The sequence below is a fragment of the Oncorhynchus gorbuscha genome, linkage group LG05, assembly GCF_021184085.1.
Source record: "Oncorhynchus gorbuscha isolate QuinsamMale2020 ecotype Even-year linkage group LG05, OgorEven_v1.0, whole genome shotgun sequence".
Taxonomy (NCBI): domain Eukaryota; kingdom Metazoa; phylum Chordata; class Actinopteri; order Salmoniformes; family Salmonidae; genus Oncorhynchus; species Oncorhynchus gorbuscha.
In genome coordinates this window covers 39870848-40014850 of record NC_060177.1, presented here as the reverse complement: position 1 = coordinate 40014850, position 144003 = coordinate 39870848, and the positions used below count along the sequence as shown (strand labels likewise).

Genomic DNA, 144003 nt, shown 5'->3' with positions numbered 1-144003 from the left:
CATCCGCAGAGTACGACCCTGCCTCACATAGGAAGCGGCGCAGGTCCTAATCCAGGCACTTGTCATCTCCCGTCTGGATTACTGCAACTCGCTGTTGACTGGGCTCCCTGCCTGTGCCATTAAACCCCTTCAACTCATCCAGAACGCCGCAGCCCGTCTGGTGTTCAACCTTCCCAAGTTCTCTCACATCACCCCGCTCCTCCGTTCTCTTCACTGGCTTCCAGTTGAAGCTCGCATCCGCTACAAGACCATGGTGCTTGCCTACGGAGCTGTGAGGGGAACGGCACCTCAGTACCTCCAGGCTCTGATCAGGCCCTACAACCAAACAAGGGCACTGCGTTCATCCACTTCTGGCCTGCTCGCCTCCCTACCACTGAGGAAGTACAGCTCCCGCTCAGCCCAGTCAAAACTGTTCGCTGCTCTGGCCCCCCAATGGTGGAACAAACCCCCTCACGACGCCAGGACAGCGGAGTCAATCACCACCTTCCGGAGACACCTGAAACCCCACCTCTTTAAGGAATACCTAGGATAGGATAAGTAATCCCTCTCACCCCCCCTTTAAGATTTAGATGCACTATTGTAAAGTGACTGTTCCACTGGATGTCATAAGGTGAATGCACCAATTTGTAAGTCGCTCTGGATAAGAGCGTCTGCTAAATAACTTAAATGTAATGTAAATGTATGTAAATGTAAGTGTACTGTTAGCTAACTAGCGTTAGCTGGCTGGGTAGCTAGCTAATATTTGCTGGCTGGGTCACTAGCTAACGTTGTGTGTGATCTTATTCTTGGTATCTCAGACACATTCGATTGACTAGTTAAAGCCATAGAACCTGGTTGGTTAGCTACCTGCAGATTCATGCAGGGTAGTGATGTCATTATGTTCCATTGTTTAGCTAGCTAGCTAGATCTCTCAACAAAAGACTCCATGCAAGTAAGGTTATCCATTTCAATAATGTCACTGTAACTGTTAATAGACTTACTAGCTGGTAAATTCACTCTGACTATCTACTCCAATTTCAGACCACGGGTAAGATAGTCTAGCTAGCTACATTTTCACAGAAAGTGGTTTCATTTTAAGTGTACTGTTAGCTAGCTAGCATTAGCTGGCTGGGTTGCTTGCTAACGGTATGATCTTATTCTTCGTATCTCAGACACATTTACTTGACTAGTTATAGCCATAGAACCTGGTTGGTTAGCTAACGTAAACTCACCCCATTCCGTACAAATGTGCGTAACCGCGACACTCCAACAAGGCTGAAATGAAAACGAATGGGACTGTAGTGACTGTGTTGGCATCAAAATCCGGGGTGTGAACTACGTTTCGATTCAGCATTGATTGACATGGCAATGGACTAACAGTATTTGAGAAAATATGAAAAAACTGACCCCTGACATTGTGACATGTCACTATGTAACGTATAGCGCGCATTTGCAACTCATTTTGTGCCGTACAGCCTCTTTCCACCAGGGGTAGCCCTTCTCTCTCAGATTAAAATCATGCTTAACCATACACAAGTAAGAAAACTTCATTATTCATGATTTTTGTCTCATCATTAATTGTGTTGGAAAGGGGAGAAATTGTGCTTGACATTGGTATTGATATTACAGTTGATCTGGAAGTATTACGTTTTTTGGGCGCAAAAATAAGGTCAATTGTACGGGCCAAGGCGATGTACAAAAGTGAGTGAGTTTACGTTACCTTCAGGGTAGTAATGTCGTGAGTTGGGATTATGGTCCATTGTTTAGCTAGCTAAACAAAAGACTCAACTCTAATTTTTGACAAAGTATTTTCATTTCAAGTTAGTGTAGTTACCTTGCTAGCTAACGCTAGCTGGCTGGCTCACTAACTAACATTACATGACACGTTGGGATTCATTAATTACCTAGCTAGCTATATAGCTGTCACGCCTTGGTCATTGTATTTTGTGTTTTTGGTATATGTTTGGGTAAGCCAGGGTGTGACATGGGTTTATATGTTGTGTTTCGTATTGGGGTTTGTAGTAATTGGGATTGTGTATGATTAGGTGTGTGTCTAGTTAGGCTTGGCTGCCTGGGGCGATTCTCAATCAGAGTCAGGTGCTTGTCGTTGTCTCTGATTGAGAACCGTATTTAGACAGCCTGACTTTCGCGTTGTAATTTGTGGGTGTTTGTCCCTGTCTCTGTGTTGTAGTCACCAGATAGGCTGTAATTAGTTTCTCGTTTCGTTTGTTGTTTTCATATACAGTTATTTCATGTACCACGATACTTTCATTAAAAGTCATGAGTAACCTACACGCTGCATTTCGGTCTGACTCTCTTCATTCAACAGACAAACGACGTTACAATAGCTACATTTCTTAACAAAAGACTCATCATAGTGTGCCAGAGCCATAATAACTGATGAATTTTTGAAAGCTCAACACCCGTTGAATATTTCCAGTGTCAGTAAATTTGGCAACAAAGCGTAATTCAATTGTTGCCAGCAGCACAGTTAGTCACCAAAGCTCTGGATGACATGAACACTGTCTAACCAGCTCTGCTAGGGGGAGTAAATGTTCAGAGTGGGGTGTTCTCCCATTATAGTTACTCCCAGTTATTCTGGGAGTAACTAGCCAATGTTAGCCAGTTAGCTTGGGTCAGTTAGCTTGGAACTGTCGTTGTGAGGTCAGAGCTTTCGTAACAACGCTACTTATTGGCCAGAGCGTCCACTGTGCGTTCTGAACGCCAAACGCTCTGAATTTACAAACGGAGAATCTGACAGCACAGTTGCAGTCACCAACGCTCTGGATAACATAACATAACAGCCTAACCAGCTCTGCTAAGGCGAGTAATGTTCAGTGAGCTGTTCTCTCTCTCTCTTAGATGTCTGGAAGTAGCTGGCAAGTTAGTACAGAACGCATGGATCAACCCTTAAAGAGATGGGTGGGGCTAAGGCTTAAGAGGGTGTGAACAATTCTGAATGGATGTAGACTAAGAAGTGCTGTCCAATAGAAGTACCAAAACATTGAAAGACGGTTTCCTCAAATGTGAGTTTACAAGTTGATCAACTTTCAAAGCAGAATTACTTTCCAATTGTTTCCTCAAATGCGTGGTATGATATACCATTTTGTTGCTCTTATTCTCTACTTTTATCCGATGTAAAAAACAGAAATTCAAATGTTGTTACATAAGACCGAATCCAGGTGGTGAGTCACAATAAATGATTCACTTTCAAATATACAGTGTTGATTTTATAGGCTATATCTAATTGTTTAGATGTCATAGCAGTGTAATCCACTCATTGGTTGATGTTCATCTGAAACGCTTCTTTCACAGGGGAGGGTCTTCATATCAGCTATGTTATTGGAGGAACATTAACCATTCTTGCCATCCTGATAATCATCACTGCTTTCATTATTTACAGGTAAGACCAAGTCCTCTCTAAATACTCAAAATTCCTCTCATTGGACATTTACATTTTAATCATTTAGCAGACGCTCTAATCTAGATCAATTTACAGTTAGTACATTCATTTTAAAGTAGCTAGGTGAGAGAACCACATCAGTCATAGTAAGTAAAATGTTCAATCAATCAATCAATAAAGTCAGTGCTAGTAATAAAATAAATATGTCTATGCTCCATCCCTTTATCTGTCCAGATCTGAAGTAAGTAATTAGGTGAAAACAAATTGAGCACCAATAGATTTGGCCAATGGTACTGTCAGGTAACTTATCGTTTCATATCAGTGGAGATAAAGAACACACAGAGGAAGCTACATTAGACCTGTGACATTTGTCTGTCGTGGGAGCTCACCTAGATAGCCACCCAATGGACAGTGTTAACCAGTGGACTGTGTGTACAATGTGTTTTCCCATCTTTCTATCCTCAGACACAAAATGTCAAAGTTTGCTGACCCCGGGATCAGCAACCTGACCTACAGTAACCCCTCATACAGGACGTCAACGCAAGAGGTCAAGATCGAGACCTCTCAAAAGCCTCCCATTTACAACCAGCTACGATTATTTATTTATTTATTTTTATTTCACCTTTATTTAACCAGGTAGGCAAGTTGAGAACAAGTTCTCATTTACCATTGTGACCTGGCCAAGATAAAGCAAAGCAGTTTGACAGATACAACGACACAGAGTTACACATGGAGTAAAACAAACATACAGTCAATAATACAGTATAAACAAGTCTATATACAATGTGAGCAAATGAGGTGAGAAGGCAGGTAAAGGCAAAAAAGGCCATGGTGGCAAAGTAAATACAATATAGCAAGTAAAACACTGGAATGGTAGTTTTGCAATGGAAGAATGAGCAAAGTAGACATAAAAATAATGGGGTGCAAAGGAGCAAAATAAATAAATGAATTAAATACAGTTGGGAAAGAGGTAGTTGTTTGGGCTAAATTATAGGTGGGCTATGTACAGGTGCAGTAATCTGTAAGATGCTCTGACAGTTGGTGCTTAAAGCTAGTGAGGGAGATAAGTGTTTCCAGTTTCAGAGATTTTTGCAGTTCGTTCCAGTCACTGGCAGCAGAGAACTGGAAGGAGAGGCGGCCAAAGAAATAATTGGTTTTGGGGGTGACCAGAGAGATATACCTGCTGGAGCGTGTGCTACAGGTGGGAGATGCTATGGTGACCAGCGAGCTGAGATAAGGGGGACTTTACCTAGCAGGGTCTTGTAGATGACATGGAGCCAGTGGGTTTGGCGACGAGTATGAAGCGAGGGCCAGCCAACGAGAGCGTACAGGTCGCAATGGTGGGTAGTATATGGGGCTTTGGTGACAAAACGGATTGCACTGTGATAGACTGCATCCAATTTGTTGAGTAGGGTATTGGAGGCTATTTTGTAAATGACATCGCCAAAGTCGAGGATTGGTAGGATGGTCAGTTTTACAAGGGTATGTTTGGCAGCATGAGTGAAGGATGCTTTGTTGCGAAATAGGAAGCCAATTCTAGATTTAACTTTGGATTGGAGATGTTTGATATGGGTCTGGAAGGAGAGTTTACAGTCTAACCAGACACCTAAGTATTTGTAGTTGTCCACATATTCTAAGTCAGAGCCGTCCAGAGTAGTGATGTTGGACAGGCGGGTAGGTGCAGGTAGCGATCGGTTGAAGAGCATGGATTTAGTTTTACTTGTATTTAAGAGCAATCGGAGGCCACGGAAGGAGAGTTGTATGCCATTGAAGCTTGCCTGGGGGGTTGTTAACACAGTGTCCAAAGAAGGGCCGGAAGTATACAGAATGGTGTCGTCTGCGTAGAGGTGGATCAGGGACTCACCAGCAGCAAGAGTGACCTCATTGATGTATACAGAGAAGAGAGTCGGTCCAAGAATTGAACCCTGTGGCACCCCCATAGAGACTGCCAGAGGTCCGGACAGCAGACAGATATAGGTCTGTAGCAGTTTGGGTCAAGAGTGTCCCCCCCTTTGAAGAGGGGGATGACCACAGCTGCTTTCCAATCTTTGGAAATCTCAGACAACACGAAGGAGAGGTTGAACAGGCTAGTAATAGGGGTGGCAACAATTTCGGCAGATAATTTTAGAAAGAAAGGGTCCAGATTGTCTAGCCCGGCTGATTTGTAGGGGTCCAGATTTTTCAGCTCTTTCAGAACATCAGCAGAATGGATTTGGGAGAAGGAGAAATGGGGAAGGCTTGGGCGAGTTGCTGTTGGGGGTGCAGTGCTGTTGACCGGGGTAGGAGTAGCCAGGTGGAAAGCATGGCCAGCCGTAGAAAAATGCTTATTGAAATTCTCAATTATGGTGGATTTATCAGTGGTGACAGTGTTTCCTATCTTCAGTGCAGTGGGCAGCTGGGAGGAGGTGTTCTTATTCTCCATAGATTTTACAGTGTCCCAGAACTTTTTTGAGTTAGTGTTGCAGGAAGCAAATTTCTGCTTGAAAAAGCTAGCCTTGGCTTTTCTAACTGCCTGTGTATAATGGTTTCTAGCTTCCCTGAATAGCTGCATATCACGGGGGCTGTTGGATGCTAATGCAGAACGCCATAGGATGTTTTTGTGTTGGTTAAGGGCAGTCAGGTCTGGGGAGAACCAAGGGCTATATCTGTTCCTGGTTCTAAATTTCTTGAATGGGGCATGTTTATTTAAGATGGTTAGGAAGGCATTTAAAAAAAATATCCAGGCATCCTCTACTGACGGGATGAGATCAATATCCTTCCAGGATACCCCGGCCAGGTCGATTAGAAAGGCCTGCTCGCTGAAGTGTTTCAGGGAGCGTTTTACAGTGATGAGTGGAGGTGGTTTGACCGCTGACCCATTACGGATGCAGGCAATGAGGCAGTGATCGCTGAGATCTTGGTTGAAGACAGCAGAGGTGTATTTAGAGGGGAAGTTGGTTAGGATGATATCTATGAGGGTGCCCGTGTTTAAGGCTTTGGGGGGGTACCTGGTAGGTTCATTGATAATTTGAGTGAGATTGAGGGCATCAAGTTTAGATTGTAGGATGGCTGGGGTGTTAAGCATGTTCCAGTTTAGGTCGCCCAGCAGCACGAGCTCTGAAGATAGATGGGGGGCAATCAGTTCACATATGGGGTCCAGAGCACAGCTGGGGGCAGAGGGTGGTCTATAGCAGGCGGCAACGGTGAGAGACTTTTTTTTAGAGAGGTGGATTTTTAGAAGTAGAAGTTCAAATTGTTTGGGTACAGACCTGGATAGTAGGACAGAACTCTGCAGGATATCTTTGCAGTAGATTGCAACACCGCTGATTATAAGAAAGAGGTAACTATTTAGTGTTTCAAGAAAATGACGAGAGTGTTCTAATCTAGCTAAGCATTTTTTTCACGTGCAGCATTTGCAGTTGTCATCAAGGCAAAGGGTGGTTATTTGAAGAATCTCAAATATAAAATATATTTTGATTTGTTTAACACTTTTTTGGCAGCTACATGATTCCATATGTGTTATTTCATCATTTTGATGTCTTCACTATTATTCTACAATATAGAAAATATTTTTTTTAAATAAAGAAAAACCATTGAATGAGTAGGTGTTCTAAAACTTTTGACCTGTAGTGTATGTTATTCTCATATAATAGCACTGGTGCAAATTTTTACTGAATCTGGGCCTTCGATGAAATTAAGTAACTAATATTTAATAGAGGAAATGTTTAATAGAGGAATGGATACATTTGATGTGAATCCATTGGGTGTCACGCCCTGGTCGAAGTATTTTGTGTTTATCTTAATTTATTTGATCAGGCCAGGGTGTGACATGGGGTTTTGTATGTGGTGTGTATGTAGTGGGATTGTAGCTTAGTGGGGTGTTCTAGGTAAGTCTATGGCTGTCTGAAGTGGTTCTCAATCAGAGGCAGGTGTTTATCGTTGTCTCTGATTGGGAACCATATTTAGGCAGCCATATTCTTTGGTTGTGTTTTGGGTGATTGTCCTTAGTGTCTTGATGTCATTGTGCTGTGTTAGTTGACACAAGTATAGGCTGTTTTCGTTACATTTATTGTTTTGTAGTGGTTTGTATTGATTCGTGATACGTTTGTTCGATTAAACATGGATCGCAATCTACACGCTGCGTTTTGGTCCGACTCTCCTTCACCACATGAAAACTGTTACATTGGGTTTCTGTTTGCCTATTATGACTGAATGGTTTCAAATGTTCAAATAGTATGGCTGGAAGTAACCATTGAGACAAATACCAGTTTTCAATGTTTTCCTCTCTCTTATACTGTAGATAGATTACTTTACAGTAGTTATATTATAACCAAGAGAGGCACAAGTTGTGATTGACCCGTCCACTCATCTCTCCTTCTCTTCCCCCTCTCCTTCACTGCAGCTCTCTCAGCCTTTCTCCTTTTTTTCTTTATTTTTTTCACCTTTATTTAACCAGGTAGGCTAGTTGAGAACAAGTTCTCATTTGCAACTGCAACCTGGCCAAGATAAAGCATAGCAGTGTGAACAGACAACACAGAGATACACATGAAGTAAACAATTAACAAGTCAATAACACAGAAAAAATAGAGAGTCTATATGCATTGTGTGCAAAAGGCATGAGGAGGTAGGCGAATAATTACAATTTTGCAGATTAACACTGGAGTGATAAATGATCAGATGATCATGTAGAGGTAGAGATATTGGTGAGCAGAAAAGTAAATAAATAAAAACAGTATGGGGATGAGGTAGGTAAAAATGGGTGGGCTATTTACCGATAGACTATGTACAGCTGCAGCGATCGGTTAGCTGCTCAGATAGCAGATGTTTGAAGTTGGTGAGGGAGATAAGTCTCCAACTTCACCGATTTTTGCAATTCGTTCCAGTCACAGGCAGCAGAGAACTGGAATGAAAGGCGACCAAATTAGGTGTTGGCTTTAGGGATGATCAGTGAGATACACCTGCTGGAGCCCGTGCTACGGGTGGATGTTGCCATCGTGACCAGTGAACTGAGATAAGGCAGAGCTTTACCTAGCATGGACTTGTAGATGACCTGGAACCAGTGGGTCTGGCGACGAATATGTAGCGAGGGCCAGCCGACTAGAGCATACAGGTCACAGTGGTGGGTGGTATAAGGTGCTTCAGTGACAAAACGGATGGCACTGTGATAAACTGCATCCAGTTTGCTGAGTAGAGTGTTGGAAGCTATTTTGTAGATGACATCCCCGAAGTCGAGGATCGGTAGGATAGTCAGTTTTACTTGGGTAAGTTTGGCGGCGTGAGTGAAGGAGGCTTTGTTGCGGAATAGAAAGCCGGCTCTAGATTTGATTTTCGATTGGAGATGTTTGATATGAGTCTGGAAGGAGAGTTTACAGTCTAGCCAGACACCTAGGTACTTATAGATGTCCACATATTCAAGGTCGGAACCATCCAGGGTGGTGATGCCATTCAGGCGTGCGGGTGCAGGCAGCGAACGGTTGAAAAGCATGCATTTGGTTTTACTAGCGTTTAAGAGCAGTTGGAGGCCACGGAAGGAGTGTTGTATGGCATTGAAGCTCGTTTGGAGGTTAGATAGCACAGTGTCCAAGGACGGGCTGGAAGAATATAGATTGGTGTTGTCTGCGTAGAGGTGGATCAGGGAATCACCCGCAGCAAGAGCAACATCATTGATATATACAGAGAAAAGAGTCGGCCCGAGAATTGAACCCTGTGGCACCCCCATTGAGACTGCCAGAGGAACGGACAGCATGCCCTCCGATTTGACACACTGAACTCTGTCTGCAAAGTAGTTGGTGAACCAGGGACAGCAGTCATCAGAAAAACCGAGGCTACCGAGTCTGCCGATAAGAATATGGTGATTGACAGAGTCGAAAGCCTTGGCCAGGTCGATGAAGACGGCTGCACAGTAGATTGTCAAGCCCAGCTGATTTGTATGGGTCCAGGTTTTGCAGCTCTTTCAGAACATCTGCTATCTGGATTTGGGTGAAGAAGAAGCTGGGGAGGCGTGGGCGAGTAACTGCGGGGGAGGGGGGGGGAGCTGTTGGCCAAAGTTGTAGTTGCCAGGAGGAAGGAATGTCCAGCCGTTGAGAAATGCTTGTTGAAGTTTGATTATCACGGATTTATCGGTGGTGACCATGTTACCTAGCCTCAGTGCAGTGGGCAGCTGGGAGGAGGTGCTCTTGTTCTCCATGGACATTACAGTGTCCCAGAACTTTTTGGAGATAGAACTACAGGATGCAAATTTCTGCTTGAGGTTTAGTGAATGATTTATCCCAAATGCAATGCTTTTAGTTTTTGAAATATTTAGTACTAACTTATTACTTGCTACCCATTCTGAAACTAACTGCAGCTCTTTGTTAAGTGTTGCTGTCATTTCAGTCGCAGTGGTAGCTGAAGTGTATAGTGTTGAGTCATCCGCATACATAGACACATTGAGTAAAACCAAAGTGGCAGGTTGTTAGTAAAGATTGAAAAAAGTAAGGGGCCTAGGCAGCTGCCCTTGGGTAATTCCTGATTCTACCTTAATTATGTTGGAGAGGCTTCCATTAAAGTTAGACAGGTAACTCTTTATCCACAATATAGCATACAGCCATAAAGTTTTTCCAGCAACAGCCTTGTATTATCTCTTACATTGTTAGCCCAGAAAATCTTTAGTGTTATTCCATACAGCTGGGAATAATTTTTTGGATATCAGAGCGACATCAACTTACAGGGAAATTGTTGCTTTCCAGAGAGACATCAGGGGTTGTAACATACTCTGTTTCATGGAAACATGGCTCTCTCAGTATATGCTGTCGGTACAGCCACCTGGATTCTCATTGCGTCGCGCCAACAGGAATTAACATCTTTCCGTGAAGAAAAAGGGTGGGGTGTATGTTTCATGACTAATGACTCAAGGTGTAATTGTAACAACATACAGGAACTCAAGTCCTTCTGTTCACCTGACAATCAATAATTATCTTCGGTTATTGTCACAGCCGTGTATATCCCCCCTCAAGCCGATACCACGACGGCCCTCAATGAACTTCAATGGACTTAATGCAAACTGGAAACCATATATCCTGAGGCAGCATTTGTTGTAGCTGAGGATTTTAACTAAGAAAATTTGAGAACAAATCTACCTAAACTCTATCAGCATATCGACTGTAGCACTCGCGCTGGAAAAAACACTTTACCACAGTTACTCTAACTTCCGCGATGCATACGATGCTCCCCCCCACACTCTTTTGGTAAATCTGACCACGACTCCATTTTGCTCCTCCCTTCCTATGGACAGAAACTCAAACAGGAAGTACCTGTGCTAAGGAATATTCAACGCTGGTCTGACCAACCAGAATCCATGCTTCAAGATTGTTTTGACCACGTGGACTGGAATAAGTTCCAGGTAGCCTCAGAAAATTATATTGATGTATATGCTGATTCGGTGAGTGAATTGATAAGGAAGTGTATAGGAGATGTTGTACCCACTGTCACTATTAAAACCTAGCCTAACCAGAAACTGTGGATAGATGGTGGAATTCGCGCAAAACTGAAAGCGCGAAACACCACATTTCACCATGGAAAGTTGACTGGGAATATGGCAAGGCAATCAAACAAGGCAATCAAACAAGCTCTATCAGTATAGAGACAAAGTGGAGTCACAATTCAACGGCACAGACACAAGATGCATGTGGCAGGGTCTACAGACAATCACGGACTACAAAGAAAAAGCAGCCACACCGATGTCTTGCTTCCCGACAAACCAAACACCTTCTTTGCCTGCTTTGAGGATAACACAGTGCCACCGATGAGGCCCGCTACCAAGGACTGTGGGCTCTCCTTCTCCGTGGCCGATGTGAGTAAAACATTTAAACGTGTTAACCCTCGCAAGGCTGCCGGCCCAAACGGCATCCGTAGCCGCGTCCTCAGAGCAGGCGCAGACCAGCTACCTTGTGTGTTTATAGACATATTCAATCAATCCCAATCCCAGTCTGCCATCCCCACATGCTTCAAGATGGCCACCAATGTACCTGTGTCCAAGAATGCAAGGGTAACTGAATGAAATGGCTATGGCCCCACCCCGTAGCACTAACTTCTGTCATCATGAATTGCTTGGAGAGACTAGTCAAGGATCATATCACCTCCACCTTACCTGTCACCGTATGCCCACTTCAATTTTTTTACCACCCCAATAGGTCCACAGACGATGCAATCGCCATCACACTGCACACTGCCCTATCCCATCTGGACAAGAGGAATAACTATGTAAGAATGCTGTTCATTGACTTTAGCTCAGAATTCAACACCATAGTACCCTCCAAGCTCACCATTAAGCTTGAGGCCCTTGGTCTCAACCCTGCCCTGTGCAATTGAGAACTGGACTTCATGACAGGCCGCCCCCAGGTGGTGAAGATATATGACGGCTTGGGGCGGCAGGGTAGCCTAGTGGTTAGAGTTTTGGACTAGTAACCGGAAGGTTGCAAGTTCAAACCCCTGAGCTGACAAGGTACAAATCTGTCGTTCTGCCCTTGAACAGGCAGTTAACCCACTGTTTCTAGGCCGTCATTGAAAATAAGAATTTGTTCTTAACTTACTTGCCTAGTTAAATAAAAGGTAAAAAAAACGTAGGAAACAACATCTCACACCTTCTATCTCAAGGCCATCAGACTGTTAAACAGCCATCACTATCACAGAGAGGCTGCTGCCTTGAAATCATTGATTCGCCCCTGTAAACAATAGTTTATTTCGTCATGGTGGGTTTCAGTGCATTCATCTGGATGTTTGCAACACAATCAAACAACGTTGTTTTTTTTGCGGGAGAATTGAATAAATGACTACCTGAACGCACCGATAATTTTAGCGAAGCTTCATTGATTGACTATATTTCTGCTCAATGACCACTGATCTTCTTGAAATCTAGCTGGGTAGATAGCCAATGAGCTGAGGTAAACACCAGCATGTAATAGTTTGGGATTGGACCACAATTCCTTGGTTGTAATCGTACGCGCAAGGAACTCCATTTTCGCCTTGACGATCAGAGGGGTTGCTGTAAGGCTTTTTACACACAGCTGTATTTTGGAAAGTTGTAGTTTCAACGATTTCATTGAAGATATCCTGGTGAATTCTTCATGTAAAGCGAAGTCAAACTCTAAAGTAAAAGTGAAAGTGAGACAGATTTTTGGTTTGAGGAATCTTGGAGTGTTATGATTCAAATGAACTGAGGAGCTGTTTCTGCAAAGGACAGGACGTACTTCTGGACGGGTAAGTGCTAATGCCGTTTTATGAAATCTAAAAATATATATATATTATATAAAAAAAATAGTTTTTTTTTTCTTTTTTTGCAATGAAATGTGTAGTTTGTTTTTGTGTGTTTTTTTTATATATATATATATACACACACACACATGGCCGGAGTTGAATGGAACACCTTAGTGACTGTTCCATCTGCTCTATACAATCAATACATATCTGTTTATTTTATGTGATGATAAAAGGCTCATACAATACAAATATTTTTTAAATGTTTTCTTTCAATGATAGCGACTCCGACCGGGAGGCCCAGGTGCCAAGCTGCCCGCTCTACCTGTGCCACCAGTGGTGTTCAAATGCCACAGTTCATTACTGCAGGCATGACTGTGCCTCAGAGCCAAAAGGGCACAGCATGGAGGTGTCGTTGTGTTCTGTGTCGCATGAAATGCACCACTTGTTCAGTTTGCCTCTGCTTTACATCAGAAAGAAACTGCTATGGGACATGGCACAGGCAGAAACAATTATGACGAGGACTTCCAAGGGGTGTGTACTGTTTTTTTATATATTTATTTTCTAATATTTTTTAATTTTTTTTATGTGTGTGTGTGTGTGTGTGTTAGAATTGCTTTTTGATATGTTGTATATAGTTATTTGCACTGCTGTATATATTTATAGGTCATTTCACCAATTCGGCCACTTGGGTACATTTGGGCAACTTGTGTGGGACACCTGGGTGACGTCATGCTAAATGTCATGTAGCTCACCAATTCCTGAAGTTATCAGTCTCAAACTTTGCACACCTACATTTGCCCTCTTGTGTTATCCATCAAAATTATCTCCAGCATCCTATCTGACTGTGTGGCAATTCTAGTACATGTGAAAGATGATACTACAACAATAAAAAACTGAAAATGTATGCCCTTTCTTTCTCTTTTCTTCCACCAGATCTACTGTGCTATATTCTCCTACATTAAATTAAATTAACATTTCCACAAACTTCAGAATGTTTCCATCCAAATGATACCAAGAATATGCATATCCTTGCCTCTGGGGCAGAGCTACAGGCAGTTAAATGTGGTTATGTCTTCAGGCGGAAATTGAGAACAAAGGGTTGCAGCCATAACAGGTTGAGAGTGTAGCGCAATGCTTGTGCTTCTAGTTCCGACAACGCAGTAATAACCAACAAGTAATCTAGCTAACAATTCCAAAACTACTACCTTATAGACACAAGTGTAAGGGGATAAAGAATATGTACATAAAGATATATGAATGAGTGATGGTACAGAGCGGCATAGGCAAGTTACAGTAGATGGTATTGAGTGCAGTATATACATATGAGATGAGTATGTAAACAAAGTGGCATAGTTAAAGTGGCTATGATACATGTATTACATAAGGATGCAGTAGATGATATAGAGTACAGTATATACGTATACATATGAGATGAATAATGTAGGGTATGTAAACATTATATTAGCTAGCATTGTTTAGAATGACTAGTGATATATTTTACATCATTTCCCATCAATTCCCATTATTAAAGTGGTTGGAGTTGAGTCAGTGTGTTGGCAGCAGCCACTCAATGTTAGTGGTGGCTGTTTAACAGTCTGATGGCCTTGAGATAGAAGCTGTTTTTCAGTCTCTCGGTCCCAGCTTTGATGCACCTGTACTGACCTCACCTTCTGGATGATAGCGGGGTGAACAGGCAGTGGCTCGGGTGGTTGCTGTCGTTGATGATCTTTATGGCCTTCCTGTGACATCGGGTGGTGAAGGTGTCCTGGAGGGCAGGTAGTTTGCCCCCAGTGATGCGTTGTGCAGACCTCACTACCCTCTGGAGAGCCTTACGGTTGTGGGCGGAGCAGTTGCCGTACCAGGCGGTGATACAGCCCGCCAGCATGCTCTCGATTGTGCATCTGTAGAAGTTTGTGAGTGCTTTTGGTGACAAGCCAAATTTCTTCAGCCTCCTGAGGTTGAACAGGCGCTGCTGCGCCTTCTTCACAATGCTGTCTGTGTGGGTGGACCAATTCAGTTTGTCTGTGTACGCCGAGGAACTTAAAACTTTACTACCCTCTCCACTACTGTTCCATCCATGTGGATAGGGGGGTGTTCCCTCTGCTGTTTCCTGAAGTCCCCAGTGTTAAGGATCAGCGGGGTGGAGATGTTGTTGCCTACCCTCACCACCTGGGGGCGGCCCGTCAGGAAGTCCATTACCCAGTTGCACAGGGCGGGTCGAGACCCAGGGTCTCGAGCTTGATGACGAGCTTGGAGGGTACTATGGTGTTAAATGCTGAGCTGTAGTCGATGAACAGCCTTCTCACATGGGTTTTCCTCTTGTCCAGATGGGTTAGGGCAGTGTGCAGTGTGGTTGAGATTGCATCGTCTGTGGACCTATTTGGGCGGTAAGCAAATTGGAGTGGGTCTAGGGTGTCAGGTAGGGTGGAGGTTATATGGTCCTTGACTAGTCTCTCAAAGCACATCATGATGACGGAAGTGAGTGCTACGGGGCGGTAGTCGTTTAGCTCAGTTACCTTAGCTTTCTTGGGAACAGGAACAATGGTGGCCCTCTTGAAGCATGTGGGAACATCAGACTGGGATAGGGATTGATTGAATATGTCCGTAAACACAACAGCCAGCTGGTCTGCGCATGCTCTGAGGGCGCGCATGGGGATGCCGTCTGGGCCTGCAGCCTTGCGAGGGTTGACACGTTTAAATGTTTTCCTCACCTCGGCTGCAGTGAAGGAGAGTCCGCATGTTTTAGTTGCGGGCAGTGTCAGTGGCACTGTATTGTCCTCAAAGCGGGCAAAAAAGTTATTAGTCTGCCTGGGAGCAAGACATCCTGGTCCGTGACGGTGCTGGTTTTCTTTTTGTAATCCGTGATTGACTGTAGACCCTGCCACATACCTCTTGTGTCTGAGCCGTTGAATTGAGATTCTACTTTGTCTCTATACTGACGCTTAGCTTTTTTGATTGCCTTTGCGGAGGGAATAGTTACACTGTTTGTATTCGGTCATGTTTCCAGTCACCTTGCCCTGATAAAAAGCAGTGGTTCGCGCTTTCAGTTTCACGCGAATTCTGCCATCAATCCACGGTTTCTGGTTTGGGAATGTTTTAATCGTTGCTATGGGAACGACATCTTCAACGCACGTTCTAATGAACTCGCACACCGAATCAGCGTATTCGTCAATGTTGTCGTCTGATGCAATACGGAACATATCCCAGTCCACGTGATGGAAGCAGTCTTGGAGTGTGGAATCGGATTGGTCGGACCAGCGTTGAACAGACCTCAGCGCGAGAGCTTCTTGTTTTAGTTTCTGTCTGTACATTTACATTTACATTTAAGTAATTTAGCAGACGCTCTTATCCAGAGCGACTTACAAATTGGTAGGCAGGGATCAACAAAATGGTGTCGTGGTCAGCTTTTCCGAAAGCAGGGCAGGGCAGGGCCTTATATGCGTCGTATATACGTCTACCTTTGACTCATTCCTCTCTGCCTCCTTCTTTCCACTCCTCTCCTCTTTTGACCTCACCCTCTCACCCTCCCCCCCTACTCACAAGGCAGGCAATACGCTCAACCTCATCTTTTCTAGATGCTGTTCTTCCACTAACCTCATTGCAACTCCCCTCCAAGTCTCCGACCACTACCTTGTATCCTTTTCCCTCTCGCTCTCATCCAACACCTCCCACACTGCCCCTACTCGGATGGTATCGCGCCGTCCCAACCTTCACTCTCTCTCCCCCGCTACTCTCTCCTCTTCCATCCTATCATCTATTCCCTCTGCTCAAACCTTCTCCAACCTATCTCCTGATTCTCCTCTGTCTCTACCACTCTAAATTCCAAGCATCCGCCTCTAACCCTAGGAAGCTCTTTTCCACCTTCTCCTCCCTCCTGAATCCTCCTACCCCCCTCCTCTCTCTCTGCAGATGACTTCGTCAACCATTTTGAAAAGAAGGTCGACGACATCCGATCCTCGTTTGCTAAGTCAAACGACACCGCTGGTTCTGCTCACACTGCCCTACCCTGTGCTCTGACCTCTTTCTCCCCTCTCTCTCCAGATGAAATCTCGCGTCTTGTGATGGCCGGCCGCCCAACAACCTGCCCGCTTGACCCTATCTCCTCCTCTCTTCTCCAGACCATTTCCGGAGACCTTCTCCCTTACCTCACCTCGCTCATCAACTCATCCCTGACCGCTGGCTACGTCCCTTCCGTCTTCAAGAGAGCGAGAGTTGCACCCCTTCTGAAAAAACCTACACTCGATCCCTCCGATGTCAACAACTACAGACCAGTATCCCTTCTTTCTTTTCTCTCCAAAACTCTTGAACGTGCCATCCTTGGCCAGCTCTCCCGCTATCTCTCTCTGAATGACCTTCTTGATCCAAATCAGTCAGGTTTCAAGACTAGTCATTCAACTGAGACTACCCTTCTCTGTATCACGGAGGCGCTCCGCACTGCTAAAGCTAACTCTCTCTCCTCTGCTCTCATCCTTCTAGACCTATCGGCTGCCTTCGACACTGTGAACCATCAGATCCTCCTCTCCACCCTCTCCGAGTTGGGCATCTCCGGCGCGGCCCACGCTTGGATTGCGTCCTACCTGACAGGTCGCTCCTACCAGGTGGCGTGGCGAGAATCTGTCTCCTCACCACGCGCTCTCACCACTGGTGTCCCCCAGGGCTCTGTTCTAGGCCCTCTCCTATTCTCGCTATACACCAAGTCACTTGGCTCTGTCATAACCTCACATGGTCTCTCCTATCATTGCTATGCAGACGACACACAATTAATCTTCTCCTTTCCCCCTTCTGATGACCAGGTGGCGAATCGCATCTCTGCATGTCTGGCAGACATATCAGTGTGGATGACGGATCACCACCTCAAGCTGAACCTCGGCAAGACGGAGCTGCTCTTCCTCCCGGGGAAGGACTGCCCGTTCCATGATCTCACCATCATGGTGCTTGCCTACGGAGCTGTGAGGGGAACGGCACCTCAGTACCTCCAGGATCTGATCAGGCCCTACACCCAAACAAGGGCACTGCGTTCATCCACCTCTGGCCTGCTCGCCTCCCTACCACTGAGGAAGTACAGTTCCCGCTCAGCCCAGTCAAAACTGTTCGCTGCTCTGGCCCCCCAATGGTGGAACAAACTCCCTCACGACGCCAGGACAGCGGAGTCAATCTCCACCTTCCGGAGACACCTGAAACCCCACCTCTTTAAGGAATACCTAGGATAGGATAAGTAATCCTTCTCACCCCCCCCCCCCCCTTTAAGATTTAGATGCACTATTGTAAAGTGACTGTTCCACTGGATGTCATAAGGTGAATGCACCAATTTGTAAGTCACTCTGGATAAGAGCTTCTGCTAAATGACTTAAATGGAAATGTAAATGGAAATGGAAGTTGGAATAGCAATGATCCAAGTTTTGTCCAGCCCGGATTGCGCAATCGATATGCTGATAAAATGTAGGGAGTCTTGTTTTCAGATTAGCCTTGTTAAAATCCCCAGCTACAATGAATGCAGCTTCCGGATATATGGATTCCAGTTTGCAAAGAGTCAAATAAAGTTCGTTCAGAGCCATCGATGTGTCTGCTTGGGGGGGAATATATACGGCTGTGATTATAATCGAAGAGAATTCCCTTGGTAGATAATGCGGTCTACATTTGATTGTGAGGAATTCTAAATCAGGTGAACAGAAGGACTTGAGTTCCTGTATGTTGTTTTGGCCACACCATGTCACGTTAATCATAAAGCATACGCCCCCGCCCCTCTTCTTACCAGAAAGATGTTTGTTTTTGTCGGCACGATGCGTGGAGAAACCAGCTGGCTGCACCATCTCCGATAGCGTCTCTCCAGTGAGCCATGTTTCCGCGAAGCAAAGAACGTTACAGTCAATTCAATTCAATTCAATTCAAGGGCTTTATTGGCATGGGAAACATGTGTTAACATTGCCAAAGCAAGTGAGGTAGACAACATACAAAGTGAATATATAAAGTGAAAAACAACAAAAATGAACAGTAAACATTACACATACAACAGTTTCAAAACAGTAAAGACATTACAAATGTCATATTATATATATATATATACACAATGTACAAATAGTTAAAGGACACAAGATAAAAGAAATAAGCATAAATATGGGTTGTATTTACAATGGTGTTTGTTCTTCACTGGTTGCCCTTTTCTCGTGGCAACAGGTCACAAATCTTGCTGCTGTGATGGCACACTGTGGAATTTTACCCAGTAGATATGGGAGTTTTTCAAAATTGGATATGTTTTCGAATTCTTTGTGGATCTGTGTGATCTGGGGGAAATATGTCTCTCTAATATGGTCATACATTGGGCAGGAGGTTAGGAAGTGCAGCTCAGTTTCCACCTCCTTTTGTGGGCAGTGAGCACATAGCCTGTCTTCTCTTGAGAGCCATGTCTGCCTACGGCGGCCTTTCTCAATAGCAAGGCTATGCTCACTGAGTCTGTACATAGTCAAAGCTTTCCTTAATTTTGGGTCAGTCAGTGGTCAGGTATTCTGCCGCTGTGTACTCTCTGTGTAGGGCCAAATAGCATTCTAGTTTGCTCTGTTTTTTTGTTAATTCTTTCCAATGTGTTAAGTAATTATCATCAGCAAACAGCAGACATTTGACTTCGGATTCTAGCAGGGGGAGGCCGGGTGCTGCAGACTTTTCTAGTGCCCGCGCCAATTCGTTGATATATATGTTGAAGAGGGTGGAGCTGAAGAGGGTTAAGCTGCATCCCTGTCTAACCCCACGACCCTGTGTGAAGAAATGTGTGTGTTTTTTGCTAATTTTAAACGCACACTTGTTGTTTGTGTACATGGATTTTATAATGTCATATGTTTTACCCCCAACACCACTTTCCATCAGTTTGTATAGCAGACCCTCATGCCAAATTGAGTCGAAGGCTTTTTTGAAATCAACAAAGCATGAGAAGACTTTGCCTTTGTTTTGGTTTGCTTGGTTGTCAATTAAGGTGTGCAGGGTGAATACATGGTCTGTTGTACGGTAATTTGGTAAAAAGCCAATTTGACATTTGCTCAGTACATTGTTTTCATTGAGGAAATGTACGAGTCTGCTGTTAATAATAATGCAGAGGATTTTCCCAAGGTTACTGTTGACACATATTCCACGGTAGTTATTGGGGTCAAATTTGTCTCCACTTTTGTGGATTGGGGTGATCAGTCCTTGGTTCCAAATATTGGGGAAGATGCCAGAGCTAAGTATGATGTTAAAGAGTTTTAGTATAGCCAATTGGAATTTGTTGTCTGTATATTTGATCATTTCATTGAGGATACCATCGACACCACAGGCCTTTTTGGGTTGGAGGGTTTTTATTTTGTCCTGTAACTCATTCAATGTAATTGGAGAATCCAGTGGGTTCTGGTAGTCTTTAACAGTTGATTCTAAGATCTGTATTTGATCATGTATATGTTTTTGCTCTTTATTCTTTGTTATAGAACCAAAAAGATTGGAGAAGTGGTTTACCCATACATCTCCATTTTGGATAGATAATTCTTTGTGTTGTTGTTTGTTTAGTGTTTTCCAATTTTCCCAGAAGTGGTTAGAGTCTATGGATTCTTCAATTGCATTGAGCTGATTTCTGACATGCTGTTCCTTCTTTTTCCGTAGTGTATTTCTGTATTGTTTTAGTGATTCACCATAGTGAAGGCGTAGACTCAGGTTTTCCGGGTCTCTATGTTTTTGGTTGGACAGGTTTCTCAATTTCTTTCTTAGATTTTTGCATTCTTCATCAAACCATTTGTCATTATTGTTAATTTTCTTCAGTTTTCTATTTGAGATTTTTAGATTTGATAGGGAAGCTGAGAGGTCAAATATACTGTTAAGATTTTCTACTGCCAAGTTTACACCTTCACTATTACAGTGGAACGTTTTACCCAGGAAATTGTCTAAAAGGGATTGAATTTGTTGTTGCCTAATTGTTTTTTGGTAGGTTTCCAAACTGCATTCCTTCCACCTATAGCATTTCTTAATGTTACTCAGTTCCTTTGGCTTTGATGCCTCATGGTTGAGTATTGCTCTGTTTAAGTAGACTGTGATTTTGCTGTGGTCTGATAGGGGTGTTAGTGGACTGACTGTGAACGCTCTGAGAGATTCTGGGTTGAGGTCAGTGATAAAGTAGTCTACAGTACTACTGCCAAGAGATGAGCTATAGGTGTACCTACCATAGGAGTCCCCTCGAAGCCTACCGTTGACTATGTACATACCCAGCGTGCAACAGAGCTGCAGGAGTTGTGACCCGTTTTTGTTGGTTATGTTGTCATAGTTGTGCCTAGGGGGGCATATGTGGGAGGGGATGCTGTCACCTCCAGGCAGATGTTTGTCCCCCTGTGTGCTGAGGGTGTCAGGTTCTTGTCCGGTTCTGGCATTTAGGTCGCCACAGACTAGTACATGTCCCTGGGCCTGGAAATGATTGATTTCGCCCTCCAGGATGGAGAAGCTGTCTTCATTAAAATATGGGGATTCTAGTGGGGGGATATAGGTAGCACACAGGAGGACATTTTTCTCTGTTAGGATAATTTCCTTTTGAATTTCTAGCCAAATGTAGAATGTTCCTGTTTTGATTAATTTAATGGAGTGAGTTAGGTCTGCTCTATACCAAATTAGCATACCCCCTGAGTCCCTTCCCTGTTTCACACCTGGTAGTTTGGTGGATGGGACTACCAGCTCTCTGTAACCTAGAGGGCAACCAGTGGGTCCGTCTCCTCTATACCAGGTTTCTTGCAGGATGACAATGTCTGTATTACCGATTTCTTTGGTGAAGTCCGGGTTTCTGCTCTTTAGGCCAAAGGCAGATGACCTCAGGCCTTGGATATTCCAGGATGATATAGTGAAGGCTTTTTTGTTCCATAGAATGTCCAATGTTGTTGGTCGTGTGGTTTGGCCTCAGGCCAGTAAGTGTGAGCAGAGCCTGCTGAGCATCTGGTACATGCTATTGGCTTGGGCGAGTGTGAGAGTGGGGGTTGGGACTGTTTGCCCGCTCACTACCTGGGCGTATGTGTGGCTTCCATGTTGAGGCCCTCTTTGCGGGGGTGGGGTGCATGGCGTGGGCAGGGGCCTAAATGGGGTGTGGGCATGGTTGACGTGGGGGGGTGTTGATTGGTTGGGGTGGGGGTGTGGATGCGTCTGGGTGTACTGTGGTCTGGATGTAATTCCTCTTGGCATGGGTCCTCTATGTGTAGGTCCAGGGGGGGGGGTCCTGCAGGTCTGGGAGGGTGTCTCGCTGGTCTGGGTGGGGAGTCTATTGATCTGTTGCTCCTGTGTGAAGTGTTGGGGATACGTTTGAGAGCGATGTCCTTTAGAGTCCTGGCAAAGGTGGGCACTGCTGCCTTGTAGAGGTGGACCTGGTCATAGAGGCTGTTCAAGTCCAGGGTGGAGTGGTGGGCCAGGAAAACATTTGGTTTTGAGGCACAGTCACGGGAAATACTTGCGTTTACCCGCTGTATTGTGGCAGGGTGGAAGTCTTTTAGTGGTAGCAGGGTGGAGATAACCACTTGTGCGTTGGGGAATGTAGAAGAAGCCTTTTCAATCATTCCCTTCAGTGCTGTGGCCACCCTTTCCTGCTGTGCTCTCAGGTCGTTAGTGCCTGTGTGTATTATTATGTGGCTGGGTGAACCTAGTTGGTCCTCAGACAGAAGGTCGAGGGCACGCTGGGTGTTTGGACACCAGAGTTTAGACACACTATGTTTGGGGAAAAGTTTTTTTTTTCTTCTATATATTTCCCATTTGAGTCCATAAGTAGTACAATCTGTGTCTTGTGTTTGTCCTCAGTGGGTGTGAGGGGGTTGTCAGAAGGGCTATCAGCGTGGCTGACAGGGGGGGTGCTCAGAGAGGGTGAGAGCCGCTGGGCTTGTGGTTCTTCATTTGTCTGTTCTGCTGTGGTGTCGACTCTATGGTCAGGGTCTGGTGTGGACTGTTCTGCTGTGGTGTCGAAACTTTTGTCAGGTGCTGGGGTGGGCTGTTCTGCTGGCTTCTCTGTGGGGGTGGCCAGCTCTCTAGTGGGTTGTTCTCTGTCACACGCCGTCCCCCTCAACCTCTCCTCCGTCCCCCTCACCCTCTCTTCCATCCCCCTCAACCTCTCCTCCACCAGCAGTCTGATCCTCTCCTCTGATGCTCTGTTCTTCTCCTGATTCTGCTCTTTCTCCTGTTGAAGTTGTCTCACCACAGTCCAGAGTGCAGATATGTCTCTGTCCACCTCCAGCTCTCCGGGTCTGGTTAAGGGGCTGTTGTTGTGCTGGACTGTTGTCTGGGTCTGTGCTGACTGAAGTGTAATCACCTGCTGTTCCAGCTCCACCTGTCTTACCTCCAGGTGGGTGAATTTGTCCTTCATTTCAATGAGGGAGTGGTAGTCCGTGCTGGGAGGTTGACTCTCCGCTGGGGGTTGCTCGTCTGTGGTGTTACATAATGAAGAGGTCTGGTTTGACCCGCTCGGGGTGGGGGTATCTTTATCAAGGGAGAGCTTCTCCTGTTGGGCTAATTCTTTGATTAGGTGAAAGTCCAGCTGAAACTGTTTGGGGTTACTTTGTACGATCACTGTTCCGGACATATAGATATTTATATTACTTGACTCAGAGTCCTCGTTATCAAGTATTCTGAGTTTCCACCCCTCGTTAATCCCCGCTCTCGTAACAGAGGGGTAGTGTGCTAATATAGCACTGTGCCATGCCAGGGGATGGTTTGTGTGGAAGATAAGGTTGCTGATGTTCCCATTTTTGTAATAGTCAGCAAAAAGTGTCTCTTGATTTTCCATAAGGAGCTTCATTTTGTAATCTTTTCTTGACTTCTCATTCTTTACATGCAAAGGGTACTGTATTTTAATTGCCTCTGAACAGCGGGAGGGAGCTTCTAAGGCCTCTCCATTTGGTTGGGGTAGACTGTGTGACTCTCCTACCATTGTTGGGCTAATGGGCTTTGACACCTCTCACTTGACACGTCAGTGCTAGATGAAGCTGTATCAAGCTTGGCAGAATTATGTTAGAATTCAGTCCTTATAAAGTACTGTTGTGTATTTTTCTTCTTGGCTTTTGGAAATAAGATATAGTTTCAGACTAAGCATTACTCACTCAGTTCCAGGTTGGATGGTGTTTTCAGGTTTCTGTTGTTTTCCAGAGAATTTGCTGTATAGAGTAAAAATCCTTGGTAGTTGTGAACCTTCCAGGTGATTCCGTAATTCCGTCCAAAATCAGGTTGTAGGTTTTAAGTTTTGATTTGAAGTAGGGGTTATGTTGTAGAGGGTAAAATCCAGTATGTGTTCCAGACAAAAAATCTAAGTTTATCTGACTCTTAATCTATCTTTTTTGAAAGAAAATGCTGAAAAATGCAGGAGCAGATCTGATCCTGACCTCTGCTCTCTCTCTCTCTCTCGCTCAATCAGTCTCTGATGTCCCTTAATTAGTGACTGTTGTAAAATCAATATTCTTCGGGTTAATTTTCCCATGGTGCCCCAGGTTAATGAGTTAATAATTGCCTGATTAATTTAATCACGCAATTATAAACTGTTAGTCATTCAATGAGCAGCAGTTGTCACATTAACTAATACAACGTCACGACAGCAGTATGGGGATGGATCCACCTAGCCTTCCAGTGAACTTAGGGTATAATTGTGGTTCCATCAGAATCTACAAGCAACAAATGGGTAAGAGCGATTGGCTGATTTCAGACCAGGCCATTGTTTCCAGAAACAAAGAACTGGCAATGGGTTGGCCATTTTGAGGTGAGGTCCTATCTTTTTATGTTGAACCTTGATCTTGTCTTACTTTACTCTTGTCTTACTATCTCAACACACACACATGATATCTCCTCCGCAAAAACAGCCTGTTTTCAACCTCTCCTATCAACACACCATGTGGTATATCTAAATGATATAGTAATAACTACAATGATCCTTCAAAGAGGCATTACTTGTAACACCAGTCCCCCCCTGCCTTGTACTTCCTAGTCAGAGCACCTCTGTAATAGCCTTAGGCTTTCCTTTAAAACTACATCTCCCATCATCCATTTCATACACATCATCGTATTTCCTACAAACCTTTCATGTCCTTTTTGTGAGGGTCAGAGGTAATTCCCTTTTATGTTACCAGGGTAACAGCTTGAGTAAGCGTCTTTATCTTATACCCAGTTATCTGAATAGCAACCCCATCTGAACTCTCAATATGAACTCTCATTTCATATTGAAACTGAGCATGAGAAGAACTATGAGGCAGTTCACAGTGACCCTTCCTGCAAATTAGAAGGCTAAAACATCCTTAAAAGCAAGCCAAAGCGGTTGACTGGAAACTCTGTGGTCCACCTCTTTGTTCCTGATCATGGAATTACAATACTGTAATTCAATTAAGGAGTGTAACCTTAATAATTTATCAAGAATCAGTCTTCCCACAAATAAAATAATAACTAGGGTCATGTTCAGCACAAACAAAAGGAAACATTTTCGAACAGAAAACAACGTGAGCGCTTTTATTGGTAGGAATCTCCTTTTTTTAAATGTTCTCTTGATTCCTTAATGGGAATATATTTGAGGGTTCTGACAATGTACCAGAGATAATACCAAAGGCTTTGCAGCATAATAAAGACACATTCCTGGCCATCAGTGTGACCCTAATGCTTATTTGTTTTTGTTTTAGTGGGAGCAACCACATGGAAAATAAGTAACAGAGTTAGCCACTGATAATTTGGCAGATCATTTGTCATCCCCTTAATTTTAAAGGTTGGGGTAGGGTAATCTGATCCTATATCATTAGTTACCTTCGCCCACAGGACTCTCCAGTGAGGCCTTATCACCCTCTCCAAACACACTGTGTCACGCCTTGGTCATTGTATCTTGTGTTTTTGTTATATGTTTGGGTAGGCCAGGGTGTGACATGGGTTTATATGTTGTATTTCGTATTAGGGTTTGTATTAATTGGGAGTGTGTATTATTAGGGGTGTGTCTAGTTAGGCTTGGCTGCCTGAGGCGATTCCTAATTGGAGTCAGCTGATTCTAGTTGTCTCGGATTGGGAACCGTATTTAGGTAGCCTGAGTGCGCGTTGTATTTCGTGGGTGATTGTACCTGTCTTAGTGTTAGTCACCAGATAGGCTGTATTAGTTTCATTCGTTTGTTGTTTTCTTCTTCCGTTATTTCATGTACCGTATTAGCTTCATTAAAAGTCATGAGTAACCTACACGCTGCATTTCGGTCTGACTTTCTACAAACAACAGACGAAGATCATTACAGAATCACCCACCACGATTCACAGACCGAGCAGCGTGTGAACTGGCAGGAGCTAAAGGAGGACGATATGGACGGCAGAAGCAGGGATTATACGACGTGGGAAGAAATCGACAGGTGGGCGTCCGACCCAGTGCGAGTGCAGGAGCCCGCCCGGAATTCCCTACAGCAATGCGAAGAGGGCTATACACGGATGGAATCGAAAAGGAGAGCACGGCTATACAGAGCGAAAACCGTAGGTAACGGGGAAAGCGCAGAGAGAGAGTGGCAGAGTCAGGAGTCAGACCTGAGCCTACTCTCCCTGTTAATTGTGAGGAGCAGCAATATGAGGACTTCTGGTCTTGGGAGATGATATTAGACGTTAAAGGACCCTGGGCGCAGCCGGGAGAATATCGCCGTCCCAAGGAGGAAATAGAAGGAGCTAAAGCGGAGAGGCGTGAGTATGAGGAGGCAGCACTGCGACGCGGTTGGAAACCGGAAAGTCACCCCAAAAAATTTATTGGGAGGGGCTAAAAGGGAGAATAGTTATGCCAGGTAGGAAACCTGTGCATACTCCCTGTGCTCACCGTTGGGCTAGAGAGACCGGGCAGGCACCGTGTTATGCTATGGAGCGCACGGTGTTTCCAGTGCGGGTGCAGAGCCAGCTGCGACTTATACCAGCCCTTCCTATTGGCCGGGCTAGAGTGGGCATCGAGCCAGGTAAGCTTGGGCAGGCTCGGTGCTCAAGAGCTCCAGTGCGCCTACACGGTCCGGTCTATCCAGAGCCACCTCTACACACCAGTCCTCCGGTAGCAGCTCCCCGCACCAGGCTTCCTGTGCGTGTCCTCGCGCCAGTACCACCAGTTCCAGCACCACGCACCAGGCCTCCAGTGCGCCTCGCCTGTTTAGCGCAACCAGAGCCTTTCTCCTCTCCTGCGCTGCCGGAGTCTCCTGTCTGTCCAGCGCCACCAGTGCTCCCAGTCGGCCCTGCGCGTCCAGTGCGCATCGCCTGTTCAGCACAGCCAGTGCTTTTCTCCCCTCCTGTGCTATCGGAGTCTCCAGCCTGTTTAGCGCAGCCAGAGCCTTTCTCCTCTCCGGCGCTGCCGGAGTCTCCTGTCTGTCCAGCGCCACCAGTGCTACCAGTCGGCCCAGCGCGTCCAGTGCGCTTCGCCTGTTCAGCGCAGCCAGAGCTTTTCTCCTCTCCTGCACTGTTGGAGTCTCCCGCCTGTTCAGCTCAGCCAGAGCCTTTCTCCTCTCCTGTGCTGCCGGAGTCTCCTGTCGGCCCAGCGTCACCAGTCTGCCAGGATCCATCAGAAGTGCCAGTCTGCCAGGATCCGCCAGAAGTGCCAGTCTGCCAAGATCTTCTAGATCAGCCAGACAACCTTAATCATCCAGGTCCACCAGCCAGCCAGGATTTACCGGAGCCTACTACCTGCCTGAGCTTCCTCTCAGTACTGAGCTTCCTCTCAGTACTTGGCTCCCTCTCTGTACTGGGCTTCCCCTCAGTACCGGGCTTCCCCTCAGTACCGGGCTTCCCCTCAGTACCGGGCTTCCCCTCAGTACCGGGCTGCTTCGGTCCCGGGCTGCCCCTCTGTCCCGGGCTGCCCCTCTATCCTGAGTTGCCCCTCTATCCTGAGTTGCCCCTCTATCCTGAGTTGCCCCTCTATCCTGAGTTGCCCCTCTATCCCGAGTTGCCCCTCTATCCTGAGTTGCCCCTCTGTCCCGAGTTGCCCCTCTGTCCCGAGTTGCCCCTCTGTCCCGAGTTGCCCCTCTGTCCCGAGTTGCCCCTCTGTCCCGAAATGCCCCTCTGTCCCGAGCTGCCCCTCTGTCCCGAGCTGCCCCTCTGTCCCGAGCTGCCCCTCTGTCCCGAGCTGCCCCTCGGTCCCGAGCTGCCCCTCGGTCCCGAGCTGCCCCTCAGTTATGTGGGGATCAGGGTGAGGACTATTAGGCCATGGTCGGCGGAGAAGGTGGATTATCCTAGGACGCGTAGGGGAGGAACTAGGACATTTATGGAGTGGGGTCCACGTCCCGAGCCAGAACCGCCACCATGGACAGACGCCCACCCGGACCCTCCCTATGCTCTTGAGGTGCGTCCCGGAGTCCGCACCTTAGGGGGGGGTTCTGTCACGCCTTGGTCATTGTATCTTGTGTTTTTGTTATATGTTTGGGTAGGCCAGGGTGTGACATGGGTTTATATGTTGTATTTCGTATTAGGGTTTGTATTAATTGGGAGTGTGTATTATTAGGGGTGTGTCTAGTTAGGCTTGGCTGCCTGAGGCGATTCCTAATTGGAGTCAGCTGATTCTAGTTGTCTCGGATTGGGAACCGTATTTAGGTAGCCTGAGTGCGCGTTGTATTTCGTGGGTGATTGTACCTGTCTTAGTGTTAGTCACCAGATAGGCTGTATTAGTTTCATTCGTTTGTTGTTTTCTTCTTCCGTTATTTCATGTACCGTATTAGCTTCATTAAAAGTCATGAGTAACCTACACGCTGCATTTCGGTCTGACTTTCTACAAACAACAGACAAAGATCATTACACACTGCACCATGAGCTCATGCAGAATCAGTTTCCCTCACGCAATGAATCACACCAAAATGAGAGATTCCAAAGAATTAGGGATTAGAATACTCAAATACTAGTAATTTATTAGGATCTTTATGGCAGGTTCATTAATTTATTGATTTATTTTCCCTGACCTCCATTTGCTGTTACCTTAGTGACTGCTGTTTTTTCTGGGGTTCACCAAGTCCACAAATCCCAGTGTTCTACCTGGGATTCAAGCTCCAAGTCCACAAAGCTCAGTGTTCTACCTGGGATTCAAGCTCCAAGTCCACAAAGCTCAGTGTTCTACCTGGGATTCAAGCTCCAAGTCCACAAAGCTCAGTGTTCTACCTGGGATTCAAGCTCCAAGTCCACAAAGCCCAGTGTTCTACCTGGGATTCAAGCTTTAAGTCCACAAAGATTAGTCTCAGACTACTCCAGTCCAGGTCACTATGATTTGAGCATTGTGCTTTGAGTGGACAGCCTGACGACACCATAGGCACATTAACTTCCTCATTAGTGACTCCATTTTGCATATTTTGCAACCCTCTCTCCAACGTCTCCACTATGTTTGGATCAATTACTTGTTCATTCTTCAGACTGTTTGACATATTTGGATAAACAGTAGACACCAATACCTCTCCGTCTTTCTCTCTCTCCATATTTTTGTCAGATATATTAGTTCATATTTGTTAGAAATGTTTTCTCCATCATGCAACTTTGTTATGATAATCTGTAATGTACAGGGTTGTGGGGGAAGTTGAGGCGGGTGCTATTCCAGGTAAATATCCTCTGTTGGACAGGAGTAATCTACAAATTCCTTATAGTACAACTGGAAGGCTTTCCTGTAGAAGAGACAAGAGGGGAGAACAGATCGGGGGGGCGGGGGTGGTAGATAAACAAAAAAGTTATTCAATCATTCAGTTCCTTACTTGACAGGTATGACAACTCTCTACAGAAACATGCACTCAGTTATCAGTTTATTAGGTACACCCATCCTGCACCGGGTCGGAGCCCCCTTTGTGTATAAGGTGGCTGTTGTGAAATTGTTAGGTTAGATTACTCATTGGTTATTACTGCGTTGTCGGAACTAGAAGCACAAGCATTTCGCTACACTCGCATTGACATCTGCTAACCATGTGTATGTGACAAATACAATTTGATTTGATTTGCCTCCAGAACAGACTTAATTCTTTATGGCATGGAAATGTTGCTCAATTGGTATCAAAAGACCGAACGTGTGCCACGAAAATTTCACACACCATTGCACCACCGCTACCAGCCTGTACAGTTGACACCATGCAGGATGGGGCCATGGGCTCATGCTACTTACGCCAAGTCCTGACACTGCCCACAGCATGATGCAACAGGAAGCGGGATTCATTGCACCAGGTGATGTTTTTCCACTCCTCAATTGTCCAGTGTTGGTGATCGCGTGCCCACTGGTGCCACTTCTTGTTTTTAGCTGATTAGAGTGGAACCCGATGTGGTGTGGTTGTCTGCTGCAATAGCCCATCCGTGACAGGGACTGACGATTGTGTGTACCGAGATGCCGTTCTGAACACCACTGTTGTACTGTGCTGTTATTTGCCTTTGGCCCACATGTTAGCTTGAACGATTCTTGCCATTCTCCTTCAACCTCTATCATCAACGAGGAGTTTTCGCCCACAGCACTGCCGCTAACTGGATGTTTTTAGTTTGTTGCATTATTCTCGGTAAAATATGGACACTGTTGTATGTAAAAAGCCCAGGAGGGCTTTTTCTGAGATACCGGAACCGGCGAGCTTGACACCGACAATCATCCTATGCTCAAGGTAGCTTAGGTCACTCGTTTTGCCCATTCTAACATTCAATCGAACATTAACTGAATGACTCAATGCTTGTCTGACTGCTTTATGTAGCAAGCCATGTGACTAACTGTGTAGGAGCGAGCCATTTTCGTGAACGGGGTGGTGTACCTAATAAACTGGGTGTACTGGGCCAACTGCAACCAACAGGCAGAATTTAGAGCTGGATTTCTTAAAATGCTACTAACAGGATGTTAAAACATTTGCTTGCAACCAAAAGCCCACAAAAATTAGCTAGCAGATCAGTTGATGTCATGTTGTCACTGTTTCAAAAGAGTTACATGCCATACAGCTGCGTCTAGGGTCTCTACTCTTGGCCCAATGAAGTATTTGGAACATTGAAAATATCAAGGCTGGTAATTAATAACACATATTTATTGTTAGAATATAAACTGAATGAATTTTAAGAAACTCAAGGACAGTAAACTCAAGCAGTGTATAGTTCAGTACAGGAAAATAGAGTATAGTTCAGTACAGTAGAAAATAGTTCAGTACCTTAAAGTTCAGTAAAGTAGAGCACAGTACTGTACTGAAGTGAACTATTCTCTACTGTACTGAACTCTACTTTCCTGTACTGTACTATACTTTACTCGAGTTTACTGTAGAGTAGAGTATGATACTGTATAGTTCAGTACAGTAGAGTACAATGCAATATAGTTCACTACAGTAGAGTATAGTTCACTTGAGTACCGTACTCTACTCTACTCTACTGTACTATACTATACTGAACTATACTGCCTGAACTATTTTGTACTGTACTGCACTGAACTATACTCTAGAAAAAACAGTATGGTATAGTACAGTAGAGTACAGACTGTATTGAACTCCACTCTACTGTACTGAACTCTTCTCTACTTTTCTATACTGTACTGAACAAGTGTATTGTACAGTAGAGTACAGGAATGTGCAAGACAGTACATTATAAATACCTATGTTTGGGCCACAGAAGATAATTTGTCATTTGACACCTTGATTATACTATAATTAATACACATATATTATATTAACTCAATCATAATTGGCTTGATTAAGTTACTAATTTTAGATGTAGGCAGTTCAGGAATACTTTATTTTCTCCTTTTAATAAGAATACTGTATTACAACATCTTTATTAATGAATAAAATACATTTGAAATGAAAAGTATACTAACACAAGCTGTACATTAGTAAAAATTTGTAGAGTAAAGATATTAAGTTTAATTTATACCTATGACAATACCCACCAGAGGGCTAAATAGTGTTGAAAAATGTTGGAAGCAAACAGGACTTAAAGGTCAACTGCCCCTTAGAACCACACTTCTCTGGGTTTAAATGGCTTATGTGGCATAGATATGAGTTAGAAACATTAATTACAGTGTCAAAATTGACTACAAAGTGTAAATCTGATTATTTTGGTTATAAAGGCAGTCTTGTCCAAAACAGAGTTTTGTAAGTTAGTTTGTTACGACTTGGGTTTGGTTGGGTATGGATTACTTACTTATCATGTGGGCATTTGCTGTCAAAGTGCAACGCAACGCACACACATTTAGCTCGGCAAATAGGAGTTAAAATGGGCTTCCATAAAAGTTGGTCCAAACTTCCAATGCATTTCAACAATATGATAGATTTGATTCTGTTGTTAGCAAGCCAGGCCAGCTATGATACCACATATTAAAAGGGCAATGATACTATATCTAGCTAAATACAGTGCCTTATGAAAGGATTCACACAACTTGACATTTTCCATATTATGTTATGCTACTGCCTGATTGATTAAATTGAGATTTTGGGTCACTGGCCTACACAAAATACCCCATAATGTCAAAGTGGAAAATGTTTAAATTTTTTTACAAATTAATAAAACATTTAAAGCTGAAAGAAGTCAGTAAGTATTCAAACCCTTTGTTATGGCAAAGCCTAAGTACAGGATAATTTTTTTTTAACAAGTCACATAGGTTGCATGGACTTCTGTGCAATAATGGTGTATTAACATGATTTTTGAAGGAGTATCTCATCTTTGTACCCCATACATAAAGTTATCTATCTTAGTCGAGCAATGAATTTAGAACACAGATTCAACCACAAAGACCAGGGAGGTTTTCCAATGCCTCACAAAGAGCACATATTGGTAGATTAGTAAAAAAAAGAAAGCAGACATTGAATATCCCTTTGAGCATGGTGAAGTTATTAATTACACTTTGGATTGTGCTTTAATACACCCAGTCACTGTCACTCCCTGACTTTAGAGATCCTTTTAATACTCTATTTGGTTAGGTCAGGGTGTGACTAGGGTGGGCGATCTATGTTTTCTATTTCTTTGTTGGCCTGGTATGGTTCCCAATCAGAGGCTGCTGTCTATCATTGTCTCTGATTGGGGATCGTATTTAGGCAGCCTTTTCACACCTGTTGTTTGTGGGACCTTGTTTTTGCGTTGTGCCTGTGAGCACACCATTACTTCACGTTTTGTTTGTTTCTGTATTGTTTTGGTGAGTTTCAATAATTAAACATGTGGAACTCTACGTATGCTGCGCCTTGGTCCATTTATTCTTCCAGCGATCGTGGAAGTCACTACAAAGATACAGGCGTCCTTCCTAACTCAGTTGCTGGAGAGGAAGGAAACCGCATATGGATTTCACCATGAGGCCAATGGTGACTTTAAAACAGCTACAAAGTTTGATAGAAAACTGATGATGGATCGACAACATTGTAGTTACTCCACAATACTAGCCACAATACTAGCTAATTGACAGAGGGAAAATACATCTGTACATAATTACCTTCTTTGGGACTGGGGGGCAGTATTGAGTAGCTTGTATAATAAGGTGCCCAGAGTAAACTGCCTGTTAGTCAGGCCCACAAGCTAGAATATGCATATTATTAGTAGGTTTTGATAGAAAACACTCTGAAGTTTCTAAATCTATTTGAATGATGTCTGTGAGTACAACAGACCTCATATGGCAGGCACAAACCTGAGACAAAAATCCAACCAGGATGTGGGAAATTTGAGATTGTAGTTTTTCAAGTCATTGCCTATCAAATATACAGTGTCTATGGGGTCACACTTCCTAAGGCTTCCACTAGACGTCAACAGTATTTAGAACCTTGTTTGAGGCTTCTACTGTGAAGGGAGAGAGAATGAGATCTGTTTCAACCAGGTGTCTGGCAGAGTGCCATGAGCTCAGTCTCGCGCGCGCCCGTGAGAGTTAGCTAGGTTCAATTGCATTTCTAAAGACAAAGGAATTGTCCGGTTGAAACATTATTGAAGATTTATGATAAAAACATCCTAAAGATTGATTATATACATCATTTGACATGTTTCTACGAACTGTAATATAACTTTTAGTCTGAACTTTCGCCTGGGCTTGCCCGCGCCTCTTGAGTTTGGATTTGTGAACTAAACTCACAAACAAAAAGGTTTTGGACATAAATGATGGACTTTACCAAACAAAACAAACATTTATTGTGGAACTGGGATTCCTGGGAGTGCAGGGCGGCAGGATAGCCTGGTGGTTAGAGCGTTGGACTAGTAGCCGAAAGGTTGCAAGTTTGAATCCCCGAGCCGACAAGGTACAAATCTGTCGTTCTGCCCCCGAACAGGCAGTTAACCCACTGTTCCTAGGCCGCCATTGAAAATAAGAATTTGTTCTTAACTGACTTGCCTAGTAAAATAAAGGTACAAAAAAAAAATGATGAAGATCTTCAAAGGAAAGTGAATATTTATAATGCTATTTTTGACTTTTGTGACACCTCACTTTCTTTGGCTAGGTATGTTTCTCTGTGGCTAGGTGCTGAACTGACACAATCACAAGGTGTGCTTTCGCCGTAAAGCCTTTTTGAAATCTGACACAGCGGTTGCATTAAGGATAAGTTTATCTATATTTCCATGCATAACACTTGTATCTTTTGTCAATGTTTATTTTGAGTATTTCTGTAATTTGATGTGGCTCTCTGCACTTTCACCGGATGTTTGTTTGAGACAATGCATTTCTGAACATGAAACACCAATTTCAAATGAGGTTTATGGACAAAGATTAACTATATCGAACAAAACACACATTTATTATGAAACATGAAGTCCTGTGAGTGCCATCTGATGAAGATCATCAACGTTTAGTGATTAATTTAATCGCTATTTCTGACTTGTAAGGGCTCTCCTTGGCTGGAAAATGGCATTATGGTTTTCTGTGACCAGGTGCTGACCTAACATAATCATTTGATGTGCTTTCACAGTAAAGCCTATTTGAAATCAGAGACTGTGACTGGATTTACAAGAAGTTTATCTTTAAAACGGTGTAAAATACTTGCATGTTTGAGGAATTTTATTTATGGGATTTCGGTAGTGTTTAATTTCGCGCCCTGCAATTCCACTGGCTGTTGGCGAGGTGGGATGCTAAAATATTCCAAAACATGCATCCTGTTTGCAAGAAGGCACTAAAGTAATACTACTAGAATTGGGGCAAAGCAATTCACGTTTTGTCTTCAATACAAAGTGTTATGTTTGGCAGCTCCAATACAACGCATTACTGAGTACCACTCACCATATTTTCAAGCATAGTGTTGGCTGCATCATGTTATGGGTATGCTTGTAATCATTAAGGAGTGGGGTGTTTTTTCATGATTAAAAATTAAATGGAATGGCGCTAAGCACAGGCAAAATCCTAGAGGAAAACCTGTTTCATACTGCTCTCCATCAGACATTGGGGGATGAATTCACCTTTCAGCAGTGCAATAGCCGAAAAAGGCAAAGCCAAATATACACTGGAGTTGCTTACAAAGAAGACAGTGAATTGTCCTGAGTAGCCGAGCTACATTTTTGGCTGAAAAACGTCTTGAAAATCGATGGCAAGACTTGAAAATGGTCGCCTAGCAATGATCAACGAACTACTTGACAGAGCTTGAACTATTTTGAAAATAATAATGGTCAAATATTGTAATATCTAGGTGTGCAAAGCCCTTAGAGACTTACATAGAAAGAATCACAGCTGTAATCGCTGCCCAAGGTAATTATAACATGTATTGACTCAGGGTGTGAATACTTATGTAACTAAGATATCTTTGTACTCCATTTTCAATACATTTGCAAAAACGTAAAAAAACATCATATTTTATTTCTTTATCACATTCCCAGTGGGTCAGAAATGTACATACACTCAATTAGTATTTGGTAGCATTGCCTATAAATTGTTTACTTCTCCTGTCCTATTCGGTGTCCTGTGTGAATTTAAGTGTGCTCTCTCTAATTCTCTCTTTCTCTCTCTCGGAGGACCTGAGGCCTAGGACCATGCCTCAGGACTACCTGACATGATGACTCCTTGCTGTCCCCAGTCCACCTGGCCATGCTGCTGCTCCCGTTTTAACTATTCTGCCTTATTATTTTTCGACCATGCTGGTCATTTATGAACATTTGAACATCTTGGCCATGTTCTGTTATAATCAGAGGACATTTCTCCAAAAAGTACCGTCTTTGTCCCCATGTGCAATTGCAAACCGTAGTCTGGCTTTTTGTATGGCGGTTTTAAAGCAGTGGCTTCTTCCTTCCTGAGCGGGCATTCGGGTTATGTCGATTTTGGACTGGGATTGATTTGCACTTTTAACATCAAAGTACATTCATCTGTAGGAGACAGAACGTGTCTCCTTCTTGAGCAGTATTGTAAGGGATTTCTTCTTCCGAAGAGGATCAGAGGACCAATATGCGGCGTGGTAAGTGTCCATGGATCTTTTAATATGAAAATGTACACATGAACAACTGAATACAAAAACAATAAACGTGGAATGAACGAAACCCAAAACAGTACCGTGTGGTGAAAAACACAGACATGGAAACAAACAACCACAAACACTCAGTGAAACCCAGGCTACCTAAGTATGATTCTCATTGAGAACCATACTAGGCCGAAACATAGAAATACCCAAATCATAGAAAAACAAACAGATTGCCCACCCCAACTCACGCCCTGACCATAGTAAATAATGACAAAACAAAGGAAATAAAGGTCAGAACGTGACAGGTATGATGGTTGTGTGGTCCCATGGTGTTTATACTTGCGTACTATTGTTTGTACAGATGAACATGGTACCTTCAGGCGTTTGGAAATTGCTCCCGGGGATGAACCAGACTTGTGGAGGTCTGCAGATTTTTTCTGAGGTCTTGGCTGATTTCTTTTGATTTTCCCATGATGTCAAGCAAAGAGGCACTGTGTTTGAAGGTAAGCCTTGAAATACATCCAAGGGTACACCTCCAATTGACAATTTAAATGATGTCAATTTAGCCTATCAGAAGATTCTAAAGCCATGACATATTTTTGGGGAATATTCCAAGATATATAAAGGCACAGGCAACTTAGTGTATGTAAACTTCTGACCCACTGGAATTGATACAGTGAAATATAAGTGAAATAATCTCTCTGTAAACAATTGTTGGAAAAATTACTTGTGTCATGCACAAAGTACATGTCCTAACCGACTTGCCAAAACTGTAGGTATTGTTATGAGACTTGTTTCTACACCTTGATTACACCACCAGCTCTGGTAAATTCAATTGATTGGTCATGATTTGGAAAGGCACACACCTGTCTATATAAGATCCCACAGTTGACAGTACATGTTAGAGCAACAACCAAGCCATGAGGTCAAAGGAATTGTCTGTAGAACTCTGAAACAGAATTGTGTCGAGGCACAGAAGGGTACCAGGTTTGAGGGATAGATGAACGGAGCATAGTACAGGACCTTAGACTGGGGCGAAGGTTCACCTTCCAATAGCACAACGACCCTAATACACAGCCAAGAGTGGCTTCGGGACGTGTCTCTGAATGTCCTTGAGTGGCCCAGCCAGAGCCTGGACTTGAAGCCGGTCGAACATCTCGAACATCTCTTAATAAACCTGCTGTGCAGCAACACTCCCAATCCACCCTGACAGATCTTGAGAGGATCTGCAGAGAATAATGGAGTAACTACCCAAATACAGGTGTGCCAAGCTTGTAGCTCCATACCCAAGAATACTCCAGGCTGTAATCGTTGCCGAAGGTGCTTCAACAAAGTACTTACTTATGTAAATGTGATATTTCATTTTTTCATTAACATTATATATATATAATGTTATATATATCTTTTACCTATTTTTGCTTTGTAATTATAGGGTACTGTGTGTAGACGTTTTTTTTTAAATACATTTTAGAATAAGGCTGTAACGTAACAAAATGTGGAACAAGTCAAGGGGTCTGAATACTTTCCGAACGGACTGTACATATAATTATATTCCGGACTCTGACCTTGCTCGTTATAATATTTCTTAATTCCTTCCTTCTTCTGTTTTGGTTTTGTTCGGTATTACTGCTAGGTATTACAGCTACGAACATAAGCATTTCGCTACACCCGCGAAAACATCTGCAAAATATGTGTATGCGACCAATGCAATTTATTTTGAAGTCCACAACTTCAAAACATTGTTCTCTCCATAGCAACGCTACCTTACTCGCTGTACTCATTACTGCACCCAAGAAACATCCACATCAAACCTTTCAGGTTGATCGGTTTAACGAGAGATCACCTCGTGTTGAGACATTGTTCAATGTTGGTTATAATTGACCCACTATGGCTAAGAACCTCTTGAAACCTCTGACAATATAAAAGAGGGACAAAGAGCAAAAGAGTGACATGATATGTATATTTTTTAAGCCAGAAACAAAGTCCTCAAACCTCACCCAACAGAATCTGCCAGGGGTTTAGTAGAATCTTCAGACACAAACACATGACAGGCAAATCTCTGGTCAGCTGGGTGTTTTGTGATGAAGCCAAAGTACCTAAGGGGAAAACATACAAACCACACATGGGTAAAAGAAGAAGAAGAAAGTACAGGGGTCAGAGGAGCGAAACCCCAGAGGGAACCAGGTTCCTGGAGTAAAATAATTTTGACATGTAAAAATGCAGACTTTACAATGGAAGGTACCCAGAGTGATTATTTTTTCTCCATTTCCTCCACTGCTTGCGCTATGACTCTCCCAAAAAGCACATTTTTATTTGAATACAGTGACTGGCATAATTTAATCCAGGTCCAGGTACTTACTTGCTGTTCTTAGGGTGATAGCCACAGAAGGAAACATTCTTCAACTGGAAGAAGTGGCTGCACTGGTTACTCTGTGATGACAGACAGACACACATCTATATTATAAACTAGTGGTGGATTTGAGTCCTTAAATTTTGGAAGGAATTTCTTCAAAATAAGCGCATCGCCTGGGACCATGGGGAGGGGGGGGGGTAACAATGGGAAACTGTGATGTCCCAAGGCAATGCACACTACATATGAATGCAACATAATTGTTTGGTACAAACCTCATTGACCATATTCTATGGCTCTGAAAAACAGGTGTTGGGGGTAAAAAGTATCCACCCTCCATGTCAACAACTGCATTTCTCATGGAATTTGCTATCCGCTTACACCACATCATCTGTAGGAGCTGTAGCTAGTGAACCTTATGCTTGGCAAATTAGATTAGCTATTAAAACAAATCATAGCCTTAATGTCAACAAAGAACCCACTGATAGTTACATAGCTTTACTTCAGTTTAGGTGGGCACCGCTGTTGCCAAATTCTCACTTGCTTCTATACAATACAACTGGATTAAGATGTGTGGACTGAAATACCCTGTAGTGCCCACACTGAGACGTTATCAACCTTCTTTACTGGGAATATTTCCCTCAGTGTGATCTTGCTGATCAGCGGTTTGGATAAAACATCTCTTTGTATCTAGTCTTGCAAGCCAGACGCAAAGTTTTGTAGTTGTACTTTGGTCCAAACTAAACTGCTGTCTTTCTAACATGCGCTGAAGGTGTGCCTTAACAAGTGTGTGTGTGAGTGTGTGTGTGATGCAAATGCATGTGTTGAGTGTGTGCATAAATCTGAGTATGTCTGTCTGTGTACCTGTCCCGTGTGTCCGTGTGTGCACGCACGTGTGTGTGTATGTGGTGTGCATGTGCAGATGCGCGTGGATGTTTACAATGTGTGTGCATTTGAGTGTGGAAGTCTTACTCTGTCAGAGGCATAGTAGTCATCCTGGACTAGGAGCTTCACGCCTTTCATGTTGATCTCAAGGATACAAGATGAAGGTGGGTTATACTGCACTGTCATACTTCTATTGGTGGCAATCTGGTGACAATCAAAACAGCATCAGCATCCCGGTTTAGATATTGAATTTATATGTTTAAAAAAAGCACCCTTATTCATTTAATTGGAATTGAGAACATTTAGAACATGAACAGGGAAATATGTGAGTTATTGGTCTTAAAATTATAGTGGCATCTCAGCTAGAAATGCACACTATATATACAAAAGTATATGGACACTCCTTCAAATTAGTGGATTCAGCTATTTGAGCCACACCCGTTGCTGACCGGTGTATAAAAATGAGCACACAAAAAAATCTATCTCCATAGAGAAACATTGGCAGTAGAATGGCCTTACTGAAGAGCTCAGGGACTAGAGCTGCCCCGGTCAACTGTAAGTGCTGTTATTGTGAAGTGGGAACATCTAGGAGCAACAAGGGCTCAGCCGCAAAGTGGTAGGCCACACAAGCTCACAGAACGGGAACGCCGAGTGTTGAAGTGTGTAGCGTGTAAAAATTGTCTGTCCTCTGGAAGCAACACCAGAACAACAACTGTTAGTCTGGAGCTTCATGAAATGGGTTTCCATGGCTGAGCAGCCACACACAAGCCTAAGATCACCATGCACCAATGCCAAGCATCAGCTGGAGTGGTGTGAAGCTCGTCGCCATTAGACTCTGGAGCAGTGGAAACGTGTTGTCTGGAGTGATGGATCACACTTCACCATCTGGCAGTCCGACAGACGAATCTGCGTTTGGTGGATCCCAGGAGAACGCAACCTGCCCCAATGCATAGTGCCAACTGTAAAGTTTTGTGGAGGAGGAATAATGATCTGGGGCTGTTTTCATGGTTCAGGCTAGGCCCCACAGTTTCCAGTGAAGGGAAATCTTAACGCTACAGCATACAATGATATTCTAGACAATACTGTGCTTCCAACTTTGTGGCAACAGTTTGGAGAAGGCACTTTTCTCTTTCAGAATGACAATGCCCCTGTGCCTAAGGCAAGGTCCATACAGAAATGGTTTGTCGAGATCGGTGTGGAAAAGCTTGACTGGCCTTCAGAGACCTGACTTCAACCCCATCGAACACAATTGGGAAGAATTGGAACGCCGACTGCAAGCCAGGCCTTATCACCCAACATCACTGCCTGATGTCACTAATGCCTAGTTAAATAAAGGTTAAATAAATTAAAATGAATAATGCTCGTGGCTGAATGGAAGCAAGTCCCCACAGCAATGTTCCAGCATCTAGTGGAAAGCCTTCCCAGAAGAGTGGAGGCTGTTATTACAGCCAAGGGGGTACCAACTCCATATTAATGCCCATGATTTTGGAATGAGATGTACAACGTTCAGGTGTACACATACTTTTGGTCCTGTAGTGTTGCTTTTGAGCAATGCCTCTTTTCAACCTGCCTCTGTCCTCTTTTATTTTCTATTATGTTTTAATGATTTCCTGTCTTAACATTTCTAATTTGTGATCTAACATTATTCTACTGTCAATGCCTGTTTGTGTTATACAGGGTTGAGGTCAATTCTGAAATGAGTTGCGAATTCTATTCTTAAATTTGAATTGAATTTGAATTGCCCACACCCCACAGGAAACAGACTTTAAATTGAATTCAAATGGCTTATTTATTCTACACATTAGTACACGAATACAAAATTGTAACCAATAATGTATAAGAATCAAACTATGTGGTTGAATCAAAGGAATGACACTCATGTCTTATTTGAGTTGCTTTGAATTAATTTACTTCCTTTAATTAAAATTAAATTACAATTTTCTTCCTTAGGGATGTATTAAATGAATGCGTTGAATTCAATTCTTAATTCCGACCCCAACCAATGGTGTAATAGAATACTATTTTCATAGAGAATGTACTATACTGTTTACCTCTCACACTTTCACCCCCATTATTTCCCATCTTCCTACTCAATCCATCTGTCTCTTCATCCATATCTGTCTCTTCCTCCTCCTCTCTCTCAGTTAAAGATTATGGTTTTCATTGGTAATGTGCCAGTTGACATCTCTCTCACACTCTTTCTATCTTCTCAATCTTTCTACACTCTCACTCTTTCTTTCACAAGCACACACACACAGCACCTCCCCATACCTTCTGCATAGCTGCACACAGAACATCGTTGCCTTTGTGGTAGGGCACTTGGACCGAGCCCAGGAATTTCATGTGGTATCTGTCTATCCATTCACTGCTCTTCACTGTGGGAGAGAGAGATAGAGAAAGATAAAATATATATATATAAACTATGGATGCTACAGTACATTTAAAGGTGCAATATGTAGAAATAGCTCTGCCATTTCATGGTTTCTAATGACAAAAGCAAATATAAAAGAGAATAATTGTACCATCAATAACTGTCATGGACGCATAAAGATTTACCCTCACCTGTTTTCGTATATTGCAGCATAGTAACTCAAAACCATTTAACTATCCTAGAGGTAAGCAACATTCCTTCACAATCCTGTAACTAATAATTTGACATCTGTAAGTATTCATATTCAAATCAAATAAAACTTAATTTGTCACATGCGCCGAATACAACAAGTGTATGCTTACTAACAATCCCTTAACCAACAGTGCAGTTCAAAAAGAGTTAAGAAAATATTTACCAAGTAGACTAAAATAATAATAAAAAATAACACAATAAGAATAACAATAAGAGACTATATACAAGGGGCACCGGTACCGAGTCAGTGTGTGCGGGTACAGGTTAGTTGAAATAATTTGTACATGTAGGTAGGGGTGAAGTGACTATGCATAGATAATAAACAGCGGGTAGCAGCAGTGTACAAAAGGGAGGGGGGTCAATGTCTGGTGGCAATTTTATTGATTGTTCAGCAGTCTTATGGCTTTGGGGTAGAAGCCTTTTAGTCCTAGACTTGGCGCTCCAGTACCGCTTCCTGTGCGGTAGCAGAGAAAACGGTCTATGCTGTGTGTCTGGAGTTTCTCACACTTTTATGGGCTTTCCTCTGACACTGCCTATTATATAGGTCCTGGATGGCAGGAAGCTTGGCCCAGATGATGTACTGGTGTTACGTGCCTCCTAGAAGGAGGGAGGTGCAGGAATCAGGAGCAGGAGAGCAAGGAAGTCCCAGTGGCACAATCGTTTATTCAGAAGACCCACCTCAACAACAACATGGGGGGGGGGCATGCCCAAATGAGGTCGCCACATACAGGGAATTAAACACTACACACGGAGGAGAACCCTCTACTCCGAAACACATACCAAAACGGTACAACTGCCGTGAGAAAGAAAACCCTGTGGTGCAAACACGCACCCCAAACAAAGTAACCACAGCAAACAATCCTGCACAAAGACTAGCAGGCAGCGGAGGTTAATAAACCCACCGAAATCAACTAAATGGACACAGGTGTAAACAAAACAGACAGAGACAAACAAAAAGGAAAAATGGATCGGTGGCAGCTAGTAGGCTGGCGATGACGACCGCCGAGCACCGCCCGAACATGGAGAGGAGCCACCTTCGGTGGAAGTCCTGACAACTGGGCCGTTCGCGCTACCCTCTGTAGCACCTTATGGTCAGATGCCCTGTGCAGTTGTCATAGCAGGCAGTGATGCAGCTGTAGAACCTTTTGAGGATCTGGGGTCCCATGCCAAATCTTTTCAGTCTCCTGAGGGGGACACAGTTTTGTCGTGCCCTCATCACGACTATCTTGGTATGTGTGGACCACGATAGTTCGTTGGTAATGTGGACACCAAGGAACTTAACTCTCGACCCGCTCCACTACAGCCCCGTTGATGTTAATGGGGGGCCTGTTCGGCCCGCCTTTTCCTGTAGTCCACGATCATCTCCTTTGTCTTGCTCACATTGAGGGAGAGGTTGTTGTCCTGGCACCACACTGCCAGTTCTCTGACCTCCTCCCTATAGGCCATGTCATCGTTGTCAGTGATCAGGCCTACCACTGTTGTGTTGTCAGCAAACTTAATAATGGTGTTGGAGTTGTGTTTGGCCATGCAGTCGTGGGTGAACCGGGAATACAGGAGGGGACTAAGTACACACCCCTAAGGGGCCTCAGTGTTAAAGATCTGCATGGCAGATGTGTTGTTGCCTACTCTTACCACCTGGGGGCGGCCCATCAGGAAGTCTAGGATCCAGTTGGAGATGGGGGTGTTTAGTCCCAGAGTCCTTAGCTTAGTGATGAGCTTCGTGGGCACTATGGTGTTGAATGCTGAGCTGTAGTCAATGAACAGCATTCTCACAAATGTGATTATTTTGTCCAGGTGAGAAAGGGCCGTGTGATTAAGATTGCCTCATCTGTGGATCTGTTGGGGCAGTATGCGAATTGAAGTGGGTCTAGGGTGTCTGGGAGGATGCTGTTGATTTGAGCCATGACAAGCATTTTATAGCACTTCATGGCTACTGACGTGAGGCGGGGCGATCATCATTTAGGCAGGTTACCTTTGCTTCCTTGGGTACAGGTAGGTCAAGCAGCCAACAGGGTTGTATTTACAGACTCTGTCAGGGAGAGGTTGAAAATGTCAGGGAAGACAGTTGACGGTTGGTCCGCATATGCTTTGAGTATACGTCCTGATAATGTCTGGTCCAGAAGCTTTGTGAATGTTGACCTGTTTAACCTCTTGCTCCTACCCGACACGCAGGCGTCCCATCTAGACATCTGGAAATGCAAATGTGCTACGCTAAATGCTAATAGCACTCGTTAAAACTCAAACGTTCATTAAAATACACATGCAGGGTACTGAATTAAAGCTACACTCGTTGTGAATCCAGGCAACAAGTCAGATTTTTAAATGCTTTTCGGCGAAAGCATGAGAAGCTATTATCTGATAGCATGTAACACCCCAAAAGACCTGCAGGGGACGTAAACAAAATAATTAGCATAGTCGGCGCTACACACGCACAAATAAAATATAAAACATTCATTACCTTTGACCATCTTCTTTGTTGGCACTCCTAGATGTCCCATAAACATCACTATTGGGTCTTTTTTTTCTGATTAAATCGGTCCATATATAGCCTAGATATCGATCTATGAAGACTGTGATCAAGGAAAAAAATAGCGTTTTATAACGTAACGTCATTTTTTTAAATTAAAAAAGTCGACGATAAACTTTCACAAAACACATTGAAATACTTTTGTAATGCAACTTTAGGTATTAGTAAACGTTAATAAGCGATCAAATTGATCACGAGGCAATGTATATTCTATAGCTGTACGTCTGGAAATAATGTCTGGGTAAATCTCAACCAAAATATCCGGTCGGAGACCAGAAGAAAGGCGCTACCTTGCGTCCGTTTGACCAAGAAACAAATCGTAGGCAAATGACAAGACTGTTGACATCGTGTGGAAGCTGTAGGTAATTGCAACCTCGGCCCCATTTAATGTGGTTCACATTCAACAAAGGGTTCTAGTGGCGCATGGATATATTTTCGCATTTTCAGTGATCAGATTTTCCTGCGCTTTTCGATGAAACGCACGTTCTGTTATAGTCACAGCTGTGATTTAACCAGTTTTATAAACGTCTGAGTGTTTTCTATCCACACATACTAATCATATGCATATACTATATTCCTGGAATGAGAAGCAGGGCGCTGAAATGTTGTGCGATTTTTAACAGAATGTTCGAAAAAGTAAGGGGTAGGAGTAACAGGTTAAAGGTTTTGTTATTCCTTGTTAATGTGTGTTAATGTGTTCTTCTCATTATTTCACCATGTATTACTTTAATGATGTTCAAAAGATCGCTAGATAAAACGGGATTAGCTGACCCCATTGAAATGTATGGTGTTTAGCTTGGCAGTTAGCTAGCCCCATTGCTATTAATATTTCTCTCTTTAATCATCATGTAAACTAATCAGCATGGATGTATGTATGTGCAAATGTATATTTGTGTTAGTATACTCACCTGTGTCCTACCTGTTTAGTCTATTTTGGTTCATCCTGGATGTTCACCTCCATGTAAAATGCCCTATCTACAAAGGACTATTAGTAGCCTATATCTACTTTGTGAGACCTGTAAATCATTATTCTCTCCAAACATGTTATGTGTTACTGTTTAGCTTTGATACATCCAATTCTACATGTATCTATATATACACTACCAGTACACCTACTCATTCATTGTGGAAAAATAGTGAAGACATCAGATCTATGAAAAAACACATATGTACATTTACATTTACATTTAAGTCATTTAGCAGACGCTCTTATCCAGAGCGACTTACAAATTGGTGCATTCACCTTATGACATCCAGTGGAACAACCACTTTACAATAGTGCATCTAAATATTTTAAGGGGGGGGTGAGAAGGATTACTTTATCCTATCCTAGGTATTCCTTAAAGAGGTGGGGTTTCAGGTGTCTCCGGAAGGTGGTGATTGACTCCGCTGTCCTGGCGTCGTGAGGGAGTTTGTTCCACCATTGGGGAGCCAGAGCAGTTTTGACTGAGCTGAGCGGGAACTGTACTTCCTCAGTGGTAGGGAGGCGAGCAGGCCAGAGGTGGATGAACGCAGTGCCCTTATTTGGGTGTAGGGCCTGATCAGAGCCTGGAGGTACTGAGGTGCCGTTCCCCTCACAGCTCCGTAGGCAAGCACCATGGTCTTGTAGCGGATGCGAGCTTCAACTGGAAGCCAGTGGAGAGAGCGGAGGAGCGGGGTGACGTGAGAGAACTTGGGAAGGTTGAACACTAGACGGGCTGCGGCGTTCTGGATGAGTTGTAGGGTTTAATGGCACAGGCAGGGAGCCCAGCCAACAGCGAGTTGCAGTAATCCAGACGGGAGATGACAAGTGCCTGGATTAGGACCTGCGCCGCTTCCTGTGTGAGGCAGGGTCGTACTCTGCGGATGTTGTAGAGCATGAACCTACAGGAACGGGCCACCGCCTTGATGTTAGTTGAGAACGACAGTTTGTTGTCCAGGATCACGCCAAGGTTCTTAGCGCTCTGGGAGGAGGACACAATGGAGTTGTCAACCGTGATGGCAAGATCATGGAACGGGCAGTCCTTCCCCGGGAGGAAGAGCAGCTCCGTCTTGCCGAAGTTCAGCTTGAGGTGGTGATCTGTCATCCACACTGATATGTCTGCCAGACATGCAGAGATGCGATTCGCCACCTGGTCATCAGAAGGGGGAAAGGAGAAGATTAATTGTGTGTCGTCTGCATAGCAATGATAGGAGAGACCATGTGAGGTTATGACAGAGCCAAGTGACTTATATGTAATCATGTAGTAAACAAAAAGTGTTAAACAAATCAAAATATATTTGATATTCAAGATTCTTCAAATAGACACCCTTTGCCTTGATGATAGCTTTGTACACTCTTGACATTCTCTCAACCAGCTTCATGATGTAGTCACTTTGAATGCATTTCAATTAATAGGTGTGCCTTCTTAAAAGTTAATTTGTGGAATTTCTTTCCTTCTTAATGCATTTCAGCCAATCAGTTGTGTTGTGACAAGGTAGGGGTGGTATACAGAAGATAGCCCTATTTGGTAAAAGTTCATGTTATGGCAAGAACAGCTCAAATAAGCAAAGAGAAACGACAGTCCATCATTACTTTAAGACATGAAGGTCAGTCAATACAGAAAATTTCAATAACTTTGAAAGTGCAATTGCAAAAACCATCAAGCGCTATGATGAAACTGGCTCTCATGAGGACCACCACATGAATGGAAGACCCAGAGTTACCAGGATAAGTTCATTAGATTTACCAGCCTCATAAATTGCAGCCCAAGTAAGTGCTTCACTGAGTTCAAGTAACAGACACATCTCAACATCAACTGTTCAGAGGAGACTGTGAATCAGGCCTTCGTGTTCGAATTGCAGCAAAGAAACCACTACTAAAGGACACCAATATGAAGAACAGACTTGCTCGGGCCAAGAAACACGAGAAATGGAGATTAGACCAATGGAAATTTGTACTTTGGTCTGGAGTCCAAATTGGAGAATTTTGGTTCCAACCGCCATGTCTTTGTGAGACGCGATGTGGGTGAACGGACGGTCTCCGCATGTGTATTTCCCATCGTAAAGCATGGAGGAGGAGGTGTTATGGTGTGGGGGTGCTTTGCTGGTGACACTGTCTGTGATTTACTTAGAATTCAAGGCACACTTAACCAGCATGGCTCCCACAGCATTCTGCACCGATACACCATCCCATCTACTTTGGGCTTAGTGGGACTATCATTTGTTTGTCAACAGGACAATGGCCCAACAACCTCCAGGCTGTGTAAGGGCTATTTTACCAAGAAGGAGAGTGATGGAGTGCCGCATCAGATGACCTGGCCTCCACAATCACCCGACCTCAACCTAATTGAGATGGTTTGGTATGAGTCGAACCGCAGAGTGAAGGAAAAGCAGAATATGTGGTAACTCATTCAACACTGTTGGAAAAGCATTCCAGGTGAAGCTGGTTGAGTAGAATGCCAAGAGTGTGCAAAGCTATCATCAAGGCAGAGGGTGGCTATTTGAAGAATCTCAAATATTTTATATATTTAGATTTGTTTAACACTTTTTTGTTTACTACATGATTACATATGTGTTGTCATAGTTTTGATGTCTTCACTATTATTCTACAATTTACAAAATAGAACTCTAAAACTTTTGTCCGGTAGTGTATATGAGAATATCATACTTACCTTTTGTCATGCTGTGCTTCTAATTTTTGTGCGTACAGTTTTAGACTTCTGAAATTCAATCTTCAAATTATATCTCCAGCCTGGTTCTTGGAGGATTAGCGTTAAGAAAAGTTTAGCTGGCTATCTACCTAATGAAGCGCTCATTGGAGCATGACTTTAGTGAGAACTGGAAACATAATGTATTATCAGCTGTTTGAAGCTGGTGTGCAGAACTGAATGTAAAAAGACACAAAAATATAACTTATGGAGGGGGAGCATAGAAATATTGTACATAGAACATATCTACATCTTATCAGACTTGCTTTCAATGAGAATGACATGTCAACTCCCATTTCTCTGTGATCACGTATATCTACTGTATGTGATCATCATGGTTGCACCATTTCTGTGCAGTAAGCAGTTTGTTTCTACCTCTCTATATACGCTGCTCAAAAAAATAAAGGCAACACTTAAACAACACAATGTAACTCCAAGTCAATCACACTTCTGTGAAATCAAACTGTCCACTTAGGAAGCAACACTGATTGACAATATATTTCACATGCTGTTGTGCAAATGGAATAGACAACAGGTGGAAATTATAAGCAATTAGCAAGACACCCCCAATAAAGGAGTGGTTCTACAGGTGTGGACCACAGACCACTTCTCAGTTCCTATGCTTCCTGGCTGATGTTTTGGTCACTTTTGAATGCTGGCAGTGCTTTCACTCAAGTGGTAGCATGAGACGGAGTCTACAACCCACACAAGTGGCTCAGGTAGTGCAGCTCATCCAGGATGGCACATCAATGCGAGCTGTGGCAAGGTTTGCTGTGTCTGTCCGCGTAGTGTCCAGAGCATGGAGGCGCTACCAGGAGACATGCCAGTACAACAGGAGACGTGGAGGAGGGCGTAGGAGGGCAACAACCCAGCAGCAGAACCGCTACCTCCGCCTTTGTGCAAGGAGGAGCAGGAGGAGCACTGCCAGAGCCCTGCAAATTGACCTCCAGCAGGCCACAAATGTGCATGTGTCTGCTCAAATGTTCAGAAACAGACTCCATGAGGGTGGTATGAGGGCCCGACGTCCACAGGTGTGGGTTGTGATTACAGCCCAACACGGTGCAGGACTTTTGGCATTTGCCAGAGAACACCAAGATTGGCAAATTCGCCACTGGCGCCCTGTGCTCTTCACAGATGAAAGCAGGTTCACACTGAGCACGTGCCATATGTGACAGAGTCTGGAGAACGTTCTGCTGCCTGCAACATCCTCCAGCATGACCGGTTTGGCGGTGGGTCAGTCATGGTGTGGGGTGGCATTTCTTTGGGGGGCCGCACAGCCCTCCATGTGCTCGCCAGAGGTAGCCTGACTGCCATTAGGTACCGAGATGAGATCCTCAGACCCCTTGTGAGACCATGTGCTGGTACGGTTGGCCCTGGGTTCCTCCTGGGTTCCTCATAATGCAAGACAATGCTAGACCTCATGTGGCTGGAGTGTGTCAGCAGTTCCTGCAAGAGGAAGGCATTGATGCTATGGACTGGACCGCCCATTCCCCAGACCTGAATCCAATTGAGCACATCTGGAACATCATGTCTCGCTCCATCCACCAACACCACGTTGCACCACAGACTGTCCAGGAGTTGGCGGATGCTTTAGTCCAGGTCTGGGAGGAGATCCCTCAGGAGACCATCCGCCACCTCATCAGGAGCATGCCCAGGCATTGTAGGGAGGACATACAGGCACGTGGAGGTCATACACACTAGTGAGCCTCATTTTGACTTGTTTTAAGGACATTACATCAAAGTTGGATCAGCCTGTAGTGTGGTTTACCAAATCAAATGCAGGGTGTTGGCTTTGTTATTGTTTGAACTACAGATGGCCCCTTTAAAGTGCTGCAAATATTCATTTAGCATTTTAGCACTGTCTAAATAAGCAGGGATCAAAGCACTGAACCTTTGAAGCACTCTGGCTTCTTGGCGACCTCTATGGCGTAGTAAGCAGGGAAGATGCCGCGGGTTCCTGTACGCATGTTGTAGCCTTCATACCAGTAATCCTCTGCTTGTACTTCCACAAGTAGAGGGTCATCCACCTCCAACTCCAGCTCGTCATCATGGCGAGGGACGAACCTGTAGCCGTCACAGAAACAGGGGCAAATAACCAGACAGAACAACATGTCAGATTTTAGAACCTGTTCATGCTTTGAGAGACAATTTGTTAACCTCTTGCTTCTACCTGGCACGCAGGCGTCCCATCTAGAGCTCTGGAAATGCAAATGCGCTACGCTAAATGCTAATAGTATTAGTTAAAACTCAAACGTTCATTAAAATACACATGCAGGGTATTGAATTAAAGCTAGTCAGATATCTAAAATGTTTTATGGCGAAAACATAGCACATATTTATGTCAAACCACCACCGCAGACATAGCTCATTAGCATAGCCAAGTAGGAAAAAATATGCAATCAACAAACGCAGGATTAAAAAAATAATAATTTCACTAACCTTTTGAAATCTTCATCAGATGACAGTAATATAACATGTTACACAGTACATTCATTTCTTTTTCAATAATCTGCAATATATATCCATAAATCTCTGTTTACAATGATGCATCGTTCAAAAAATGCTACTAAAATGTCAGGAGAAATGAAATAGCTCCGGCAGATAACGTCAGCTAACAAGGAATACACATCATAAACTTTGACTAAATATGCATGTTTTACATATGTATAGGAAGATACACTTCTTCTAAATGGAATCGCTGTGTTACATTTATTTTTAACGTTACAGGTTGCGTTCACTAGGCTATACTAGGAGTCGGCGCTCCAAAGGTATCATTATGCCTCCTCTATCTTGGAGTCGACAGAAACCCAAAATTAACACATAAATATTCCCTTACCTTTGTTGTTCTTCCATCAAAAGACCTGGAAGGGATTATACTTACTAAAACAGCGTTTAGTTTTCAAGTCTGTGTCTTTCGGTTCTCAAAATAGCCACATTTCGGTCGAAATGTAGGCAAAATTCAAGTGGATGCGCACCAAAACGTCGAAAAGAGGTTTTAAAGAAGATGTATTCATATCACGCTGCGCCTTGGTCTCCTCACTATGACGAACGTGACAATTACCTTCAAACTGCATGCTGAGACATAACAATGGTATTGATGAGTTCATCTGACTAGGTAAGTAGAATAAAGAGCTAAATCCCCAAATCTCGCAGCATCCCTTTAAAAAAGAATAGTTTCACCATATTAAAATGAGAGTTCAGTTCACATAAAAAGGGTTGACCTTTATATGAGGGCCAGACATAAATTAATCACTAATCTCATGAAATCAATGATCTTTGGAAATTACTTTGCCAATGCAAAAACATAACTATGGCTTTCCAATGATGGTGAAAACGTGGAGAAATGTTGAGGTTAAGTGGGTAAAATCTTCCCAGAAGTCACATGGCAAGTGACATTACAAAATGCAGATTTTTTGCAATTCATAATTTTTTTTATTTATTGACATGTCCATGTGGTCAACATTAAATGAAATTTAATTTAATATACTGTAACAGTCTTTTAAAATGCAATATTTGTGCACAATTTCTACTGAAAATATAAACTTCCCCATTTGTGGAATGACACAACTATCCATAGGTTTTTCTGCTCTATTGATTCCAAGAGACTCATTTGGCGTGTCAAATCTATTTGTTATGGAGGATAACTTTACAAGACACCTTACTAAATACTACAAAGCAAGGCTGAAGTGCAAAAGGTCAATTACTTTAGTGGTAGGATTACCAAAGTGCTCTGTGTAAGTATGACTTTGTTTAATCAGTGCTAGGATGTAGTTGTGGGTTCAATTTCCACATAAGCTATACTCAGCAAAAAAAATAAACGTCCTCGCACTGTCAACTGTGTTTCTTTTCAGCAAACTTAACGTGTAAATATTTGCATGAACATAGCAAGATTCAACAACTGAGACATAAACTGAACAAGTTCACAGACTTGTGACGAACGGAAATGAATAATGTGTCCCTGAACAAAGGCGGGGTCAAAATAAAAAGTAACAGTCAGTATCTGGCCCTAGACCTCACAACAGGTCCCAGACGTGCTCAATGGGATTGAGATCCGGGCTCTTCGCTGGCCATGGCAGAACACTTACATTCATGTCTTGCAGGAAATCTCGCACACAATGAGGAGTATGGCTGGTGGCATTGTGATGCTGGAGGGTCATGTCAGGATGAGCCTGCAGGAAGGGTACCACATGAGGGAGGAGGATGTCTTCCCTGTAACACACAGCGTTGACATAGCCTGCTATGACAACAAGCTCAGTCCGATGATGCTGTGACACACCGCCCCAGACCATGACAGTCCCTCCACCTCCAAATCCATCACACTCCAGAGTACAGGCCTAGGTGTAATGCTCATTCCTTCGATGATATAAACGCGAATCCGATCATCACCCCTGGTGAGACAAAACCGCACTCATCAGTGAAGAGCACTTTTTGCCAGTCCTGTCTTGTCCAGCAACGGTGGGTTTGTGCCCATAGGCGATGTTGTTGCCGGTGATGTCTGGTGAAGACCTGCTTTACAACAGGCCTACAAGCCCTCAGTCCAGCCTCTCTCACCCTATTGCAGACAGTCTAAGCACTGATGGAGTGATTGTGCATTCCTGGTGTAACTGTTGCCATCCTGTACCTGTCCCGCAGGTGTGATGTTTGGATGTACTGATACTGTGCAGGTGTTGTTACATGTGGTCTGCCACTACGAGGACGATCAGCTGTCTGTCCTGTCTCCCTGTAGTGCTGTCTTAGGCATCTCACAGTACGGACATTAAAATGTATTGCCCTGGACACATCTGTAGTCTTTTTGCAACATGCATAAAGCACATTCACGCAGATAAGCAGGGACCATAGGCATCTTTATTTTGGTGTTTTTCAGAGTCAGTACAAAGGCCTCTTTAGTGTCCTTAAGTTTTCATAACTGTGACCTTAATTGCCTACCATCTGTAAGCTGTTAGTGTCTTAACGACCGTTCCACAGGTGCAAGTTCATGAATTTTTTATGGTTCATTGAATAAGCATGTTTAAACCATTTACAATGAAGATCTGTGAGGTTATTTGGATTTTTACAAATTTCTTTGAAAAACAGGGTCCTGAAAAAGGGCTGTTTCTTTTTTTGCTCAGTTTATATACCGAAAGTATGTTCTTAATAAGTCACTTTGTATAAATACCTGCCAAATTTCATTAGCAGTAGTGCAGTTGATGACAACAAAGATGGTGACCAAGACAATAATGATGTGATGATGATAATAAAGGTATATCTCACCTGTTGATGGCTCTGTGACTCTGTTCCCTCTCCTCCCCATTAATGAAGCAGGAGAACAAGCCAAATGACTTTGCACCTGGAGAAGTCGAAAGCAAAAGATAATTTGTTTTTTATTCTGAAGTACTGTTTTCAAAGTATACCTAACAGAATACACACTGTACTTACAACAATCACTTTGTTTATTTATCCCTTATTTAATAAAAGGCATCCCGCAAGATTCTACTCTGGGTTCAGTACTTCTTAATGTCTACAGTGCCTTCAGAAAGTATTCATACCCCTTGACATATTCCATATTTTGTTGTGTTACAGCATGGATGAAATGGATGTTTTTCTCCCCATCTACTCAAAATAACCCATAATAATAAAGTTAAAATGTTGAATACATACACTACTGTTCAAAAGTTTGGGGTCACTTAGAAATGTCCTTGTTTCTAAAAGAAAATCCATTTTTTTTGTCCATTAAAAGAACATCAACATTGATCAGAAATACAGTGTAGACATTGTTAATGATGTAAAGGAATATCGTAGCTGGAAATTGCATTTTTTTAAATATCTACAGAGGCCCATTATCAGCAAGCATCACTCCTGTGTTCCAATGGCACATTGTGTTACCTAATCCAGGTTTATAATTTTAAAAGGCTAATTGATCATTAGAAAACCCTTCTGAAATTATGTTAGCACTGCTGAAAATGTTTTGTTCTGATTAAAGAAGCAATAAAACTGGCCTTTAGGCTAGTTGATTATCTGGAGCATCAGCGTTAGTGGGTTCTATTACAGGCTCAAATTGGCCAGAAACAATGAATAGAAAGAAGAGTGGGAGGCACAACTGAGCAAGAGGACACGTACATTAGAGTGTCTAGTTGGAGAAACAGATGCCTCACAAGTCTTCAATTGGCAGGTTCATTAAATCATACCCGCAAAACACAACAGTGAAGAGGCGACTCCGTGATGCTGGCCTTCTAGATAGAGTTGCAAAGAAAAAGCAAACAGCAAAAAAAAGCAAACAGCAAAAAAAAGCAAAAGTCAGAAGTTTACATACACTTAGGTTGGAGTCATTAAAACTCGTCTTTCAACCACTCCATACATTTCTTGTTAACAAACTATAGTTTTGGCAAGTCGGTTAGGACATCTACTTTGTGCATGACACAAGTCATTTTTTCAACAATTGTTCACAGACAGATTATTCCAGCGGGTCAGAAGTATACATACGCTAAGTTGACTGTGCCTTTAAACAGCTTGGAAAATTCCAGAAAATAATTTCAATTGTCAATTGGAGGTATACACTTGGATGTATTTCAAGGCCTACCTTCAAACTCAGTGCCTCTTTGCTTGACATCATGGGAAAATCAAAAGATATCAGCCAAGACCTCAGAAAAAAATGTAGACTTCCACAAGTCTGGTTCATACTTGGGAGCAATTTCCAAATGCCTGAAGGTACCATGTTCATCTGTACAGACAATTGCACGCAAGTATGAGCACCATGGGCTCACGCAGCCATCATACTGCTCAAGAGGGAGATGTTAAGTCTCCTAGAGATGAACGTACGTTAGTGCAACAAGTGCAAATCAATCTCAGAACAGCAAAAGACCTTGTGAAGACGCTAGGGGATACAGGTACAAAAGAATCTATAGCCACAGAAATATGAGCCCTATATCGACATTACCTGAAAGGCCGCTCAGCAAGGAAGAAGCCACTGCTCCAAAACAGCCATAAAAAAGCCAGACTACGGTTTGCAATTGCATATGGGGACAAAGATTGTACTTTTTGGAGAAATGTCCTCTGGTCTGATGAAACAAAAATAGAACTGTTTGGCCATAATGACCATTGTTATGTTTGGAGGGAAAAGGGGGAGGAGCAGCATCATGTTGTTGGGGAGCTTTGCTGCAGGAGGCACTGGTGCACAAAATAGATGGCATCATGAGGAATTGAAAATTATGATATATTGAAGCAACATCTCAAGACATCAGTCAGGAAGTTAAAGCTTGGTTGCAAATGGGTCTTCCAAATGGACAATGACCCCAAGTATACTTCTGAAGTGGTGGCAAAATGGCTTAAGGGCAACAAAGTCAGGGTATTGGAGTGGCATCACAAAGCCCGGACCTCAATCCCATAGAACATTTGTGGGCAGAACTGAAAAAGCGTGTATGAACAAGGAGGCCTACAGACCTGACTCAGTTACACCAGCTCTGTCAGGAGGAATGGGCCTAAATTCACCCAACTTATTGTGGGAAGCTTGTGGAAGGCTACCCTAAACTTTTGACACAAGTTAAACAATTTAAAGGCAATGCTACCAAATACTAATTGAATGTATGTAAACTTCTGACCCACTGGGAATGTGATGAAAGAAATAAAATCTCTACAATTATTCTGACTTTTCACATTCCTAAAATAAAGTGGTGATCCTAACTGTCCTAAAACAGGGATTTTTTACTCGGTTTAAATGTCAGGAGTTGTAAAAAACTGGGTTTAAATGTATTTGGCTGAGGTATATGTAAACTTCCGACTTCAAATGTATCTCAAACTGGCCAATAAAAATAAAATATTAAGAAGGACAAATAAACACAGACCCTGGACAGAGGAACTCTGCCTAGAAGGCCAGCATCCCGGAGATGCCTCTTCACTGTTGATGTTGAGCCTGGTGTTTTGCATGTACTATTTAATGGAGATGACAGTTGAGGACATGTGAGGCATCTGTTTCTCAAACTAGACACTCAAATGTACTTGTCCTCTTGCTCATTTGTGCACCGAGGCCTCTCACTCCTCTTTCTATTCTTGTCAGAGCCAGTTTGTGCTGTTCTGTGAAGGGAGTAGTCCACAGCGTTGTACGAGATCTTCAGTTCCTTGGCAATTTCTTGCATGGAATAGCATTCATTTCTCAGAACAAGAATGACTGATGAGTTTCAGAAGAAAGGTCTTTGTTTCTGGCCATTTTGAGCCTGTAATCAAACCCACAAATGCTGATGCTCCAGATACTCAACTAGTCTAAAGGCCAGATGTGCTGCTGCTTTAATGAGAACAACAGTTTTCAGCTGTGCTAACATAATTGCAAAATGGTTTTCTAATGATCAATTAGCCTTTTAAAATAATAAACTTGGATTAGTTAACACAATGTACCATTGGAACACAGGAGAGATGGTTGCTGATAATGGGCCTCTGTACGCCTATGTAGATATTCCATTAACAAATCTGCCGTTTCCAGCTACAATAGTCATTTACATCATTAACAATGTCTACAATGTATTTCTGATCTATGTTGATATGATATGAAATGTGCTTTTCTTTTAAAAACAAGGACATTTGTAAGTGACCCCAAACTTTTGAACAGTTGTGTAAGTCTTCCCACCCCTGAGTCAATACTTTGTAGAATAACCTTTTGTGGCAATTGCAGCTGTGAATCTTTTTGGTTAAGTCTCTAAGAGCTTTCCACACCTGGATAGTGCAATATTTGCCCATTATTCTTTTAAAAATTCTTCAAGCTCTGTCAAGTTGATTGTTGGTCATTGCTAGACAGTCATTTTCAAGTTTTGTCATAGAGTTTTAAGGCGATTTAATTCAAAACTGTAACTCGGGCACTCTGGTCCATTCAATGGGGTCTTGGTAAGGAACTCCAGTGTAGATTTGGCTTTGTGTATTATATTATTGTTTTAGGTTACTGAAAGGTGAATTCGTCTCCCAGTGTCTGTTGGAAAGCATGAAACAGGTTTTCCTCTGCTTATAGCTGTTTTCCATTTTTTTGATCCTAACAAAGTCCCTAGTTCTTGCTGATGACTAGCATACCCATAATGTGATGCAGCCACCACCGGGCTGGAAAATATGAAGAGTGGTACTCAGTCATGTGTTGTGTTGGATTTGCCCCAAACATGCTCGGGTTGCTTACGTCATATCACTCCTTACTGGCCGGGCTCGAGAGTGGGGCACAGCTATCTGGGAGGCAAGGGCTGATTGTTCTAACAATTACCAGAACTTTAAAGAGGAAATGATTCGGGTTTTTGACCGTTCAGTTTTTGGTAGGGAGGCTTCTAGGGCCCTGGCTTCCCTATGCCAAGGTGATCGATCCATAACGGATTACTCTATAGAGTTTCGCACTCTTGCTGCCTCTAGTGACTGGAACGAGCCGGCGCTGCTCGCTCGTTTTCTGGAGGGACTCCACGCAGAGGTTAAAGATGAGATTCTCTCCCGGGAGGTTCCTTCCAGTGTGGACTCTTTGATTGCTCTCGCCATCCGCATAGAACGACGGGTAGATCTTCGTCACCAAGCTCGTGGAAGAGAGCTCGCGTTAACGGTGTTTCCCTGCTCCACATCGCAACCATCTCCCTCCTCTGGCTCTGAGACTGAGCCCATGCAGCTGGGAGGTATTCGCATCTCGACTAAGGAGAGGGAACGGAGGATCACCAACCGCCTGTGCCTCTATTGCGGACTTGCTGGACATTTTGTCAATTCATGTCCAGTAAAAGCCAGAGCTCATCAGTAAGCGGAGGGCTACTGGTGAGCGCTACTACTCAGGTCTCTCCATCTAGATCCAGTACTACTATGTCGGTCCATCTACGCTGGACCGGTTCGGGTGCTACATGCAGTGCCCTGATAGACTCTGGGGCTGAGGGTTGTTTTATGGACGAAGCATGGGCTCGGAAACATGACATTCCTTTCAGAGAGTTAGACAAGCCTACGCCCATGTTCGCCTTAGATGGTAGTCATCTCCCCAGTATCAGATATGAGACACTACCTTTAACCCTCACAGTATCTGGTAACCACAGTGAGACTATTTCTTTTTTGATTTTTCGTTCACCTTTTACACCTGTTGTTTTGGGTCATCCCTGGCTAGTATGTCATAATCCTTCTATTAATTGGTCTAGTAATTCTATCCTATCCTGGAACGTTTCTTGTCATGTGAAGTGTTTAATGTCTGCTATCCCTCCCGTTTCTTCTGTCCCCACTTCTCAGGAGGAACCTGGCGATTTGACAGGAGTGCCGGAGGAATATCATGATCTGCGCACGGTCTTCAGTCGGTCCCGAGCCAACTCCCTTCCTCCTCACCGGTCGTATGATTGTAGTATTGATCTCCTTCCGGGGACCACTCCTCCTCGGGGTAGACTATACTCTCTGTCGGCTCCCGAACGTAAGGCTCTCGAGGATTATTTGTCTGTGTCTCTTGACGCCGGTACCGTAGTGCCTTCTTCCTCTCCGGCCGGGGCGGGGTTTTTTTTGTTAAGAAGAAGGACGGTACTCTGCGCCCCTGCGTGGATTATCGAGGGCTGAATGACATAACGGTTAAGAATCGTTATCCGCTTCCCCTTATGTCATCAGCCTTCGAGATTCTGCAGGGAGCCAGGTGCTTTACTAAGTTGGACCTTCGTAACGCTTACCATCTCGTGCGCATCAGAGAGGGGGACGAGTGGAAAACGGCGTTTAACACTCCGTTAGGGCATTTTGAGTACCGGGTTCTGCCGTTTGGTCTCGCCAATGCGCCAGCTGTTTTTCAGGCATTAGTTAATGATGTTCTGAGAGACATGCTGAACATCTTTGTTTTTGTCTACCTTGACGATATCCTGATTTTTTCACCGTCACTCGAGATTCATGTTCAGCACGTTCGATGTGTACTCCAGCGCCTTTTAGAGAATTGTCTCTACGTGAAGGCTGAGAAGTGCTATTTTCATGTCTCCTCCGTTACCTTTCTCGGCTCTGTTATTTCCGCTGAAGGCATTCAGATGGATTCCGCTAAGGTCCAAGCTGTCAGTGAGTGGCCCGTTCCAAGGTCACGTGTCGAGTTGCAGCGCTTTCTAGGTTTCGCTAATTTCTATCGGCGTTTCATTCGTAATTTCGGTCAAGTTGCTGCCCCTCTCACAGCTCTTACTTCTGTCAAGACGTGTTTTAAGTGGTCCGGTTCCGCCCAGGGAGCTTTTGGTCTTCTAAAAGAACGTTTTACGTCCGCTCCTATCCTCGTTACTCCTGACGTCACTAGACAATTCATTGTCGAGGTTGACGCTTCAGAGGTAGGCGTGGGAGCCATCCTATCCCACGCTTCCACTCTGACGATAAGGTTCATCCTTGCGCTTATTTTTCTCATCGCCTGTCGCCATCTGAACGCAACTATGATGTGGGTAACCGCGAACTGCTCGCCATCCGCTTAGCCCTAGGCGAATGGCGACAGTGGTTGGAGGGGGCGACCGTTCCTTTTGTCGTTTGGACAGACCATAAGAACCTTGAGTACATCCGTTCTGCCAAACGACTTAATGCTCGTCAAGCTCATTGGGCGTTGTTTTTCGCTCGTTTCGAGTTTGTGATTTCTTACCGTCCGGGTAGTAAGAACACCAAGCCTGATGCCTTATCCCGTCTTTTTAGTTCTTCTGTGGCTTCTACTGATCCCGAGGGGATTCTTCCTTATGGGCGTGTTGTCGGGTTGACAGTCTGGGGAATTGAAAGACAGGTTAAGCAAGCACTCACGCACACTGCGTCGCCGCGCGCTTGTCCTAGTAACCTTCTTTTCGTTCCTGTTTCTACTCGTCTGGCTGTTCTTCAGTGGGCTCACTCTGCCAAGTTAGCTGGTCATCCCGGCGTTCGAGGTACTCTTGCTTCTATTCGCCAGCACTTTTGGTGGCCTACTCAGGAGCGTGACACGCGCCGTTTCGTGGCTGCTTGTCCGGACTGCGCGCAGACTAAGTCAGGTAACTCTCCTCCTGCCGGTCGTCTCAGACCGCTTCCCATTCCTTCTCGACCATGGTCTCACATCGCCCTAGACTTCATTACCGGTCTGCCTTTGTCTGCGGGGAAGACTGTGATTCTTACGGTTGTCGATAGGTTCTCTAAGGCGGCACATTTCATTCCCCTCGCTAAACTTCCTTCCGCTAAGGAGACGGCACAAATCGTCATCGAGAATGTGTTCAGAATTCATGGCCTCCCGTTAGACGCCGTTTCAGACAGAGGCCCGCAATTCACGTCACAGTTTTGGAGGGAGTTCTGTCGTTTGATTGGTGCGTCCGTCAGTCTCTCTTCCGGGTTTCATCCCCAGTCTAACGGTCAAGCAGAGAGGGCCAATCAGACGATTGGTCGCATACTACGCAGCCTTTCTTTCAGAAACCCTGCGTCTTGGGCAGAACAGCTCCCCTGGGCAGAATACGCTCACAACTCGCTTCCTTCGTCTGCTACCGGGTTATCTCCGTTTCAGAGTAGTCTGGGTTACCAGCCTCCTCTGTTCTCATCCCAGCTTGCCGAGTCCATCGTTCCCTCCGCTCAAGCGTTTGTCCAACGTTGTGAGCGCACCTGGAGGAGGGTGAGGTCTGCACTTTGCCGTTACAGGGCACAGACTGTGAGAGCCGCCAATAAACGTAGGATTAAGAGTCCTAGGTATTGTTGCGGCCAGAGAGTGTGGCTTTCCACTCGCAACCTTCCTCTTACGACAGCCTCTCGTAAGTTGACTCCGCGGTTCATTGGTCCGTTCCGTGTCTCCCAGGTCGTCAATCCTGTCGCTGTGCGACTGCTTCTTCCGCGACATCTTCGTCGCGTCCATCCTGTCTTCCATGTCTCCTGTGTCAAGCCCTTTCTTCGCACCCCCGTTCGTCTTCCCTCCCCCCCTCCCGTCCTTGTCGAGAGCGCACCTATTTACAAGGTACGTAGGATCATGGACATGCGTTCTCGGGGACGGGGTCACCAATACTTAGTGGATTGGGAGGGTTACGGTCCTGAGGAGAGGAGTTGGGTTCCGTCTCGGGACGTGCTGGACCGTTCGCTGATTGATGATTTCCTCCGTTGCCGCCAGGATTCCTCCTCGAGTGCGCCAGGAGGCGCTCGGTGAGTGGGGGGGGTACTGTCATGTTTTGTCTTATATTGTCTTGTCATTTTGCTTTCCCTTCTGTTCGTTTTCCCCCTGCTGGTCTTTTTAGGTTCGTTCCCTTTTTTTCTCTCTCCCTCCCTCTCTCTCTTCTCTCTATCGTTCCGTTCCTGCTCCCAGCTGTTCCTATTCCCCTAATCAATCATTTAGTCTTTCCACACCTGTTCCCTATCTTTTCCCCTGATTAGAGTCCCTATTTGTCCCCTTGTTTTCCGTTTCTGTCCTGTCGGATCCTTGTATATTGTTCACCGTGCTGTGTCTTTGTCTCGCCCTGTCGTGTCGTGTTTCCCTCAGATGCTGCGTGGTGAGCAGGTGTCTGAGTCTGCTACGGTCAGTCCCTTCCCGAGGCAACCTACAGTTTATGGTCGAGTCTCCAGTCTGTCCTCGTCATTACGAGTGGAATTGTTTTTTATGCTTTGTTTACCGCTCCGATTTGTCTAGGAGTTTTACATATTTCCTTTACTGGAATAAAGACTCTGTTTTCGCCAAGTCGCTTTTGGGTCCTCATTCACCTGCATAACATTGGAGGAAACAGGTACAAAAATATATATATGCACAGTAAAACGAGTCCTATATCGACATAACCTGGAAGGCCACTCAGCAAGGAAGAAGCCACTGCTCCAAAACCGAATAATAGTAGAGAGAATGATTTACTTCAGCTTTAATTTACTTCATCACATTCCCAGTGGGTATGAATTGTGAAAAACTGAGTTTAAATGTACTTGGCTAAGGTATATGTAAACTTCTGACTTCAACTCTATACGCATACAATCAGGGGTAAAGTGGCTGAGTAAGCAGGATAAAAAAGATAGTAGCAGCAACGTATTGCATGCGTGTTAGGAGAGAGCCTGTTTCTGTCCTGCCCTTGACTTTGGTGCAGGGCATGTGATGTCCATAGCCTCTTTGTCTCAAAACTCCTTGATCTTCTTAAAAAGATAAGTTTGTCTAGCTGTCTCCAGTCCAGGTGGTGTTTGTACATGCAGACCATCTATGGGAGGAAGGATGTCAGCGTTGCGCAGCAGCTGAAACCTGGTCCCGACAGTCTGAACTCTCCTTGGCAACATCACCAGGCTCCAAAGCATCACATCTGTATACCACCTGAAGTGCTGGTACTGCTTGATCTGTGTACTGCCATTCTCCTTGTATGACTGGTGGAGAGTCAGGCGTGTTCTCCTGATGCTGAAAGACAAATTCCAGATGAAAATATTTTAGCATTATTATACAATAGATGCGAAATGGCATTCTGATATAACATCACTACACACAGTTCATACACTTAATGTTAGCTAGCTAGCCAGCCGTCTAACATCAGCTGGCTAGAAAACAACACGTTTTAACTGGCAATACAAACCGATTGTCATAGCTAGCTAAAGTTAACAAAATAGGTTCAGTGTTAGCTAGGTAGCTAACTAACATTACGTTATACCTCGCAATGTGAAATGGCATTCTGAGAAAACACCACTAAATTACACACACTTTATACACGTAAGTTAATGTTAGCTGGCAAGCCAGTCATCTAACATTAGCAAGCTAACTGCAAGCTTTAATTTTGAGTCTTTTGTTTAGACATGTCACATTAACGTTAGCTAGCTAGCTAAAAATGAACTATAATCCCAACCCATAATGTAACGTTACTAGCAATACAAACAGATTGTCATAGCTAGTTAATTAAAGTTAACCAAATAGACTGAATTGTTGCGGATAAAATGATGTATGACATAGTGCACATAAAATGTGTTGGGGGCTTTATCCTCTCTTGGGCAGTATTTTGACTTACGGATGAAAAGCATGCCCAGAGTAAATTGCCTGTTACTCAGGCCCAGAAGCTAGGATATGCATGTTTGTTTTACCTTTATTTAACTAGGCAAGTCATCCTGCCCCTGAACAAGTCAGTTAACCCACTGTTCCCCAGAAGGCTGTCATTGTAAACATGAATTTGTTCTTAACTGACTTGCATAGTAAAATAAAGGTTGAAATACATTTTACAGACACTAAAAGATAACACCATTATAAAATTGTGGGGGGGGGGGCTTTACTCATGTAGAATCATGTAGAATTAGTGGTGGCAAATGTGATTATTGAGGTAACCAAGCAAACAATATACATATACTGTACTCTGCATCTTTTGAGCAGAAGCTAAAGCTAAGCAGAAGCTAAAATATTTATCCAAGTTCAAGAGAGCCGTTTCATTGAATCCTCTCCAGCACCAGGGGTCTACTAAGCTAACATGGATTTGCTTTAAGGTCATACCATGAATCATTTAGCTTTTGAATTATTTTGAGCTTCCTTTAGGTATAAAGATACGTACAAAATAATTTTTTTAAATATTGAATTTGGCCTGTACTACTATAGCCCATAGAAACGCCTTGAATAACACATTCATAAATGGAAAAACATATTTTGAAGTGTCTGTCCTTTATCTAGGAGATATAAGAAAGTTCAGGAAATATGTGTTTTTTGGACACATATTTAACCCCTTATTTTTGTTTGCACAAAACTACCGCCATACTTCCATTCATTTATATGGGTTACATTCAGACGAGTTCTGTGACACTTGTGGATGTTGTAGAGCAAAACGGACATTACAGACCGTTCGGAAGCTACAGAAGATTTCTTGAGATGTTCGGCCACCTTCCACCGCAGATGCAAAAGGCTCCTGCCACTAAAACTCCTCTGAGGAGGAAGGGGATTCCTCATCAGTGAATTTCAGACACATTTTTGTGCATTAAAAAAATTATCCTTTTCAGATAAAACTAAACGAAATATATTCACGTCACCAAATAATTTATTAATACACACTGTTTTGCAATGAAGGTCTACAGTAGCCTCAGTCGCACTCTGTAGGGTAGCACCAAAGTGTAGATGGAGGGCAGCTAGCTCCTGTCCTCCTCTGGATACATTGACTTAAATACATAACCTAGAGGCTCTTGGTTCTCACCCCCTTCCATAGACATACACCGTAATTATGACAACTTCCGGAGGACATCCTCCAATCAGAGTTCTTGCAGCATGCACTGACATGTTGTCCACCCAATTGAATAATCAGATAATTAATCTAGTACTGAAAGCATAAGCTACAGCTAAGCTAGCACTGCAGTGCATAAAATGTGTTGAGTAGTTGACTCAAAGAGAGAGAAAGACAATAGTTGAACAGTTTTGAACAAATTAATGTATTCCAGAATGAAGGGAGTAGAGAGAGAGCTAGCTATATTTCGTAATATAATGTTTTTCACTTTCACTTACTTAGCTAGAGTCTAACGCAGCTAGCTAGTTAAGCCTACTCAAACACCCTGGTCTAACAGAGAAGGACAACAAACTGTCGTTCTCAACTAACATCAAGGCGGTGGCCCGTTCCTGTAGGTTCATGCTCTACAACATCCGCAGAGTACGACCCTGCCTCACACAGGAAGCGGCGCAGGTCCTAATCCAGGCACTTGTCATCTCCCGTCTGGATTACTGCAACTCGCTGTTGGCTGGGCTCCCTGCCTGTGCCATTAAACCCCTACAACTCATCCAGAACGCCGCAGCCCGTCTAGTGTTCAACCTTCCCAAGTTCTCTCACGTCACCCCGCTCCTCCGCTCTCTCCACTGGCTTCCAGTTGAAGCTCGCATCCGCTACAAGACCATGGTGCTTGCCTACGGAGCTGTGAGGGGAACGGCACCTCAGTACCTCCAGGCTCTGATCAGGCCCTACACCCAAATAAGGGCACTGCGTTCATCCACCTCTGGCCTGCTCGCCTCCCTACCACTGAGGAAGTACAGTTCCCGCTCAGCTCAGTCAAAACTGTTCGCTGCTCTGGCTCCCCAATGGTGGAACAAACTCCCTCACGACGCCAGGACAGCGGAGTCAATCAGCACCTTCCGGAGACACCTGAAACCCCACCTCTTTAAGGAATACCTAGGATAGGATAAAGTAATCCTTCTCACCCCCCTTAAAATATTTAGATGCACTATTGTAAAGTGGTTGTTCCACTGGATGTCATAAGGTGAAGGCACCAATTTGTAAGTCGCTCTGGATAAGAGCGTCTGCTAAATGACTTAAATGTAAATGTAAATGTAAGGATGCTATATTAGATAGCTGGCTATGGCTATCCAACACTGAAACTCTTACAAGTCAAGGTAAGCTTTTGGTTTTATAAATGTTTTTGCCACCGGGGCCCGCCGGTGTAACTGCTAAACTGCTTGCTGCTGATTGTGCACTGTACTGTATGATTGTAGCAGGTTTACTAACATGTTAGTTCTAGTAGCTATGTTGACTATGATGTAACAACGTTATAGGCTGTAAAAAAGATATCTCTGAAGGATTTTAATGGAGATTTGTTTAATTATGTTACTTAGATTGACACACGAGTGAGTCAATAGGCTCTTAAGGATTAAAATGTTGTACCTTTTGATGGCGTCATCGGGTAGAACTTTTGAACTTTATATTTGTTTCTACAAAACGTAGAAATGTGCCATTTTCACAAATGTTGACACTGGTGTTGTGCTGGAGATAATGAAAATGAGGTTGAAAAATTATGGAGTTGCCTTTTAAGCCTAACGCAAGAAACTGCATTGTCTGAACACAAGATGGTGTCCTTGTGGTTCAGTGGTGGTACCTACTGGAGGATCGTGACCGTCCGTTCATGAAGATGTTGAGGAACCTCTTAGAGAAGTGCAGGTTCGCCTCTGGGGTGTAGTCTTCTGACAGACAGGCGGTGGCTTCTCTCCTCACCATTCCCACTCTCACTCTCTCCTTCTCGTCCTCTTTCTCTTCTTCCTCTTCCTCTTCCTCCTCATACTCCTCCACTATGGCCGACTCATACGGAGACGAGACGCAGTTGTTGTAGACGGTCGCAGAGTCGCTGTCATCGCTGTAACGTTGGTAACACTGCCACAGACTCACCTGTTCGAGCTGTGCGTGCTCGTCCATGACGAGTGTGTACTTCAGTCGTAAGACAGACCACTTGCTTCTGAGCTCATTAAATTCCTTGGGGGGGGCACCACAGCCGCCATGTCCCAAATACCGCCTGCCTACCACATCCCTTACCCTCTTATCCTCAGCCTCACCCTCTCCCCCAAATGTCTCATCCTCGGCATCTACATACTCCACCCCTGCCCCTGCCCTCACCACCGCCCATGCTCCTCCTTCCCTCAGGCTGAGGTTCAGGGCTAAGGCTGGGGGTTCCGTGGGGGTGACAGTAGAGGGAGGGGTGAGGAGAGCCTCCACACAGGAGGCGTAGGAAGGAGGGGGCACATACACCTCGACCTCCTCACAAATGCAGAGGTTGGTCTGCTCGGGCAGAGGCTGGTAAGGGGGCGGGCCCTCTGTGTCAGAGCTGATTGACATGTGTCCGTGCTCTGGCTGCTGGGACAGGAATGGGCGGTCCTGCTCGGAACTGTGCACTGGAGTCAGATATATCTCCTCGGTGGGTTCTAGGCATACGTCTGTGTGATAGTGAATCTTCTCTCTGTGTGTACCCCCCTCGCCCTTCCCTAAGGGGCCCAGAGGTGCGGGTGTGTAGTTTTGGGGAGGCGGGGTTGCTGGGGGCTTCTCCTGCAGTTTGGAGCGTGTCCCCGCTGTGGAACTGTGGGTGTGTCCAAAGGTGTGTTTGTGTTTGCAGGGAGCGTCAGTGGATGTGCCCCGGTACTTGGTCTGTGTCCCACATCCCTGCTGCAGCTTGTCCTCGTCTCTCAGACAGCTGTGCTCATGGGGAGAGGTCAGCCCACCTGGGGGAGAGACACAGACTCAAGCATATGCAGACACACAGACATTCATACAAGATTCAGGCATACAGACATGCAGGTGCACAGACAGAGACAAGCAAACATGCAGACATACATACACAGACACACATGTACACATTAACATACAAAATACACAAACAAGAGCACATAGATAAAAACCCAGATGGAAACATATGCAGAAGTTCACATACAGTACACAGACAACACACACATAACATACAGATCAGCATGCACAGACACACACAAATTCTGAAATGTCTAGTTGGTTAGGTAACACCGGGATCCATGCTAATTCCCCATTACTCATCATATTCAGTGGGCAGCAAATAGAATGTGATTGTATGTCATAATCCACATAATCCACTGTCAAAAACCATTAGAGCCTTGCAGGGATACTAGCTATTCACCATGCTGTCACTGCTATCAGAGGACACTAATACACACTTTGAGAGCAATGTATTTAAAGCTTTTTATAAATTAATTTATATAATTACAACCATTACTAATGACTTTGGGTGGGAAGCTATGAACATAGACAGATATTGTCATTATAAGGAGACAAATGCATCCCAGAGTGTATGTAGTTGGCCAATATAGATTAGGAAGTGAAGTGCCATTGGAATGGAGAAATATATTTTCAAGAGATATCTGATCAAGAAAACTGCAATATAAAGCACAAAACCATATTGGGACTAGTGGACCTAAAGCAGATACGGTTATATATTAGAGAGACAGATGTAACTTCAAAATAGTGTTTTGTGTGTACTAGCCCTATGTGTTCCAAGAATAAAAAGTAAACCATTTTTTATTTCATTCTGTTATTCTTTCTTTCCATAGACATTTAATGACAGCTAGGCTAATAGAGGCCTAAAAGTTATGCAGCATCGTTCATCTTTTTAACATCTGAATCGGCGCTGCTAGTCTGTAACTCAACACACTCTGCTAGTTTTAAAAAGAGTTCAGAGAGGCCATTCTATGTATGACCTGTAGTAGCCCTGGGCTGCTAGCCAAAGCAGACTGTTCAAGATGGCTAGCCTAGGCTACACTGGCATGGTCACTGTCACTGACGCTAATGAGCCACTGAAAGTCATCCAAAAAGATTTTGCACAATCTTACAATGGATAATAGGAAATATGTATATAGCTTTAGTGGCAGTAGTTGATTCTGCAGTCAATGCTGTGTTGCCTAATTATATCTACTCAATCAGTAAAAGATTAAACTGGTGGTATGAGCCAGCAGTCTCCTGTAAAGCAGCTCACCTGTTTTGAGGGGGGAGGATGAGCGCGAAACCTTCTCCTGCCAGCTGTACTTCTTACCAAATGAGTTGTTGTTTAATGTGTCCTGAGAGCGGGAAAAAGAGATACAATTCAAGAGAGAATTGTAAAAAAAGATGGAGAGATGAAGCGAGAGAGAATGAAAAATTGAAAAATGTGCGAGATTTGGATGCACAAAGTCAATGTGCACAATCTCTTTCTCTCTCACTCACTCTCTTTCATACACACAAAGCTTTTATTATGTTGAATGACCAGGGATTATTTTGTCTGCGCCCCATGGTGTGCATTTAAAGGGACCCGTAGTCCCTTTTCCAAGCTTGTGAAACACACCCACATTCACAGAGGGGGATTGTTTTTAGAAGCCTGGGGGCTAATACTGTAGGATGGGGGCCAACAGCTCCCCTGGCATACAGGCAGAACCCCCACTCATCTCACTTCTCTGGTTTGGGCTAGAATGTTCTGAATGTCTATGTCTCTGTCTCTGACTTTGTCTCTTTCTCAATTAAATTCAAAGGGTTTTATTGCCATGGAAAACATGTTTGTCACACCCTGATCAGTTTCACCTGTCCTCGTTATTGTCTCCACCCGCTCCAGGTGTCGCTTGTTTTCCCCAGTGTATTTATCCCTGTCTCTCTGTGCCAGTTCGTATGTTTCCATGTCGACCAGCGTTTTCCCCGTTCTCCTGCCTTTTGCATTCTCCTTTTTCTAGTCCTCCTGGTTTTGACCCTTGCCTATTTCTGGACTTTGTGCCTGCCTGACCATTTTGCCTGCCTTTGACCATGAGCCTGTCTGCCACTCTGTTCCTCCTGGACTCTGATCTGGTTTTTAATAAAAATTGTAAGACTCCAACCATCTGCCTCCTGTGTCTGCATTTGGGTCTCACCCTGTGCCTTGATAATGTTTACATTGCCAAAAATGTTTACACTGGCCAAAGCCAGTGAAATAGATTAACAAAAATAAACATTACTCACAAAAGTTCAAAAGGAATAGACATTTCAAATGTCACATTATGGCTATATATAGAAAGATTATTGGAATCTGTGTGTAGCTGGACATGTAGGATGCCTGACAATAGTGAAGGTGAATAGCAGATGTGGTCATGGGTCAGGTGATTGAGAGGAATGGAGGAAACTGTGTGTAACATCGGGAAGCAAGTTCAGGGAGGGAATAAATAAATAAATAAATGAAAACAATACAAAAATGAACAACGCACAGACATGAAACAGAAATAATGATGCCTGGGTAAGGAACCAAAGGGAGTGAGATATACACTGCTCAAAAAAATAAAGGGAACACTAAAACAACACAATGTAACTCCAAGTCAATCACATTTCTGTGAATGTCACATTCTGACCTTTATTTCCTTGGTTTTGTATTTATTTAGTATGGTCAGGGCGTTAGTTGGGTGGGCAGTCTATGTTTGTTTTTCTATGATTTGGGGATTTGTATGTTTCGGCCTAGTATGGTTCTCAATCAGAGGCAGGTGTCATTAGTTGTCTCTGATTGAGAATCATACTTAGGTAGCCTGGGTTGCACTGTTTGTTTGTGGGTGATTGTCTATGTTAGTTGCTTGTGTAAGCACAGGTCTCATTTATAGCTTCACGGTCGTTATTTGTTTTTGTATTCAGTGTTCAGTACTTTCTTTAATTAAATATTCATCATGAACACATACCACGCACATTTTGGTCCTCCGATCCTTCTCTGAAGACCGTGAGAGTGAAATCAAACTGTCCACTTAGGAAGCAACACTGATTGACAATAAATTTCACATGCTGTTGTGCAAATGGAATAGATAACAGGTGGAAATTATAGGCATCTAGCAAGACACCCCCAATAAAGGAGTGGTTCTGCAGGTGGGGACCGCAGACCACTTCTCAGTTCCTATGCTTCCTGGCTGATGTTTTGGTCACTTTTGAATGCTGCCGGTGCTTTCACTCTAGTGGTAGCATGAGATGGAGACTACAACCCACACAAGTGGCTCAGGTAGTGCAGCTCATCCAGGATGACACATCGATGCGAGCTGTGGCAAGAAGGTTTGCTGTGTCTGTCAGCGTAGTGTCCAGAGCATGGAAGCGCTACCAGGAGACAGGCCAGTACATCAGGAGATGTGGAGGAGGCCGTAGGAGGGCAACAACCCAGCAGCAGGACCGCTACCTCCGCCTTTGTGCAAGGAGGAGCAGGAGGAGCACTGCCAAAGCCCTGCAAAATGACCTCCAGCAGGCCACAAATGTGCATGTGTCTGCTCAAATGGTCAGAAACAGACTCCATGAGGATGGTATGAGGGCCCGATGTCCACAGGTGGGGGTTGTGCTTACAGCCCAACACCGTGCAGGAAGTTTGACATTTGACAGAGAACACCAAGATTGGCAAATTCGCCACTGGCGCCCTGTGCTCTTCACAGATGAAAGCAGGTTCACACTGAGCACATGTGACAGACGTGACAGTCTGGAGACGCTGTGGAGAACGTTCTGCTGCCTGCAACATCCTCCAGCATGACCAGTTTGGCGGTGGGTCAGTCATGGTGTGGGGTGGCATTTCTTTGGGGGGCCGCACAGCCCTCTGTGTGCGCACCAGAGGTAGCCTGACTGCCATTAGGTACCGAGATGAGATCCTCAGACCCCTTGTGAGACCATATGCTGGTGTGGTTGGCCCTGGGTTCCTCCTAATGCAAGACACTGCTAGACCTCATGTGGCTGGAGTGAGCCAGCAGTTCCTGCAAGAGGAAGGCATTGATGCTATGGACTGGTCCGCCTGTTCCCCAGACATGAATCCAATTGAGCACATCTGGGACATCATGTCTCGCTCCATCCACCAACGCCAGGCTCCCATGCCTCAGCAGGGTTCGATATGCTCCCATCCTTCAGCTAGGTGAAGAGGTGCCTGAACCTGGGAGGTCTCATCAGGCTCTCACACCTCAGCCGGTATGTCAGGTATCTGTGCCTTAGCGGAGGCGACCGGCCTGCTCCTGATCCCTGGGATTCCAAACGCACGGGGGTTGGGGGGGGGTGTATTGTCACGTGTGCTCTCTCTCCGGCGCTCTAGGCCCCCATGCTTCCGCACCTCAGCTGGATCGACAGGTTCCCGCACCTTAGCATAGGTGACGGTCTGCTCCTGATCATCATCTTGGTCGGCGTCCTGTTGCACCACAAACTGTCCAGGAGTTGGTGGATGCTTTAGTCCAGGTCTGGGAGGAGATCCCTCCCTCCCTCACCATCCGCGACCTCATCAGGAGCATGCCCAGGCATTGTAGGGAGGTCATACAGGCACTTGGAGGCCACACACACTACTGAGCCTCATTTTGACTTGTTTTAAGGACATTACATCAAAGTTGATAGCCTGTAGTGTGGTTTTCCACTTTAATTTTGAGTGTGACTCCAAATCCAGACCTCCATCGGTTGATAAATTTGATTTCCATTTATAATGTCTGTGTGATTTTGTTGTCGGCATATTCAACTATGTAAAGAAAATTATTTAATAAGAATATTTCATTCATTCAGATCTAGAATGTGTTATTTTAGTGTTCCCTTTATTTTTTTGAGCATTGTATATATATTTCTTTTAATTTTTTTATTTATTTTTATTTCACCTTTATTTAACCAGGTAGGCTAGTTGAGAACAAGTTCTCATTTGCAACTGCGACCTGGCCAAAATAAAGCATATCAGTGTGAACAGACAACACAGAGTTACACATGGAGTAAACAATTAACAAGTCAATAACACAGTAGAAAAAAATGGGCAGTCTATATTCAATGTGTGCAAAAGGCATGAGGAGGTAGGCGAATAATACAATTTTGCAGATTAACACTGGAGTGATAAATGATCAGATGGTCATGTACAGGTAGAGATATTGGTGTGCAAAAGAGCAGAAAAGTAAATAAATAAAAAACAGTATAAAAACAGTATGGGAATGAGGTAGGTGAAAATGGGTGGGCTATTTACCAATAGCCTATGTACAGCTGCAGCTATCGGTTAGCTGCTCGGATAGCTGATGTTTGAAGTTGGTGAGGGAGATAAAAGTCTCCAACTTCAGCAATTTTTGCAGTTCGTTCCAGTCACAGGCAGCAGAGTACTGGAACGAAAGGCGGCCAAATGAGGTGTTGGCTTTAGGGATGATCAGTGAGATACACCTGCTGGAGCGCGTGCTATGGATGGGTGTTGCCATCGTGACCAGTGAACTGAGATAAGGCGGAGCTTTACCTAGCATGGACTTGTAGATGACCTGGAGCCAGTGGGTCTGGCGACGAATATGTAGTGAGGGCCAGCCGACTAGAGCATACAAGTCGCAGTGGTGGGTGGTATAAGGTGCTTTAGTGACAAAACGGATGGCACTGTGATAGACTGCAAATATATATATATATATATATATATATATATATATATATATATTATATATATCCAGTGCCTTGCGAAAGTATTCGGCCCAATTTTTCACCTTTTGATTTGTTAAAAAAGTTTGAAATATCCAATAAATGTCGTTCCACTTCATGATTGTGTCCCACTTGTTGTTGATTCTTCACAAGAAAATACAGTTTTATATCTTTATGTTTGAAGCCTGAAATGTGGCAAAAGGTCGCAAAGTTCAAGGGGGCAGAATACTTTCGCAAGGCACTGTATATATTTTTTAAGGAATTGCTTTTTTCTGGCCACTCTTCCGTAAAGCCCAGCTCTGTGGAGTGTACTGCTTAAAGTGGTCCTATGGACAAATACTCCAATCTCCGCTGTGGAGCTTTGCAGCTCCTTCAGGGTTATCTTGGTCTCTTTGTTGCCTCTCTGGTTAAAGCCTTCCTTGCCTGGTCTGTGGGTTTTGGTGGGTGGCCCTATCTTGGCAGGTTTGTTGTGGTGCCATATTCTTTCCATTTTCTTATTAATGGATTTAATGGTGCTCTGTGGGATGTTCAAATTTTCTGATCTTTTTTTATAACCCAACCCTGATCGGTACTTCTCCACAACTTTGTCCCTGACCTGTTTGGAGAGCTCCTTGGTCTTCATGGTACCGCTTGCCCCTTAGTGATGTTGCAGACTCTGGGGCCTTTCAGAACAGGTATGTATATATACAGAAATCATGTGACACTTAGATTGCACACAGCTGGACTTTATTTAACTAATTATGTGACTTCTGAATGTAATTGGTTGCACCAGATCTTATTTAGGGGCATCATAGCAAAGGGGGTGAATACATATGCAGGCACAACTTTTGCTAGGCACTGTATTAAGTGTGTGCCGTCAGGCCCCTACTCTACTACCACATAACCACAACACAAAATCTGTGTTTACGTGTGTGTATAGTGCATATGTTATTGTGTCTTTGCCTATATTTGTTGCTTCACAGTACCCGCTGTTCCATTAGATGTAGCTTTAAGTGTTAAGTGTACATGAGTGTTATTATAGTGAATGACATTGAATGGCACCGACCACCACTGATGCACAGTCACAAGCCTCAGTCACATACATACACACAAAAGAAAAATGGGTACCAAAAACACACTCTCTCTCCTGACAATCCCAGCCATTGTTTTGACCCGCATAACACACTCACAGAGAAAAATAGACATGGTGTCTAGGGGGGTGATATCATCACAGGTTTTCCCCACTGATTTTATACACACATATAGACTAGATACAGTAAAGAATTTCAGCTTTATCCTCACATTCTTATACATATAAATCTATAATTTCATTCTTCCATCCTTCCAGCTCTCAGTATTCACTCAGCTGTCACAAACAGAGGTTAAAAACGAAGAAATAAAAGGGGACAGTGAGTGCAGTCAGCCAGTGAAAGGATGGGAAGAGTACTGAAGGGATAACGGAGGGTTCCTTTTGGACTCACCTGAGTGTGGCACCATGGGGAAAAGGTTAAGGGTTGTGGGTCTCTTAGGGCGGTATATATCCATGGTTACTAGAGGCGGGTCCTCGGTTACTGGCAAGGGTGCTGTGGAAGATGGCTCCTTGGATGACTCATTGTCGTCGCGGTAACCATCGGCCCCGTCAATCAGATCCAAATGGAGCATCTCGGCCTGGAGCTGGCCGACAGCACCCAGCTCTGCCTTCCCCACCACACTATTGTGGCCCCGCCTCACACAGCCCTGCAGGGATTGGACGCAATTCACGACAGTCAGTCCAGAGAGAGCGAAAGGCAACGGAAGATACAAGCAGAGACACACAAAGGGAGACAAAGATTGGGAGAGAGAGAGAGAGAGGAAATGGAACAAGATGAGAAGGTAGAGAGAGGAAGGAGAAAATAGGGGGGATGGGGGATTGAGTTGGCCAATTAGAGGCTGATCTGACATCAGCTTGCACACTGTTACTGCCGATGCTGAGCCACTTATATCAGGGAGAGAAAAATAGAGCGGGAAAGAGCCAAATGGAGAGATCAAGGCAGACACTATTCAGAGCATCAGTTTGTTTGCTGACAGTATCTACATAAATGGATTGATGAACATGAATGCCCCGGGACCACCCATACGTAGAATGTATGCACACATGACTGTAAGTCGCTTTGGATAAAAGCGTCTGCTAAATGGCATATATTATTATTATTATTATTTACTTGTAACATTACTCTTTCTCTGAGGTGCTGGAAATAACTGAAGGTACACACACACACACACACAAACCATACTGTAAAATATTGTACATTCTGGGAAAATGTTGTGGACAGGGAAATAATTGTATTTTTAATAATATGGTAATTCCACCCCACAAAATACAATACTTTTGCATGATATTATTGTTTCTGGCTCATTTACATATTTTGATACGTGCCTTCAAAATGGCTATATTTGTTGCATCTGTTAGTCAGAGTGCAGTACCAGTTTAACTGATAGGAGTGCCTCATCAATTTAAAATGTATAGGGGACAGATTGGAGTGGCAGCAAGTCATGGTTGAGCATTTTGCCATGTACTCTTTGTATGTTGCCGTTTAATCACTGCCGGTTTGGAAGCCTTTGCAAAAATCCCAATGCTGTCAAAATTCTGTGTTTGATGTGTTTTGTATCTTATTGTACAGCTGGTGAAACTAACACTGTAAAAAGTGTAAACATGTTATCAGTGGTATTTCCTGATAGTTGCTGATTGATATTAGTTGCACTCTACACCGGAGTTTCGGCTTACTATGGTGACATCACCATGCTGTAAATTGGTTTATAGACCAAAAACAGTTCAAAATCTCTCTGCCAATAACAGCAAGTTTTCAGTTTTCACATCCCACTCAGATCACTCCCAGAAGGTCCTAGCAAAATCCTTGCTTGAAATTATTTTTTGCTTCACATTTTTGGGGGATATCCATTTCAAATTTCTGACCCACTGGAATTGTGATACAGTGAATTATAAGTGAAATAATTTGTCTGTAAACAATTGTTGGAAAAATGACTTGTGTCATGCACAAAGTAGAATTTTCGCAGCTTTTTGTTAAAAATCGCGCAACATTTCAGCGCCCTGCTACTCATGCCAGGATTATTGTATATGCATATGATTAGTATGTGTGGATAGAAAACACAGATGTTTCTAAAACTGGTTAAATCACGGCTGTGACTATAACAGAACGTGCGTTTGATCACTGAAAATTGAAAAATATATCCATGCGCAACTTTAACCAATTGTTAAAAGTGACCCCCATTAAATGGAGCCGAGGTTGCAATACCTACAGCTTCCACACGATGTCAACAGTCTTGTCATTTGCCTAGGCTTTGTTTCTTGGTCAAACAAAGAAGAGACAGCCCATTTCTTCAGGTCTCCGACCGGATATTTTGATTGAGATTTACCCGGACATTATTTCCAGACGCACAGCTATGGAATATAATTCGCCTCGTGATCAATTTGATCGCCTATTAACGTTTACTAATACCTAAAGTTGCATTAAAGTATTTCGAAGTGTTTTGTGAACGTTTATCGTCAACGTTTTTAATAAAACAAAATGACGTTACGTTAAAAAACGCTAGTTTTTTCGTTGATCACACACTCTTCGTAGATCGATATCTAGGCTATATATGGACCGATTTAATCGAAAAAGACCCAAAATGATGTTTATGGGACATCTAGGAGTGCCAAGAAAGAAGCTCGTCAAAGGTAATGAATGTTTTATATTTTATTTCTGCGTTTTGGTTAGGACCGGCTACCGCAAAATCTGTTGTTTTAGATGAAGTTCCAGTACTTTTGGGTGCATGCTATCAGATAATAGCTTCTCATGCTTTCGCCGAAAAGCATTTTACAAATCTGACTCGGTATCTCGATTCACAACGAGTGTAGCTTTAATTCAGTACATTGTATGTGCATTTTAATGAAAGTTTGAGTTTTATCAAAAACTATACGTGGCGCACTTGAAATTTCCGCTGATTTGATCCCCACAGCGGGAGCACTTCCCTAACAAGTTAATGGAAATCTATTACAGTAAAGTACTTAATTTGTACCCAGAAAGGATTTGATATTGATAGAAAAATGTCTGCATTGGGCCTTTAAGGCCTCGTGAAGTGCAAGGGATATACAAAACAAAATATTGACCAACTCAGTGGTCTTGTGGTTTGAATGTCCACCCTGAGATTGGAAGATTGGGATTTTGATCCCCGGCCGTATTATACCAAAGACTGTAAAAATGGGGCCCAGTGGACCCAAGGCCCTGCGATATGCTAGCATCCTGTCCAGGGGGTGTATTTGTAAACCAAGCTACATACTTATAAACCTGTTAGGGATAGGGCTGACTACTGCCCCCTTTGGAGGAATTGCGTGCCCATAGTAAACAGAAAAATAAAACAAATCTGTCCAAAATTGCTAATATATGCATATAATAATTATTATTGAATAGAAAACACTCTAAAGCTTCTAAAACCGTTCAAATTATGTCTGTATGTAAAGCAGAACTCTCAGGGCAGCCATTCTCCCAAACTCTCTCTTGTCATCAGAAAAGTTGGCCCAACTTTGACGCCATCGCCCCCACCCTTCCCAAGCAGCTACAGACCTGGGAACAGTTTGTATGTCTTCAGCGCGATGTCTGCTTTCAATGGGGCTTGCCATTGTGAGAATTGCGCGTCCACAAGACTTTTGGCGGGCTGAAATCTTCAGGTCATGCGAAAAAATAAGTACTATCATGCGAGCGGACGCTCCAGAGCTCTCTTTCTTCCAGGATTGACCAAACGATGTGGGTGTTTCTGTTCGTGCTAAGGATTGTTTTCCACGTTTATAACATGCTTTAGCTTGATTCTGCACTTAGTTTGACCAGTTTAGTCGACATATAATATGTAATTTTGAAGTTTTGATGTGCATCCACTAGAATTTTGGCTGCATTTCGACCGGAATTTGTCGCGTTTGATAACCTAAAGTCACAGACTTCAAAACCAAACAATGTTTTTGGTAAGTATAACCCCTTCCAGGTCTTCTGATGGAAGAACATCAAAGGTAAGGGAATATTTATGTGGTAAATTTGGGTTTCTGTGGATTCCAAGATGGAGGAGCCATAATGCTAATTTCTGAGCGCTGTCTCATATTATAGCCTAGTGAACGAATTCTGTAACGTTAAAAATAAATGTAACACAGTGGTTGGATTAGGAAGAGGTTTATCTTTCTATATGTGTAGAACATGTATATTTAGTTAAAGTTTATGATGTGTATTGCTTGTTAGCTCCGTCAGATAACGTCTGCTATCATCATTTCTCCGGACATTTGAGTAGCATTTTTTGAACATGCCGTCATTGTAAACAGAAATGTATGGATATAAATAGCATATTATTGAAAAAAACATAAATGTACTCTGTAACATGTTATATTACTGTCATCTGATGAAGATTTCAAAAGGTTAGTGAATTATTTTTCTTTTAGTCCTGCGTTTGTTGATTGCATATTTTGTTCAACTTGGCTATGTAAATTAGCTGTGTCTTCGGTGGTGGTTTGACATAAATATGTGCTATGTTTTCGCCGTAAAACATTTTAGAAATCTGACTTGCTGGGTAGATGAACAAGGTGTTTATCTTTCATTTGAGCCATTGGACTTGTTAATGTGTGGAGGTTAAATATTTCTAAGAATATTTTTGCGTTCCATGCGCCACCGTTCCAGCTGAACGTGGGAGGGGTAGTTCCCAAATGGGAACCATAACCCCCTTCTGGTTATACAGAAACAGGAGAGAGGCTCCTGCTCCTATGAGCCGTTCCGGCTCACACAAGCCAAGGCTAGTGCAAGGCTAAATACTTATTCACTGATATGCTGTAATTAATATGTAAACACCTTACCTGCCAGCCGCCAACCTGCTTGCACCAATCATGTATAATTACAGTAAAATACAAACCCCATCTCCCCTTAATGAATTGAATTAATCTATTCATGAATTCCAATTACAAATGCATTAACTATTTTACAGTATAATACAGTCAATTTGACAGTTTTGTACTGTGTGTAGTTGCTCTGATATTACAGTAGAGGCAGTTAATGGCAAGTAAATTACTGTGAATATTACAGTAACCCCTTTACAGTGTACGTCACTATTATTGTATACACAGTATACACATTTGCGTACAAATAATTATCTAGCATACTGTTAATAAATGTAACAGATTGGGACAGTTGCGGTAGTGTGCCCTTAAGCAGAGCATGTAGTTATCAGGAGTAAGTAAAAGATAAAGAGTTCTTTGCACCCCATCACTGTGAGAATATTTTTCATTTTGTGACACACGTCTTTCAGAGCGCTTTTTGTACCGTGATTTACGCCTGCCTCACTAACGATGCCTTTTGCCTATTCCTTGTCTGTACTTTATCTGATTTCCTGTTATCTACCTATTGCATGATCTCCCAGACTATGTTACCAGCCATTTCCCTGCCTGTACTGTTGCCCTTTTGGACCCCCTGTGTATGACCTTCTGCCTGCCCCTGGACCCAGCTTCCTGCCTCCTCCTGTGTATGACCTTCTGCCTGCCCCTGGACCCAGCTACCTGCCTCCTCCTGTGGTCCTTTCCAAGAAACACCTGCTGCGCCCTGCGCTTGAAACCAACTCTGTCTCCCCTCGTGTCCATTACAGGTAGGGTAACCTCGAGGCATTTATAGGTTATATTCTTCAATAATTAATGGGACAATATTAAGAATTTAAATGACCACTGAACAGCTGTGCCTATCCCAGACTGTAGCTTTAATGATACCGGAAAGAGACACCCAGCGCAGGTGTAATATGTTATGAAGTGGACGCTATTCTGCATCTACAATATATACTCCTATCTCAGAGCTATATACTGTGTGCTTAACCTGGAAGCCAGCCACACCAATGTATCGGAGGAAACACTGTACAGTGCGCCCGGCCCACCACAAGGAATCGCTAGAGCCCGATGGGACAAGGACATCCCAGCCGGCCAAACCCTCCCCTAAACCTAGATGATGCTGTGCCAATTGTGCAGCGCCTCATGGGTCTCCCGGTTGCGGCCGGCTCGAACCAGGGTCAATAGTGACGCCTCTAGAGCTGCTGTGCTGTAGACCGCTGCACCACTTGGGAGGCCTGTATAGGGTCCTATTGAATTACAGTAAATTACTTTCTACTCTACTCTTACAACCACCCCTCACTCCTAGTTCCCTCACTCTATTCGTACCTTGAAGTACCCATAAACAATCGTACTCTGTCTCAATTGAGGGAGCGTCAGACTTTTCCCTCTCTCCATCCTGCTCTCCACACAGTGGTGATCGATATGCCCTCAGGCAGTCGTTCCCCCTTGTTTTATAGTATAAATTATGTGTTGCCCCTTGTTAAAAGCTTTATTGCTAGGAGACCAGGAGCCTTGAAACAGGGCAGGCAGTAGTTGGTGGTGTTCCTGCCTGACTGACTAGATGCGCAGGCATTGCAACAGTTGGTTGATGCAAAAACTGATTGCTATATCCTATGTGGTTAACTGACATCCAGCCGTTGAGAGATCTGGCATGCGTCTGCAATGTAGTTGGTCAGGAACACTGATGATCTTGATGCCTTGCATTGCATTGGCCAATCACCAGTTTTTTGACAAAGACATAATTGGGGACTTGCTTCCATTCGGCCAGAAGAGCTTTCGTGAGGTCGGGCACTGATGTTGGGTGATCAGGCCTGACTCAGAGTCTGCATTCCAATTCAACCCAAAGGTTTTGGATGGAGTTGAGGTCAGGGCTCTGTGCAGGCCAGTCAAGTTTTTCCACACTGATCTCGACAATCCATTTCCTTATGGATCTCGCTTTGTGCACAGGGGCAATGTCATTCTGAAACAGGAAAGGGCCTTCCCCGAACTGTTGCCACAAAGTTGGAACCACAGAATCGTCTAGAATGTAATTGTATGCTGTGGCTTTAGATTTCCCTTCACTGGATCTAAGGGGCCTAGCACACGAAAAACAGCCCCAGACCATTATTCTTCCTCCACCAAACTTTACAGTTGACACTATGCATTAGGGAAGGTAGCGTTCTCCTTGCATCCACCAAACCCAGATTCATCCGTCGGACTGTCAGATGGTGAAGCGTGATTCATCACGCCAGAGAATGTGTTTCCACTGATCCAGAGTCCAATGGTGGTGAGGTTTACACCACTCCAGACAATGCTTGGCATTGCTCATGGTGATCTTAGGCTTATGTGCGGCTGCTCGTCCATGGAAACCAATTTAATTAAGCTCCTGACGAAAGGTTATTGTACTGACGATGCTTCCAGAGGCAGCTTCAGCACTCGGCGGTCCCGTTTGTGTGGCCTACCACTTCGTGGCTAAGCCATTTTTTTTCGTAAACCTTTCCAATTAACAGCTAGGGCAGAAATTTGATGGAAAGGTGGTATCCTATGATGGTTCCACGTTGAAAGTCACTGATCTCTTCAGCAAGGTAATTCTACTGACAATGTTTATCTATGGAGATTGCATGGCTGTATGCCTGATTTTAAACACCTGTCAGCAACGGGTGTGTCACGACTTCTGCCGATGTCGTTGCCTCTCCTTGTTCGGGCGGTGCTCGGCGGTCGACGTCACCGGTCTTCTAGCCATCATCGATCCATTTTTCATTTTCCATTGGTTTTGTCTTGTCTTCCCACACACCTGTTTTCAATCCCATCCATTACCTGTTGTGTATCTAACCCTCTGTTGCCAATCATGTCTTTGTCAGAGATTGTTTATTGTCAGTGTAGTGTTTATTTGTATAGGTGTGCGACAGGTCTTCGTACCCATATTTCTTTATATTCATTTTTCTTATTAGTGTTATGGAGCATGTTACTTGGACATTTATTAAAAGACTCCATTTTACACTTCGTTTGACTCTCCTGCGCCTTACTTCCCACCTATACACACGTCTCTGACAGGGTGTGGCTGAAATAGCCGAATCCGCCAATTTGAAGGGCTGTCCATGTAGTGCATCCTGTATGTGTATGACCAAACACAAGCTACATAGGGAAGGTTTATCTTCATAATGCTAGAAGGTTTTTGACATAGAAGATACCAGTTCTATTATGAACTGGGTGGTTCGAGTCCTAAATGGTGTTTGGCTGATAGTCGTGGTATATCAGACCGTAAACCACAGGTATGACAACACATTTCTTTGTACTGCTCTAATTACGTTGGTAACCAGTTTATAATAGCAATAAGGCGTATTTGGGGTTAGTGGTATATGGCCAATAGACCACTAATATACCACGGCTAAAGGCTGTATCCAAGCACTCTGCGTTGCGTCGTACATAAGAAGCGTGTTCCAATGCTGCATATATTTTCAGCAGTGAAGTGTGCAGTAGATGAGAGAACTGTTGCCTCTGTGTTTTGGTTGGCTCATGCACACCCACATTCCACCAATACCCCCCTCCCTCACTCCTCCATCGCCCCCCCCTCCCATGTCCCTCCTTCTCTTCATCTTCTCTGCTCCCTCCATCCTCCCTCCCTCATCTCTGCTCTCTCTCTCATATTCTCTCTGTCATCTCCCCTCCCTTCATGTTGATGTTTATTCTAAAACAAGAGGTCTCTCTTAGGAGTAACAAGTCAGCTGTTTGTCCTCTCAGCAGTGTGTGTGTGTTCAGGAATGATGTAGAGAAAGTACATGTAATTACTCTGTCTCACAGCCTGATTCAGCCCTGACATTTTATATTGAGTAAAGGCTTACTCACACACCCACATGTGCTTGCACAACAATAATTATACAGAATTTTAAAATGCAATCAACTTAGTAGAAAGTTAGGGACTTTGAGCTCATCAATAAAGTCAATGCTCGCACTTCACAGGCATAGCTTCGAGGAGGAGTGTGTGTGTGTGAGCATTTTTCATTGTTTGTTGGATGTGTTTCAATTAAAAATATCTACAGTCGGAAGTTTACATACACTTAGGTTGGGGTCATTAAAACTTGTTTTTCAACCACTCCACAAATTTCTTGTTAACAAACTATAGCTTTGGCAAGTCGGTTAGGACATCTACTTTGTGCATGACAAAAGTCATTTTTCCAACAATTGTTTACGGACAGATTATTTCATTTATAATTTACTGTATCACAATTCCAGTGGGTTAGAAGTTTACAAACACTAAGTTGACTGTGCCTTTAAACAGCTTGGAAAATTCCAGAAAATGATGTCATGGCTTTAGAATTTTCTGATAGGCTAATTTACATAATTTGAGTCAATTGGGGGTGTACCTGTGTACCTAAAAATCCCTTAGGGGGAAAAAATATAAATCTGATTCGTCTTTGGGAGAAATTTCCAAACACCTGAATGTACCACGTTCACCTGTACCATCAATAGTACGCAAGTACAACACCATGGGACCACACAACCCTCAGACCACTCAGGAAGGAGATGTGTTCTGTCCCCTAGAGATGAACGTACTTTGGTGTTCGAAAAGTGCAAATCAATTCCAAAATAACAGCAAAGGACCTTGTGAAGATGCTGGAGGAAACCGGTACAAAATATCTATATCCACAGTAAAACGAGTCCTGTATCAACATAATCTGAAAGGCCACTCAGCAAGGAAGACGCCGCTGCTCCAAAACCGCCATAAAAAGCCAGACTACGGATTGCAACTGCACATGGGGAAAAAGATCATACTTTTTGGAGAAATGTCCTCTGGTCTGATGAAACATAAATAGAATGGTTTGGCCATAATGACCATCGTTATGTTTGGAAGAAAAAGGGGGAGGCTTGCAAGCCGAGGAACACCATTTCAACCATGAAGCACATAGGTGGCAGCATCATGTTGTGCTTTGATGTCTGAGGGACTGGTGCACTTCACAAAATAGATGTCTTCAGGAGGAAGGAAAATTACGTGGATATATTGACGCAACATCTCAAGACATCAGTCAGGAAGTTAAGTCAATTATTTCGATCAATGTTGAGCTCACCCGTGATGCAGCCTGGTGCGCTCTATTCCAGCTCCTCGCATTTGCTGGGCTAGAATGGGCATCCAGCCAGGATGGATGGTGCCGGCTCAGCGCTCCTAGTCTCCAGTACACCTCCTTGGACCAGGAAATCTGCGTACTGGGTCTCCGGTACGTCTGCAAAGCCAAGTCCGTCCTCTGCTATTGCCCCGCACTTGCTGGGCTCAAGTCAGCATTGTGCCAGCTCTACACTCCAGATCTCCAGTGCGCCTCCATAGTCCAGAGCTTCTGGCGATGTTTCACAGTCCGGAACCTCCAACGACGGGCCACAGTCCGGAACCTCCAACGAAAGCCAGAGTCCGGAACCTCCAATGACCGGCCACAGTCCGGAACCTCCAACGACGGTCCCCAGCCAGGGGTCTCCAGCGACGGTCCCCAGCCCGGGTTCCCCAGCGACTGTACCCAACCCGGGGTCTCCAGCGAATGTCCACAGCCCGGGGTCTCCAGCGACGGTCCCCAGTCCGGGCTTTCCAGCGACGGTCCCCAGTACGGGGTCTCCAGCGACGGTCCCCAGTACGGGGTCTCCAGCGACGGTCCCCAGCCCGGGGTCTCCAGCAACGGTCCCAAGCCCGGGTTCTCCAGCATCTGTACCCAGCCCGGGGTCTCCAGCATGTGTCCCCAGTCCGGGGTCTCCAGCGACGGTCCCCAGTCCGGGGTCTCCAGCGACGGTCCCCAGTCCGGGGTCTCCAGCGATGGTCCCCAGTCCGGGGTCTCCAGCGACGGTCCCCAGTCCGGGGTCTCCAGCGACGGTCCCCAGTCCGGGGTCTCCAGCGACGGTCCCCAGTCCGGGGTCTCCAGCGACAGTCCCCAGTCCTGGGTCTCCAGCGACGGTCCCCAGTCGCTTGTCTCCAGCGACGGTCCCCAGTCCCGGGTCTCCGGCGACGGTCCCCAGTCCCGGGTCTCCAGCGACGTTCCCCAGTCCCGGGTCTCCAGCGACGGTCCCCAGTCCCGGGTCTCCGGCGAAGGTCCCCAGCCCGGGGTCTCCGGCGACGGTCCCCAGTCCGGGGTCTCCGGCGACGGTCCCCAGTCCGGGGTCTCCGGCGACGGTCCCCAGTCCGGGGTCTCCGGCGACGGTCCCCAGTCCGGGGTCTCCGGCGACGGTCCCCAGTCCCGGGTCTCCGGCGACGGTCCCCAGTCCCGGGTCTCCGGTGACGGTCCCCAGTCCCGGGTCTCCAACGACGGTTCCCAGTCCGGGGTCTCCAACGATGGTTCCCAGTCCGGGGCCTCCGGCGATGATCTGCAGTCCCGAGCCTCCGGCGATGATCCATGGTCAGTTTCAACAAAGGCGGAGGGATCAGTGTAAGGAGGTGGGGCTGCGTCCAGAACCGGAGCCGCCACCAAGGGTAGATGCCCACCCGGACCCTCCCTATTAGGTTCAGGTTCTGTTTTCTTTATATTTTGGTTAGGTCAGGGTGTGACGAGGGTGGATTTGCTAGTTTTTGTATTGTCTAGTGTTTTGTATGTCTAGCGGTTTTGTAGGTCTAGGTAATTTGTATGTCTATGGTGGCCTGATATGGTTCCAAATCAGAGGCAGCTGTTTATCGTTGTCTCTGATTGGGGATCATATTTAGGTAGCCATTTTCCCTTTTGTGTTCGTGGGTTCTTGTCTCATTTGTATAGCTTCACGTGTCATCTTGTTATTTTTGTTAGTTTGGTATAATAATAAAGAATGAACACATACCACGCTGTGCATTGGTCCGATTCATACGACGAACGTGACTCAGTGCATTCGGAAAGTGTTCAAAACCCTTCATTTTTTCACAAATTTTGTTACGATACAGCCTTTTTCTAAAATGGACCCCAAAAATCCTCATCAATCTACACCCAATACACCAATAATATTCAATATATTCTAAAATAAGTTAATATTTTCTCGAAATAGGCATGCAATAATTGATGAGACAACCCATATTCAAGAATAGTGTAGGAAAATAATCCCATCTAAAAACATTTTATAGCGAAAACATTTCATTTTTTTACATTTTTGCACATTTATAAAACATTACAAACAGAAATACCTGCTTTACATAAGTATTCAAACCCTTTATTGTTTTATTTAGACAGGTAACAGTTTATCATCCAGTCAGGTCCATGTCGCCTCTGTTTCTAAGATACAGTAATGAAATAATCTGATTATCCAGCAATCTTCACTTCTTCTTGTGTAATACAGCGGGTGTTTCTCAAAATGCATACTACTCCAAGCACACAAATTGGAGCATGCAAACAGTTGGAGTATGAATCCAAATTAAATTATGCGAAACGGAGCACATAGGGCATTTCTCCGATGCGTACTTCATTTCTACACATTTTGAAGCGTGCATCGATGGCGTCCGTTGTCAAGCTAGCCTGCGATCTATGACACTACTGTGGGTATTCTAGACAGTTAAACATGCCTAAATGAACACCATGTATTTATTAACCTATCAAGATAATCCACTGTAGTCAGGAAACATATAAGATGTGAATTGACAACAATTCATTCCAGTCAGAGTTTATTTCATGTTCATTTAGGCATCTTTAACTGGCTAGAATACCCACAGTAGTGACATAGATAGCATTCTAACTGACGAAGAATTTGTAGCCAACGTTGGCCATTGCATACTTTGATTTAGACTCCGACCGTTGTACGCCAAAATGTATGTGCTCGGCCTAGCGCACAATGGCATGCCCATTGATGAGTCATCAAGCTCCCCACTGGGCACTAACTGGTTTTAAATCAACATTGTTTCAACATCATTTCTCAATGTATGGAATCTGCATGTAAAATACAATTGATTTGATCTTCAACATTATATCCACTATCAGAAAAAGAACAACAGGCTGGGCTGCACCTCGTACTGGAGAATTTATCCCTTTGGTCACCCATCCAACATTTCAACCAAATCCAGCTTAGCTTTGATATTTGTCACTGACTACTACCAATGTTCTATAGTGAGAGTAATCGTTGAGCGATCTCCACTTAAAAACTGTTGTTATCAAAGTCCTTCCAAATGGTACTCTCTCAAAGTGCTAGTTAATAATTATTAACAATAATTTAAGCTTTTAGCTTAAAACACTTGCATGTACCGACATTTGTTTTTTCGTGACACTGCATGAATTATAACTGTCCTGTTGACGGGATGCCGATCCCTAAGAATCAATGGCTGATTCAATAGCTGATTCTGAATCTCTGCTTAATACATGTATCACTAGCCACTTTAACTATGCCACTTTGTTTACTTTGTCTACATACTCATCTCATATGTATATACTGTACTCGATACCATCTACTGTATGCTGCTCTGTACCATCACTCATTCATATATCCTTATGTACATATTCTTTATCCCCTTACACTGTGTATAAGACAGTAGTTTTGGAATTGTTAGTTAGATTACTTGTTGGTTATCACTGCATTGTCGGAACTAGAAGCACAAGCATTTCGCTACACTCGCATTAACATCTGCTAACCATGTGTATGTGACAAATAACATTTGATTTGATTTGATATTCTCTGGCTGCCCTCTGTTGAGGACGGGTCTGAGCTGCACAGTGTTCTGGTGTTAAGACACACTATAGTCCTTTTTAAATAGATTCAGGTTTTCACCCCCAACCTCCTCATCAATGACCTCTAGTGGGTCAAGTTTCAATCCCACCACAGATTTTAGAATAAATTCCAAGGTTTGTAAGGTTATTCAGTACTAAATTAATTTCAAGCAAATGCCTGTGCCAGTCTACGACTTTAACCCTGAGTTGATTTAAAATATCCATGGTTGCTTTGTGGTTAAACCTTTGCTTGAAACTCATATAGGACTGGGTAACCTTACAGAGAGCTTATCATTCATTCTAAAATCATGAGAACTTCTATACTGTAAAGTCCATTCAACATAGGGGGTGACTTGTTAAGTCATTTGTGTTCCATGCATCTATCTTGCCATATTGCAAAGGATTCAGATACTTATGCACACAATACATTTCCGCTTTCTACGGAAGCCCTGAAGCCCAAGGCAACAAGAATTTGGAAAACGTACACTCTTGGAATTATCTCGTTTGAATTCATTCAAACGAGATAGTATCTTGTTTAAATTACTTATTATCTCATTTGAACGACTTAACCCATTACAGTCTAAGCTGGGGAGGGGTTCTACTAAGCTATAAATAATTGTTTTAAGATGGTCATATTAAGTATCATTTTGCTATTTGATTTAGATTAAATGATTTTTTTATTTATTTTATGACCCCTTAAAGTATAAAATATAATATGAAAACATGATTAGCTTTTTTAAATGTATTTGGCCTTATTGCTATTAGCCCATACAAATTAAGTATTCAGACCCCTTGACTTCTTCCACATTTTGCAAATGGGTCTGAATATTTATGTAAAAAAGGTATTTCTGTTTTTCATTTTTAAAACATTTACTAAAAATAATTTGTCCTCGTTTGCAACAAAACCGAGTTCCAAACTGCCTCTGGAAGCAAAATCAGCACAATAACTGTTTGTCAGGAGCTTCATGAACTGGGTTTCCTTGGCCGTGCAGCCACATACAAGCCAAAGATCACCATCCGCCTTGCCAAGCGTCTGCTGGAATGGTGTAAAGCTCACTGCCATTGGACTGTGCAGCAGTGGAAACCTGTTCTCTGGAGTAATGCCTTCATGCTTCACCATCTGGCAGTCCAACGGACTAATCTGGGTTTGACAGATGACTGGAGAATGCTACCTGCCCAAATGAACAGTACCAACTGTAAAGTTTGGTGGAGGAGGAATAATGGTCTGTGGACGTTTTTCATGCTAAGCCCATTAGATATTCTATTTCAAATAGCACCGATGATCGCAACCTACTAATTTGATGATAAGCATAAAAAATGTTTTGGAAAGCATCCTCGAAAAGGGGTGCAGGAGACTGAGGACCATGCGTAATGAATGGATTTAGTGGACGGGTTGCAAAATAAATCCTAGCATGGCAGGGATCAATAGATTTATAGCCTCATGCCATAATAGCAATAATAATAATAAAAAGTGCAAGCGGAGTTCAGCTGTGTGCCCAGTGCCACCATCAGGACACATTGCCCTAGGATGAGCAATTGGCGTCAGCTAAAGGAGATCCCAATAATATTCTAAATTCTGTACCGTTTACCACGCTTGCCAAAATTAGAACTCAACATTGAACAGGTCATACAATATAATGTTTTTGAGTTATTTTGAACCTTTTTTTATAATGATGTTGACGACTTTAAACTTTTACTGCAGTGTCACACAGAGTGTTCCTTGGTAGTCTTCTAGTTTGAAACAAAAGTATACAGTACACCTCACACACATGGTTATGGGCGTAAAAAAGCTTACACTCCTGTACCATGTCAGATATGTAATGTAACAGTTGAAATGTATTCAATTTTGAGTTTGCATCCCAATATTATAATAACTCAAAAACATTATATTGTGTGACCTGTTCGATGTTGAGTTCTAATTTTGGCAAGCGTGTACATCACAGAAGACTGAAATATAACAAAACGTTTTGACATAGAAACATCAGATTTTCGGCTATTAAAAAAAATATGTTGATTTAACTAAGAAATTGTGAAAAATATGAGTAACCTTCCACCCATGAGGCCACTAGGCCATTTGACAACAGGAAAGGGTATATTGGTAAGTTTCAGCTCTGAACCCATGTCATTAAACACAATTTTCCAGGTCTCTGGCTCAAACAATATGGCTGCTATGAGCAAATGAGCTTTAACTAGACTCATATCCATGAGCATGTGTCCCAAATTTCATCATTCTGATCAAAAAGATCAAGAGATATAAACATGTGCCTGTCATAGAGCAACTGCGTAGTCGATCTGAATAGGTGCTCGAACATGTTGAGTCTTCACAGGTGTTTGAAACGTGTACCAAGTTTTGTAAGAATACGAATATCCCTGACAGATTAACATGCATTTATATGCCAGAACACGCACATATGAATGCTTATTGTCAACAGCGGCCATGTTGTTTTAAGCACTAGTCTGGAAAATGTTTTGTTGAGAGAACTTTGCCACATATAACGTTTCATACAGATCTGTTATACAATGCCAGATGAATGGTATTTTAAGTGTTTTTCACAAAATTCAAAATGGAAGAAAATCCATCATGGAAGACCTTATGGATTCAAAGGCAAATTTGTTCCTTGTGATGAGATGGACATTTATACCGCATGTTGTGACTCAAACAGTGTCAAGGTTGTGACCTTTCAAAGTTTGCCTTTTCAACCGCTTGTTATAGCGCCACTATGTGGTCAACTGGCCCTTGACCATCCTGCTAGGTTGCACCCTCCTAAGCCTTACCATCTCATGGGAATTTGCATTTGAATTTGGCCTTTACGGTGCTTGAGAATGCCTAATAATAATGAATGCCAACAAATACAATAGGTAATAGTAATAAACGATTACTACCTTACCATTCTGTGCAGGCTGACGCAAGCAAATTAGACAATTTCAAATCAAAATCAAATTTGATTTGTCACATGTGCCGAATGCAACAGGTGTAAACCTTACAGGGAAATGCTTACATACAAGCCCTTAACATATTACCTCAATTACCTCAACTAACCGGTGCTCCCGCACATTGACTCTGTACTGGTTCCCCCTGTATATAGCCACACTTGTTATTTTTCTGCTGCTGTTGAATTATTTCTTACTTTTATTATCTATTTTTTATTTAACACTTATTTTTTCTTGTTAAAACTGCTTAAAGCATTGTTGGTTAAAATAAGGCTAGGTGTCCCGCTGGAGTGTGCGCAATTCAAATAATATCCATCATTTTTATGATTATTTAAACATTTAGGTACATACAAGTGTCTTCTATCGGTTCAGGAAATGGGTATAGGACGCTAGCATCCCACCTCGCCAACAGCCAGTGAAATTGCAGGGCGCCAAGTTCAAAACAACAGAAATCTCAATTAAAATTCCTCAACCATACAAGTATTTTACACCTTTTTAAAGATACACTTCTCGTCAATCCAACCACAGTGTCCGATTTCAAAGATATCATTATGTTAGGTTAGCAACTAGTCACAGAAAGCATTCAGCCATTTTCCAACCAAAGAGAGGAGTCACAAAAAGCAGAAATCTAGGTCAAATTAATCAGTAACCTTTGACAATCTTCATCAGATGACACTCCCAGCACAATACATGTATGTTTTGTTCGATCAAGTTCATATTTATATCCAAAAACCTCAGTTTACATTGGCGCCATGTTCAGGAATGCCTCCAAAACATCCGGAGAAATTGCAGAGACCCACATCAAATAACAGAAATACTCATCATAGACTTTGATGAAAGATACATGTTTTACATAGAATTAAAGACAAACTTGTTCTTAATGCAACCGCTGTGTCAGATTTTTTAAAAAGCTTTACGGCAAAAGCACAATATTCAATCATCTGAGAACAGTGTTAAGCCACAAAAGCAAGCCATACAGTTACCCGCCAAATTGTGGAGTCAACAAAAGTCATAAATAGCATTATAAATCTTCACTTACCTTTGCTGATCTTCGTCGGAATGCACTCCCAGGACTCCCACTTCCACAAGAAATGTTTGTTTTGTTTGATTACATCCAAATTTATGTCCAAATACCTCCGCTTTTTTCGCGTGTTTAGTTCACTATTCCAAAGGCACAATGCGTGAGCGCAAAATCCAGCCGAAAAGTCAAAAGAGGTCCATTACAGTTTGTAGAAACATGTCAAACAATGTTTACAATCAATCCTTAGGGTCTTTTTATAATACATCTTCAATAATATTCCAACTGGACAGTAGCGTATTCATTACAGAGGAAAAATAAGTAACGGCTGTCGAGGAATTATCAGAATTTGTTGGTAACATTTGTAAGATGTTTAATATTCATCAAATGTGTGTAAGTTACATCTCATAAGAATGTATTTTGTTGTACTATAGTGGTGGCCATTGGCAGTTATCTGTTCTATGTCAGGACTAAGTTGCATGGGCCGCTGAGAGGGGAGAGGTCAAAGTGTCATCATGTGTAAACATATCTTTTACTCCCTACCCTTCCCAGTGGGGAAAGGAGGGTTTGCAGTGTCTGGAATCATTCTATGCTCCCTCTTATGTTGTTTCTATCTTAACCTATAGCCTCACCCCCTCTCCGCGAGTTTGTCCAGGAGTTTGTATTTAGAGTGGGTTGTATATAAATGACAATTTGATATATGCTTGTTGATATGGAAGAATTGGTTTATGGTTCTGGGGTTTGGGAAAGGAGACAAAGCTGAACGATTAATTATGTCTATGCTATCTGACGATGTGTGTCTTTGCTATTAAAAGGAACTCAGTTGCATTGTAAGGGGACTCTCAGAAAATTCACTAGGAGACACTGAATTTATCTGAGAGTCACATGATTGTGATAAGAGCTCATATAATTAAAGATGGACTTTTATAACTAACTCTGACGTGTGTGTGTGTGGTTTGCTCCCATGATTAGGTAAATAGAGAACATTTCCACGACACAGCGCACCCGTGTGACCACGCAGTAAACAACTGTTGGAGGAAATTATAGTTGAAATGATTCATTATGTATACATTTAAATTGGAACCATTAATTTTAATACTATTATGTTGTGGTATGAAATGTATGGGTTTTTGGTTAAACTAGGACTGAAAATGTAGGTAAAACAAATGAATTGTCTGTACCTTGCGGATTTAAGGGAGAAGGAGGGTATTTCTCTTCAGACAGATAAGATTGTTCTTGGATGTTCCATTAGTGGAGAAGAGTATATCTTTTAGACAGATTGGAATGTTTGCTTTATGAGGGAAATAGGAGACAATCTCCAGACCTGAAGACACTATTGTATGGATCGGAGAAAGTGTGAGAACTGATGACGTCATTTTTATCTTCTCTTTAAAATGTAATGTTCTTTGTATTTTGGGCCAGTACTCACGAAGAATAAATGCTGAACTTGTTTTTAAGACTGGTCTCTCGCTATTTCATGCAAATGATAATCCTACAAATTATTATGAAATAGATAGAGTGTGAATTTGGTTTTGGCTACAAAACATATAGGAATTTAGAATTCCTCTAACAACAACTGATTGGCCTCAGCCTAGTCCACTTGTTGAAACAGCTCTTATTCGACACCCTTCCACAATAGAAGCATCAAACAACCTTATAAAGACTGTTGACATCTGCTGGAAGCCTTGGGAAGTGCAATCTGGCCCCATAGACACAGCATATTGGACAGGCAATCACTAAAATGAAACTACAAAACTCAGATTTCCCACTTCCTGGTTAGATTTGTCTCAGGTTTTCACCTGCCATATGAGCACTGTTATACTCACAGACAACATTCAAACAGTTTTAGAAACTTCAGAGTGGTTTCTATCCATTTCTATACTTCTAATAATATGCATATATTAAAACCTGTTAAGCCTACCCCCTACTTTTTCGAAAATTCTGTTAAAAATCGCGCAACATTTCAGCGTCCTGCTACTCATGCCAGGAATATAGTATATGCATATGATTAGTATGTGTGGATAGAAAACACTCGGACGTTTCTAAAACTGGTTAAATCACGGCTGTGACTATAACAGAGCCTGTGTTTCATCGAAAAGCTCAAGAAAATCTGATCACCGAAAACTGGTAAAAATATCCATGCGCCACTTGCATGTATTGTCTATGGGAAACCAAATTACATGGGGCTGAGATTGCAAGTCCTACAGCTTCCAGACGATGTCGCCAGTCTTGTCAATTGCCTGGGCTTTGTTTCTTGGTCAAACGAGTAAGAGAGAGCCCATTTCTTCCGGTCTCCGACATGATGTTTTGGCAGAGAACTTTCCGACCATGATTTTAAGACGTGGAGCTATTGAATACACATCACCCCGTGATTAATTTGATAGATTATTAACGTTTACTAATACCTAAAGTTGAATTACAAAAGTATTTCGTAGTTTTTGTGAAAGTTTATCGTCCAATTTTTTTAAATGACGTTGCGTTTTAAAACGGTCTTTTTTCCTGTATCACACACTTTTCATAGATCGATATTTAGGGTATATATGGACCGATTTAATCGAAAGAAATACCCAATAGTGATGTTTATGGGACATCTAGGAGTGCCAACAAATAAGATCGTCAAAGGTAATGAATGTTTTATATTTTATTTCTGTGTTTTGTGTAGCGCCGGCTATGCTAATTCTTTTGTTTACGTCCCCTTCTTGTATTTCGGGGTGTGTCATGCTATCAGAGAATAGCTTCTCATGCTTTTGCCGAAAAGCATTTTAAAACTCTGACTTGTTGGCTGGATTCACAACGAGTGTAGCTTTAATTCAGTACCCTGCATGTGTGTTTTAATGAACGTTTGAGTTTTAACGAGTGCTATTAGCATTTAGCGTAGCACATTTGCATTTCCAGATGGCTAGATGGGATGCCTGTGTGTCGAGTGGAGTTAAGAGGTTAACATCTGGGACACAGTAGCAGGCAGTTTACTCTGGGCACCTTATTCATCCAAGCTACTCAATACTGCCCCCCTGTCACCAAGACGTTAAAAGCTTAAATTCTTGTTAATCTAACCTCACTGTCCGATTTACAGTAGGCTTCACAGCGAAAGCATACCATGCGATTGTTTTTGAACGGCACCCCACATCAAAATATTTTTCCACCGGCACAGGTTTCATAAATTCACAAATAGTGGTTAACTTGTTATGGCTGCAATCCAAATACCGGGATCGATATGACAACTATCAGTGAAAATAGAGGGCGCCAAATTCAAACCACAGAAATCTCATAATTCCAATTCCTAAAACATACATGTGTTTTATATAATTTTAAAGCTATTCTCGTTGTTAATCTCACCAAAGGGTCCGATTTCAAAGCACTTCAAACGATTATGTTAGTTCTCCACCAAACCACAATATGCACAGCCATTTTCCAGCAAAATATAGCATTCACAAAAAGCATAAATAAAGATAAAATGAATCACTAACCTTGAATTATCTTCATCAGATGACACTCATAGGACTTCCTGTTACACAATACATGCATGTTTTGTTTGATAAAGTTCATATTTATATTTAAAAAATCTGAGTTTACATTGGCTCGTTAGATTCACTTGTTCCAAAAATATCAAGTGATTTTGAAGAACTGAAAACTGCTGTTCACAAATGCTCTGCATCCAACCTCACTGAGCTCGAGCTGTTTTGCAAGTAGGAATGGGAAAAAAAATCATTCTCTCGATGTGCAAAACTGATAGAGACATACCCCAAGCGACTTACAGCTGTAATCGCAGCAAAAGGTGGTGCTACAAAGTATTAACTTAAGGGGGCTGTCACGCCTTGGTCATTGTATTTTGTGTTTTTGTTATATGTTTGGGTAGGCCAGGGTGTGACATGGGTTTATATGTTGTGTTTCGTATTGGGGTTTGTATTATTTGGGATCGCGGCTGATTAGGGGTGTGGTATAGGCTTGGCTGCCTGAGGCGATTCTCAATTAGAGTCAGGTGCTTATCGTTGTCTCTGATTGGGACCCGTATTTAGGCAGCCTGAGTTTCGCTTTGTATTTCGTGGGTGTTTGTTCCTGTCTTTGTGTAGTAGTCACCAGATAGGCTGTAATAAGTTTCACGTTCCGTTCTGTTGTTTTTGTATTTAGTATTTCAGTTATTTCATGTACCGCGATTCAGTTCATTAAAGTCATGAGTAACCAACACGCTGCATTTCGGTCCGACTCTCTTCTTTCAACAGACGAACGCTGTTACAGGGGCTGAATACTTTTGCACGCCCAATTTTTCAGTTTTTGATTTGTTATAAAAGTTTGAAATATCCAATAAATGTCGTTCCACTTCATGATTGTGTCCCACTTGTTGTTGATTCTTCACAAAAAAATACAGTTTTATATCTTTATGTTTGAAGCCTGAAATGTGGCAAAAGGTCGCAAAGTTCAAGGGGGCCGAATACTTTCGCAAGGCACTGTATACCTCTCCTTAATGCAACCGCTGTGACAATTTTTTTTAAGTTTGCGGAAAAAGCAACCCATGCAATAATTTGAGACGGCGCTCAGAACAGTAGCCAAATTAGCCTCCAAGTTGGAGTCAACAGAAACCAGGAAATACATGATAAATGTTTCCTTACCTTTGATGAACTTCAGTAGAATGCAGTCCTAGAAATCCCAGGGCCGCAATAAATGCTTGATTTGTTTAAAAATGTCCATTATTTATGTCCAATTAGCTATTTTGGTTAGCACGTTTGGTAAACAATTCCAAAGTCACACAGCGTGTCCACTATAACGTGAAAAAATGTCCAAAAGTTCTGTAACAGTCAGTAGAAACATGTCAAACGATGTACTGAATCAATCTTTAGAATGTTGTTTACATATATCTTGAATAACGTTCCCACCGGAGAATTAGAATTACTTCAGATGGAACGTGGAACGCAAGTAGTTCCCCGTTCCATATAGTTCCCAGGTGGAACGCAAGTAGTTCCCCTCTGAACACGCCTGGTGAAAGCATGGTCCACCCATGGCTGTGGTGACTATTTCCTGTGTCAATCGACCCCCCTTCACATTAGAGTCATCAGACAAAGTTCTATTGACTGCTGATATCTAGTGGAAGGTGTAGGAAGTGAAAACTCATCCATATCTCGCAATAATTTCAATGAGATCTTGGTTGAAAATCTGCCCCCTCCAGAAAAGAAACAGGAAGTGGAATTTCTCAGGTTTTTGCCTCCTATATGAGTTCTGTTATACTCACAGATATTTGTATTTATTTTTTAAATATATATATTTTTATATTTCATAAAACGGCATTAGCACTTACCCGTCCAGAAGTATGTCCTTGCAGAAACAGCTCCTCAGTTCGTTTGAATCATAACACTCCAAGATTCCTCAAACAAAAAATCTGTCTCACTTTCACTTTTCCACTTTCACTTTAGACTTTCACTTTGCTTTTCCTGATTTATTTGCCATGATACCTTCAATGAAATCATTGAAAATATAACTTTCCGAAATACAGCTGCGCGTAAAAAGCCTTACAGCAACTCCTCTGATCGTCCTTACGCGTGCGATTACAAACAAGGAATGGTGGTCCAACCCAAAACCATAACATACTGGCGTTTACCTCAGGTCATTGGCTATCTACCCAGCTAGATTTGAAGAAGATCAGTGGTCATTGGGCAGAAATATAGTCAATCAATGAAGCTTCGCTAAAATTATTGGTGCGTAAGGTAGTCATTCCTCGTTGTCTTCAAATCAGTGCACTTCGGTCAATACTCCCCTCAAAAAAAAACATTGATGTTTGGCTGTGTTGCAAACATCCAGAGGAATGCACTGAAACGAACCATGGCTTGATAAACGATTGTTTACGGTGTGTAATCACGTCGAATGCTCCGTAAAAAAATTGATAGAGATGGAATTCACGGCACAAACGGTTTACAAAATGTTTCGATTTAGGCTATAAAAATAGGACCACTCCCACAAGTGGACATATAGTTTCATTTTCCCATTTTAGGGATTTAGGAGTTCGGCCATGTGAAATCCTTTGTGCACTATCTAGTCTCTCTCTCTGCATGAAAAGGAGAGAGTCTCTGTCAGGAATTTACGACCTGAGATACTATAATCTGGGTCTTGGAGAGAGTGAGGGAGAGGGAATCCCCAATCTACACCCAGAAAGGGCCACATCACCACAGTGGTCTGTATATTGCCTACCTAAAACATCCGTTAATACATTTGAAGTCCTTCAAAATATAAACTACATATCCTAATGTTAAAAAGTAGAATATAAACTAGATATAGGCTACAGTTGGTGTGGTAGGCAAAATAATTACAAGTGAATTGGCAAATAAAAAGAATAGTGATAAAGGAAATGAAAACGCTAGGCAGAGCATGCCCAGAGCTTGTGGCTGAGCATTTGCAGAGCGCAATTGGAGCGGAGAGGCTGACACAATTTTTAAAATCTGCTCAATTACATTCTGCCCTCACTTCACACTCACCCACTTACATGCTCTGACATTCAAAAGCAACCCTGCTTTAAGCTATCAAGAACTGTCAAGTAATAATCATATCAATTGGATGGAATAAGTGGATGAATTGCTGCAGCAACCATTACATGGTCTGACAAGCTGCATAACAAATTAGGCCTTATTAGACCAAAATAACAGTTAAGTTGTTCAAGTGAGATAGTCTATGTTTTTTAATTTATTAAAATGTTCTAAATATGTTCAACATTTAATACTGTAATGCAACAAAATTGTTCAGTGGTGCACATACTTTTTGTTGGCATTGTACATGTATCACTGTTCTGATTATCTTAGAAATAGAGGTGGCAATATTTGGTAATAATTGCCTGCTATTTTAGTGGTGTTCTAACTTAATCTACAGACCATTGTGTGTGTGTGTGTGTGCGACTGTCATAAAGCAACTGCAGGTTTGAAGCGCTACTTTACCTTAATCTCCAGGCCATTGCAGTTGAGACTCATCCCACACTCATCTGGGATCTCAGTGATCTCAGACAGGTCCTCATCCTCAAACTCATTCAGGCTGATGTCATGGGTCAACCTGGGGGGTGGAGGGGGGGAGAGAGAGAAGGAGAGTGGAGGGAGATTGGTAAGGGGGTGGGATAAAGTGAGCAGACACAGGGAAAGGAAATGTTAAACTGTCTGAACCCTTCAAAGCGCAATATATTTTCCCCTCTAAGTCTGTACAATCTGTCTGATCAATCTAACTGGCCCTTTTAAAATATATTACTGTTGGCAAAGAAACCAGATTGTTCTGACTTTGTGACTTTTTCTAAGTATGGGACATTGTTAGAAACTAAATAACACACACATTTACGCAGTTAATTTTGGGCACTATAATGCCACATTGTGAATGGGGCATATATACAGTCAACAAGATGTTGATTACATTTTACATACATAATGTTGATTACATTGACATATTTAACATACATATATTTGAGTAAAAAAATATATGACATCATACAATACAAAACAATATTTTGCTTGGATGTGGATATCCAGTAAACTCATGTTTATGCCCATTCTTATAACCAAACATACTGTAACCCAGGACACTTGTGAAACATTTAGGCAACTAGCCTGTGGAAAATATGCACAGTGAGTTTGGGAGACTTTGTGTTGACTGTGTTGACCGTCTATATGGTGCAAAATGGCGATTGCAAAAAACAAAAACTTTTGCCTACTCATGCACCATGCATAGGGCCTTGTATTTTGTTTGGGTTCTTTTCTACTCTGCATTTTTATCATCCCACCTCAAGAGGGCGATATAGCACATTCTCACATCATGTGTGAACTAATTGTCACGTATGCATACCATAATCATCGAAATGAATTATCCAATTATTCCAAATTAACTTCCCAATCATGTGGATTGGACTTAAAAATATATGTCTGACGACACACACAGCACCATCGTTGTAGCAGCCTATGTTTTAATGCACCAAATTATTAGGCCATCTCAAAGACCTTATCAACACAAGCATTTCACTACTTATTAATTTTGTGTTTTAGTTTTGCAAGGTATACCGAAACCTTCAGTACTTTTTTATACTAGAGCATTTCTGTCAAATGCGTCTCAAAAATCAACTCTGTCTATCTGCGAAGCAAATGTCCCCCTTATAGAGTCTGGGCTGCATCATGTTAGCTTCCACTCATGTTGCACATAAGTTAATAATAAGGCATGTAGAAATGTTTAAACTGTTAATGACTGTTCGCACATGCTAGAACACTTTACAATGCAAGAAGATACTGGTAGCTTCCAGCTTTGTAGGTTAACTTTTCTGTTTAGCTTATAGCTAAAGCTATCATCAATTCACTACGCTGGTACTATGTTTCCGATAATATGCAAACCATAAAGCAAAATCTGCTGATTTCAGAGTTAATTGCCAGTAAAACTTTATTATTTCAGTCTCTATCTCACGTCTCTCCCAAAGATTATCTATTGCCTCAGTAAAGTGACTCAGGGCACCCCCACTTTTGCCTCATGAATGGCTTAATTACTGATTAACACTAGAACAGCCACTGACGTGCTTACAAGCAGAAAGGTATTTAGAGCCATTTTTTTAAGTAAAAAGGTAAAATGGGTATTCCAGAATTACTTTCCCATTGTTCCTCAGATGCAGTGTATGGTATACCATTTTGTAGCTCTGTGTCTTTTCTTTTATCCAAATTTTGCTCCATAAGACTGAATCAAGGCGGTCGGTCACATATGTGACCCGTTTCAGGAAGCTAGGCGTATGTCGCACGCCAGGACTTCACAGGAGATGCATTTAAACTTTTTTTAAATCAAAAAATCTTTAAAAAATTATATAAAAATCTAACTTTCATTAAATCACACATGTAAGATACTCAATTGAAGCTACACTCATTGTGAATCCAGCCAACATTTTTAAAAGGCTTTTCGGCTAAAGCATAAGAAGCTATTATCTGATGATAGCACTATAGCAAACAAAGAAGGTAGCATATTTCAACCCTGCAGGCGCTACACAAAACGCAGAAATAAAATATAAAACATGCATTACCTTTGGCAAGCTTCTTTTGTTGGCACTCCAATATGTCCCATAAACATCACAATTGGTCCTTTTGTTCGATTACTTCCATCCATATATATCCAAATGTCCATATATTTGACGCGTTTGATCCAGAAAAATACAGCTTCCAAAAAATGCAACGTCACTACAAAATATTTCAAAAGTTGCCTATAAACTTTGTCAAAATATTTCAAATTAGTGACTAGGGGGCAGTGACTAGGGGGCAGTATTTTCATTTTTGGAAAAATAACGTTCCCGTAGTAAACGGGATATTTTGTCATGACAAGAATATGCATATAATTGACAGTTTGGGATAGAAAACACTCTAAAGTTTCCAAAACTGTAAAAATATTGTCTGTGAGTTTAACAGAACTGATTTTGCAGGCGAAAGCCTGAGAAAAATCCAAACAGACAGGGACTCTTATTTAGAAGGCTCTGCATTCCTATGCTTCCCTATTGAGCAGTGAATGGGCTATCAACCAGATTATTTTTTCTATGGCTTCCCTAATGTGTCTAGTGTCACAATACATCGTTTCAGGCTTTTATTTTGAAAAATTAGCCTGAACGTCAACATTGCGTTAGTGGTCAGCTGAAGTCTCTCATAGTGTTTGGTGCGTAAAGGACAAATGGGGCCATTGTTTCTCTCTCTCCTACTAAGAAGCCACCAGTCCCGGTTGATATATTATCGAATAAATATTTGAAAAACACCTTGAGGATTGATTATAAACAATGTTTGCCATGTTTCTGTCGATATTATGGAGCTAATTTGGGAAAAAAAATGCCGTTTTCGTGACTGCAATTTCCGGGTGATTTCTCATCCAAACGTGAAGATCAAATGGAGCTATTTCGCCTACAAAAATAATATTTGGGAAAAAAGGAACATTTGCTATGTAACTGGGAGTCTCGTGAGTGAAAATATCCGAAGCTCATGAAAGGTAAACTATTTAATTTGATTGCTTTTCTTATTTCCGTGACCAATTACTGCTGCTAGCTGGACAAAATGCTATGCTAGGCTATCAATAAACTTACACAAGTGATTGTCTTTGGCTGTAAAGCATATTTTGAAAATCTGAGATGACAGGGTGTTTAACAAAAGGCTAAACTGTGTCACAATATATTTAATTTGTGATTTTCATGAATAGGAATATTTTCTAGGAATATTTATGTCCGTTGCGTTATGCTAATTAGTGTCAGATGATGACATTGGTCCCGTTCACGGGATGGGGTGTCACTAGACGTTAAACGTTAATAATCAATCAAATTGTAGACGGGTCTATCTGTGTTCAATACAGGAAGACAAACCATGCTACTTTTCACGTCTTGCGCATTCTCAACAGTGTTACCCAGTTCCTAATTCTAAAGACTGATGACATCCAGTGGAAGCAGTAGGAACTGAAAACAGGTTCCTAAGAAATATAATTTGCCAATGGGATCTCAGTGAACAGACAGAGACCAAAAATATAATATTCTGAACAGTTAGTCCTCTGGGTTTTGCCTGCTACATAAGTTATGTTATACTCACAGACATTATTCAAACAGTTTTAGAAACTTCAGGGTGTTTCCCATCCAAATCTACTAATAACATGCATATCTTATATTCCTGGCATGAGTAGCAGGAAGTTGAAATTGGGCACGCTATTTATCCAAAAGTGAAAATGCTGCCCCCTATACCTTAAGAAGTTAAGGAACCTAGTTGGTTTAGACATGGAAAAAGTCATGGAACCTTCACGCTAGCCATGATTGGCTGAGAAAATGGGTGGACTCGACATACCTGGAGATGAGTTTGGATTGGTCTGCCATTTAGCATGGTTCTGTTTATAATGTGAGCTGCTTAGTAAGTGTTGATAATCCTTTTTACCGTGGCTTTTTTAAAGATATAATGTTAGCCATTGAGAACTACAAAAATGTTGCTACTTTTCTGAACAACATTGATCCCTTGAATTTAGCAGGCACTATTGACGTATCTGACAATCTGGATGGTTATTGAATTTCTTTCACATGACCCATCAATCTAGACGGGTGTGTTTAGGTAAGCACCATCTAATCATTATAAAATATTTTCATCTGGACCCTTTCTGTTTTTGATATTGCTACTATGCAAATAACCATTTCTATGTACTATTTACACCTTCTGTATCCTGTATATGTGACAAATGAACTTAGATTTTATTTGATATAGTGTGTGTATACCAGAGACTGTAATGTGAAGAACAACATGACCTGCACCAAAGTCAGATTAGGATATAGGCCAAGGATTAGATAGTGTATTTTTACCTGGAGTTTTTCCTTATCGTAAGCTACTAGTTTAGTCTTGAACTCTTTGGTTGTTTACTACACTACTCACTCTGTTTAGCACATGGGTTCACATGTGGATCCTTATAGGGTTGGGTGTGAACGATGCTGAATGGATGTAGACAAAGAAGAGCTCTCCAGTAGATGTACAAAAACATTCAAGGTCCATTTTCTCAAAAGTGGGGTAACATGTTTGTACGATATACCATTTTGTAGTACTTTTATCAAATGTAAAAAATAAAATAGGAAGGTTTTATTTTATTTTTTAATTTTGTTACATTGGACCGAATCCAGGTGGCGGGTCACATATTTTCATGAATATTTCTTCATACAATTCATCCTTTACAATAGTTTATGAACTATATATCAAGGGTTAGATGCAAATGTTGTTCATCAGTACAATAAAATAAGTCCCGAATGGAAGGGAAAACGTTTGATTTGTCATCTGTATCACCTTGAAATCAGCCAAAACAAGCTCAATAACTAAATGCATGGACACTCTTATTGATTTCATGGGAATAAGCTCGGTAAATCTTGATTCGCCCAGTTTATCAATAGAGATTTACCATTCAAAGAAATTATTACCATTATGTTGCTATGTAGTTGGATTGGTAAAAACAAAACAAATCAAATTGATTATATGATTATATGATATGAAGTTACTTCAACATATTTCAGTGACTGCCATGAACGCATTAACGAATGTCAATGCAATGATATTAAATTTAAGAAAAAATGCCAAGCGATTGATGAAAGCAGTAACTGAGTTTATCTGTCTGAATCAATTGCCACTCTGTGACTTTGGTTAATATGCCTTCTTTTTTTGCAGTGGTATCATTTTGGAATTGGGTATCGTGAGGGTATTGAGAAACATGATACTAAACCTGGTATCTGTATCTAAGTCAGAATTCTGGTATTGTGACAACACTACAGTGTTTAAGGAGATAATGATTTTTGGGAAAGATTCACAGTTGAGTTTTTTTGCTTCATTTAACCCTGCTTGTTCAAGTCCAACTTCTTTCTGACTGAGTTGGGTAGTCTTTTTTTAATGTATTTACTTTTGCAAAATACAAACAATACGATAATGACAATAACAAGACAACCATAAGAACTGAGGATGATATACAGTGCCTTAGGACAGTATTCAAACCCCTTGACTTTTCCCACATATCCCCCCACCCTTCTTCTTACCAGAAAGATGCTTATTTCTGTCGGCGCGATGCGTGAAGAAACCGACTCCTATAGCGTGTCTCGAGTGAGCCATGTTTCCATGAAGCAAAGAACGTTACAGTCTCTTATGTGTCTCTGGAATGCTACTCTTTCTTGGATTTCATCTACCGTGTTGTCAAGAGACTGGACATTGGCGAGTAGTATGCTCGGGAGCGGTAAGCGATGTGCCCGTCTCTGGAGCCTGACCAGAAGACCAATTCATCTGCCCCTTTTACGGCATCATTGTTTGTTTCGCCGGCTGGGATCCGATCCAATGTCCTGGGTGGTCGGGCAAAACAGAGGATCCCCTTCGGGAAAGTCATATTCCTGGTCGTAATGATGGTGAGTTGACATTGCTCTTATATCCAATAGTTCCACCCGATTCTATGTAGTAAAACCTAAGAGTACCTGGGGTACTAATGTAAGAAATAACATGCAAAAAAATACTGCATAGTTTCCTAGAAACGCGCAGCGAGGCAACCATCTCTGTCGGCACCGGAAGGTTTGGAATTTAGTGAGTGTTTTGTTCCAAATACAATGCTTTTCTATTTAGAATTATTTAGGGCTAACTTATTCCTTGCCACCCACTCTGAAACTATCTGCAGCTCTTTGTTGAGTGTTGCAGTCATTTCATTCGATGTAGTAGCTGACTTGTATAATGTTCAGTCATCCACATACATAGGCACTCTGGCTTTACTCAAAGTCAGTGTTATGTTGTTAGTAAAAATTGAAAAAGCAAAGGGCCTAAATAGGTACCCTGGGGAATTCCTGGTACTAACTGGATTATATTTGAGAGGCTTCCATTAAAGAACACCCTCTGTGTTCTGTTACTCTTTATCCACATTATAGCAGGGGGTGAAAAGCAATAACACATTTTTCCAGCAGCAGACTATGATCAATAATGTCAAAAGCTGCACTGAACTCTAACAAGATCGCCCCCACAATGTTTTTTATTTTACCTTTATTTAACCAGGCAAGTCAGTTAAGAACAAATTCTTATTTTCAATGACGGCCTAGGAACAGTGGGTTAACTGCCTGATCAGGGGCAGTATGACAGATTTGTACCTTGTCAGGTCGGGGGTTTGAACTTGAAACCTTCCAGTTACTAGTCCAACACTCTAACCACTATGCTACCTTGCCGCCCCAATCATTTTATCATCAATTTCTCTCAGCCAATCATCAGTTATTTGTGTAAGCGCTGTTCTTGTTGAGTGTCCTTCCCTATAAGCGTGCTGAAATTCTGTTGTCATTTTGTTTACTGTGAAATAGCATTGTGTCTGGTCAAACACAATTTTTCCAAGAGTTTACTAAGGGTTGGTAACAGGCTGATTGGTCGGCTATTTGAGCCAGTAAAGGAGGCTTTACTATTCTTGGGAGGTTGAGAGCTTCAAATTCCTTGGTGTACACATCAACAACAAACTAGATTGGTCCAAACACACCAAAACAGTCGTGACGAGGGCATGACAAAGCCTATTCCCCCTCAGGAAACTAAAAAGATTTGGCATGGGTTCTGAGATCCTCAAATGGTTCTACAGCTGCAACACCGAGAGCATCCTGACAGGTTGCATCACTGCCTGGTACGGCAATTGCTCGGCCTCCGCCCACAAGGCACTTCAGTTGGTAGTGCGTACGGCCCAGTACATCACTGGGGCAAAGCTGCCTGCCATCCAGGACCTCTATATAAAATAAAATGCAAATTAATTACTTAAAAATCATACAATGTGATTTTCTGGATTTTTGTTTTAGATTCCGTCTCTCACAGTTGAAGTGTACCTATGATAAAAATTAGAGACCTCTACACGCTTTTTAAGTAGGAAAACCTACAAAATCGGCAGTGTATCAAATACTTGTTCTCCCCACTGAACATACTACCTCAATAAGTCTGACTAACAGATATATATATATATATATATATATATAGCATTGCTACTCTTTTTTCAAATGTCTTTTTACTGTTGTTTTATTTCTTTACTTACTTATTTCTTTACTTACACACACACACACACACACACACACACACACACACACACACACACACACACACACACACACACACACACACACACACACACACACACACACACACACACACACACACACACACACACACACACACACACACACACACACAACCATACTTTTTTCATACCATTGGTTAGAGCCTGTAAGTAAGCATTTCACTGTAAGGTTGTATTCGGCGCACATGACAAATGAACTATGATTTGATTTGATTTAGCGGAATGACTTTAGCTTCCCATCAGGCCAGAGGGAACACGCTCTCTTGTAGGCTTAGATTGAAGATGTGGCAAAATTGTCAGTTATTATCCTGTAATTTTCCATCCAGATTGTCAGACCTCAGTGGCTTGTCATTGTTGATAGACAACAATCATTTTTTCACCTCTTCCACACTGACTTTACGGAATTCAAAAGTACAATTCTTATCTTTCATAATTTGGGCCAATATACTTGGATGTATAGTGTCAGCATTTCACATCCCTAAGTCATCCCTAAGCTTTCTTATCTTGCCAATGAAAATGTACTTGAAGTAGTTGGCAATATCAGTGGGCTTTGTGATGAATGAGCCATCTGATTCAATGACTGAAGGAGCCAAGTTGTTTTTTTCCTCCCAACATTTCAATTAAGGTGCTTCAAAGCTTTTTACTCTCATTCTTTTCTCATTCATCTTTGTTTCATTCATTCATTTCTTTTTATTTAGTTTAGTCACATGATTTCTTAATTTGCAGTACGTTTGCTAATCAGTTGGGCTGCCAGACTTAACTGCCATCCCTTTTGCCTCATCTATATCATTTTCCAATTCCTCATCAATCCAAGGGGATTCAAACGTTTTACAGTCATTTTCGTTATGGGTGCGTGCTTATTAGTAACTGGAATAAGTAGTTTCATAAATGCGTCAAGTGCAGCATCTGGTCTCTCCTCATTACACACCACAGACCAACAAATATTATTTACATCATCAATATGAATCACTACTAAAGTTATTGTATGACCTCATACACTATATTAGGCCCAGCATTTGTAACTTTGGTTTCCCTAGATATGGCTATTATATTGTGATCACTACATCCTATGGTTTTGGATACTGCTTTAAAGCTAAATTATAATGCTGCAGTAAAGATGTGATCAATACATGTTGATGATTTAATTCCTGTGCTGTTTGTAACTACCCTGGTAGGTTGAGTGGCAACCTGATCCAGGTTGCAGACACTGGTTACAGTTTGACATGTTTTCTGAGTGGGTCAATATTTAAATCTCCCATAAAATCTACTCTGTTGATATCACATACATTATCAAGCATTTCACACATATTATCCAGATACTGACTGTTAGCACTTGGTGGTCTATAGCAGCTTCACACAAGAATGGGCTTTAGGTGAGGCAGATGAACAATATGTATCATTAGATCGTCACATACAAAGCCCTCCACAACTTGACACCCACATACCTCTCTTACCCAGTCTATGTCCCCTCCAGCTCTCTCCGCATCTTTCTCTTCTGGTCTCCTTGTTTCCCTCCCTTCAGCTGCTCTGCACCCAGATACCGGAAAGCACTCCCTCGACACATACAACATGCAGACACAGTCATTTAATTCAAAATGTTAACTTTCACTGCTATGAGGATGACACACAGCTGTACATTTCAATGAAACATGGTGAAGCCTCAAAATTGCCCTCGCTGGAAGCCTGTGTTTCAGACATAAGGAAGTGGATGGCTGCAAACATTCTACTTTTCAACTTGGACAAAACAGAGATCCTTGTTCTAGGTCCAAAGATCTTCTGTTGAATCTGATAATTAATCTTGATGGTTGTACAGTCGTCTCAAATAAATCTGTGAAGGACCTCGGCGTTACTCTGGACCCTGATCTCTCTTTTGACGAACATATCAAGATTGTTTCAAGGGCAGATTTTTTCCATCTGTGTAACATTGCAAAAATCAGAATCACTTCTAGGTTAGACTACTGCAATGCTCTACTTTCCAGCTACCTGGATAAAGCACTAAATAAACTTCAGTTAGTGCTAAATACGGCTGCTAGAATCCCGACTAGAACCAAAAAAATGGATCATATTACTCCAGTGCTAGCCTCCCTACCCTGGCTTCCTGTTAAGGCAAGGGCTGATTTCAAGGTTTTACTGTGAACCTACAAAGCATTACATAGGCTTGCTCCTAACTATCTTTCCGATTTGGTCCTGCCGTACATACCTACACGTACGCTACAGTCACAAGACACAGGCCTCCTAATTGTTCCTAGAATTTCTAAGCAAACAGCTGGAGGCAGAGCTTTCTCCTATAGAGCTCAATTTTTATAGAATGATCTGCCTACCCATGTGAGAGATGCAGACTCAGTCTCAACCTTTAACCTGTTCAGGATACCACGGTTTGCTGCCCCTTCTGGAGGATTTGGGTACCCATATAAAACAGGATGCATTTTTTTCAAAAGTTGCTCATATTTGCATATAAAAATATTATCGAATAGAAAACACTCTAACAATTCTAAATCCGGTTAAATTTTGTCTCTATGTAAAACAGAAGTGTCAGGGCATGCATTCTCCCAAAATCTCTCTTGTAATGGAAAAAGTTGCCTCTGCTTTGACGTCATATTTAACTCACTTCCCAAAAGGTTACCGCTCTGGGAACAGTTTCTACGTGTTCAGCGTAAAGGCAGCCTTCTATGGGGCTTGTCAGTGTGTGAATCGCGCGCTCACGAGACGTTGAGCGTGCCGAAAGGTCTCGGTCACGCCAAAAAAACAGTGCCCTGAAAGCGCGCTCTGTACATTTTCTCTCTTTCCCTCAGGATCGATTAAAATATGTGTGTGTTTCGCTTAGTCCTCACAATTGCTCTAGACCTTTATAACATGTTAAAGCTTAATTATGAACATAGTTTGACAAGTTTACTCGACATATTATATATACTTTCAAAGTTTTGGTGCGCAACCACTTCAATTTTGACTACATTTTTACCAAAATCAGGCTATTTTGAGAACCGAAAGACGCAGACTTGAAAACTGAACGCTAATTTGGTGAGTATAATCCCTTACAGGTCATTTGATGGAAGAACAACAAAGGTAAGGGAATATTTAATGTATTAATTTTGGGTTTCTGTCGACTCCAAGATAGAGGAGTCATTATGCTACTGTGGGAGCGCCGACTCCATATTATAGTCTAGTGAACGCAAAATGTAACGTTAAAATTAAATGTAACAATGCAATTGCATTTAGAAGAAGTGTATCTTGCTATACATATGTAAAACATGCATATTTAGTCAAAGTTTATGATGTGTATTCCTTGTTAGCTGACGTTATCTGCCGGGGCTATTTCATTTCTCAGGACATTTAGTAGCATTTTTTGAACGATGCGTAATTGTAAACAGATTTATGGATATATATAGCATATTATTGAAAAAAATAAATGTACTGTGTAACATGTTATATTACTGTCATCTGATGAAGATTTCAAAAGGTTAGTGAAATGATTTTTCTTTTAATCCTGCGTTTGTTGATTGCATATTGTTTTCAACTTGGCTATGCAAATTAGCTGTGTCTGCGGTGGTGGTTTGACATAAATATGTGCTATGTTTTCGCCATAAAACATTTTAGAAATCTGACTTGCTGGCTAGATAAAAAAACTTGTTTATCTTTCATTTGAGCTATTTTACTTGTTAATGTGTGGAGGTTAAATATTTTTAGGAATATTTTTGCGCATTGTGCGTTATGGTAATGAGCTTGAGCTGTAGTCACGCTACCAGCAGAGGAATAAAACTCCCTAACAAGTTAAGTCTTTATTAATTAAAGACTCATCTCTTCAGTAGGTCCTATGATTGAATGTAATCTGGCCCAGGAGTGTGAAGGTGAACGGAAAGGCACTGGAGCAATGAACCGTCCTTGCTGTCTCTGCCTAGCCGGTTCTCCTCTCTCCACTGGGATTTTCTGCCTCTAACCCTATTACAGGGGCAGAGTCACTGGCTTACTGGTGCTCTTCCATGCCGTCCCTAGGAGGGGTTTGTCACTTGAGTGGGTTGAGTCACTGACGTGGTCTTCCTGTCTGGGTTGGCGCCCCCCCTCTCCCCTCCTGGGTTGTGCCGTGGCGGAGATCTTTGTGGGCTATACTCAGCATTGTCCCAGGATGGTAAGTTGGTGGTTGAAGATATCCCTCTAGTGGTGTGGGGGCTATGCTTTGGCAAAGTGGGTGGGGTTATATCCTGCCTGATTGGCTCTGTCCGGGGGTATCATCGGATGGTGCCACAGTGTCTCTTGACCCCTCCTGTCTCGGCTTCCAGTATTTATGCTGCGGCAGTTTGTGTATCGGGGGACAAGGGTCAGTCTGTTATATCTGGAGTATTTCTCCTGTCTTATCCAGTCTCCTGTGTGAAGTATGCTCTCTCTAATTCTCTCTTTTTCTCTTTCTTTCTTTCTCTCTCTCTCGGAGGACCTGAGCCATAGGACCATGCCTGAGGACTACCTGGCGTGATGACTCCTTGTTGTCCCCAGTCCACCTGGCCGTGCCGCTGCTCCAGTTGCAACTGTTCTGCCTGCGGCTATGGAACCCTGACCTGTTCACTGTTATTACTATTATTTGACCATGCTGGTCATTTATGAACATTTGAACATCTTGGCCATGTTCTGTTATAATCTCCACCCGGCACAGCCAGCAAAGGACTGGCCACCCCTCATAGCCTGGTTCCTCTAAGTTTCTTCCTAGGTTTTTGCCTTTCTAGGGAGTTTTTCCTAGCCACCGTGCTTCTACACCTGCATTGCTTGTTGTTTGGGGTTTTAGGCTGGGTTTCTGTACAGCACTTTGATATACCAGCTGATGTAAGAAGGGCTATATAAATAAATTTGATTTGAATATCCTAAAAAAACACCTCTTCAAGGATGCCTATTCTGTAACATCGATAGATTTAGGCTACTACATGAGACATTTGCTTCCGTTTAAGAAAAGTTTTCAACAGAATCGGCAGAATGAACACATGCCTTTTCACACGCAAGCACAGCTCACTTTCATAGCAACCACATATAAACAGCATTACCACTTTGCTAGTTGTATAATTCTTTCTCGCATCTCCTCTTCTCTTCTTTTCCCTTCGCTTGTGGACTTCAGTCCAAGCCAAACCTTCAGATCATAACCTCTACAAACAGCCTACATCGGTGTCACCATATTAGCTAACATCATAGTCAACTTTGCTACTAGAACTAACATGTTTGTAAACCCGCTACAATCATGCAGTACTGTGTGCAGTTAAGCAATACATTTATAAAACCAAAAGCTTACCTTGACTTGGAAGCGTTCCAGTGTTGGATAGCCATTGCCAGCCAGCTAATATAGCATCCCTCTGTTTGAGCCTGGTGTTTGAGTATGCTAAACTAGCGATCTGCATTCACTAGCTAAGTAAGTGAAAGTGAAAATAATACAACTAAATATAGCTCTCTCTTGCTGCTTTATTTTTCAAGGAATTAATTTGTTCAAAACTGCAACTATTGTCTTTCTCTCTCTTTGAGTCAACTACTCACCACATTTTATACATTGAAGTGCTAGCTATATGTAACTCGTGCTTTCAGTACTAGATCCATTCTCGGATCCTTTGATTGGGCGGACAGCTTGTCAGTTAATGCTGCAAGAGCTCTGATAGGTTGGACGACGCCCTCCGGAAGTTGTTAAAATGACTGTGTATGTCCTTGGAAGGGGGTGAGAACCATGAGCCACCTAGGTTTTGTATTGAAGTCAATGTAGCCAGAGGAGGACATAAACTAGCTGTCTCTCCAGCTACACAATGGTGCTACTGTACAGAGTGCTGTTTAGGCTAGTGTAGACTTTCACTGCAAAACAGTGTGTTTTAATAAATGATTTGGTGATGTGAATGCTTTTACTATAATTTTATCTAAAAAGCATAGTTTTTGTAATGTTTCACTATTTACATTTTTATGAAATTCCATGAGGTGGATGGTCTTGCTGTTACTCCTCTGAGGAGCCTCCACTGATGTACATATAACTAGGAATAAAAAATGGGTCAATGCAGATAACCAAATAGCGACCTAGACTAACTGTTTAACTAACTATTTAGCAGTCTTATGGCTTGGGAGTAGAAGCTGTTCAGGAGCCTTTGGGTCCCAGACTTGGCGTCGCGGTACCAGTTGCTGTGCGGTAGGTGAAAGAACAGTCTATGACTTAAATGGCTGGAGTCTTTGACAATTTTGAAGGCCATCCTCTGACACCACCTGGTATAGAGGTCCTAGATGGCTGGGTCCCAGTACAAGGTATGAACTGAGCCGTGCACAGTACCCTATGCCGAGAAGTTGCCATACCAAGCGGTGATGCAGCCAGTCAAAATGCTCTCAATGGTGCAGCTGGAACCCAAGCCAGTAGTACACAGTTGCTGTTCCTGATGACTTGTTGACTCCTTCCCCTGTGCATGTGTGTGTGAGAGAGAGAGAATCAGTGAATGTTTTGTTTCTGCAATTCAATGTGCCATCATTATGCAGTTTTACATATTCAAAAACTTGGTCAAGTTGTCAGGTTTACTTTTAATTTTCTTCTTCAAAACATTTTCTTCATAACAATTATCAGATTATGTCACGCCCTGGTCTTAGTATTTTGTGTTTTCTTTATTATTTTGGTCAGGCCAGGGTGTGACATAGGTTTATTTATGTGGTGTGTTTTGTCTTGGGTTTTTTGTAGGTATTGGGATTGTGAATTAGTAGGGTTATCTAGAAAAGTCTATGGTTGCCTGAAGTGGTACTCAATCAGAGGCAGGTGTTTATCGTTGTCTCTGATTGGGAACCATATTTAGGCAGCCATATTCTATTCGGTGTTAGTTTGCACCAAATAGGCTGTTTAGGTTTTCACGTTTGTTGTTTTATATTGTTCGTGTTTATTAATTTTATTAAACATGTATCAAAATTACCACACTGTATTTTGGTCCGATCCTTGCTACACCTCTTCGTCAGAGGAGGAGATAGAAGAAAAAGCATGACAGAATCACCCACCAAAACAGGACAAAGCGGCGTGGTGACAGGCAGCGGCAGAAGGAGCAGCGATCACAGGACTTCTGGACTTGGGAGGAGATCCTGGACTCCTGGATATTCCCCAGCCTGGGCACAGGCTGGGGAATATCTCTGCCCCAGAGCAGAGCTGGAGGCAGCGAAAACAGAGAGGCCGCATTACGAGGAGCAGGAGAGGCAGCGATGTCAGGATTTTGGGACATGGGAAGAGATAGACCGGTGGACGGTCGACCCAGGGAGAGTGCCGGAGCCCGCCTGGGATTCGATGGAGTAGTGCGAGGAATGTTACAGGAGAATGAGGTTGGCGAGATGAACACGGCGGCGTGGAAGGAAGCCCAGGAGTCAGCACCAAAAAATTATTCGGGGGTGGCTCACAGGGGGTATGGCGACGCCAGGTAGGAGACCTGCGCCAACTTCCTGTGCTTACCGGGGGGCTAGAGAGACCGGGCAGGCACCATGTTATGCTGTGGAGCGCACGGTGTCTCCAGTGCGGGTGCATAGCCCGGTGCGGTACATATCAGCTCCTCATATCGGCCGGGCTAGAGTGGGCATCGAGCCAGGTAAGGTTGGGCAGGCTCGGTGCTCATGAGCTCCAGTGCGCCTGCACGGTCCGGTCTATCCAGTACCACCTCCACGCATTAGCCCTCCGGTGGCAGATCCCTGCACCAGGCTTCCTGTGCGTGTCCTCGGCCCAGTACCACCAGTGCCAGCACCACGCACCAGGCCTTCAGTGCGCTTCGCCTGTCCAGCGCTGCCAGAGCCTTCCTCCTCTCCAGCGCTACCGGAGTCTCCCGCCTGTCTAGCGCTGTCAGAGCCTTCCTCCTCTCCAGCGCTGCCGGAGTCTCCCGCCTGTTTAGCGCTGCCAGAGCCTTCCTCCTCTCCAGCACTGCCGGAGTCTCCCGCCTGTTTAGCGCTGCCAGAGCCTTCCTCCTCTCCAGCACTGCCGGAGTCTCCGGCCTGTTTAGCGCTGCCAGAGCCTTCCTCCTCTACAGCGCTGCTGGAGTCTCCTGCCTGTTCATCGCTGCCAGAGCTGCCAGTCTGCATGGAGCAGCCATAGCTGCCAGTTTGCATGGAGCAGCCAGAGCTGCCAGTCTGCATGGAGCAGCCAGAGCCGCCAGTCTGCATGGAGCAGCCAGAGCCGCCAGTCTGCATGGATCTGCCGGAACCGCCAGTCAGCCAGGATCTGCCAGAGCCGCCAGTCTGCATGGATCTGCCGGAACCGCCAGTCAGCCAGGATCTGCCGGAACTGCCAGTCAGCCAGGATCTTCCAGAACTGCCAGTCAGCCAGGATCTTCCAGATCCGCCAGTCAGCCAGGATCTGCCGGAACCGCCAGTCAGCCAGGATCTTCCAGATCCGCCAGTCAGCCAGGATCCGCCAGTCAGCCAGGATCTTCCAGATCCGCCAGTCAGCCAGGATCCGCCAGTCAGCCAGGATCTGTCCAGATCCGCCAGTCAGCCAGGATCCGCCATTCAGCCAGGATCCGACAGTCAGCCAGGATCTGCCGGAACCGCTAGTCAGCCAGGATCTGCCATAACCACCAGCCAGCCAGGATCTGCCAGAGCCAACTACCTGCCTGAGCTTCCTCAGTCCCGAGCTACCCCTCAGTCCCGAGCTGCCCCTCAGTCCCGAGCTGCACCTCAGTCCCGAGCTGCACCTCAGTCCCGAGGCTGCCCCTCAGTCCCGAGGCTGCCCCTCAGTCCCGACGCTGCCCCTCAGTCCCGAGGCTGCCCCTCAGTCCCGAGGCTGCCCCTCAGTCCAGTGGGGTCCTTGGTGAGGGTTACTAGGCGAGGGTCGCCAATCAAGGGACGCGATGCAGGTGGACTAAGACTTTGTTGGAGTGGGGTCCACGTCCCACGCCAGAGCCGGAGCCGCCACCGTGGACAGACGCCCACCCGGACCCTCCCCTATGGGTTTAGGTGTGCGGCCGAGAGTCCGCACCTTGGCGGGGGGTTCTGTCACGCCCTGTTCTTGGTATTTTGTGTTTTCTTTTCTTTATTATTTTGGTCAGGCCAGGGTGTGACATGGGTTTATTTATGTGGTGTGTTTTGTCTTGGGTTTTTTGTAGGTATTGGGATTGTGAATTAGTAGGGTATCTAAAAAAGTCTATGGTTGCCTGAAGTGGTTCTCAATCAGAGGCAGGTGTTTATCGTTGTCTCTGATTGGGAATCATATTTAGGCAGCCATATTCTTTGAGTGTTTGATGGGTGATTGTTCCCGTCTCGGTGTTAGTTTGCACCAAATAGGCTGTTTAGGTTTTCACGTTTGTTGTCTTGTATTGTTCGTGTTTATTCGTTTTATTAAACATGTATCAAAATTACCACGCTGTATTTTGGTCCGATCCTTGCTACACCTCTTCGTCAGAGGAGGAGATAGAAGAAAACCGTGACAGATTATCTTGGACCATCATCATAACATGGCCTGTGCATTGTTACACAATTAAACCCTCACATTAATATTATTGTCAAGTTAATCATTTTTACTGATATAAGTCTTTACAGTATGAGTAGAATAAATGTGCCTGTAACAAACAAACATAAAAAACATCCTGCTCCTCTTTACCTAACTCTCCCTCACAGTCCTGGTAGTTGCCTGCTTAGCTTGTCCCTCACCCATCATTTTCCTACCATTCCCAACCAATCAAAGTACTTAAATGCGCATCTGAACATGTTTCTGGTGACTTTTTATTGTTGTCAGCTGTTGCTGAATTTAATTTACAGGCAGGGGGGGTATGTGCTGTGTAGAACTTAAACAATAAGATTCCAAGTCATTCAGATTATCATATAAACATCCTCAAATAGAAGCAGCTGTGTCTGTGTGTGTGGTGGGGACTTTTACGTGGTCTGTCATTTCTCTGGATTTAGCGATCAATAGTTTTTACTGTACATGGTCCTTCGAGATGATGGATTCTGATCTTCTATATTTGAGATGTTGAAGTACCCATAATAAAAGTTGTTTCCATGCCGCAGGATACTGAAGAGTTATCCTGCATCCCTAAGACGTATGAGATGCCTGTCACCACCCACCTCTGCGCCAACCACCACACAAAGCCATCATGCACCTGAGGAATATGAGTTGCAAGGCTACACACATCTAAGAGACTACCACCCCTGCTCCAAACCTCCTCAGTTGGGAGCTTATGAAGGAATATGAGTACCTGCATCACATACAGTGGAAGATCTGCCCTGCTTATATCTCAGTCCCCGGCCTTAGTTGTTAGGCAGTGGTCTATCCCACCAGGTTTAAGGCCTACTGCTTTACTAGGCCCCAAGTTCGTTGTACTAGGCTCGCAGTCTCCAGACATAGCTAGCCACAGCTCTGAGGACGTTTTATTGTCGTCAGTAACACAAATGTCAATGTTGTGCGTGTATCAAAATTTAAGTTGCAGGGGAGTTTTATTCATTTTTACATGCTGTGTAATAATAGAACCACAACAATAAGATTAGTTAAAGTTATTCGGATTACCACAATCATATATATAAACACTCTCGAATAGGAGCACGTGTGTGTGTGTGTGTGTGTGTGTGTGTGTGTGTGTGTGTGTGTGTGTGTGTGTGTGTGTGTGTGTGTGTGTGTGTGTGTGTGTGTGTGTGTGTGTGTGTGTGTGTGTGTGTGGTGATGACTATCAAGACTATCATGTTCTAACCGGGCCAAATCAAGTTAATCAGTTATAAGTATACAGCGGGTGAGGGCATTCACAGCCAACCACGGGTGAGGGCATACCAGCCAAACGTTTTTATGTGGTACTTTAATACAGAGAGATTGAACTGACAGTAATCATGGAATGTATTGACTAGGAAACAACATATTAATAAGGAAGGGAGCGCAACAAATTACTCGGCTAGCTAGTAAGCACACCTAAATGGAGCAAAAAAACAGAAAGAATTAACAGATAATATTACAATTTCTTACCTCCACACTGATTGGAAAAGAGTGATTTGTCCTGCCAAAGCATCAATTGCCATGTTTGTCCTGAAAGAAAACAGGTTGAAAAAGATTATTTCAAATCAAATTAGAATGAAAAAAAATGTTATTTGTCACATACACCTTACTTTTAAATGCTTACTTACAAGCCCTTAACCAACAATGCAGTTCAAGAAATGGAGTTAACAAAATATTTACTAAATAAGCTAAAGTGAAAAAAGTAACACAAGAAAATTACATAAAAATGTGCGGGGGTAGAGGCTAGTCGAGATCATTTGTAAAGTGACTATGCATAGATAATAAACAGCGAATAGCACCATTGTAAAAACAAAGGGGATCAACATAAATAGTCCAAGTGGCCATTTCATTAATTGTTCAGCAGTCTTATGGCTTGGGGGTAGAAGCTGTTAAGAAGCCTTTTGGTACCGTTTGCCTTGCAGTAGCAGAATGAACAGTCTATGACTTAGGTGACTGGACTCTGACAATCTTTGGGGCCTTCTTCTGACACCGCCTAATAATATATTGGACCTTCCTCTGACACCGCCAATTATATATTGCACCTTTCCTCTGACACCGCCAATTATATATTGGACCTTCCTCTGACACCGCCTAGTATATGTCAGGAAGCTTAGCCCCAGTGATGTACTTGGCCGTATGCACTACCCTCTGCAGCGCCTTATGGTCAGATTCCAACAGGTTGCCATACCAGGCGGTGATGCAACCGGTCATGATGCATCACCGCTTCACAGCTGTAGAACATTTTGAGGATCTGGAGAGATTGTTGTCCTGGCACCGCACTTCCAGGTCTCTGACCTCCTCCCTATAGGCTGTCTCATCATTGTCGATGAGACAATCATGAGACAGCCTATTTGCAACATTTCTCATTAGAGTGTTAGCCAGATCAGCAAATCAAGATTTTAAAACTGAGCAAATCTTCCTAATTGACGCATTCCTGAATTAACTAGTAAGTTCAACTTTGGTTGTTCATCTAAACAACTGACGAGATCGCATTCTAGCTGTTGGTAGTGTCCAACTTTAGCTAGTTAGCTAGCTTGGCTAGAGGGCTGATGTCGAAAGCACACACTCGGCGTTGCAAGCCCCAATAGTTACATTTAAATCTACTGAACTTTTAAAAATAATTTGTTTAATAAATAAAAGTTAACACTCACATTTCATGAAGTTGTTCTTTCTTTTTCTAGCTAGAAGGTGTTCTCCCAAAAAGGACACAGCCATGATGTCATCACTCTGCTTGTCAAATGACACAAATATTACCCTAATGAATGGAGATAATACATCAACAGGAAGGATTATTTTTTGTATTCTGTAAGCACCTAAAACAGATCCACAATCACTTTTTGAATGTGCAAATGCACATTCCACAGTTGTTAATGTTAGGGATTTCTCTACAGTTGTTCAAATTGTAGATTTATTTGTGAGCTATGTGGAGTGCTCATTATCCTCACCAGGGTCTTGACCTGACTGTAGTTTGGCGTTACAGACGGCCACTGGTATGTTGGAGAAGTGTGCACTTCACGGATGAATCCCAGTTTCAACTGATGGCAGACAGTGTGTATGGTGTTGTGTGGGCGAGTGGTTTGCTCTAATGTACTTGTCCTCTTGCTCAGTTGTGCACCAGGGGCCTCCCACTCCTCTTTCTATTCTGGTTAGAGCCAGTTTGCTCTGTTTTGTGAAGGGAGTACTACACAGCTTTGTACAAGATCTTCAGTTTCTTGCCAATTTCTCGCATGGAATAGCCTTAATTTCTCAGAATAGGAATGGACTGATGGATTTCAGAAGAAAGGTCTTTGTTTCTGGCCATTTTGAGCCTGTAATCGAACCCACAAATGCTGATGCTCCAGATACTCAACTCGTCTAAAGAAGGACAGTTGTATTGCTCTTTAATCAGGACAACAGTTTTCAGCTATGTTAACATAATTGCAAAATGGTTTTCTAATGATCAATTAGCCTTTTAAAATGATAAACTTGGATTAGCTTTCACAACGTGCCATTGGAACACAGGAGTGATGTGCGCTTCTGTAGATATTCCATAAACAATCTGCCGTTTCCATCTACAATAGTCATTTACAACATTAACCATGTCTACACTGTATTTCTTATCAATTTTATGTTATTTTAATGGACAAATGTTTTTTCTAAGTGACCCCAAACTTTTGAACGATAGTTGTATTTAGCCTCGGAAACAACGTTCATGAAATAGATAACTTGCTAGTAACAGATGACATTCAAATTCTGACTCACTTAGATAACACCTTTGATGATACAGTGGCAGCAATACTAGATTACAGCATCTACAGAAAATACAGAAATGCCCATGGGGGGCGGTGTTGCGGTCTATATTCAGAACCACATTCCTGTAAAGCTTACAGAGGATTGCATGTGAAATATTGCTGGCTACAGGTTCATCTGCCTCACCTAAAGAACATGATTGTGGGGTGCTGCTATAGACAACCAAGTGATAACAGTCAGTATCTGGATAATATGTATGAAATGCTTGATAATGTATGTGTTGCCACTCAAGAAAAAGCTTCAAATAGTAGTCCTTGCCTGCAACCTAGTTCAGGTTAACAGTCAACATACCAGGGTATTTACAAACAGCACATTAATTAAATCACCATGTATTAATCACATCTTTACTAATGCTGCAGAAATCTGCTTTAAATCAGTATCCAAATCCAATTGGATGTAGTGATCACAATACAGTAGCCATATCTAGAAAAACATTGGCTTCAGAAACTGTCAGACACCACTCCATTCATACTGCTAGCTTCTGTTTACCCTGGACAAGAGCTATAATACGTAAATAGCTCTGATCCAGGGAGTTAGTGAGATGTGCAGATACCTGCCTGTGCACAAGCTCTTGTCCAGGGCATTGCTCTGGTCCAAGGTGTTGCTCTGGTCAAGTGTGTAGCTCAGATTCAGGGCGTGAGTGCACTGCGCATTACCCATCTGCACACTAGCTCTGGTCCAGAGCGTAGCTAATAGTTAGATAGCTCTCGTATGCACTGACTAGCTCTGGTCCAGGGTGTAGCTAGTAGCTAGCTATGGTCCACACTAGTTCTGGTCTAGCTCTGGCACTTACTCTGGTTATTGCATAGGTAGCTAGTTCTAGTCAGCACTAGTTTGGGTCAAGGGCATAGCTCGTCGCTAACTAGCTCTGATCCACGGCGTAACTAGAAGGAGTAGCTTGTAGCGTAGCTTTTTCTTTGTAATTTCACTACCTGTGCTGTTAAATACACACTCACACACACACACACACACACACACACACACACACACACACACACACACACACACACACACACACACACACACACACACACACACACACACACACACACACACACACACACACACACACACACACACACACACACACACACACACACACACACACATGCATAGAAATGCATGTATGTAAACTCTGGCCAAAAAAACACACACACACAGCTATCAACACTCCCTGACTCAGCATATTTTTATTTTATTTTACCTTCATTTACCTTTATTTAACCAGGCAAGTCAGTTAAGAACATATTCTTATTTTTAATGACGGCCTGGGAACAGTGGGTTAACTGCCTGTTCAGGGGCAGAACGACAGATTTGTACCTTGTCAGCTCGGGGGTTTGAACTCGCAACCTTCTGATTATGGGCGGCAGGGTAGCCTAGTGGTTAGAGCGTTGGACTAGTAACCGAAAGGTTGCAAGTTCAAATCCCTGAGCTGACAATGTACAAATCTGTCGTTCTGCCCCTGAACAGGGAGTTAACCCACTGTTCATAGGCCGTCATTGAAAATAAGAATTTGTTCTTAACTGACTTGCCTAGTAAAATAAAGGTAAAAAAAAAAAAAAAAAAAAAACTAGTCGAACGCTCTAACCACTAGGCTACGCTGCCGCCCCATATCAAGAGCCAGGCCAGATATTTTCCTAAACAGTTATAGGAAAGAGGGGAAAAGTAACAAGGAGAAAATAATGGTGTTTGTGTATATTCTTCTTCAATGCAGAGTCCTACAGTATGAAGGACAAAATGTCCTAAATCAATGCACTGGATTAAAACCTATGTGCAACCAGAGGGAAAAAATTCCAGAACACCTTTACTCCACACACAGAGACTCAAAGAAATCTCTCCCTAGCCCTCCATTTGCTATATCTGACCATAACTCTATCCTCCAAGATTCCTGCTTACAACCCAAAACGAAAGCAGGAAGTACCAGTGAATCACTCAATACGGAAGTGGTCAGATGAAGCGGATACTACACTACAGGACTGTTTTGCTAGCACAGACTGGAACATCACATCAGTCACTGGCTTCATCAATAAGTGCATTGACAACGTCGTCCCAACAGTGACCGTACGTACGTACAGTGGGGCAAAAAAGTATTTAGTCAGCCACCAATTGTGCAAGTTCTCAAACTTACAAAGATGAGAGGCCTGTAATTTTCATCATAGGTACACTTCAACTATGTCAGACAAAAATCCAGAAAATCACATTGTATTTTTTAATGAATTTATTTGCAAATTATGGTGGAAAATAAGTATTTGGTCAATAACAAAAGTTTATCTCAATACCCGTTGTTGGCAATGACAGAGATCAAACGTTTTCTGTAAGTCTTCACAAGGTTTTCAGACACTGTTGCTGGTATTTTGGCCCATTCCTCCATGCATATCTTCTCTAGAGCAGTGATGTTTTGGGGCTGTTGCTGGGTAACACGGACTTTCAACTCCCTCCAAATATTTTCTATGGGGTTGAGATCTGAAGACTGGCTAGGCCACTCCAGGACCTTGAAATGCTTCTTGCGAAGCCACTCCTTCATTGCCCGGGCAGTGTGTTTGGGATCATTGTCATGCTGAAAGACCCAGTCATGTTTCATCTTCAATGCCCTTGCTGATTGGAAGGAAGTTTTCACTCACAATCTCACGATACATGGCCCCATTCATTCTTTCCTTTACACGGATCAGCCGTCCTGGTCCCTTTGCAGAAAAACAGTACCCAAAGCATTATGTTTCCACCCCCATGCTTCACAGTAGGTATGGTGTTCTTTGGATGCAACTCAGCATTCTTTGTCCTCCAAACACGACGAGTTGAGTTTTTACCAAAAAGTTATATTTTGGTTTCATCTGATCATTTGACATTCTCCCAATCTTCTTCTGGATCATCCAAATGCTCTCTAGCAAACTTCAGACGGGCCTGGACATGTACTGGCTTAAGCTGGAGGACACGTCTGGCTGGCACTGCAGGATTTGTGTCCCTGGCGGCGTAGTGTGTTACTGATGGCAGGCTTTGTTACTTTGGTTCCAGCTCTCTGCAGGTTTTTTTGTGATCATTTTGACCCCACGGGGTGAGATTTTGCGTGGTGCCCCAGATCGAGGGAGATTATCAGTGGTCTTGTATGTCTTCCATTTCCTAACAATTGCTCCCACAGTTGATTTCTTCAAACCAAGCTGCTTACCTGTTGTAGATTCAGTCTTCCCATCCTGGTGCAGGTCTACACTTTTGTTTATGGTGTCTTTTGACAGCTCTTTGGTTTTGGCCATAGTGGAGTTTGGACTGTGACTGTTTGAGGTTGTGGACAGGTGTCTTTTATACTGATAACAAGTTCAAACAGGTGTCATTAATACAGGTAGCGAGTGGACAGAGGAGCCTCTTAAAGAAGAAGTTACAGGTCGGTGAGAGCCAGAAATCTTGCTTGTTTGTAGGTGACCAAATACTTATTTTCCACCATAATCTGCAAATAAATTCATTAAAAATCCTACAATGTGATTTTCTGGATTTTTTCCCCTCATTTTGTCTGACATAGTTGAAGTGTACCTATGATGACAATTACAGACCTCTCTCATCTTTTTAAGTGGGAGAACTTGCACAATTGGTGGCTGACTAAATACTTTTTTGCCCCACTGTACATACTCCAACCAGAAGACATGGATTACAGGCAACATCTGCACCGAGCTAAAGAGCTGCCACTTTCAAGGAATGGGACACTTATCCGGACGCTTATATGAAATCCCGCTATGCCCTTAAATAAACCATCAAACAGGCAAAGTGTCAATGCAGATATAAATTGAATCCTACTACACTGATGCTCGTCGGATGTGGCAGGGTTTGAAAAATATTACGGATTACAAAAGGAAACCCAGCCGCAAGCTGCCCAATGACACAAGCCTCCCAGACGAGCTCAATGCCTTTATGCTCACTTCGAGGCAAGCAACACTGAATCATGCATAAGAGCACCAGCTGTTCCAGACGACTGTGTAATCAAGCCACAGGGCCTGGTGGATTACTAGGATTTGTACTAAGGAACACCTATACCTATGTGAGAATGCTGTTCATTGACTACAGCTCAGCGTTCAACACTATAGTCCCCACAAAGCTCATCATAAAGCTAAGGATCCTGGTACAAAACCCCTCCCTCTGCAACTGGATCCTGGACTTCCTGATGCACCCCCACCCCAATTCAGGTGGTAAGGGTAGGCAACAAACACATCTGCTGGGCTTCCCAAATGGTGCTGTGGTCTAAGGCACTGCATCGTAGTGCTAGCTGTGCCACTAGAGATTCTGGGTTCGAGTCCAGGCTCTGGGAGACCGATGGGGCAGCACAAAGTTTTCCAAACATTTGGCCGGCAGAGATGTCAGGGTTTGGCCGGCAGAGATGTTCTTGTCCCATTGCGCACTAGGGACTCTTTTGGCGGGCTGGGCGCAGTGCACACTGACACGGTCGCCAGGTGTACAGTGTTTCCTCCGACACATTGGTGTGGATGGCTTGCGGGTTACGTGTGCATTGTGTCAAGAAGCAGTGTGGATTGGTTTGGTTGTGTTTCGGAGGACATACGGCTCTCGAACTTCACCTCTCCCTAGTCTGTACGGGAGTTGCAGCTATGAGACAAGACACTAACTACCACAGAATTGGGGAGAAAAAACAACACCTGCCACGCTGATCCTCAACACTGGGGCCCCTCAGGGGTGCGTGGTTAGTCCCGTTCTGTACTCCCGGTTCAACCACAGTTGCGTGGCCAAGCACAACTCCAACACCATCATTAAGATTTCTGACAACACAACAGTGATTTCTGACAACAATGAGACAGTCTATAGCACAGGGGTGTCAAAGTCAAATGGACGGAGGGCCAAATAAAAAATTTAGCTACAAGCCGAGGGCCGGACTGTTCGAATGTTCATTGAAAAATTTTTAAATGACGCATATAGTCTAGTGAACCTAATTGAACCTACTGAAAACCTAACAAATATATTCCAATATGATCAGATAAATAAAGCAATATTTTCTTATGGCTCTGTCAGTAATCTTTAATTTTCAACAGACACAAAAGACAAATTTCCTTTATATAAAAATCCCCATAACATGAACATTAAATGAAAGAAACCGGTATTCAAGGCACCATCAGTAGCCTATATTTTCTATTTTAGCAAAAGTGGGCTAAATTTACTTCAAAGAAAAAAACAATAATAGCAATTTTCTATCATCCACTCAACTGAAATATTTTTAAAATATAATTGGATTGAAATACAATAAAATAAAGTGCAAAAATCTATTAATCAAAAACAACACTTTGTTTAAGGAGAAGTAACATGCAGTGAAAACAAATATTAAACTTTTCCTTGAACTGAGTAAAAACTCTAAATATGTGATTGCAGTAATGTTCACTTGTTTGAGGTTGAGGGTGATACTTGGTGATGTCCCATCTTTTCCACAAGTTCATCAATGTTCGGGCTCTGAGCTGAGAAATCCTCAGAATTGAGTGGAGGTGTTCAGCAGTAAGTCGACTTCTGTGTGATGTTTTGTTCAAGTTCATCAAGAAAACAGTTGTTCACACAGGTATGTGCTGCCAAACATAGACAACGTTTGAGCAGCCTGGATGCGCAGCTGGGGCATTGTGTCAGGGAGGAAACATAACTCCGGCACCCACTGCCACTGGGTGCATCATTGCATTGGAGGTCAATCAACTCCATTTGGAGGTTTGGTGGTGAGCTTTCCACGTCAACAGCAAATGGGTTACCGAGCAGTTCCAACCTGCTTTTTGTGCTTCAAAGTCAGCAAATGTAAAGTCAGCGGCAAGCATACCTATTTTATCAGCCAACTGTGCGCTCAGAGGGTAGAGAGCTTCTCTTTCATGGTCTGGCAGCTGGGAAAGTGGCTCAAATTTTCTTTCCATCTGCGTCTCCCACAGAGTCAGTTTGGTTTTAAATGCCTTCACTGTACTGTACATATCAGAGATGACACGATCCCGACCCTGCAGCTGCAAGTTCATTGCATTCAGATGACTCGTAATGTCACACAGAAAAGCCATTTCTGAAACATTTCGTCTCGGAGTTGTGTTGTGTCTTTCCCTTTTTTGTCCACAGACAAATCTCCTCCAGGAAGCTAGTTGAAACATCTTTTAAGCACCTTTCCCTGGCTTAGCCATCGCACCTCTGTGTGATAAGGCAAATCACCATGAGTTTCTAACTCTGTCAGAAATGCCTTGAACTGGCGGTGATTCAAACCTTTGGCTCTGATAAAGTTAACTGTGCGCAGATGATGCTCATTACATGCTCCATTTTCAAGGCTTTTTCCTGGTGTATGATACAATGATAAGCTGTCAGCTCACCTGTCGCGTTTTCCTCTTGCATCTTTTCCCGTATCTTCCCCAAAGCTCCTGTGTCCACACATCGCAGGTGCTCCGTCGGTTGTCAAACCCACGATTTTTCCCAAGGCAGCTCCATCTCATTTACACATCTTGACACCTCTTCATACAAATCATGCCCCGTATTGTGCCATGCATAGGACGTAAAGCCAAAAACTCCTCTGTCACGCTTAGGCTGGAGTCCACTCCGCGGATGAAAATTGACAACTGGGCAATGTCAGAAATGTCGGTGCTCTCATCCACAGCCAAGGAATATAAAAATCTTTTCCCTTTTTCACAAGCTGCTCTTTTAGATTGATGGACAACTGGTCTACTCTGGGCAATGGTGTTTCTGCTCAGACTCACATTTAAAAAGAGTTGCCTTTTTCTGGGCAAACTTCTGTCACAAACTTTAATCATGCAGTTTTTGATGAAATCCCCCTCCGTAAATGGCAGATGATTTAGGGCGATCTCTTCTGCCAAAATAAAACTGGCCTTGACAGCAGCCTGGCCTTGTGATTTGGCTTTTTTGAACAGAGCCTGTCGAGATTTGAGGCCTCGTTTTAATTCCTCTGCCTTTTGTAGCCTTTGTTCCATGTCCATATTCTTGTTTTTGTCCGTGTTTCGTTTCATAATGTCGTCTCAGATTATACTCTTTCAGTACCGCCACACTTTCTCCACACAGAAGACACAGGTTTTCCAGCTACCTCCGTGAACAAATACTCCGACTCCCACCTTGTTTGAAACCCCGGTTCTCAGTGTCCACCTTCCGTTTTGCCATTTTTGATGGGTATCTGAAAGTTAATTTTACTGTGATGCTGACAACTGCTGTGCCAATAAATATTGAAATGAAGCAGCCTACTGCTCGGTGCGTCACCGTTGCATTGTGGGAAATGTAGTATTGGTGCGTGTAAAAGATCTGCGGGCTGCCGGCTTGCTGCGGTCTGCGGGCATTCTAATAACAAATCAAGATCATCCCAGGGGCCGTAAAAAACCTTCTAGGGCCGGATGTGGCAAACTCTGACATATGTGGTCTATAGGGTCAGAGACCAGGTAGACAGTGTGGTGCCAGGAGAACAACCTCTCTCAATGTGAGCAAGACAAAAGAGCTGATCGTGGACAATAGGAAAAGGAGTGCCGGACAGGCCCCATTAGCATCTTGGGCTGAAGTGGAGCTCTACAAATGACTTGTTGTCCACATCACCAACAAACTATCATCATCCAAACAACCAAGACACTTGTGAAGATTTTCCCCCTCAGGAGACTGAAAAGATTTGTCAAGGGTCCCCAGATCTTCATAAGTTCTACAGCTGCACCATTCACCCTCACCGGTTTCATCCTGTCTCCTCGGCATCTGACCATAAAGCGCTATGTGGGTTACATATGGCCCATTTCACTGGGATGACATCTTGTCCTGGATAAGAGCGTCTGCTAAATGACTTAAATGTAAATGTAAATGTAAATCCAAGACCTATATACAGAACGGTGTCAGAGGAAGGCCGCAAAAATTGTTATAGACTCCAGTCACCTAAGTCATAGACTGTTCTATCTGCTACTGCATGGCAAGCGGTACCGGAGTGCCAAGTCTAGGACCAAAATACTCTTTCAACAGCTTCTACCTCCAAGTTATAAGACTGCTGAACAATTAATCAAATGCCCAATTTAGAGTTAATTTAATTGAAGGGTTAGGCATTAGGGTTAGCAGTGTGGTTAAGGCAGATTATGCCTTTGTGGCTGTGCCAGCTCGTGACCACTCTGGAAGGCTGCCCCCAGAACAAGACTTATTACCATAAACTATACCTGCGCTCCCTTTCTCCCTACCATTCCCTCTCTCTCCTGTATTTTTGTCTGCCATTACCTTATTCCTTCCCTCTCTTTCTCCCTACCTACCACTCCTTCTCTCTCCTGTATCTCTGTCTCTCATTCCCCCTCTTTATCCCTACCTACCACTCCCTCTCTCTCCTGCATATCTGTCTGTCATTCCCTTATTCCCGCCCTCCCTCCCTACCACTGCCACTCTCTTCTTCATCTCTGTCATTCCCTTATTCCCTCCCAGTCACCATCCCCCTCCCTTCCACTCTCTCCCTCCCACTCTCTCTTTCTAACCTGCGTGTGTCGTAATCCAGTGTGAGTCCGTTTGGCCAGCCCATGTCTGTGTTAATCAGAACTTTACGGTCTGATCCATCTAGGTGTGCCTGCTCAATCCTAGCAATGGGACCCCAGTCTGTCCAGAACAGGTACCTAGAGAGACCAATGAAACAATGACAACCCGGTTCCCACCCCCACACACACACAAACACACAAACACGCACTTACAAACACTCACAAAATCTCTTCCACTACACCCTTCCCCCCTCTATCCTCCTCTCACCCTTTGCTTTTGAAACACAGCGATGGACCTGGGTTCATCCAGGCTGTTGTTGACTAGTACTTTGCGGCTGGTCCCGTCCGGTCGTGCCACCTCGATGATGTTGCGACCTGTGTCCGTTCAGTACATATTCCTGGTCACCCAGTCCACAGCTAGACCATCAGTGGTCTTCAGACCCTGGCTTAATCACTGTCTCCATTCCTGTACCATCCAAGTTGGCCCGTTTGACCAGCACATGAGAAGTTAAGTCAATCAATGAATCAATCAGTCAACAAATCAATCAATTATATACATTATTCAATTAAATCTTATTGGTAGAGTGCCGAACTATTGCTCGACAACATTAATTGCAAAGAGTTAAAACCCCAAATAGTAAGAAAAAGTGACAAGGAGAAATTGCCTGTTTTGTTATGCATGCATGTGTGTGTGTGTGTGAGTAAGAGTGTACTGTACATATTGTGTGTGTGTATACACTGAGTGTACAATCATTCGGAACACCTGGTCTTTAAATGACCAGGTGAATCCAATTGAAAGCTATGATCCCTTATTGATGTCACCTTTTAAATCCACTTCAATCAGTGTAGATGAAGGGGAGGAGAAAGGTTAAAGATAGATTTTTAAGCCTTGAGACAATTGAGACATGGATTGTGTATGTGTGCCATTCTGACGGTGAATGACAAAAGACAAAAGATTCAAGTGCCTTTGAACAGGGTACGGTAGTAGGTACCAGGCGCACCGGTTTGAGTGTCAAGAACTGCAACACTGCTTGGTTTTTCACACTCAACAGTTTCCTGTGTGTATCAAGAATGGCCCACCACCCAAAGGACATCCAGCCAACGACAGACCAGTGGTTGAAAACACAAATTGTGCAGAGCAACAGACGGACTAAAGTTAGTCAACTGACAGTCCAGTACAACATTGGTCCCCAAAGACCCATCAAATGATGCAAAACTCGTCTGACAGCCAATGACCTTAGAGTTCCACTTCACACTGCAACTGCAAGAAACTGCAGTAGCAGTGCGCTAAGGAACGAAAACACTGGAAACTGGAGAATTTAAAAAACATTGCCTGGTTTGATGAAACCAGGGTTCCTGCTATTACACGCTGATGGGGGGACTGGAGAAAACCTCATGAGCACATGCATCCATCATGCTGCGTTTCAACATTGCAGGCTGATGGTGTTGGTGTGATGGTGTGGGGTGTGTTTTCATGGCACATATTAGGTCTTTTGATAAATGTGGAGCTACGTTTGAATGCCACAGGATATCTAAATATCACTGCCAAATAGGTGCATCCTTTCATGGCAGCTATGTATTCATCTGCACATATATATTTTTTCAGCTGGATAATGCCCCATGTCACAAGGCTAGGATTGTCCAGGAATCCGCTTACTGCAGTGGCCTGCCCAGTCACAAGATCTCAATCCAATTGAACATCTGTGGGATGAGATGGAACGATCTATTTGGTTTAGAGATCCACTACCAGCCAACTTGACAGAACTGTGGGAAGCATTAGAGTCAACATGGCATCCCTGTGGAACATTTTGACACCTTGTAGAGTCCATGCCCAAACAAATTGAGGCTGTTCTGAGGGCAAAAGTAGGTGCAACTCAATATTAGGAGGGTATTTCTAATGTTTTGTACACTTAGTGTGGGAGTGTCTTTTTAGCATACCTGATAACATCCAGGCTGAAATCGGTGTAGTACAGCTTCCCGTCCACGCTGTCGTAGTCCAGTGAGATGACGTTGTGCAGCTCGGGCACATGCACATGCACATCCGTGTGGTCATTTGTGTCACAGGAAGTACCGTTGGGGCGGGGCAGACACATGTGGCTACAGCCCCCGTTCCTTCTACCACACTTATTGGAACCTGGAGAGGGGGGGAGGAGAAAACTAGGTCAGACTTCTGTTGCAGGTACACAAATAGGGGTAGCAGCAGAATATTTACTGGTTTCAAGACATTCCCATTACATACAGGCAACTGATTCCATTGAAAGTGAAGTGAGAGAGGGAAGACAAACAATAAATAGAGAATACAGGGGACAAATGGAGGACAGCAAATGGGTAAGTGCCACTCAATTCCAAACATACACCAAACAAACAACCTTACCAGATTTTTTGCAGTCATGTCATTTTCTAAAATTAAATGACATAGTCCCATATAGTTCTACAGTCACTCCCACTAAGGCCAACTTTGAATGGTTGATGTACAATGCTTTTATGGGACATGTGCAATAGTCTGGGGACCAAGGAGAACCTCTACCCACACCTTCCTCTTTGCTGTTCCGAGGCTAGTGTGCCATTGATACACTCACCCAGTGGCTTTTCTCTATCCACGGCCTGTATGTCCATGAGCCCGGGCAGGTTGCTGCGTACAGTGACTGTGTTGGCGCCGGTGGTTTTGTCAGCCCGCTGGATGCTACGGCTCTGCCAGTCGGTCCAGTAGATGTGTGGTCCTAGTAGGGTCAGGCCGTACGGGTGCTGGACTGGGGATACCAGGGTTAGGCGGTTCAGCCCGTTCAGGTCTGCCGCCAATAATTCAATGAATATTCTCCGTTCTTCTTCTCCAATAGGAACACTTACCTGTCATTTCAGTGGCAAAATGCTTTTGCTATGGTGAGTCCTACTTTAAACATGACCCAGCTGTGCTAAAGCTGGGCTGGAACAAAAGCCTGCACACTCTGTAGCTCTCAGGCTTGGTTGCCTTATTTATTCAAATGTTATTTAACCAGTCAAGTCAGTTAAGAACAAATTCTTATTTACAATGGCCTACTCCGGGCAAACCCTAACCCAGACGACGCTGGGCCAATTGTGCGCTGCCCTATGGGACTCCCAATCACTACCAGTTGTGATACAGCCTGGAATCGAAACAGGGTCTGTAGTGACACCTCTAGCACTGAGATTCAGTGCTTTAGACCACTGTGCCACTCGGGAGCTTTAGCGTTTTGGACAGGGCGACTGACCTCTGTGTGAGCGTCAGCCCACAGTAGTTGTGAGCCGGCACTGTCGAGGGCCAGTCCGTTAGGCCAGCCTAGGTTGTTACTGATCAAAACCAAGCTCCAACTTAGCATGTTCCCCCCAGTCTGTCCAGTACATATACCTGGAGGAGAGAGAAGACCGACAAAGGAGGGCTAACTATTGCCCAATCTAAATTACTGGGTTGTAATTCACGACGGGTCAACATTTATTGCCCTGCAATAAAACACACAGGAACTAACTAACAGTCTGCATATGATTAGTGGATAAAAAAATCAATTTTAATTGAAAAACAAGTGCAAAATCAGCACCTGGAGCTAAACACACTGCTGTGCACAGTGAACCTTAATTGACTGACAGCCAAACTCCTTACCCCATCTCGTGGTAGAGGGCGATGGCTCGTGGGCTGTCCAGGTTCTGCCAGATCAGAACTTTCCTCATGGAGCCGTGCAGGTTTGCCACCTCAATCCGGAAAGAAATAAGGAAAGAAAGAAGTGTGGAAGATAAAGTTAGTGAGAAGAGAAAGGTGAGAAACGAAGGGTATGCAGAAGTATAGAAGTTGAAATATTTCAGTGCAACAGATCATTTCTTTTACAAAAACAAATGAATATTCCTCTGTAATACAGCAGAAAGACAAAAAAGACACTAGCCTAGTACGATCTGTAATGTGATTCAGATATGTTTTGCTTTATGAAATAAAGTTAATTGATTATTTCCCTTACCTGTAGCAATGATATCCTCATGAGCCATCCCGTTGATGTTAGCTCTCCTCACCTTATTTAGTGTGCTGTCTGACCAGTACATTTTACCTGCAGGGGGCAGTAGACACACACAGCAAGGTTTGAAAGACATACTGTTTGTCACTGTTTAGTGTTAGTGCGTGCAAATGGAACAGCGTGTGCACATCCGTGAAACATTAAGAGTTATCCTTTATAGATAGAACTATACTAACTATATTCACATCACCAAATAATTAATTAAAACACACAGTTTTGCAATGAAGGTCTTCAGTAGCCTCAAAAGCACTTTCTGGGGTAGTACCATGATGTAGCCGGAGGCCAGCTAGATTCCTTGCAGCACGATCTGACATGTTGGGATGTCATGGCTTTAGAAGCTTCTGATAAGCTAATTGACATACTTTGAGTCAATTGGAGGTGTACCTGTGGAGGTGTAACTGTGGATGTATCTCAAGGCCGACCTTCAAACTCAGTGCCTCTCTGCTTGAAATCATGGGAAAATCAAAAGAAATCAGCCAAGACCTCAGAAAAAAAATTGTAGACCTCCACAAGTCTGGTTCATCCCTGGGAGCAATTATCAAATGCCTGAAGGTACCAAGTTCATCTGTACAAACAAGTATATACACCATGGGACCAAACAGCCATCATACAGCTCAGGAAGGAGACACGTTCTGTCTCCTAGTGATGGACGTACTTTAGTGCGAAAAGGGCAAATCAATACCACAACAACAGCAAAGGACCTTGTGAGATGCTGTAAGGAACAGGTACAAAAGTCAAGTAAAACGAGTCCTATATAGACATAACCTGAACGGACACTCAGCAAGGAAGAAGCCACTGCTCCAAAACTGCCATTAAAAAAAGCCTGACTACGGTTTGCAACTGCATATGAGGACAAAGATTGTACTTTTTGGAGAAATTTCCTCTGGTCTGATGAAACAAAAATAGAACTGTTTGGCCATAAATGACCTTCATTATGTTTGGAGCAAAAAGGGTTAGGCTTGCAAGCCAAAGAACAACATCCCAACCGTGAAGCACTGGGGTGGCAGCATCATGTGCTTTGCTGCAGGAAGGACTGGTGTACTTCACAAAATAGATGCCTTCATGAGGTAGGAAAATGATGTGGATATATTGAAGCAACATCTCAAGACATCAGTAAGGAAGTTAAAGCTTGGTTGCAAATGGGTCTTCCAAATGGACAATGACCCCAAGCAAACTTCCAAAGTTTTGGCAAAATGGCTAAATGACAACAATGTCAAGGTATTGGAGTGGCTATCACAAAGCCCTGACCTCAAGCCTATAGAAAATTTGAAGGCAGAACTGAAAAAGCGTGTGCAACCATACAAACATGACTCACACCAGTTACACCAGCTCTGTCAGGAGGAATGGGCCAAAATTCAACCAACTTATTGTGGTAAGCTTGTGGAAGATTACCCAAAATATTTGACCCAAGTTAAACAATTATAGGCAATGCTGCCAAACAGTAATTGAGTGTATGTAAACTTCTGACCCACTGGGAATGTGATGAAATGAAAGCTGAAATAAATAATTCTCTCCTCTCTACTAAAATTCTGAAATTTCACATTCTTAAAATAAAGTGGTGATCCTGACTGACCTAAGACAGGGAATTTTTACTAGGTCTAAATGTATGAAATGTACTTGGCTAAGGTGTATGTAAACTTCCGACTTCAACTGTGTATATATATATAATTTTTTTGTTCTTCCGCCTTTTTTCAATATATATATTTTTCCTGCCTACTCAAATATCCAGCTCAAACAGAGAGGGATGCTATGTTAACTTGCTGCCTATGGCTATCCAACACTGGAACTCTTCCAAGTCAAGATAAGCTTTTGCTTTTATAAATGTATTGCCACTGGGGCCCGCCGGTGTAGCTGCTAAACTTCTTGCTGTACACTGTATGATTATAGCGGGTTTACTAACATGTTAGTTCTATTAGCTATGTTGATTATGACATTAGCAAATATGGTGACAACGATGTAGACTGTGTGTAGCGGTTATGGTATGAAGGTTTGACTTAAATGTTTTTTCGCCTGGTTACAAACAGCTAATGGGTTGTGCAATGAAGTCCACAAGCGAAGGGAAAGGAGAGAGGAGGACAGCGTATATGCGAGAAAGAATTACACAACGGGCAAAGTGATCACGCTGTTTGTCTGTGGCTGCTATGAAAGTGAACTGTGTTTGCGGGTGATCATAGGTGTGTTAATTTCACCGATTTCTATTGAAAAACGTTTCTTAAACGGAAGCAAACGGTACAAATTTGGGATCAACATACCTAAATTTGTCCAATAGAAACTCTCGTTAGCAACTGCTGGACTAATGACAACACCCTAGATCAGCTAAATGTAGGGAAAAGTGTGCAAGGCTGTATTGAATGCATCATTCGCTGTCTGTCACCTTGATTACGAAAACATTTCTCTCGACCTGTGCATGTACGTGGTAAACTTTAATTCATAGGATAGGATGGAGCAACTTCATGATGGTTATTTGGCAAATGTAGGTATCATGTAGTAGCCTTAACCTATTGATGTTATATTGAGCTGGGTGAATGAAATATGAATGACAATCATCCATTATGCTGTAATAGAAATAAGGCCATGCTCAAAATTGTGCTTCCTCATCTTAAATGGCACTGACCACCACTGGTGCACATTCAGATCACAATGAAAAAAATGAGATTTTTTTCTCAAAGACAGTTCTAGTCTGAAAGATGGAATATATTACTATGTATTTTTACTGCAAAACCTACACTACCGTTCAAAAGTTTGGGTCACTTGGAAATGTCCTTCTTTTTGAAAGAAAAGCCTATTTTTTGTCCATTAAAATAACATCCAGGTGACCAGGTGAATCCAGACGACACTACTACGTCATTAGAGCGCACCGTATGTTTGTTGCTGTTGAATGCTGTCGAACACCGAAACCTGAACTAAAGACCTCGGTTTAAAAGCTGACAGTGTTTTTATATACTTTTATTTTGAATCCTGTGGCTCTGTTGGGCTAAATTGCTGTGAGCGCTGCTATCTGTCCAGGGATTCCTCCTAGCTGGCTAGCCGGCGGTCTCAAATGGAGGCCGCTATTGAACGTTTCCAGCATTGCAGGAGCTGTGTTTACTTTGCTTTGTTCCGGAACAATGTGGACCGCGCTGAATTTCAATGTAGCAACTGCTGGCTTGCGGAGGACTACAGGAGAGAAGTAGCTACTCGTAGCAAGCAAGTAACAAACCTACATAAACTACAGGGGAACCCACGCCCACCTACTTTTTATTTTTCTTAATGCTGCATCAATGTACATGATCTTAGGGGCAATTGGCAAACACAATGGAAGTAATTTAATTTATGTACCCTAATTGCACCGAATACATCTGTTTATCCTACAGCTATTGTAAGCAGTAATCATGAGCCTATAAATCAGTTACACTGTAAGCACTGAGGCAGTGTGCAATAGTAGGAAGACCACTTTATGCAGCTCACCCTGCACTATCAGCTCCAATGTAAATAACATGAGTAAGTCTACCTCTGGTAAGCTTCTCAGTAAAGCATAAAAAATCTGAATAGCCCATATTAACATAAGAACTTAAGAAACAAGGTCAATAACTTGCTTGTAACAGATGACATTCATATTCTGACTATCTCTGAAACGCACTTAGATAAAACCTTTGAAGATAGTGGTAGCAAAACATGGTTATAACATCTACCGAAAAGACAGAAAAATGCCAACGAAGGCGGTGTTGCGGTCTATATTGAGAACCACGTTCCTGTAAATCTTGGAGACAATTTAATGTTAAATACTGTTGAAATAATATGGCAACAGGTTCCTCTGCCTCACATAAAGCCCCATTTCTTGTGGGAAGCTGCTATAGAACACCAAGTGCTAACAGTCAGAATCTGGATAATATTTGTGAAATGCTTGATAATGTATGTGATATCAACAGAGAAACGTATATTTTCTGGGTGATTTTAAATATTGACTGGCTGTCATCAAGCTACCCACTCAGGTAAAAACTTGAACCTGTAACCTGGATCAGGTTGTCAGTTAACCTACCAGGGTAGTTAAAACCAGCACAGGAATTGCATTTCACGCATTTATGAAAATACTTTTTCCAGTTACAAATAAGCATACACCCATTAATAAAATGTCTGTAAAAACTGTTAAATCCCCTTGGATTGATGAGGAATTGAAAAATTGTGTGGTTGAGAGGGATGAGGCAAAAGGTATGGCAATTAAGTCTGGCAGCCCAACTGATTGGCAAACGTACTGCAAATTAAGAAATCATGTGACTAAACTAAATAAAAATAAACTACACTATGAAACTAAAATTATAGAAAGAATGATAGTGCAAACTTAAATTACATTTTGGTGAAAAAGCCAACTCTGCTCCTTCATTCATTGAATCAAATGGCTCATTCATCACAAAGCCCACTGATATTGCAAACAACTTCAATTACTTTTCATTGGCAAGATAAGCAAACTTAGGGATGACATGCCAGCAACAAACGCTGACACTACACATCCAAGTATATTGGACCAAATTATGAAAGATAAGAATTGTACTTTTGAATTCAGTAAAGTCAGTGTGGAAGAGGTGAAAAAATCATCATTGTCATTGTCTATCAACAATGACAAGCCATCGGGGTCTGACAATCTGGATAGAGGATAATAGCAGACAACATTGCCACTCCTATTTGCCACATCTTCAATTTAAGCCTACTAGAAAGTGTGTGCCCTCAGGCCAGGAGGGAAGCTAAAGTCATTTCACTACCCAAGAATAGTAAAGCCCCCTTTACTGGCTCAAGTAGCCGACCAATCAGCCTGTTACCAACCCTTAGTAAACTTCTGGAAAAATTTACAGTAAACAAATTGACAACAGAATTTCAGCATGCTTATAGGGAAGGACACTCAACAAGCACTTAAACAAATTACTGATGATTGGCTGAGAGAAATGAATTATAAAATTATTGTGGGGGCTGTCCTGTTAGCACAGTTTTTCCAGCATCAATAATGTCAAAAGCTGTACTGAAGTCTAACGTAATTGCAAAAGGGTTTTCTAATTATCAATTAGCCTTTTAAAAATGATAAACTTGGATTCGCTAACACAAAGTGCCATTGGAACACAGAAGTGATGGTTGCTGTAGATATTCCATAAGAAATCTGCTGTTTCCAGCTATAATAGTCATTTACAACATTAACAATGTCTACGCTCAATTTCTGATCAATTGGATGTTAATTTTAATGGACAAAAAATGTGCTTTTCCTTAATAAAAAACAAGGACATTTCTAAGTGACCCCAACCTTTGAACAGTAGTGTAACTGCAAGATCATCATCATTTTCCTGTTCATACCACACTGAGATCACAGAAAAGCTGAAACACACGCACATATGCACACACATACCCTCTTTGGGGTCCACCCCGATGGCGCTGGTGTTTTTCATGGATCCGTTGACAGCCAGCACCACATCAGAAAAGTATGGGCTGTCCAGAGAGACCATCCTGATATCGGTACACCGTGCAAAGATCAGGAAACTACTCATCCCTACAACCAAGAGACACAACACTATCAGTATGGAGAGTACAGGACATGGCATAAAACTACCTTATATTTAGGATTATGATGAGGTTATACAGTTCAACTAAGTTTGAGGCATTGGTAAGTGATATTCTTTAAGAATCAATGGGCTGCAAATACTGTATCACAGCTTGGGCCTTGGCGGTGAAGGTAGTAAATAAATAATGTCAGCAGTAACGTTTTCAAGATAGAGCACATATAGTACAAAGCAAAGAGTGTGATGATAATGCAAAACACATTATCATCCCACTTTCAGATTTTTACTGAAAGTGTTTCATCTTGAAAACTTTACTGGTGACATGCACAGTTGTTGGGACCATATCAACAGCATGCTAATGAACAAAATATTAAACTATGTTTTTTTCTCTCTCCTTTAAATCAACGACGAGACAATATTTTGTTATAACAATGAACCATTGTTATCAATCTACTTGTAGTACCTTGGAAGACGTAGTTTATTTACACACATCAATATCTCTGTAGTTAACTGTGTTAAGATGATGAGATATGGTATATTGTTGTTTTTTAACCTTTATTTTACCAGGTAGTCATACTGAGACCAAGGTCTCTTTTACAGAAGAGCTCTGAATTTCAGAAAATACAAAATGCAAGCAGAAACACAACAAGGTCATTCATCAGTAATAAGGTCCTCAAGCAGGTGTCTAAATTGCAGAGGCACCAAAACATCCAATCTACCATGGGTTGTTGTACAATGGGTGCTGGTAGTATAATAATATGATATTGTTGCTATGTTACCGTGTGCCCAGGTCTTTCCGTCCAGCTGAAGGTTGATGCCAGTAGGACAGGTACAGCTGGAGCCTTTAGGGGGTGGGGCCAACAGACACAGGTGACTGCAGCCCCCATTATTCACTGCGCAGGGGGTCCGCACTAGAGAGTGAGTGACAGAGGTGGGAGAGAGTGTAATATAAAATTTGGTATATGTTGCCCACTCACAAACTATTGCAACAATGACATGTATGTCTCACTCATTTAACAGTTTAAAAATGATCTCAAACACAATTTAACAATTTAACTAAAGCCTCCACGGGGTATGTGCAGCAGGCTGAACATTTGACATCCCTACTCTGATCAGTGGTGCTTCAGCCTGGTATTAGCCCCAGGTGCTGAACCCCATATATAGGATCAGTTTACCTGGTCCCTAATCCCCCTAGTTTATTTAATTTAATTTAACCTTTATTTAACTAGGCAAGTCAGTTAAGAACAAAAATGACACCCTAGGAATAGTGGGTTAACTGCCTGTTCAGGGCAGAACAACAGATTTGTACCTTGTCAGCTTGGGGGTTTGAACTTGCAACCTTCCAGTTACTAGTCCAGCACTCTAACCACTAGGCTACCTTGCCGCCCTTGTGACAGGAATGGTCACTGGACCTGGTGTTGCGGTCTAGTATCTTGTCACAAAATACTCAGAGGGCCAACAGGGAACGCGCGCACACACACGCACATGCGCACACACACCGGTGGTGCGGTAGCGGTGGAACATTTGAATGTCCATGAGGTTCTCCAGGTTCTCGGCGAGTGTCTGTCATCCCAGGCCAGTCATTTTGTTGGCACTCTGGATGCTCTTGGACTGCCAGTCTGTCCAATAGAGCTTCTCCTCATCTAGAGTCAGTCCAAAGGGGTGGAGCAACTGACTGCTAATCAACACCTGGGCACCAATGGAGGGGAGAGGGACGGTGAATAAAAATATTAGCCAGTATACTGATTTACAGATTAAAAAGTCTCATTGATTTAAATACCCATACAAAAATAAAAATATGTTTAAAATAAGCCACAACTTTTAAAGACTATCCCTTCAAGACCACCTCACCTGTCTGTCTGAGCCGTCAAAGTTGCCAAACTCAATGGTCTTCATCCCGGCGTCGGCCCAGTACAGGCCCTGTGTTTGGTAGTCAATTGCCAGTCCGTTAGGCCACGTCAGGTTGGAAGAGATGATGACGATACGGCTAGATGCGTCCATCCCTGCCTGCTCTATTTTAGGACTCACACCCCAGTCTGTCCAGTACATGTATCTATGGTACTCAGGGAAAATCATGCATCAGTAAACTATACATGATTGTGGTATGCAAAAGTAATCTGTATACTGTATGTTCAGATTAGGTGTCTGTGGTAAACAACAAAATCCATGCAGTGCTAACTTTTTGGGAGGACTATACCTGATATTTCCATCAGTAGTATTTTACTTACTTATTCGACTGATTGGAAAAAAAATGTGTTTACATGTTACTCTTTAAACTATTGTCAGTGGTGTCATTGGACATCTGACACCTGATATTAACCTTGACCTCTGACTCACTCTCCAATTGGGTCAACCACAATGTCCCTGGGTCGGTCCAGATTATCCCAGATCAGGATGGTACGCATGCTCCCGTCTGCATTAGATACCTCGATACGATCTGTACCTGATGTCACGCACACGTGCACACACACGCACACACAATTAATTATTGTTTGTACAACAAATTACTCAATAAAGACTAGTCAATAAAGACTTCCTGGTAGTCTATAGCTGACATGATACACAGTGGTACAACTACCCTATCGTTAAATCTAGAACACCATTTTACCTGCATCAGTCCAGTAGAGTTTGTTGGTCACCCAGTCAATAGCCAGACCGGCTGGACTTTCCAGACTGGTGTCCACCACCACCTGACACACACAATAACAATTAATTTCAATACAGTACAGTAACTTCAATGAAATACTCCCCCATAGCAACAAAGTCAAACAGCTGTCGCCACACTCATAGGTGGCAACATTTGGTTAAAAGTAAAGTGCAAGGGACTTTCCTCAATACTCTGATCTCATCAGCTAAAATTATTCCCCCAAACAAGTGTATCTTATCAAGGATTAGACAAAACATCCACCACTATAACACTAAACTGTTTCGTTCTCTATTACTAGCTATTTTACTTGTGATGATCTTAATGGGTGGTTGTCTCACTTACTTTAATTGAAAGCACCTTCCATTGTACAGTAAGTGGCTCTGGATAGGAGCATCTGCTAAATGACTAACTTAGAAAGAAAATAATATGGGGCAGAACTGACCTCCTGCCTTGAGCCGTCCCACTGGGCCCGGTTGATGGAGTCGGTGGTGACGTCAAGTCCAATAGATTAAGCCCTCTTCAGCGTGCCAGTCCAGTGCCACACCGTTGCGTACGTTGGCCAGTGGGATGACGTCATTCGACATGTCCTCGGTGTCGAAGCTGATTCGTCGGATGTCCGTCCTTCAGGCAAAAAGCAGGAACTTGTCAAGACCTGATCAAAGACCAAAGGTCTTCTGTCAGTGCTCTAGGTTTAACAACGGCGTCATCACAACAACATACACCAAGGCTCTGTTCGAATTGTCCACACTAGCGTACCCCTTAGAATGAAGCAATGTATTTGGCTTTCTAGTGAGGGCAATTCCACCACCTTTCAACCTCATATTCATTATCTTCAGCACCAAACCAGTGTCTACATATGTGAAAACAGCTAGATAAAAAGCAAGACAAGAAGAAAGGTCTAACAAATGCTTCTCTGTGACTTCACAAAGTGGAGTAAAAGTAAGAAACGTGATTTTCAAAACCTGGAATGAGTTTCTAGCCAGAGGGAGGGTATTTCCTTGCTCTCCACATCACCGCAAATGTCATAGTGTTTTAAAAAAAATCACTGTATTTAAAAATATATATAAAATGCATAAATATGCCGTTTTCACATATGTAGACACTGGTTTTGTGCTGAAGATAATGAAAAAGAGGTTGAAAGTGGTTGCTCTTTAACATCAGCTAACTGGACTGAAAATGTACTTAGCAAACATTGAGTTTATACTTAGAATAAAGTAATGACTAAATGAACACAAAAAGATTTACAACTCTAAATCTTCACATAAAAACATCCTCTCTAGGTATCTTCCTAGGTTTTGGCCTTTGGCCGTTTCTTCCTAGGTTTTGGCCCTCTAGGGAGTTTTTCCTAGCCACCGTGCTTCCACACCTACATTGCTTGCTGTTTGGGGTTTTAGGCTGGGTTTCTGTACAGCACTTTGAGATATCAGCTGATGTACGAAGGGCTATATAAATAAATTTGATTTGATTCTTGTAGGCCAGTAAGTATACTCACTGAGGGCACAGTTATGCTGGTCCACTTTCTTGAAGCCCGTGGGGCACTTGCAGGTATAGGTCTTGTTGCCAGGGAGACAGAGGTGGCTGCAGCCCCCGTTGTTGGTCCCACATCGGTTACGCCCACCTGGAGAAGAGAGGGGGGGAGAAGTTAGAAGCACTGAGTGAGTGAGTGAGTGAGTGAGTGAGTGAGTGAGTGAGTGTGCACGTGTGTTACTGAGCAAGTGTGTTACTGACTAACATAGTGTATCTGTAGGTTCTAGACTTGGCGCTCTGGTAGCGCTTGCCATGTGGTAGCAGAGAGACCAGTCTTTGACTCTGGTGACTGGAGTCTGACAATTTTTGGGGCTTTCCTCTGACACCGCCTAGTATATAGGTCCTGGATGTCAAGAAGCTTGGCCCCAGTGATGTACTGGGCCGTACGCACTACCCTCTGTAGCGCCTTACTGTCAGATGCAGAGTAGTTGCCATACCAGGCAGTAATGCAACTGGTCAGGATCCTCTCGATGGTGCAGCTGTAGATATTTTGGATCCATGACAAATCTTTTCAGTCTCCTCAGGGGGAATAGGTGTTGTCGTGCCCTCTTCACAACTGTCTTGGTGTGTTTGGACCATGATAGTTTGTTGGTGATGTGGACACCAAGGAACTTGAAGCTCTCAACCCGCTCCACCTCAGTCCCGTCGATGCCTGTTCGGCCCTCCTTTTCCTATAGTCCTTGATCAGCTCATTTGTCTTGTTCACATTGAGTGAGAGGTTGTTGTCTTGGCGCCACACTGCCAGATCTCTGACTTCCTCCCTAAAGGCTGTCTCAGAGTTGTCAGTGGTCAGGCCTACCACTATTGTGTCATCAGCAAACTGAATCATGCTTGGCCATGCAGTCGTGGGTGAACAGGGAGTACAGGATGGGGTTAAGCACGCACCCCTGAGGGGCCCCAGTATTGACGATCAGCATGGCAAATGTGTTGTTGCCTACCCTTACCACCTGGGGCGGCCTGTCAGGAAGTCCAGGATCCAGTTGCAGAGGGAGGTGTTTAGTCCCAGGGTCCTTTTTTATGAAGTTTCCAACGGATCAGAGCAGGAAATGTTTTCCCCTTTCACACCGAGTAGAGAGGTTATTGAAAGAGAGCTGGAAATATTTTTCAAATAGGCTACATTGAGGAACAATTGTAATTCTGAATGGATGTAAAAACAGACTTTGCTTACTTGCTGTTTGAGGTGGAAAAAATGTACTTTGAAAAGCTCCACAGTGGTGGTGAGTTAAGACAATCAGAAATTTACAGGCCTACATTTGTGCGCAGGACAGGTAGCCTAGACCTACGTCTATGCATAAGCAGGTGTGCGTCCTTACTCAACATTGACTGGAGCCTTACAAATAAAATGCAATGAATAAATTGACAACTCTGAAATTAAATAAACTAAAACTTGTTCCTCAAAACTGTAGCCGCGGTTGTGCAGTCCGCAAACAACGTGTCCACTCCGACAATGAGAATGGTAAAAGACTGTAATAATAATATATTGAATGCATTAGAAATGATAGGCTCGATGCCTGTCTGCTTTATAGAACAAGCCACGGCCACACTGACTCACTGTACCTAAGAGGAAGATCAGCTGGAAGGATCTGTGGGCCATGGAAGCGAGGCGGTTGAGCTTTTCCATCAGAGCAACATATGACGTCCTTCCAACACCAGTTAATCTTCACCAATGGTATGGTGAAGATCCGGACTGTGCCCTCTGTTCCATGCCAGCCAACCTCAGGCACATTCTCACAGGGTGTAAAACAAGCCTCACCCAAGGACACTACACTTGGCGTCACAACCAAGTCCTTAAAAGAGTAAGAACATTTCAGCAAGACAACTCAAAGGCAAAATCCATTAACGGCAAGATAATGGAATTCATTGCCCTTGACAATCAACCGTTCTCTGCTATTTTTCACTGACTGGTTGAGCACATTTTTCAGATGTTGCCCTACTGGAGTTACACAGTAATAGCATCACTGCTATTAGCTGCACGGCTGACATTTGGACCAGCGATATCAGCCCCATGAGCATGTTAAGTCTGACAGCACAGTGGTTCGTCGAGGATTCGTAGGGAAGTCGTATTGCATGCTCATGAATTTGCGTTTTTAGAACATGTTTGAAACTTGGAAACATGAACACACTAGCTTACTCCATTCGAACAACTGACTAGAGAAATAAGCTCATCAACTGTGTCTGCAGCAGATGTGATACCCTCTGTAATGGCATTGAAACGCCTGCTCAACAAAACTGCAAACACAGGCTGTGAACTCGTGATTCAGTGGCATTCTCTCTTTACTGTGTCGCCACCATGCTCGGTGCTTTGTATAAGGAACGCTACTTCGATGCAGACAAGAAACAGGGTTTACGTGAAATGTTACACACACAGCTGGACAAGATGGAAATGGATAAAGTGACAGTGCGCACCGAGGAAGAGAGGCCACGGACAGACAGAGCTGAAACTTCACTGCTTGACATGTATAATGAAATCCTGGTTGAGAATGAAACGACTGAACAACGAAACAGCACAGCAAGTTATTGAAAGAAATAGGTTTTGATTATGTTTTACTGGTAATGGAGACATACGTAAATGGCAACAAAATAACTTTTTGGTCAGTGTGGTGTGTGTGTAACCTTTAAAAGGCCGCAAAAAAATGTTTGTTATCAGGGGTTTTTGGCAAGGTAAATATCAGATATCGTATCGGCCGAAAATGTCATATCGGTGCATCACTAGGGGAGTCCCTACCCATCTTCTGAAAATGTTTAAACCCTACCTTTTTACTACCCTTCCCAATGCCACCCCTCACCCTTGCAAAAAAAAGGCATTCATATATTTTCCTACTAGCACTGACTTTGCTGATAAATGCTTTGTTGAGGGAAAATGTACTTGATATAATTGTGAAGTGTTGTTGTCCCACTTAGCCATCTTATTTTCTGGCCAAACATTAATTTGGCAATAACAATTTTAACCATGTCCTGTGTGTTTCTATCTGTGTTTGGTTCCCTGGTGTCCTTACCTTGGCTGATGACGGCCTTACGGTTCCGTCCATTCAGGTCAGCGCTTTCGATGACGTGATGCTTGGCATCCACCCAGTACATGCGGTGCCCGGCGTAGTCGATGGTCAGCCCGTTGGGTCAGAACAAGTGTGTGTCGGCGATGATGCAGCGGTTGGAGCCGTCCATGTTGGCATACTCGATACGAGGAGTGTTACCCCAGTCCGTCCAGTAGATCTTGCTGTGGTCGGTGGAAAAAGTCATGGAAACTTAGGGTTAGGTTGTCATTTTCCAACAAAAAGATAGGTTACATATCTTAGGACAAGCACCATTCAGACCTGGGATTAAATAGTACTTGT

The 144003-nt window shown here is 43.0% G+C and overlaps 1 protein-coding gene and 1 pseudogene across 1 annotated transcript; both read right to left on the bottom strand.

Annotated features, from left to right (window-relative positions):
- Positions 1–28417: 28417 nt before the first annotated feature.
- On the bottom strand, positions 28418–119196 carry LOC124034876 (C-Jun-amino-terminal kinase-interacting protein 1-like). Its single transcript, XM_046348283.1, has 13 exons — positions 119090–119196; positions 97691–97802; positions 73910–74074; positions 73819–73878; positions 67977–68058; positions 65593–66699; positions 53166–53241; positions 49807–49979; positions 41369–41472; positions 39185–39301; positions 38222–38292; positions 37860–37958; positions 28418–29178 (listed from the first exon to the last, which is right to left on the bottom strand). The coding sequence occupies exons 1-13, from the start codon at positions 119194–119196 to the stop codon at positions 29106–29108; spliced, it is 2346 nt and encodes a 781-aa protein (XP_046204239.1). The 3' UTR covers positions 28418–29105.
- Positions 119197–123095: 3899 nt separating this feature from the next.
- Positions 123096–143749, bottom strand: LOC124034875 (annotated as a pseudogene).
- Between the last annotated feature and the right edge of the window lie 254 nt (positions 143750–144003).

Excerpts from the sequence above, each read along its gene's own strand:
- LOC124034876 (XM_046348283.1), bottom strand. The coding sequence starts at position 119,196 with ATGGGTAATGCGCAGTGCACTCACGCCCTGAATCTGAGCTACACACTT. Across the intron at positions 97,803-119,089 it reads AAGAGCTTGTGCACAGGCAG|GTTGACCCATGACATCAGCC; the intron begins GTATCTGCACAT and ends TCCACCCCCCAG. Across the intron at positions 39,302-41,368 it reads TGTGTGCAGCTATGCAGAAG|ATTGCCACCAATAGAAGTAT; the intron begins GTATGGGGAGGT and ends GATTGTCACCAG.